A 122,936-nucleotide genomic window follows, 5' to 3' on the forward strand; every position below is an offset into this window, starting at 1 on the left:
GTTTCCAGACTTCATTCTGTTTTCTACTCTTGACCAAAATCAAGAAACACCTTCTTTCAAAGCCTTCCTTAATCAGTGTCCTTGCAAGCTTCACTTGCTTTGAGCAAGACAATGCTAATGGGATTCTAGTGATGCCACCTTACCTGCTATATTTTTCACCTAGTTCAATCTGTATTAAACTTACTGAGGCTGGCTTTTAGATAAGAATTTTAATCTCCTAGGCTAGGGGATATGGCAAATGGCTGATGGATTGAACTCATCTATAATCTTGCTATTCAGCGCGGTCTATAAATCATCAATCTCAGCATCATCTGGGTGATTGTTAGAAATGCAGAATCTTGGATTCCAACCCAGACCTACTAGAAACCCAGAATCTGAATTTTTAAGAAGACCCCCAGGTTACTATGCACATTAAAAAGAAATTCACATATGAAGGGGAATTAAGGACCAGTCAAAGAATACTTAGGCTCCTAACATGTGTCTACTATGGAGCCAGTCACTATTAGAAAGAAGCACTGATATATTTATAAGATGGAATTAGATATTGACCCCAAACTACTGCTTCCTAGAGTGTTGGAAATGGTAAGTAGAAATCTTCACAATATGTTTTTGTGATGAGACTGTGATGAAATATTTCTAACATAGTTTGTATAAGTATGGCCCGTCCATCATTACTGTCTTCTGTTTTCCTTTTTTGTTCTCTAAGTGCATGGGGAGTGATCATTTTGATAGAAACTAGGCATGTGTGTAAGGTCTAACTGGAAAGATTAAGGGGTGAGGTCCTCTGGTTTTGGAACTTGCTAAACTCTTCCCTTGTGTTAACTGATAGAGTTTTAGGCTAAGGGAGTGGCAAATTAAGAGACTACTTCTGTGCACAGAAGATTGAATGCTTGGGTTCGGGTAATGGGAAGGTGACTCTTGGGTTTGGGTGATAGCTCTTGTTTATAAAACCCTGTCTCTCCCTAGTCCTTACAGATTTCTGGCTCTTGTACATTATTCTAGTAACATGAATATTCAGATTTCTCATCCCTGGACTCTCACCTTAAGATAAAAACCATTAGCAAGAGTTCATCAAGACATGTTGCCTGTGCTTAGGTTTCACATAACTCTTTAGCAATCATTTTTAACTGTGTGACATAGTAGAAAGAGCAAGTACATTGGGTACAAATCCTGATTCCACCATTTTTAAGCTGTATGACTACAGATCAAGTAATTCACTCTATATGAGTCCCAGTTTCCTTAACTGTAAAATGAATGTAATAATACCTTGCGGTGTTGTGACAAATGTTAAATGAGATTAGGAATGCAAATGCCAGTCAAGAATAGTTGTTATTATTGTGTGACTCGGTTGGAGCGTCATCCCATACACCAAAGGTGGTGGGTTCAATTCCTGGTCTGGGCACATACCCAGGTTTCAGGTTTGATCCCCTGTCAGGGTGCATGTTGATGTTTTTCTCTCCTCCCTCCCCCTCCTCCTCCTTCGCCTCCTCCTCCTCCTCCTTCTCCTTCCTCTCTCTAAAATCAATCAATAAAAAAACAATAGTTGTTATTGTTAAAACTTCCTCTAGTATATGTGTGTATGTATGTCACATGCATGAGTGTTATGTTGTGTATGCACACTTCAAAATTTAATATAAATTGACTTGTAGTTTTGTTAGATGACTCATAATTTTATTAGATGGCTCCTAATTTAAATTTCAAAGACTAGTTTTGGTGAGTAGGATAGTCCATGTATTGGTATGACACACACACACACACACACACACACAGTTCTTCAGTAAAACTTATAAGTATGGTTAGGCCTTCAGATGGTGAAATATGTCAGAGACACTGTCTTTTTTTCCTTTTTGCATGACCTAACTGCAAATATTTTTTAGAAATTCTTGAATCCTCTTCAGAAAGATGGTGGTGACTTGTAGATGTTGTAATAGAATAAATGAAATGGGCAATGAGTTACACAAAGGGAATGATCTCAGGCATGTAGTATGATGGAGAAACACAAATGATACACAACCAATAAAACACTTAGGGGATGTATAAAAACACCAAAAATCTTAAAAGTATTTATTGGTTAAAGGCCATATAAGAGGATAGCATTTAAAGTACACGATTGTGAAGAAATATACCTAGAGTGAATGGCCAATAGTCAAGGGTCTTAATGATTTAAAAACTTAAACATTATAATTAAGAACTACCTGATAATCAGGATCATCTTAATCTGTACAGGCCTTATAGTTTCTTGGCGAAGAAGAGCATTTCTTATCTACATTGAAAAGAGGTCACCTTTCAGTGAAACTCTTGATAAGTGTGATACTTACTGTATGCATAAATATTTATAGAGAACTTGTTGTTAATGTCCCTGCAATGAGGAACTTAAAGACAGAATCAAAAGGAATCGAAACTCCAAGATAAGAAGGAGAAGATTTACCTGGGCAACCCAGCATGCTCTAGTAAAGAGCAGGGACTGTCCTATTCTCCTTGTTGGAGTTGCACTGTTTGGATTCCACTTGTGAAGAGGCAGAGAGGGTAGCTATGACCATTTATGAGAAATGGCTTTACTCTGCCATCTTTGAAGAGGGAAGGCTTTGGTTTTTTTTTTCTTGGAAGCTTTGGTGCTTCATTTGTGGTCATTGGACCAAGACTTTTGTAGAGATCCATTTCAGTGTTAAAATGACTAAAATTCTGGTCAAAAGTTTGGCAGGATGCTAGAGAACTAGCCTTAAATCAGCAAATAATAGACTCAAATATTTTAAATACTTTGTTTTGCTTATCCATTGCCACATGGAAAATGATGCCCAAAACTTACTGGTTTAAAAATACACAATATTTTATTTGTTCATAATTCTATGGGTCAGAATTTCAGACTCAGAATACCGGGACTGGCTTATCTCTGCTCTGTGATGTGTGGGACTTCAGTTGGGTTGGCTCGACTGTCTGGGAACCAGCAGGAATGGCTTGATCAGAGTCAGTCTGGAGCTTCAGTATGGCTGTTGGCTGGGTTCCTCAGTTTTCCTCCATGTGGCTTCTGCAGGAGGCTGGCTTGGGCTTTCATATAGCATGGTAGTCTCAGGGTAAATGAACTTACATGGTAGCTAGCTTCTTAGCAGGAGCATTCCAAGGAAATAAGCCCCAATGTGAAAGCATTTATTAAACCTCTGCTTGTATCGTGTTTGCTGATATTCCATTGGCCAAATCAAGCCACATGGCCAAATGGAATATGGGAGAATGTGGGAGAGAATACTGAAAAGCATGCGTCCTGGTGGTATGGATTCATTGGGCCCACCAATAACTACTGCATACTCAGAATATACTATTATTTAGTATCCAGTTTCAATTGTGAAAGGCTAAGTTGGTGTAATGTAACTATGTTATAATATTGCTGATGTTCATAAAAGGTATTTTTGGAATTATGTTATTTTTGTCCCAAAGAAATGGTATGCTATATTATTTAAAACAATCGAAACTGTTAAAAATCCCCACGCTACATATAGTATGTTAAATAATTTAAGGCCATCTGTTAAAAAAAAAAAGAAAGAAAACTATCCAATCTCTAGTAATTATGTTAGGCTTACTTTTTTTTTTTTTTAATTCATGGCATTTTTACAAATTGGTTTCAATTTAAGAGCTTATACTTAATTATTTTTGGCTTTTCAATAATTCACACATTTAGAATTGTTATTTTTTTAAAAATATTTTTTTACTTAAAAATATAGAATTATTTTTAATTTGCTAGCATTTTTAAAATCATGTGATGCTTTCTTCAGTACTGATGTTTCCATATGTCAGAGATGTTACTTTTAGGTTACAAATAGATAGAAATGAGATCTGAGTTCCAGGAAGGCTTGGCTAACCTCTCTAGACTTTAGCTTCCTCATCTCTTAAATAAGAGAGTTCAATATGTTTTCTTCTAATGCTTCTATTTTTTTTTTCATTTGAACTTACATGCGATGCCTAATTAATTAGTAGAGGAATATGAAATATGTATTTGGGGAATAATTATCTGTTATTTCTTTAAGGAAGAATTTACTTAGATGTTCCCATTAGTCACATTGCATTTTCTTTGGGAATCTTTAAAATATATTGATCCCTGGCTCCCAACCTTCAAACCCTTAATTTAATTGATCTGTAACATGGCTTGGGCATTAGAATTTTAAAATTTCCCCAGCTGATCCTGAGGTGCAGCCAAGTTTGAGAGCCTCTATGCTAAGGAAACTTCCTTGACTCCTTTTCCCACCATAATTCGAGTCCTTGCTCCCTTTTTAGCCTTATCACCACTCCACCAGCTTACAAATGCTACATTCCTTAAATATAAATTTATGATTATTGCTAATACTAAAATGAGCTTTAATCTTTATTACTTTTATAGAACAGCAGAGAAATCTAAGCTGAGCGCGAGAGGTAGATAAATTTCTTCCATTGTTTGAATCTACTTTTCAAAAGTAAATCAGCATACTTACCCATTCAGTAGTACACCTCAATACAATATGCCAGATCCGGATATTTATAATTCGGATATTGGACAAGTCACTTCCCCTTTTGGGTCTTAGTTTCTATCTGTTATAAGAATTTTTTTTCTGAATTTCCTTTTCTAATGTTACTAGTAACTCGCTGTTAGGCCCTTAAGCTTTCAACTAATTAATTAAGTAATACTTTTTATGTGAGTCAAAATAATTTTTGGTCCTCTCTCATTCTAAGTGAGGCTTTCTGGGCCTCCTTTTCTCTGTTTCCGTCCTTCTTGTTGGCAGAAGTCTGGAGAGGCTCACGAGCCACATCTTGTCCCTAAGTTGCATGGCTGCAGGGTAGCAGTTCTACCCAGTGTTTGGCTGCTGCGGACATGTTCAGAGCATTAGGGTCCCCGTGGGTCTTTTATGGACAATGCTCCGAGTATCCCTGGTTAGGAGGAGACCTGAGGTCTTGTCTTGCCTTATGATATAAAGGAGACATGATGCAGTTGTATGGAGGTTTTATTGGCTATAAAACAGATACACAGTGATGGACTCTGAAGATTGCAGTGGGAAAGTAGAGCTTTAAGCTCATGAACTCATCCTCTGATTCAAAAGTACAGCAGTATATTAAGATCATTATGGAATGTCTGATGAGATGGTTACAGAGAAAAATGTTGTTGAGTTTGATAACTCCGAGGATACCTCTTAGGACTCACCCGTTTGTGTCTGGGCAAGGAAGGGACTCTCCATTGCAGAAAAACAGTTTTTACAACAGGCAGAAACTTTTATTAGCCTCATGCATACTTTTGGATCTCCTTCACTTGAGAATAAATTATTCTTCCATTGATGCTCTCCCGTGTGATGGTCTTGATCTTGGGCGCTACAGCTGCTGAGGAAAAGAGCAATGAAGAGGTCAGGGCCATGCTTCCCCCGCCATCTGAACTGTGCTGTTTTCAGCACCCTTTATGCTCTCTGTGCCTTCCAAAATGAACACTACGCAATATGGCGGTCTCTGCTGGAGTGAAAAGGTTATTCTTCCCACCCTCTACGGAATGAGGGTGTCTGGGCAGTGCCATCTTCTAGGGGTCAAGACCTTCAATCTAGGCATGCCTGATACAGAATCTAATCCCTGACCACAAGCACTGGAGGAGTCCGATTGCTTATGTGGGTTTTGTAGCACGCGCACCATGACTCCGTGAGTGTATAGAGTAGTAAAAGCCATTCTGGGCACCTCATTTGAAGATCTAGCAAGCTTCCCATGTGAGGGATGGCAACAAGCCAGGGATGTTTATTTTGGTCACTGTGTCCAAAAATACGATTGATTTGAATAAGTGCCTGTTGACACATCGATAAATTGATTCTAAACCGGGGGTAGGGGGAGGGGAAGAATTGAAACCATTAACAGAGATACATGTTAAGGGAGAACTTGGTTAAAATCAAACCTCTCCAACAGTAAATTGGGCCACCCCATTCAGTATGGGGTTCCGCATCCCTGGGTTTGGGTAAGGAGAGAGGCTGAAGGACCGTCTATGGAGATCTTGCAGAGGGGTAGCAGTTCGACCACCTGTTCTGTGATGGTTACTTGAGCTCTGATTCTCTGAATCTCTAGAGCAGTGGTTCTCAACCTTCTGGCCCTTTAAATACAAGTTCCTCATGTTGTGACCCAACCATAAGATTATTTTCGTTGCTACTTCACAACTGTCATGTTGCTACTGTTATGAATCGTCATGTAAATATCTGATATGCAGGATGGTCTTAGGCGACCCCTGTGAAAGGGTCGTTCGACCGCCAAAGGGGTCGCGACCCACAGGTTGAGAACCGATGCTCTAGTGCCTTAGGATATTTTTACCACAAACTACTCAGAAAGTGCCACTTGTTCCAGACTGGTTTCTTAGAATTTTCCTGTGAGATGTTAAAGGCTATCTGAGAAAGTAGAGTTCCCAGGTCAAAGATGTTAGGGAACACTGGGTTAAACAAAATAGAACTTTTGTCATTCTTTCCCATTCTTGTTCCTTTTCTTCTCTGAAAAGTGCCTTTCCAACATTGTTTCATCTTTAATGTACCGAAACACAACATGGCTCTTCACAAAGAGGATAGGCCTTATCTGGTCATAGAACACTGTTGTCTTTCGTAATACACAATAAAATCTCATGGGGCACTGATGTTCAACAGAAGACAGCTCGGGAAATTACGTGAAACCATTTCCTTGTATTCTCTTCGGAGTGTAATAAACAGCCTCCATTAGTTAATAGAGACATAATAACATTAATGATTATTTTTATCTACTTTACCACTTGCAAAGAGCTTTCATATATATTGTTGAGGACAATATTGAGAGCTTACTTCGTATCATCTAATTTGTTAATTTAATTAAAAATTGAGTAAAATAAAAATTGAATACAGGACATTTGGTAGTACACTAAAGATGATGAATACTACAGGATGGATAAGTATGCTGATTTAGTTTTAAAAAGTAAATTCAAACAATGGAAGAAATTTATTTACCTCTCGCACTCAGCTTAGATTCCTCTGTTGTTCTATAAAAGTAATAAAGATTAAAGCTCATTTTAGTATTAGCGATAATCATAAAAACGTCTTACATTGATCTGGCTTCCTTTGCCTGCTTGTAAATTTGTACCCATCTAATGAGGATGATTCTCTGAGCTAGTCCAAGGTCATGAGGTCATGGAAGAACCCTCCTGGACCCAGAGGGCAGGGAGTGCTGCCTTCCACTAACCCTGGGGCCAGAGAAGTCTCATGGCCCATCCTTCTAGCCACCTGCAGGCGGCACCTTCATCAGGATCCTTTCCAGGGTCTGGGTCTGAAGCCCAGAACCCTGGGCTTCTTGAGAAATTTATGCTTTTTTAAAAAACTATAACTCCTTCTCTTGGATTTTAAAATGTCTGTGCCCTTTCTGTGGACAACTACTCCCAAGGTAGTCAGAAATAACAGATTGAAAATCTAGGTACCATACTCTCTTATGAATCTCTTCCTGCTGTTAGGCTAAAATATTCCCCTAATCTCCCTTTTTTTTGGAGCCCGAATTGTGTGTATCCTCACTGGGAAACACTAGAGCTATACCTTCTTGTTTCTTTCTAGAGATTTTAATATATTAATTTCAACGGTTGACCTCAAATCCCAGTGTCCTGGGAGTAATCCCTGATTAATTCACACGTTAAGCGCCCAGCCTGTTTTGTCTTCTGGACGAAAAGTATAGTGTCAGCCACTGGTGACTGCCATGGCGCTTAACATGTTAAAACTTTCTGCTTAACGAAATACAATCTGATCTAAGTGTCTTCAGGAGAAATTCAACATAAACCTCTTTGCTCTGCAGGGGTCCTCAAACTACGACCCGCGGGCCACATGCAAATACAAATATTGTATTTGTTCCTGTTTTGTTTTTTTACTTCAAAATAAGATATGTGCAGTGTGCATAGGAATTTGTTCATAGTTTTTTTTTTAAACTATAGTCCGGCCCTCCAACGGTCTGAGGGACAGTGAACTGGCCCCCTGCTTAAAAAGTTTGAGGACCCCTGCTAGAGTGATGATTGCTAACAGAACCGTAGGGTACACGAATGTACAAATGCTAGCTGGGTGCCCTTTGCGCCCTCCCCTGCCAGCCTTTGCCTCACCCTTGGCTCTCGCCCTCCAGTAGCTGGCGGTAGGTGGAGATTTCCTTCTCGAGGTGGGTTTTGATGCCCAGGAGGACCTTGTATTCGCTGTTCTGCCGCTCCAAGTCATGGCGCAGCTGCAGCAGCTCCTCCTCGTAGTGGGAGATGACGCGTTGCATGTCCTGGAGCTGGCAGGAGTACCGAGACTGGGTCTCCGATAACATGTTTTCCAAAGCGGATTTCTGAAAGAGGAAATGATGTTTCTGACATAAATTGGCTGACGGCTTGATTGATTCAATTATGTGTGCTTGCTGAGTAGTTAGAATCCGCCGACCACTCTGCGAGGTGTCTTGGTGGCTGCTGGGAATGCAAAGAGGGGAAGCAGGCGGACTCATAGGTTGGGGATGTGGGCAGCCAGGAGTTGAGCAGTGTCCGGACTTTTGAAGCCCATTTTCTTGGCATAAAACCTTTGTGTCGGGGTTCTCTTGGCAGCTCTGCCGCACGTCCGTGGCATTTGTTGTTTCTGCTGCTCATTTGGGATGGGGCACAAGGTGCCTGCCCTGATCTGTTCCTTACCTCCTTCCGCTGACATTACCGGACTCAGGATTGTCCTAGCTTAGACTCACCCTGTTGCGCTGCGCCTGCAGGTCAATCTCCAGGGCCTGGAAAGTGCGCTTCAGCTCATGGATGTGGCCCTGGTTGCTCTGCACAGCTGTTGGACCGGCGGTCTCCTGGGCAATGGCTGCTGACTGTGACCGAGCAAAGAGCAGAGGCATTGGCCTTGGACCACATGGAAATGGAACCTTTGGGAAGTTTGGACACTTTTCTTTTACCTGCTCTTTATACCAAGCATCCAATTCTCGATGCTTCTTCTTTATCATAAACTCGTATTCTTGCCTCATGTCCTCCAGGGTCTTAATCAGATCTTCCCCTGGGGTGGTATTCAGCTTCACGTTGACCTTGAAGTCATTTGGCACATGCTGTCCCTCCATTTCCTGTTTAATAACAGAGAAAGAAGATGAATGGGCTGTGAGCATCCGAAGGAAGTGTGTTGATTGGCAGCAGTGAATGGATCTTTTAAAAATTTCAGCTCATGTGGTGGCTACTCTTTCACTGGTTTGGTTTGGCTTCTCAGTTATTAGTTATCGATGACAAAACATTATATGAATTTTCCCTCTTATACTTTTGTAAAATAAAGAATAGCACCAGACAGGTCTCTGTATGGCCTCTATGATTACTGACTGAATCCCTGGTTAAAAATGTTTCAGCAAGAATTACGCTTACATAGTGTGTAAAGTACTCTTCAGCAGATGTTTATGGGTGAAGTGATGACACAACTAAGCAGTTGAACATTTCAGGATGTAGACCAAAGCTTTTGGGAAGCAGTTCAGTAATCTAAAGCCAAAAGTATAGAGGCTTTTAAAATCTCATCAGTGCCTTAGGATTCTGTAGGGCTGACACCCATTGGATATCATGAAAACCAAGGAACCACAGGAAAGGTTTAACAATCATTGTCTAACTAGCTTTGATGTTCATAATCAATTTTGTTTGCCTAAAATAGGGATTGTTTTTCTATCATTTTATCAATGTCTCAGGGACTTTAGATGGATGGTAACTTTTCAAAAGTTGGTTAAATGTTTCTGGAAATTAGGATTCTTAATTTTTGCTACGAGTCATATATACCTTGGTTAGTAGCAGATTTTCTTTATTCTGTTGGCCCTCAATTTGCTGCACATTGGGTCAATAAAGGAGGTTAAGTCTCACACATTTATCCTACAATATTTTAAAAATGTTTTTATTGATTTTAGAGGAAGTGGAAGGGAGAGGGAGAGAGATAGAAATATCAATGAGAGAGAAACATCTACCAGCTGCTGCCTCCTGCACAACCTGTACTGGGGATTGAACTGGTAACCAGGGCATGTGCCCTGACCAGGAATCGAACCGGCGACCTTTTGGTGCATGGGTTGATGCTCAACCACTGGGCAGTACTTTCTAACAATCAAACCTAGGTCAACATTGCATATTAAAATTGTTGACCCATCTATTGTTAATTGTGATTGTATTTTGGCTGTTGTATTTGACATCTGAGTAGATAACCTTGGAATTGGAAAAGTTAGATGTTTATATGGTTCCTGTTGATTATTTAGGTTCAAGGACAATAGAACTGGCATAGAAGTAGTAGTTTCTTCTGTAGCTATTGGATCACCTAAGATGTGCCCATTAACAGCCGAGCTGGTGGTTGCTGGGGAGTCCTACCTGCTCATGGCGCTTCTTCATGAGGATGAGCTCTTTCCTCAACCCCTCGACCTCCTGTTCCAGGTCTGTTGTGACAATGGTTAGATCATCCAAGGTCTTTCGGAGACTCTCCACTCCAATTTCCAAGTCTTTCTTGAAGGAGTGTTCATTTTCATACCTTTGGGTAGAAGGAAGAAAAGAGTACACCTGTTGTTGGAAGGCTGCGGTCTTTGTAAGGATTCGCCTTCGTTTAGAGGTGATGCTCATACTTTTTAGGTTTAATGGAAAAACAATTAATACAGACTATTTATTCTTTATATGTGTGTTTCATGCATATTTTTCTATAATGGTGACTCAATGTTATTTTTAAAAATAGAATAAAATAATGAACAGCCATGTGCCCATCACCTACATTTAGCAGTCATTAACAGTTTGCCATATTTGCTTCATCTGTATTTCATTTTGTATTTTAATGTAAATTTTAGACATAACACTTCACCCCTAAATGCTTCTGAAAGCATCTTTTAAGAAAAATACATCTTTCTAAATAAGGATAATAACATTATCTCACCTAAAACATTAAAAACTCCCTTTTTTAAACACCCCCATCTTACAGGTTTATTGCAAAGATTTATTTATTTTTTTTTAAATCCTCACTCAACAATATTTTTTCATTGATTTTTAAAGAGAATGGAAGAGAGAAGGAAAGACAGAGAAAAATAGTGATGTGAGAGAAACTCATAGATTGGTTGCCTCCTGCATGTGCCCTGACCAGGGCTGAGCAGGGGAGGAGCCTACAACCTTGGCACATGCCCTTGACCGGTATCGAACCCGTGACCCTTCGGTCCTCAGGCCAATGTTCTATCCACTGAGCCAAACCAGCTAGGGCAAAAAACAACTCTTTAATGTCATCTAAGTCTTGGTTCTTATTCAAATTTCCTCACAACAAAAAGTGTGTTTTATTATCTGATTTATTTAAATTAGGGTCCAGCCAAGTATTTATTCTTGTTTGCCTTTTAATTATATTCCAGTAAGATTTTTACATGTAGCTAATGGTGAGATAAGTTTTCTCTGGAAAGCAAAAACAAGAACAAGAACAACCCACAAAACAAAACAAAGAAAAACACCAAATAATACCCACCTCCAACTCCACCACAACACTGAGGAAGGAACTTACTTGAGGTTGAAGTCATCCACTGCCATCCTGGCGTTGTCAAGGAGAAGAAACACCTGAGCATTGGTCAGCTTGCCGTCCACTATCTGTAAGAGATGCACCAAGAGTCATTTCCGCGGGACACACGACACAGGAAAGCTGCATTTCTGTTCTCTAGTCTCCTGGTTATATGACTTGTTAGAACAGATGACTTGTTTCCTGATAGTGGAGCAATCACATCGATACATATTTATTGAGAACTTACTAGGTACAAAGCATAAAGTGATTTTATAGTAAGGATATGGTCTGCATTGTCTTTTTTTTACATGGAGTTTTGACAAATGCCAAAAGGAAGAGGAAAGAGTGTAATTATTCAAAATGCCTTCTAACTTTCTAGTACTATAATCATATCTTACTGTTTTGCTCAAGTGCCCCCACATTGAAGATGTTAAAAGTGGTTTAGATTCTGATCCTTTTCTTACTGTGAATATTAGTTTGGCTCCCCTAAAGTAAAATAATTATTTTAAATGAACATAATTCTTCCTCATGATAGCATTCATATTTCTGATCTGTGACTACTGAGCAAAGTATCTCTTGATACAAAATGTCAACTAGTATTAGTTTTTGAAACGAATTTTAAATGTATCTTATTATGGTCATCACATACCATAAGTAATTTTTGTCCAAAGTAACTATAGTCATGTACATAACATGTAGGTATGTGTTTGTCAATTATTCCATGACGAGAATGCCCCAATTATAGCTATTACTAGTAAAATATTAAATTAAATTATTCTTTACCAGCTTAGTAAACTTTGTGTTAAAGCCTCCCGTCAAACACTTTCACTAGATGTTTATATACTTTTTCACTTTAAAAGGAGACATGTTATTGAAAGTATCTACTTGAGCAATTGTGTATAGATACAGGGTTTGTAAACACTTCTAGGAAGTTTTAATCAGAGAACTAGTCTACATTTGCTGTATGTCTCTGTCTTCAGGAAAATTAGGTGGAAGATGTCTCAGTGTCAAAAGTATAATCCTACTTTGTACCAAACATTGTGCTGAACTAGGAACTGGGATGTTTTCCTTTTCCTTCCTGTTACTGAACTCGGGCCAGTCACTCCATTCCTTGGGCTTCAGTTCCTTGTTAGATAAGGAGTTTGTACTAAAGACAGGTGACCTTAGAGGTCATAGCTCTAAACTTCTGTAATTTATTTGGGATCAGACAATCTTGTGACATTCCATTATATTTATACAAATAATTCCTTTCTTAAGAAAGGATTTTCTTAGGACAAAGTTATACTTGAAAACAAAGGCACCTTTAAAAAATCTGGTCCTATTCAAAGCTTCACTGGTTAGATGGAATTTGGTATTATGAATGCACAATAACAGGATTCAGAGGTGGTGACCACAGTGGGCCTGAACGCCACCAGCTGAGTGAGCTTGCCACGTGTCCGTTTCTTCATTCATAAAATGACAATGAGGTTATGAGAATTAGATGAAAAGAGAGAAAATAATGTTGTAAAATCCTTAGCCTTTTCTGGGCATACTATAGACACTGTGAAAAATTAGTTCAAAATATAACACGTTTGTAACTAGAGCCAATGTCTGCATTGGATAAATCTCAGGATTTACATGTTGAGATGTACCCTCAAACTCTGTTTGAGGTAAGAGATGGCCAGGTTGGCTTCCCCTGTCCACCTTCATTCTTCCCTTGGTGGATGGATTCCAAATGGTACTATGACTGCTTCCTTTGCGCTACAAAAAGATTCTGTAGGTATTTCCTTGTCTTCCCTCTACAGTGTTTCTTAGGGACTTTCTTACCAAACCGCCCCCCCCCCCCCGACTTTTAATTCTTTGCATTATTTAAGCTCATGGGAAATAGAAAATAGCTCCATCCAAAAAGGCCTGGGGACCCCTGGGGTTAGCCTTAGTTGTGCACTGAGGTATTGATTGACACGTGGAGAAACCATTCCCTATAGACTCCACAGAATAAAAAATACCATCTTTAGTGAGTTAAACTGATAATTTATCAATTGCAAAGCCCCATCAAGACTCAGATTGTCCCAGCCAGCATTCTCGTAGTGGAGGAGTGGTGAGCTCTGAAATGCACTTGATATGGAGCACATTTAAAAATGGAAACTATTTCCCACTGTTTGGGTTGCCTGATACAATATTACGACACAGCCACTATTTCTGAGACATCCTTTGCAATAATGAATGGATGAGGATGGATTAAGAAATAACATATGAGGCATAGGTTTGGCATTGTGTGTTATAATTAATCACCTGGATTCTCCCCAAAGCCCTGAGTTAATTCTTTTAAAATAATCTAGTTGGTGTATTAGTAGTACAGCATCATTGCTCCAGGGTGTGTAATCTCCTACCAGGGAGAGGAATGTAGAATATTTTATCGTAATCCAAAGCACCAAGTAGAGTTCTATTATGAGCTATTCTAATATCTCTCTATGTCCAACTCTGTGTTTCAAAGGAAGTGGATTAATTTTTGAACACAATTTCTTATAGTCTTTTTTGAATAACATTTAATATCCCTAAAGTGGGGGTGAGAGAGTGATATATCTACTCAGCACATTTCATCAAGGCCCAGGAAGGGGTCAGCCCAGGGTACCAGTACTTGTGGAACCTGTCTGGTCTCTGTTTTCTCAGCTGCTACCAAGAGAGAGTGGGATAGACAGACAATCTCAGCTTCAAAGAGTTGTTTTTTTCCAACATGGAGAAGATGTAACACTGAAGTAAGAAACCCAGAAAGGAGTGTAATTCAAAGCTGAAGAAACTCCTATTTAATGTCAGAACTTAGATTCCAGGGACACCTGAACAGTGGGCAAGCTGCCCCCTCCTTGTCATTGGTCCCACTCACTTTTCTCAGTTCTGCTCTCATGAATTTAGGCAGCCACTTGGTCTCAGTCTGCTCATCTGTGTATTGGGGATAAAAATTCCTGCTTCCCAGAATGAAATGATGTGTATGAAATATGTGTTGCATAATTAACAATGCAAATACAATGCAATATCTTTATTCATGAGCAGTATCATTGTTGTGTGAGGTAGGCCAGTCAGCACCATACTGTGTGGAAATTGAGGCCATTGGAAGCAGACTTGGGTTAGAATCCCATCTCTGGCTCTTTCCAGTGCCTTTGGATTGCTATTTCACTCTTCTGAGCTTCGGTTCTTTCCAGGATTGTTGTGAGAATTAAATCAGGTGCTATAGGACGTTTCCATCATTGCAGAAAACTCTCGGATGGCGCTGATAAGTGTATTAAATACCCAACATGATGCCTGGCATATAGTAAGTGCTCAACAAATGTTTCCCTCCTTTCTCTCCCTTTTCCTCCTCTCTGCTGTCAGCTAATACATTATTTGACCAGGTCTAACCTTACATTTCTAACCTTATATTCTCAGCTGTCCATTTGCAAAAATCTTTTATTCTCTCCATTCTAAAACCAAAGCAACTTTATTAATGAAAAAAATATGGTGAGGTTTGTTGAGTCACCTTGTTTTTTTTTTTTATGTAAAGACAACCATGTACTATATAGTTAAGGTAATTACGCAGTCAGTTATTAGGTTGCTTATTCAATAATTAGGGTTTATTATGAGGACAGATTTATATTATCTTGGTTAGTCCTTCCTACATTCACGCAAGGATGACTGAGTGTTGAGAAATAACATCATATGCATATTGTGGTGCCCTTTTCAGGGGAGGTTAAATCATGATCCTGCAGGACATTTTTTGGGACTGCTTTACATAGAGGGGAGTTATGTAGCTAAAAAATAACCTATGAGATGACTGGATTCCTTTTACTGTAGCCAATGTTATAAGATCCTCCAGAAGGTATAAGCTTAACTTTTAAAATATTTGGTTGAAAAGTTATTTTTTGAAGAAGTCTCCATAACCCATCCTAACTCTAAGATTCCAAAATTATGCTCTTTTCATTATTTTTTTTCTAGCAATATGCCATTTTTGGAACTACTAGCATCTAGAAACTCAGAACTTCTAGTAGCCGCCAAGTAGTATCCAGGGATGTCACAATTATGTCTTTGCCTGTGGAGTGACACCTTTTAGATGTGATCTCCAAAATAGTATAACTCAGCCTCTCTTTGCCAGCTAATCACACTGTTGCCACTTGAGGTGGAGCAGAACTGATGAGAAAGCAAAGGCTGACTCGTGCCTCGTGCACTGAACACGAGGAATGAAGTCCAGCCTTTGTCATTATTATTACATCGCTGGGCCACAGTAATGATCTTGAACTGTACCAAGAACTGGACAGCAGCTGGTTTCCTTAGACTCTTTAGTTCCCCCCCCACATAATTTATGTACAGGTTTAAATAAATACAATAGACTTTCCAAAGTCCAAATGCAAGGTAAAATAATAAGAAAATATCCTCGAATACCTTTGTTCACAATTACTTTACGCTCTTTTGCCATTTTCCTGGCAGTTGTCTTTTCTACTGATTTCTCCTCCCAGGGGTTTCCTGGAAACGCACCACCCACCCTGACTTCCAGGGCCACCCAGGATCTTACCTGCTCCTGCAGGCGGCTGATGTTCTCCTCATACTGGGAATAATCTTGCTTGCTGCCAGGGTCTCTCTCCTGGTGCCACTTCAGGATTCGGCTCTCGAGCTTGACGTTGGCCTCCTCCAGAGCACGCACCTTGTCCAGGTAGGAGGCCAGGCGCTCATTGAGGTTCTGCATCGTCACCTTCCCATTTCCACCTAGGAGGGAGCTGCCTCTTCCAGACCCCCAAGACCTTCCCGGGGGCAGGCAGCTTGGGGAGGCGAAGGAAAGGGAGATGCGGATGCCCCCTGCACCCCCGTGGACGCTGGGAGCCCGGGGGAAGCCCCCCGGCCGGCCCCAGCCACCTCTGGTGCCAGGGAGGGAGCCAGAGGGGATCTGGCTGAAGCTGTGGCTGGAGCTCATGGTCCCATTTGTGTGTGGGGCGGGGCTGGGCTCTGCTCTGCTCCCTGGCACCGCAGAACTGAGCCGCCCCAGACTGCCCTGGATGGTTTTATGCCCTTTGCTGTGGGAGTTCCCTCCTCTGACAACTGTACCAACAAGATCGTATCATTGTGCAACATGCGTTTCCTCTTGGTCAATCCCGAGGCGCCCCAGGCCTCCACACACACTGTTGTTGTTTAGAACCACATCGATATACCAGTTTGTTTCTCCCTTCCAGTTGTCACCCGGAGGAGTGGCCACGGCATTAGGTGGATGTTTGTCTCGGGTGTCTTTTTAATCTTTCCGTGGAATTTTCCCATTGTTCATTTATCTGAAAAGGGTCAGTTTAAAGTCCACAAAAGGGTTATTTGATGTAGCCTAGATTTTCCTTTTAAAAAGTAGACATTAAACACACAGACACCCCTCGGCCCCCAGCTCTGAAGCAAGGGGGGCAGAGACGGTTCAGGTCAGAACAGAATCTCAGAGTGAAAATCCTCGTGCTGAGGAAATGGAGAATGCCCTGAGCATCGGATGCCTTTGTGGCAGTCAGTGTTTGATGGAAAGTAATTTCAAAGGAATCATTCTGAAGAACAAACCTTCAATTATAAGTAATTAATAAATGACCGAGCCTTCCACTTTCAAGGTGCCTTTCATCCCGAGCACACCTCAAAACCAAACAACCCTGACCTGCGCTCAGGACTTACCTTGGCTCCCTTGTCCCGTGCCGGCTGAGCCCCAGAAAGGCTGGTTCTGTGTGTCTGTGACCCGCAGAGGGGGTGGGGGGTACGGGGCAGGAAATATGCCATGGCTCGGCGAACAAGCTCGATGAATTGTACGCTTCATCTGCCAAGGTAAAGGTTAGGAGTGGATAAAGAAATAGTCTGGGGGCGGGGAGCCACGTGCTGGTTACTGGCAATTAGATTGAAAGAGGACTTAGAAATAAAATGGCAGCTGCGGAAGGGACTTTCATTCCTTGGTTCAAGCCACTAATTTTACAGATGAGGGAAGCTGAGGTCTTTGGGGGGATATGTCAGAGGACAGATGGTGGGTGAGTGGCAAAGCCAGGGCGGATTCTTCCTGCCACATGGCACTGTTATCATTGAGTGGAATCTTGACAGAATCCTATACAATACTTCTCTTTCATAAGGGTGATAATCGGACTTCCCAGTTTACATAGCCCTTTGATATTCTTTTTTTTTTTTTTTTGGTTTGTTTTGTTAATCCTCACCTGAGGATATTTTTTTCAATTGATATTTAGAGAGAGTGTGAAGAAGGTCAGGAGGGAAGAGAGAGGAGAGAGAGAGAGAGAGAGAGAGAGAGAGAGAGACATCATGTGAGAGAGAGACACATCCATTGGCTGCCTCCTGCATGCTCCCTGACTGGGGCCTGGGGATCACACCTGCAACTCAGGTACATGCCCTTGCCCTGGAATCCAACCTGCTACCCTTCAGTCAGCAGGCCGGCACTCTAACCATTGAGCCAAACTGGCTAGGGCTAAAATTTTTTTATAAGATTTTATTTGAGCCAAATTGATGATACATGCCATGGAGCAAGATCTCAGATGCTCCGCACTGACCACGCTGTGCTGCATTTGTTACCCCCCTCTGGGTCTGCAGGCTGCATGAAAGCAGGGATTATGTCTCCCATCTTTCAAGCACCAAAAGTCCGGCTTCTTGTAGGCATTTCATAACTGTGTGTTAACTCAGTATTGAACTTTTTAGAGTCATGATTTTTTCCCTTTTTATTGAAGTTATTGGGGTGACACTGATTAACACAGTTCTCCAGGTCTCAGGTGCACAGTTCCGCAACACATCGCCTGTACCCTGTATTGTGTGTTCACCGCCCCACGTCAAGTCTCCTTCCATCACCATTTTTCCAGCCTATACCCTTCTCCACTTCTCTTCCTCCCCTCTTCCTCCATAGAATCATGATTTTAACTCAGGTTCTCCAACACCATCACCTCCTGCCCTTTTGAGGAGCGTGAGCCGTAAAACCAGAGAGTAGAAAAAGCCTCTCCCAGGGGGGAACTAGCCAACCACACAGGCAAAATCATCCCTCATTGCAAATAATGTCACTCAAGCACACCCAGCTCTGCTTGTCCGCTCTGGCAGCAACACCTTGCTCAAGTCCTTGGACTTGCCTTGTCTCACCATGTGCAAGATGGAAAAATTTGATCAAGACTAAAGGAAGCCTTGGGGATGCTTGGAAGGGGTGCCCTTTTAAAGTGCTCCACAGTCACTTACATCTATGAGCAGGAGGGGAAAAAGGGAGGCAAGAGAAAAAAGAGCAAATGAGAGAAACAGACTTACTTAGATGTGTGGTTATGAGCAGGTGCTGTTGGACGTGGATGGGGGCTGACTCAGGGCAGGATCAGATTGTGTTCACAGTGATCCAGCCACATACGGGAGAACATCCATCTGTAGGATGTGCCAGGGCCAGGCTGCACTCTGTTTCCCATTTGGTTCATCTTTCTGGTGAACTGAGATGCTGTCATTAAAAGGGAAGTAATATTTTGCAGGAGAGGTTGGTTGGGGATTGAACGAATGGGTTGCTTGTGGGTGTATCAGGGATCAGAAAGGAGGCCTGTTAACACTTAGCTGTCATTAGCTGGGAGCACAGTGTGTTTGTGCCTTTTAAAGACAATTGTCCCATCCCCGAAGCATCCCATGGGCACCCTCTTGTTTATAGTGAGAGAACAATGGCCAGACAATCCTCAAATAGATTTTACTATGCATGAAATTTCAGAGCAGATGAGTAATAGGTCTCCAGGCAAAATTGCTATATCATTATCCTATGATTTGGAGGGTTATATAAAAAGATTAGACATTTATAGAAATAAAACACAGCTTCTGCAGTGACACCAGGTCAGACATTTCATAAATGCCTAAGTTTATCATACTGTAGCCAAATAACAATAAAATTGTCTCATATTTTGGTCTTTCCAAGAAAAGGGAGCCAATATATATAGACGGCTCAAGTTAAGAAGTATTCAATATAGTATTTTAGAGTAGGAGGGGAAGACAAGTCAACTTAAAGTTGCTTCCAAATAGTATTTGTATTTATTTACTGACATACAAGGAAACATAATAAAACACACACATAGGCAAAAAGACTTTTAAGATCACAGACGGTCCCTCCATGTTGTCGCAAAGGGTGAAATTTTCTTCCTTTTTATGGCCAACTAGTATTCCAGTGTGTAAATGTACCATAGCTGTTTCATACACTGCTCAAGCTGATGGACACTTGGGCTGCTTCCAAATCTTGGCTATTATAAATAACACTTCTGTGAACATGGAGGTGCATATATTTTTTTCAAATTAGTGTTTTGGGTTTCTTCAGATAAATTCCCAAAAGTGGAATTGGGGGTCATAAGGCAGTTCCATTGTTAATTTTGTTTTAAGAAACATTATACTATTTCCTACAGTGTCTGTACCAATCCTCATTCCCACCAACAGTGTATACAGGGTTCCCTCTTCTCCACATCCTCGCCAGCACTTGTTGTTTATTGATTTATTGATGATAGCCATTCTGACAGGTATGAGATGATATCTCACCGTGGTTTTAATTTGCACTTCTCTGATGATTAGTGAAGTTGAACATCTTTTCATATGTCTATTGGCCATCTGTATGTCCTCCTGGAGGGACCTGGAGAGCATTATGCTAAGTGAAATAGCCAGTCATAGAAAGAGAAGTACCATATGATTTCACGCATATGTGGAATTTAATGAACAAACTGAACTAAGCAAAATAGAGACAGACTGATAGATGGAGAGCAGGCAGATAGCTCTGGTGTAGGGGTAGGTGGAGGAATTGAGCACAAAAAAAAAAGACAGAACTCATGGACACAGACAACAGCGCAGTTATTGTGGAGGGGAGGTGGTAGGTGGGAGTGGAAGAGGTTATAAGGGGGATAAATGGTGATGGAAAAAATAAAATAAAGAAAAAAAGGTATTTTAACTTAAAAAAAGATCACAGAAGTTCTCTCAAAGGGTAGATAATGAGACGGCATATTGGAAGCTCTTCTTAATCTGATTTAAAAAATACTTTCTTAAAGTTATTGGGGTGACATTGGTTAATAAGATTGTATAGGTTTTCACTGTATAGCTCTATAATACATCATCTGTATATTATAGTACATTGTGTGTTCACCTCCCAAAGTTAAGCTCCTCATGTCATCATGTATCTGACCCTCTTTACTCCCTTCTACATCTCCACCACCCCCTCTCCCTTTGGTAACCACCCTACTGTTGTCTGTGTCTCTGAGTTTTTGTTTGTGTTATTTACTTACTAGTATTTGTTGCTTTCTGTTTTATATCCCACATAGGAGTGAAATCTTATGATTCTTGATGATTGGATAGAGAAGATGTGGCATATATACAATGGAATAATACTCAGTGATAAGAAAAGATGAAATACTGCCATTTGTGACATGGATAGATCTTGAGAATATCATGCTAAGTGAAATAAGTCAGACAGAAAAAGTAAAGTTAATCTGATTTTTAAAAGCAGTTAAGAATTAAGTAAGGATGCAGAGGTAGATGGAGCCTGGTAAGTGATGACAAACGAATAGCATTCAGGCCTTAAGAGTTAGGAAATTTGAAGAAGAGAATATATCAGAATAAAGAAAGAGAAAGTAAATTTCAGTTAAATAAGATCTGTGTTGACAGAAATCCAAGTTGGTAAATGTTTATTAAGATCCTAATCTGTTTATTAAGAACTTCATCCAGGAAACATATTTCTGAGCTATTTGGAACATACAAAAAGTGAGAGACACCTTTGCTGCACAGGCTGCACATCAAGCAGCGTTATCCTAGCCTTTAATTGTAAGGAAGCTGAAAGGCCAGGCTATGGCCGGCTTATCTTTAATTCCTCAGTTATTTCCAGTTCATAGAGTGCCGTGGCAGGCCCTCCATCAATGTTATTAACTTTGGTCTTGGGAAGAATAGTTGATTGTGTGAAAAAAACCGAGTGAGATAGAAATGAGATGAAAAAGAAAGATGGTTGTGGGCAAGTGCAGTTAAAAATGAAGAGGTCTTAGTTAATAGAGTCAGAAAGAGTGGCTGGAAAGGAAACACAAATCCTGTAGAATTTCCCAAGTTTTGGATTTCGCTGATTGAATCCCCAGGGTATTTTTAACATATTCCTCTGACTCCCATAATTACTTGTAAGGTGGATATAAAGACTTTATTAGATTTAGGTTTGCCATTTTTGGCAAGACTGCTTCAGAGGGAGTGTTGTGTACAGTACTTCTTCATGTTCATGCCGTGACATTTCTCATATCCACCTCACTTGACCTTTGATGCATAAGCTCTTGTAGCTTCTGTAACTCCTGTGAAAATCTCCCAACTGTAAAAACAAGACAGTGCTGAGGTTTCGTAACTGGGAACGCAGTGGACAGACTTCAGGAAGGTGGTAAAATCTCTCAAACTGTGTACACATTTTTCTCTGCATGTTTATATGCTCACTCTTCTGGGGAGAGTCACAGCTTTCGTTTACTTTTTGAGGGAATATATACATTGAAAAAGTTAGGATCCAGTGATGTAAAACTGCAAAGGTTCCTTTTCTCTGTTGGCCTCTCGTTACCCATAGAATGTTTAGGATTTTCATATTTTATAGGAACATAGTATTAGATTTTGAAATTAACTATAATTAATCTGTCTCATAACTTTACAGACAGACTCTTGGGAGAGTAAGATTTCATTGCTTTGTTGTATAGCTTCTTATTATCTCTATTATTATTTTTATCATTTATTTATTTTTTTTTGCTGTAAAGAGCTTTATTGTTTCCATTTGGTCCAATGCATGGGAGAGGGCTCCAGGGTGGTTAAAATAATAGCAAGTGGTTTCGGGAGAGAATCAGGCTAAAGCCAGACACTAGGGGATGCAGAGGGGCCCCCAAAGGCCTCTGGGCTCCAAAGGCTCCTAGTTGTGCTTGAGGGTGAGCCTTTTGAAGAGATACTCGCCCAGCCCAGCCTGGGGGCCGGCAGCCTGTGGAGGTGAGTCAGGTGTAGCCCATCTTCTTGATGAGTTTCACCTCCTCACCCCGGAAGTGGTTCTCCAGGAAGTCACAGAGCTGAGGGTCTGTGAAGGTAGAACCAAGGGCCTGCTGCTCCTGACCCAGGGCCTGGGTCAGGTTCCTCTCCGAGGCCAGGGCAGTTTCCATGGGGTCCTGAGTTTTGCCCCATCCACCTTGGGAGGTTTCAGCATGTCCTGGAAGAGAATGTGGCCATCGTACTGGTTTTTCATCTTTAAGAGACGCTCGGTGCCCTTGTATTTCTTCTCTGCCAACTTGCAGAAGAAGTGGCCCACGCCCTTGAGAGCCACATTATCACGGTGGAAAAAGAAGCCCAGAGAGAGGTAGGTGTGGGTGGCCCGCAGATGCAGGTTGGCCAGGTGGTTGACTGCAGCCTCCAACTCGGTGGAATAATTCTGATGAATTTGGAAGCTCATGGTTGTTTGGCAATCAGGAGTTAAGGTAGAAAAAAAAAGTGTTGTCTGGTCTCGGAGGCTGAGATGGTTCTGAAGGTGGTGACTGGATAAGATGCTGGAGGGTCGTCGGAGGCTGGAAGAAGGGCATCCCTGGGTCTGTTCTGTCCAAACACTGTTGAAGCAAGAGATAGATCCGGGACCCCCGAGGGCACTGCCTCTCTATTATTATTTTTAAAGCCATAGAGATGACACTACAGGGGTGGGCAAACTTTTTGACTCGAGGGCCACAATGGGTTCTTAAACTGGACCGGAGGGCTGGAACAAAAGCATGGATGGAGTGTTTGTGTGAACTAATATAAATTCAAAGTAAACATCATTACATAAAAGGGTACGGTCTTTTCTTTTTTTAGTTTTATTCATTTCAAACGGGCCGGATTCGGCCCGCGGGCCGTAGTATGCCCACGGCTGCTCTAGGTTCACTAAACTTTTTGCAGCTGTGGGATGTTGATCCATGTTCATTTACAAAGGGCTGGCTATGTCTCAAATGTTTTCTATTACTTTTTCCTCCTATCCCCATACTATGCATTTTGTCTCTTGATTTTATTGTTGGTTAAAGTCCATAGCCACAAAGAATTAGGGTTAAAATACTCTAATTCAATATATTTTGGAGGTGCTCTGATTCTGTGATTAGAGAGATTAATAAGGCACAGTTCCTGCCTTCAAGGATCCTTCAGTCTGTGGACATAGGGTTTTATTTTTATTTTATTTTATATTGCTGTACATGCTTGGGAAGCACATACACTAATTTTATTTATTTATTTATTTATTTATTTATTTAGCAAATTCAGAACTTTGCCAAATGACACAACCTGTTAGGTGGGTGCTTAGGAGCAGTCACTGATCTTTACCTTCTTATACTTTGAATTCTTGCCAGTTCTCAGGCAGACATGGCAATTTAACATTATCGCCGAGAGAGAAAACGTTTTTCAGGTTGTCAAGATCTTTTCACCTGGTGGTGATGAAGTCATCGTCATTTGAGTGACATGTTTGTCACTCAGTACTTCAGTGTGAAGCTTGGAAAGAATGGCTCAGCCTATCCCACGAAACTGGGAGTTGAATGAACCTCATTTATCACTGTCACCTTCTAAAAAAGGAGCCGCATCTCCTCCCTTTTCCCAGTTTTCTTTCCCATCTGACACGGAACCTTTCTGAGAAGGTAGATGTTCCAGCCAGATAACATTTTGAAAGGGGTTGCCAGGACAGTCTGGTTCTACATCAGCCGTGGGCAAACTATGGCCCGCAGGCCGGATCCGGCCCGTCTGAAATGAATAAAACTAAAAAAAAAAAAAAAGACCGTACCCTTTTATGTAATGATGTTTACTTTGAGTTTATATTAGTTCACACAAACACTCCATCCATGCTTTTGTTCCGGCCCTCCGGTCCAGTTTAAGAACCCATTGTGGCCCTCGAGTCAAAAAGTTTGCCCACCCCTGTTCTAGACCGATGCTTTAGGTTCTTTGGCACTACCTTTGGCACACCACCAGGCCTGTTGGGGTGATCTTGTTCATTTGAGCCCACGGAAGAAAAACCGATCCCCATGAGTGGGTGGGGAGTGCTAGTGCAAGACTGAAGTGATCTCACTCTTTTTCCCCCCTTCTCATTATCATCTTAATCCGAATAACATGATAGGTAATCAAGTAAATCCTTTATGAAAGGGCTGTTGTCATTGATAATCCTTGAATTAACCGCACGTTAGCTTCAGTGCTCTCTGGGTGTTGCTCTCTTTTGCCATTTCAGGAGACATTTAGAGTAACTGGTTTTGGTTTGCTGAGACATCATCTCATGCAATTTGCTGAAATCTTGTCCTGGGAGGTTTTACCTTTAGCCCAGTGTAGTTCATGTGGCGTCTGGGTCAGTGAATGGGAAGGTTTTGACTCCAGGGGTCTTACCCACTTGAAAGTTGTTGGTGCCTGAAATCTAACCATTTATTTTCTTGGTTCACCAAAATATCGCTTCCTATTTAAAAAAACACCTTAATGTATTGTTCACCTTTTCATTCAGTCAGTCAGTCTTTCATCCATCCATCCATTCATCTATTTGTTCAAATTCTTATTGAATACTTAATCTAAGTGGCTGCAGCCTAGAGAGCAAGGGGGAAAGTAGGATGAGATGAATCAAGTAATGCATTTAGGTGCTGGATGTCCCAGGCTGTCTCAACTCTTCTAAGTATTTTGATCTTCAACCTAAGAGCCGTGGGAGACCACAGAAAGATTTTAAGCAGTGGATTGCTGTGCCTTAATCGTGTTTTAAAAAGATAACCCTGGCTGGCTTGTGAGGAATGTGTAAGAGAAAGAGTAAATGTGGGGATCAGCTGGGAGCTTATTGCGCCTGTCCAGGTGACAGACTGTGATGTTTTTTAAAATTATTTTTTGTAGAAGAATGATTTAGAAAAGTATGCAGGGATATTAGAGGAAAAGCCAACGTTACTCTTCTGCCAAGAAAAAGAAGACATTGTAATAAAATTAAACTTATTTTTATGGCATCCATGTATATGTCACATTTGTCTATTCTACAGGATTATATCATAAACACAGTGTTTATTATGCTGTCTGAAACTGCACGTGTTTGATGCATATCCTAGTGAATATGCATGTAGACAGGAGTAATCATATATTTTACTAACGTAATCTCTTGTTCAAGGCTCTTAACTTGTTTTATGAACAAGTAACTACTATGATGGACACTGTTTTATAGATGAAAGAATTAAAGCAGTGAAAGGAGAAGGACTTGCCTAAGGTTGTCCAGTGAGTCAGTAGCAGAGGTGCCATGGAACCCAGCCCTACATAACATTGGCTTCACATTTTATCCATGGGGCTTATGGTGACTTAATGTGTATTTACAGTATCTTTGCAGATTTCTTTCTAGGTTGCTCCTTTCTATATTTGTGTGATAGTCTTCTGACTTATTTTCCTATTTATTACTTTCTCTCAATTAGGGAATAAATTCTTGCAAAGTGTATATTGGTTAAAAAAGGAAGAGGCAGTTTTGCATGATGGTTAAAAGTGCAGGGTCTCGTCGCACAGTCCTGGCTTTGAATCGTGGCTCTGACCATAACTATCCATGCGGCTCGGGTATGTATGAGCGGCTCATGCCTCAGGTTCTGCATTGGTAAAATGAGTAGTTGTGCAGAAAATGCACACAGAGAGCACTGAACACTTTGGCACTTTGGAAGTACAGTGGGGCCTTGACTTACGAGTGTCCCGACTAACGAGTTTTTTGAGATACCAGCTGTCTCTCTGCCGATTTTTTGCATTGAATTGATAGAGTAATTTGAGTTAACGAGTTCCTTAATGAGCTCAGAACGAATTAAACTGGTAAGTCAAGGCCCCACTGTACTCAGTAAATGTTAATTGTTGTTATTGTTGCTATAAAAAGATGGCCCCCAGAAGGTGGTGGAGTATGTTTACATCTTCAAACTATTAGTTAAGGTGTAAGCCTTAATATATATTATCTTTACATCAGTTGTGTTCCCTGAGGCTTGAAGTACAACAGGGAAACCTGATTGGTTGGTGGATTTAAATACTCATGACTTCATTATGTATGCATCAGTCTCCAGTTTTGGTTTTGGTGTTTTAAGGAGATAATTTATGACCTCTCTCTCTTTCTTTCTCTCTCAATTTTCTTTGGTTTAATTGTAGGTGAGTATGGTAGGCAGAATAATGTCCCCTTGATGTCCATCTCCTAATACTTAGAATTTGTGAATATGTATGTTACATGGCAAAGGAGAATAAAGGTTGCAGAGAGAATTAAGGTTGCTAATAAGCTGCCCTTAAAGTAGGGATAGTATCTTGAATTACTCATGTGGGCCCAATATAATCACAGGTGTCTTTAAAAGTAGAAGAAAGAGGTAGAAGAGTCAGTCAGGGAGGGAGAAGGATGAAGGCAGCGTTCAGAGGGATGAGATTGTTGATTTTGAAGATGGAAGGGGGACACAAGCCAAAGGGTGTGAGCAGCCCCAGAAACTGGGAAAGGCAAGGAAACAGATTCTCCTCTAGGACCTCCAGGAAGGGACGCAGCTCTGCTGACACCTTGATTTTAGTCCAGTGAGACGCATGTCAGGCTTCTGAACTAGAGAACTGTAAGAGAATAAATTTGTTTTGTTTTGAGCCACCAAATTTATAGTAATTTATTACAGTGGAAATAGAAAATTAATATAGCAAGTGACTGTGTGTGACATAAAAATAGGAACTCTAGTGATTCAGCCTCCCTCCCCGTGAAGATTAAATTATGTTGAATAGAAAATTTTTCCATGTCATTTAAAAATATATGTATTTTAATACAAATATTTGATTATCAACATAACAGCAAAGACAGTTATAGTGACTATATTTTATCAACCCTGCATAATCAAATTATAGGCAGATTTTTTTATTATTTGGAAATTAATTTATATAATATACCTTGAAAATTTGTAGAATATAAATCACATTTAATTAAACATTTCTCAAGTGATTTTTATTGAAAAGTATAAAATTACATAAAATAAAGATCTAGGGCAAACAGTTACCATGGTTAGGGCAATGTGAATATTTGTCTTTTATTATGAGCCAAGCCTATCTCCTTCCTGATCTCATCCTCTGTCCTCAGCTCTTGAACTCCTCCATTGACCTTCCTCTCAGGTAGAGCTATCTGAACCACGGGCTTCTCCATCACTAATTACTGTTTACTACATAAGCTTCATATCGTTAGTATGAAGAGATGGTGCTGTAACTGGGGTAGTGGACATGATGCCTGCAATGTAGTCCCACTGAACTAGATTCTCCTCTGTTTGGGTGAGCTCCAAATGACCTCTTGGATTATCTTACTCTGTGGCCACAAGAGCATACCTATTTTGTTTCTTCCTTATTTTGTCTGTTTTCCCCTGAATTCACAAACATAGTATCTTGTACATTTTACTGTGTAAACCAAATACAGATGATGTCTCTTCTGATTACTACCCTTCAACAACTTGTAGCCTTTATGCAAAGGTTTGGGGGTGGGGAGGTGCTTCCCATAACCTAGCTTATGGCCCTTTCTCCTGTTAATCTTACCCTATACTAGAGACCTGGTGCACGAATTCGTGCATGGGTAAGGTCCCTCGGCCTGGCCAGTGATTGAGGCTTATCAGGGGGGCCTGCCAGCTGGAGAGAAGGACCCTGGGAGGTTGGCCGGCTGGCCCCCCGATCAGGGCTTATGGGGAGGGGGCAGCCGGGAGGGAGGAGGGGCCGCAGGAGGTTGACTGTGGGAGCACACTGACTACCAGGGGACAGCCCCTGCATTGAGTGTCCCGTGGTGGTCAGTGCACATCATAGCGACTGGTCAACCAGTCATTTCGGTCATTCTGTCATAACGGTCGCTTAGGCTTTTATATATATAGATATAGATAGTAAAACCCTACTATGCAAATCGACTGAACGGTGGAACAACCAGTCGCTATGATGCACACTGACCATCAGGAGGCAGACTTTCAATGCAGGAGCTGCCCCCTGGTGGTCAGTGCACTCCCACAGGGGAAGCAGTGCTCAGCCAGAAGCTGCCCCCTGCATTGGGCTGGGTAGAAACACCGTTGAGTTGCTTTTAGGGCTCACTTTCTCCTGAACCCCATGGCAAAAATGATTTCTTTAACTATTTATGCCTTTTAGTGAACTACAGATATTATATTGTCAAACTTAAGTGATTAAGACCAGGGCATTTGGAGTACAGAAGGCAAGAATTTGTTCAAATTTTAACTTGACCATTTACTAACCATATGATGCTAAGTTAGTTAGCTTCTGTAAGCTTTGGTTCACTTATTAGTAAAGTGGAAATAACAATAGTATTATAGGGTTGTTGTGAGGATTGAGTCAGGTAAGTCATGTAAAGCACTTACACAGTGTCTGAGGCACAATAGTCAATCGATTTTTAATTGAATAGGAGAAACATTACTCTTTGTACTTGTGGTCCTAGGAGGTACTGTGGTTTCTGCACATAACCAATGGCTTTGGTTATGTGTTGGCTGTACTATGTTAACTCTGATAGTTTTGTAGGAGCCTTCTTGATGCTTTCCCTACTGAGCCCATCTCCTGACTCCAGGAACATTGGGGCCATGAGAGACAAGGGAAACAGGTATTATAGAAGGGCCACCAGTCCTGTCTGAACTGCCTTGTCATTTTTGTTCTCCACAAAAGTGATCCTATTTAAAGGGCTGCCTTCAAATTGTTCTCACTTCTCTTGGGCCATCTTTGTCCTATTGGCTGCTAAAGAGTGTGAAGGTTGATATATTATGGGGAAGTTTTTTCCAACTGAATTCCATAACATTCTGGAAAATGGAAGAGTTGGCTTAGATGAGAGAAGAGTTGGACCTATATGTGGTAATCATTTCATTGTGTATACGTATATCAAAAATACTTCAAGTATATACAATTTTTATTAAAAAATAAGTAATAAAGTAAAAAAAAAAGATATGTTCTATTCTTATCAGTATGGCTTAGTGTGACCTTGGCCATTGTCACCTCAAGTGAAATACTTCGATAGCTTGAGTGTGATTGTTTTGCCAATGGAATGTAAGCCTCTCAGAGCAGCACAATGAAATCATACTTGCAGTGTTATTGGGTGCCAGGCATGGTCTAAGAGCTCTGCATGCATTAATTAATGTCAACCTTATGAAGTATATGCTATTAATAGCCTCATTTTAAAGATGAGGAAGTGGAGATAGAAAGGTTGAGTAACTTGCCCAAGATCTCCCACCAAGAGGTGGCAGGGCCAGGAATCAGACCCAGCTGGTCTAGCTTCAAGTCTCTGTTCTTAGTCAGCATGTGATTTTGCTTCTTGACCAGAGATGGCCAAAGTTCTTTTCTGGCTCTTCCTAATGCCTTAGTAGAAGACACTTGTTCTGAATTTTCATCCTAGTCTTCTTTCCCTCAAGTTATTAAGTTCTCTTAAATGGGTTGTAATTTTTATATGCTTTCCACTTTGAGACTTCTTTCTGCACCCACAGAAGTTTTGCTGGGGGTACAGGTGAGAAGGGGGTGGATTCTCGGAGAGTGGCAGTGAGGGGCGGCACAGTTATTTTTTATCTGATGGGTCAGTGGAACATGAGCTGACAAACACCTATTCCCCATTTGGGGTGCAGAAAGAAGACCTTTCTACTCTTGCATCCAACTTGGGGATAGGCAGTTCTCTACAACCAACTATAGGGATTTGGAGAAATTCAGCCCATAGTATGGTCTCTCTCGCTAGGTCTGTTGGGTAAGTAGAGTTAAGTTTCTTCTCTAATGGCCATGGAAATCAAGTAGGTAAGGATGAACCTTGAGGACATTATGCTAAGAGAAATAAGCCAGTTACAGGAAGACAATAATGCATGATTCCACTTACATGTTATATCTAAAAACATACAAACACATAGAAATAAGGAATAGAGTAGTGGTTAACGGGGGCTTAAGGGAGGGGATAAGGAAGTGTTGCTAATCAAGGGGTTTGAAGTCTCAGTTATGAAAAATGAGTAAGTTCTAATCTAGAGAACTGCTGTACAGCATTGTGACTATGGATAAAAATACTGCTTCTGTTCTTGGAGACAGGTTATATAATGTATCAGGCACATTGTTTGACCTTGCTAAGGAAATCAAAGTACTTAAAATTCAGTCTAATTTTTGTGTGGCATTGGGCAAATCATTTGACGTCTCTGTTAGTTTTCTTATCTTTTAAATGTAAATATTAATAGTAGCTACTTCATGGTGGTGTTGTGAGGATTAAATGAGTTTGTAATAATTATTAACTTATTGATTAACCACCCCACTTTATAAACAGGTGATTAGGCATGTAGGGGAAGAATCATCTGCAAGTGTGGTCATCTGTCAAGCTAATGTCAGAACCTAAAAGAACCTTAAAAAGGCATCGAGTCATCCAGATCTTTAAACCAATTAGAAAGCAGTGGCTTTTAATTTAGCACAAATGCTTTAGCTGAGAATTTTGTTAAAATTTGAATTTCCAGGCCCCACACCTGGAGATGGCAGTGTGGGAGGTCTGGGGTAGGGCTCAAGAATCTGGATTTTACAAGCTCCCCAGGGGATTTGGATGTAGGTGGTTTCTGGGCTGAGTAGAGAAATTCTGGTGGGAAGTAAGGTGAGGGGTTACAACTGACCGAACTCTTGAGGAAAATCTTTGGGCAGCCTCTTCTAAGCAGAAAATGATGGATTGATCCTGGAGGATGAGGATGGAGAGGTCGTGGGCCATGTATAAGGGTGGGGGTGCAGTGAATGGGTGAGAGTCGGAGGGGAAGAGAGAAGTAGAAGTAACGTTACCCCTGTGTTCGAAGGGGTTTAAACCAGCTCTCATATGAAGGAGGAGTCAACATGAAAAAAGACAAAACATAGAGAAAATATATTCCCTTGCTTATGAATACAAATGAGTGCTGATATCCCTTCTCTGTCTGAGACAAGCAAACAAGAGGCCACCTGGCTCCACGGAGTCAGTGCTCGGTGAGTGTCTCACTAGGACTTCGTGGGCTTGGAGGAAGGAACCTGGCATCACAGCTGCCTTGCAGGACTGGGACTCACGGATGCCTTGGTTTCAAGTGTCTGTAACTTGGCCTAGTGGTTAAGAGCATGAGGGTGGGGGTCAGAGAGATCTGGGTCTGAGTCCTGGCTCTGTCACTATCCAGCTCTGGGAAAGCCATTTACTCTGTCTGAGGTTTCCTTTCATTGTATGGAGAGAGGAATAAAAAGAGCTGCCTTGTGGGGCTGTGCTGAGGATGAGAGGCTGCGATGTGTAAGGCTCTGCCGCACAGGGTCTGATAATGGGAGATGCTCAGCACACCGCAGCCATCATCATCATTATTATTATTATTATTAATGGCATTATTGTACTCTATAGCACTTGTCTCCCAAGGAGGCTCACACTGGTGTTACATTTATATTAATAATGGCAATATTTATAAGAATAACTAACATATATTGAGTATGTGCTGTTTGCCAGATACTCCTCTAAGTACTTTACATGCTTTAGTTTATTTAATTCTCACAATGATCCGATGGTAGTTATTACTAATATCCCTGTTTTGCCGATGGGGAAAGCCATGTTCAGAAAGGTTCAATGACTCACTTGAGGTCTCACAGTGAAGAAGCAGTGTTGGGATTTGAACTCAGGCTCCAGGGACCATGATGTTTCTTGATTCATGCTTGTCTTTTGGGCTGTGCTAAAATTATACTTGTATCGACTCCTTCATTTCCCTCTCCATCAGCTCCTTTTCTATGCTAGCTGCTGACCTTTGCTGACCTGTGTATATAAAAAAACCATCTTTAACTCCCTCCTGTGGCTGCATAGGATACTGATTTAGCTTCCTGGTAAAAATCTGGACCCCTCATTGCCTTTACAAGGTTTGACTACTCATATACAACGTCTAGCAGATGGGTTTACATTCCTTACATAGAGAAAACACTTAAAGAATCTGTACACCTGAGTGGTCAGACCGCCTCTTTACTATGCATTCTGTAGTTTATTTTTATTATGGAGGGCATGTGGGATACTTTGCCGAGTGGGAGGAAGATGTGCTATTTCTGGGATAGATTGACAATGGTGCTCCATCAGCCTGAGGTTAGTCTGAGTCCAGCGAGGCTCCTAAACCCTGAGTCTTATTGGAATTAAAACTCAGAGCAGACTGAGCAGCTCTGGCCTCTCACCAGTTGGCTTCCCAGTCTGTTGATGGTCCCAGAATGGGGTCCACCAGGGACCATCACTGAACCAACACAAAGGAAGATGGCATGGAAGGAAATGACATACACCCGGCTTTCAAATTAGGGAATAAACTCCCTTCCACAGAGCACTTCACAGCTTACAAAACCCTTTCACCATCAGTATCCCATTTAATCCTTCCAGCCACACGGGAGGCAGGGCCCAAGTTGTTATGTCCCTTTCATTCAGGGTCACCCACACCGGCTCGGTTGTGACTCTGCTCTCAGGTTTCTGAGTCCAAGTCTCATGCTCTTTCCACATTTCCACCCTCCGTCTGAGATAGTATGCAATGAGGTGCTACCAGGGCTAACCTGGGCGTTCAGATGAGAGAGAAATTATTGATAGAAAAGAGATCACCCTGGGAGTTCTGCATTCCACTTGCTTAGTGTAAGTTGCTGCTTGTGTGGAGGAAGTGGATTGCTGAGCTGTGAGTTAATGCTTTTGTCTTTGATGTGGGCATCAGTCATCAACTGATACCTGATACATATCCTAAGACTTCAAAAATGCTTTATTGACTACAATTGTGGGCTTGGTCACAGGGGAGCTTGTTCTATTCTTTGCCCCCCCACAAAGCCAAACACTGTTAAAACTCCAAAATCATGACTGGATAGATACATTCATGGAGAAAGAATTTTAACTTGAGATAATAATGACACAGGTCTAGAGCCATGGCTAAAACAAAGCTTATATAAAACTAACAATTATGTAGTGCTTTCCAGCCTACAAAGCAGCATTGCATAAACAGTTTCATTTGAACTTCACAATATCCGTGTGAAGTAGGCATGATCCTCATTTAACAAACAAGGAAATTAAATTGGATGAAGGCCGAAGTGGCAAGTTTAGGACTTCAGGCTTTCTGGCTCTCTTTTCTGTGTTTGATTCAGAATTATTTACTAAAACCTCTGGAAATGTCAAGTAACTTTCATAGGGAATGACCTAGACGCTCTGTGACCCGACTGTGAGAAGCTTTGATAAGGGCTGGGGACATAAATGGACCTTCTCACTCTGGAACTGCCTCGTGCTCGCAAGAGCAAGTATTCCTGATTACTTTCTGGCAGAGTTTGTGAATATTAAGTCCATTCTCTCTGGTGGATAGACTGAAGCAGGCAGCTAAGTTATTTTTCCATAGTGACCCATCACAGGGAGACAGAGGAGCAGGGTTATGTCTTGAGCGTTCCAGCTACATGTCCCTTGTAAAACCATCAGAACCAAATCCCATTCCCTAAAGAATAGAAAGAGAGATAGCAAACATTTAATGAGAGGATCCATGCTATTTCTTCAAAATGCTCTCGATCCACTCCCCATAATTGTTCCCAGTTTTCAGTGAAAATATTTGGAGAGCCTGATGGTTCCCAAAGTTTTGGAGAACATGGACATCTTTAAAACATCTTGGGGAAGATAAAGTATGTACGCATGGGTAAACAGTAATTAGGACAACAGAGTTCAACAGGAGTTAGACCAGTGATGGTGAACCTTTTGAGCTCAGCATGTCAGCATTTTGAAAAACCCTAACTTAACTCTGGTGCCGTGTCACATATAGAAATTTATTGATATTTGCAGCCATAGTAAAACAGACTTATATTTTTGATATTTATTTTATATATTTAAATGCCATTTAACAAAGAAAAATCAACCAAAAAAATGAGTTCGCGTGTCACCTCTGACATGCTTGTCATAGGTTCGCCATCACTGATTTAGACTCATGACAATCTATTCAAGGAAACTAAATATTAAGGATCTTTTTCTCTATTCATGCTGTCCCCATAGAAGCTTCTTTCTGTATCCAAAGAGGGAGTTAAGAAGGGAAGGTGGTAGCTTTTCACCTTCATGTGCCACAGCCAAAAACAATCCCAGAACTTGTCTGACTGGCTCTAAGGAGGAACGCAAGTAAATAAGACCTGAATAAACAAAAGAGAAACCTGCCCATCACTTGTGGGCAGTAATGTAGGTCACCTTCCTGGGCACTTACAAATCAGTGCTTGCTCCTCAGATAAATGTGAAATGTGCTTCCAGAGAATGCCAGTTTTTATCACGTTGGCCGCAGAGACTTGGGACAGGAGCAGAATGTCAATGGGGACCCACTGTAGTAGAAAGAAACTAAGTACCTGAAGGGACTGGGGAATTCTTAAACCTTTCTGGCAGGAGCAAGAATTGGCCTCTCTTTCATGAATGGGGCCACTTTCATCACCTTGGGATGTTAGACTTTGGCAGCTCTGATGATGAAGCAAGGCTGCACATGCTCATGAGAAGAAATGACTTTCCCATCCTTAATCTCCTTGGTGATGGTCAAGATTTTAGCCAGTAGGCGGGGTAGGTCTCTGTAGGCGCAGCTGGGCTCGGGTATCCCCTGGAGAGCTGAGGATGACGTGTACACTGGGGCTGTGCATTCCATGGTCGTGCAAACTGAAGGCTCACATATAGTGGCACACGGGTTGCAGGAAAGCCTAGACAAAAACAGAATTGTACCTGTGACTGAGGGAAGGCAACACTGGCTCTGGAGAAAAATGGTGGTGGTTAATTTTTCAACACGTGCCACTCAAAACAATTTAAAAACATTACATAATTTCTTGTAATTTCAAAAAATTACAACTTCTATAAAAGTATGCTGAAGAGGGCATATGGACATGATGCTGTTGGCATCGAGGGAAAGTGGCTGGAGAGGGATAAGTGTTTCAGCCTAAGCAGCTTCCTCCAAAGGGAGCAGGGTTGTACTGTTCAATCTCATGAAATTCAGATGTTCATCTCAGTGGGGAAAATCTGTAAGTCACCAGGAATGTTCATCTTTAAAGAAACCACTTTTCCCCCTAGTAATTTTTAAAAGTCTAAGAAGTTAAAAACCTATAAGGAAGTAACCAGGAGCATCAACTCCTCAAAAAAACTGAGCTCAGCTCGACTAGGTTACTATGTGGATGTCCAAATGGCACAGCCTAAGAGAGTGTATGGACCCTTTCATCCAAAGCTCCCCATCACTGGTCAGATCAGAGCACTTGCCCTGTTGCCAGTGGTAGTACATACGTACATACATACATACATGTTGCGAGTGTCTTTTTCATAAAGATGTTGTTACGTTACGCACTTGCTGTCTGAGCTCTCCAGCAGGCTGCGGTAGGTGGCAATCTCACACTCCAGCTGGGACTTGACGTCCAGCAGAATCTCGTATTCTTGGTTCTGCCTCTCCAGGGCACATCGGATCTCCGCCAGCTGAGCCTCGAGGTTATCGATCAGACACTGCATCTGGGCCAGCAGGGCTGTGTAGCGGGCCTCCGTCTCCGCCAGCAGGCACTCCTGCGAGTCTCTCTGCCGCACAGGAGGAAAGCAGGATTTAGAATGATGACTCCTTTAAGCCCAGGTCTTTGTGATCTGTACCATTCTCAACAGGGGTTTCTTTGTGACAGATGCTAATGAATCTTCAAGCCCTCTTATTTCACCAACTAAATCCAAAACCAAAATTATCAACTATGCTAAAGCTTGCTACTTTCTTTTCTTTTCTTCTTTTGGCCTCCTTTTAAGTGCTACTTATCTTTCTCTTTCTTAATCACTTGATAATCTCCTACCACACTTTCCTACCTATGAGAAAAAAGTACTCCAACTTATTTCACACCTAGGAATTAAAAATCCATTACTATGGTACTTCAAGAGTGTTTGTACCTTAAAAAGGAAGTGAGCAGGTTTAGCCACCTCCCTCAGAAAACTATTTCATAAATTTTGATAGTTTGTAAGTTGATCGTTGAATCAATTTTTTACATATAACATATGAGAGTTGAAACTTTGATGATTAAAGTCCTTTCCTGCTCTATCATTCTTTAAGTTTTATGGATAATGGCATTTAATATTTTAACAACCTAGTGTTTGCATGATTATCCCCATTTTTATAGATGAGAAAATTGAGCTTCAAGAGGTTAAATGAGCAGCCCCCAGACACATGACTAGCTGGTGACAAAAGCAGCTTTGGGGAAGGTCTTCCTAATACCCTTGCTCTCAGAGCTTTTCAATATTCCCTGCTTCAGAGAGTTAGTAGGTGGTGGAATCAGTTCTAACTTGGGATCCTGAGCTCTGGCTCAGACTCTTAATTCTTTTGTGACTTAATGCCTTAGGATCGTAGTGTCTCCTCCACCTATAAAATTGGTGAGATGAAACCTATATTGGATTTGGCTTGGGAAAATCACCTTAGCTCTCACCAGTCAAATTGGCTTAATAATTATGCCACCTCCCTCAGAAGACTGTTTTATAAATTTTGATAGTTTGTAAAAATGCTTTGCATAAAATAAAATTCTCTTTTAGTGTTTCCCAAAGTGCATTCAGGGGTCACTATTGCCATGAGAATTCTTTGAAAAAGGAGTCCACAGTCAAGTAAGTTTTGGAATGCTGAGTGCCATATTTCCCCTTCTCGGAGATTCATGGTACATATCAGCTTATCAAAGGCCTGCAGGAAGGCCTCCTGTTTAACCTTTGTTTAATGCAGCATTTCCCAGGCTTACTTGACCATAGAGTCCTTTTTTGGCCATAGGCCCTTTAACAAACAGAGGGACTATTGTTCTGAGGGACGCAGTTTGGGAAACATTGCAGCACACGTGTCAGGAGCTATTGCCATATATGGCGCTAGGCTTGGTCAGTTTGTTGGGTACCATTCGGTGCTGGGCCTGCCGCTCCACCTCCAGAGCATTCATGGTTCGTCTCAGTTCGATGATCTCCTTCTGGCAGCACTGCTGCTGTTGAGAGCTGGTCTCCACCTGCTGGTTCAGCTCCTCCATCTGAAACATAGTCAAGGACCATGGATATTATGATGGAGAACATAAGTTTGATTGAAGGGCCCCTGCAAGGGCAATGTCCGCGCACTGGTTTTGACTTCCCTACCCGCCCCACCTGCGTGTTGAACCACTGTTCCACATCTCTGCGGTTTGTCTCCATGATAGACTCATATTGACATCTCATTTCTTGTAGAACCCGATTTAGGTCAACAGAGGGGGCAGCAGTCACTTCAATGTTGAGTCGGTCCCCAAGCTGGCTCTGTAAGGAATTGGTTTCCTATGGAAAGAAAGAGAGTGTGAAGTCACTTGGTGAACAGATGACCACCTCGCTTTCTTGTTCAGTCTAACAGCAATAATGCAGCTTAGTCACATCTGAACTATAGCCCACAATAAAGGAACATATGATTCATAGGTGCTTTTGCGATGCTATAAAATGACTTAAGCCTATTTCAGATGTGACTATGTGTTCAAATAAGTGCAACATTAAAAGGAATTGACTGGCAAGATCAGGAGTTTAAAGAATTTAGATCAGCCGAAACCGGTTTGGCTCAGTGGATAGAGCATCGGCCTGCGGACTGAAAGGTCCCAGGTTCGATTCCGGTCAAGGGCATGTACCTGGGTTGCAGGCACATCCCCAGTGGGAGATGTGCAGGAGGCAGCTGATCGATGTCTCTCTCATCAATGTTTCTGACTCTCTATCTCTCTCCCTTCCTCTCTGTAAAAAATCAATAAAATATATTAAAAAAAAAGAAAAAGAAAAAAGAATTTAGATCATTTCCAGGGATGGATAAGGGGGTGAAGCAGCACAGAGGTGGACTTTAATGAGAGGCCATAGTCTCTATAATGCCAATATGGGCTTATGCCAGTATTGACTTATACCAGTAGTGCCTGGAATCTGTGTAGGGATGTCTACTAAAATAGGGGAAACCTGTGAGGACAATAAAATTAGATTATTTCCTTCTCCTAGAAAAGCTGGAGCAGAAAATGGAGGCTTCAGATATTGTATTATAGGCAACTGATGTGAAATACATTGAACCAATGGTAATAGTAATAGTTATGATCAGGGCTAAAAAACAGAAGACTATCTAGAGAGGACACCCTTCGTCAAGTTGAACTCAAAGGGATCGATGCTATTTTTAGAGGCTTAGCTGGGGCTTTCTCTAACCTTTTCATGGTCGCTTTTGAGGCAAAGGAGCTCCTCCTTCAGAGATTGGACTCGTGCCTCCAGGTCAGCTTTGCCCAGGGACAGTGCATTCAGGATCCGCTGTAGGCCGTTGCCATCTGCCTCCACTAGCTGGCGCAGGGACACCTCAGCTTCATACCTTTCAAAATGAGACATGAAGTGAAAGACATTAAAATGTAGGTGGTGTTAATCAAGCCAAGCAGAACTAACTGCAGTTTCTTGTGGGCCTCTCATTTCCTGCATTTCTCATGTGGGTTTTCTTCTCTTTAGAGGTGAAATCATTAGATAAACATCACCACTTAGTTATTATTCCTAGATTAGTCTGCCAGAGTGATGCTACATTGCTTTTCTTTGAGCTGAGGGCATTTATCCTCCTCTCCCTGCCCCTAGAAGTGATGCAGTGTAAGTGCAGGGTATTGGATTAGGATTTAAGAGAATTTGCACCCAAGGTTTGGCTCTGTCTTGAACTACTAGTTGTATGCCTTTGCATAAGTAACTGAACCCCATTAAATCACAGTTTTCTCACTTTAAATAGTGTAACAGTATATTTGCCCTACTTATTTTACTGAACGATTGGGAAGGTAATCAGGTGGGTTTATATGTTAGAAAATACAAGCACTGTATACATATGAGTGGTTATTAATCTTAACGCTTTATTGAATGTGAAGGTCTCTTCTGGGCTAGTGCCTTCATGGTACGGGCAGGAGGGTTGGTAGACTTATGTATAATCTTATTGAGGGAATTAGCACCAGACGCGGGGTGAATTCTGTCAGGAACGACAGTGCTGGGTGGGCTTACTTGGCTCTCAAGTCATCAGCAGCCAGTTTGGTGTTGTCAATTTGTGAGACCAGTCTGGAATTCTCAGCCTTGGTACACAAGATCTAGAATTAAGAAGTTGTACACACAAATGAGACAAACACCAAGATCCCTTCCTTAAAAACCAAGGGGCTGGTGTGTATTTGAGTTAACAGGGGAAGGCTAGTTAGGCCTTTCCTAGCTATGCTTAGGCAGCCTGGACAACTTTGGAAAATCAAAGTTTTTGTTATTTTCCTAAAAATTAAGCAAAATTACTTTAATAAAAATTTGTGTAGATGTTTTATTAAAATATGAAATCTACCTTAAATTTGTGTAACATACATGAGCCACCAGAATGTAAACTCCATGAGGGCAGGGACATTTTAGTTCACCAGTATGTATCCTAAGCCTAGAATAATGTCTGGTGCCTTGTTGTTATGCTCAGTAAATATTTGTTAAACTAATGAACCAGAATAAATCCAGCACATAGATTAGCAGCATATTACTCTGAATAGGAAAGTTAGGTTTGGTGTGGGAAGATATTACTTAAACAATTGGGAGATGAAGAAATGAGCATAAGATAGAAAAAGTGGTGATGGTGGAAAACATGGACAAAAATTAAACTAGTTAGGAACTTATTAAAACAAAGTTCATTTTCTCAGATCCCTGTTTTCTTACTTTTGTTAAAGAAATGGCAGCAATGGGTTATTAACACATTTTGGTCCTGAGTTATCTGATTAACATAATAGCAGAGTATATCTCTGGAAAATGAAAAACTATAACTATAATTCTGGATATTGCATCAAAATGACAATTTCCTTCAAGACATTTTCTTATTCTACATTTTTCAGCATAAAAGGAAATAAAGATATTGGAGAATGTAAATTCAAAACTTGATTATACAGGTTGCCAAGAATCTTACCTTCTGCTGGAGTTCCTTGATGGTAGAAAAGTAGGACAGGTAATCCGGACATATGACAGGGAGCTCTTTGTTACACTCTTCCTGGATTTTACACTCCAGTTCTGCGTTCTCTTGTTCCAGCATCCGCACCTTTTCCAGGTAGTTAGCAAGGCGGCCATTCAGGATTTGCATGGTCTCTTTCTCATGGCTGTTGATGCCTTCACCACACCAGCCACAATCGACGTTGTTTACTAAGCAGATGGGCACAGGGCAAAAGCAAGGAGTGGGTTGGCAGCCCGGGGACTGGAAAGTTCTCAGAACATGGCCAGTTGGTTGGCATTTGTTGGTTTCAAGTTGTTGGCAGCTGGTGTTGGAGGAGATGATCCTAAAATTTGTAATCCCAGAGCAGCCTTGGCATGGGGTTGAAGAAGAACTAGCTGCTGAGCAGTCCTTGGTATCCATAGTGTGTGCCCAGCTTTGGTTTATTTCAAAGTCTGTGGTTCTCCTGCATCGAAAGCTCAAGCTACTGCGGCTGAGTCTAAATTCCGAGCCTTTTGTGGCTTTTTCCTCTTTGAAGTGCTTATATAGCCTTTCCTCCAGGCAGTGTCACAGCAGACAGGATGTTTTCCTGTCTGGTGCTTATGTCGAATCCCATAGGAACATCTCATTAGTCTGCTTTTTACTTGCCTGAGAAGAGTTACCTGGTCTCATAAAAATGTGCATTTAGGCTGTTACTAAGTTATTACCCATCACAACTACTACTTGTCATTGGATTGAGAGCTTCACCTTATTTCTTCAAAAGGAACTGTCGTCACAGGTCTAACAGCATCCATTATTAAGTAGGAATGACTATATTGTGTTCATTAAGTCCTTGTTGACCTCTCCACCTGGCATTAACCTTGACCAGGAATGAGACCATTTATTTTTCCTTTCTTCTCTAGAAAAGGGAAACCATTATTATCTAATAATTATTGGTGTGAACTTAGAAATCAGTATTTTATTTTGTTCTGCCCAATCGATTTTCCTATTTTCTTTTTCTTCTTTGTTCTACTCAATTGGTTTCCCATTTTTACTGTGAGTGTGGATTAAATTGACAGTCCTAACTAAGGCTCTTTTTAAAGGCAATTGTCAGGATTCTGTCTTAGCTTTCCAGATAGGTTTTGATTGCTAACAAGAAATTTCTTGAAAAAGAGGCTGGTTACCTTTTGGTTTTTCCAAAGCCCACATTTGATAACATTTTTCGTGCTCAGTGTTTGCTTGTGGTATTACATTAGCTAAAAATTTGTGATGGTCTTGGTTTATATTTGATGTTTAAGTATGATCTGTTGAAAGGTATGTTTCTCGGGAACACTTAGTCAGCATTTCATTAAGAAATTTATTAGCTCCCAGTTCTTTATAGAGGCTCTAGGAAAGGATAGTTTCTTTGCCTTTTCGAGTTTCTAGAGGCCGCCCACATTCCTTGGCTTATGGCCCCCTCCCATCTTCAAAGTCTGCAGTGGCCAGTCGAGTCTTTCTCACATGACCCTTCTGCTTTTGTCTTCCACATTTAAGGGCCCTTCTGATTATATTGAGCCTACTCATATCATCTAGGATAATCTTCCTATTTTAAGGTCAGCTGATTAGCAACCTTACTTCCCCATAGCTACATAGCCTAACATGTGCAAATGTTCTGGGATTACGGCATAAACATCTTTGGGGACCCATTGTTCTGCATATCAAATGATATAAAGAAAAAAGACATAAAGATATAGCATATTTTTTACCTGAAATTCTATATTCATCATTATAAAAACGCCAAGTATTTCTACATTAATTTAATTTAGATCCCAATGAATTTATTGCAGTCCTCTCAAAATGTGACTTTTTTTTAACTAGACAAGATAATTCTGAAGTTTATGAGAAAAAGTAAACAAATTTGAAGAGGTAGGAAAATTCTGAAAAAGAAAAGCCACAGAGAAACTAGTCCTTTTGGATAGTAAAACATATTTTAAAATCTCAGTAATTAAAATAATATTGATGCACAAATAGACAGACTGTTGGTATAGAATAAGCAGTTTAGAAATAGACTCCCAAACAGACTGGGATTTAGTATATGATAAATGTGACATTTAAAACCAATGGGGAAAAGATAGACTATCAGTGGTCTGGAGATAATTCTGTATCCCCTGGGGAAGGGTACAGGGCAGGCGGTGTTGGATCATACCTAATAGTAAGACAAATTACAAATTGATCAAAGATTCAATTGTGAAAAATGAAATTACAAAATGGGCTAAAAGAAAGCAGGAGAATCCTTTACATATGTACAGTCAGAAGGTCTTTCAAATAATGTCTCAAATTTCAGAAACTATGAAAAACATCAATTTGTCTACATCAAATAACTTATGCATGGGTAAAAAATACAACCTACAAAATTAGAAGATAGACACCAACTGGAAAAGAATATTTGCAATTACACCAAAGACAGTGACCAGAAAGAAAGTATAAAAGATGGGCAAGGGGGGAGGGAAGAGGGACACCTACAATAATGCCATCAAAATTTTTAAATAAAAAATAAATTTACAAAGTGCCTTAGAAATAATGCTCGTTGTTACTCATAATAAAAAGAAATGTAAATTTAAATATTTTGTTAAGTTGATTTCAGTGATGAAACATCAATGAGAGAGAAAATTCATTGGCTGCCTCCTGCACGCCCCCTATTGGGGATGGAAGTGCAAACCAGGCATGTGCCCTGACTGGGAATCAAATTGCGACCTCCTGGTGTATGGGACCATGCTCAATCTACATTGGCCAGGCAGGAAATGTAAATTTAAACTACATTGAGAAACCTAGTTGGTGTTGCTAAGTGATTAGAGCCTTGCCCTGCAAACCAAAGGGTCGTGGGTTTGATTCCCAGTCAAAGGCATGTACCTGGGTTGCAGGTTCAATACCCAGCCCTGGTCGGGGCAAGTATGGGAGGCAACCAATTGATGTATCACTCTCACACCGATGTTTCTCTCTGTCTTTCTCTCCCTCCCTTCCTCCCTTCACTCTCTAAAAAATCAATGGAAAAATATTCTTTTTAAACTTTTAAAATTTGAAATAATTATAGATTCACATGAAGTTGCAAAGATAATGATTATATCTCACTCAACTATAGTATAATTGTAACCAGGAAATTGATACAATATGTGTGTTTAGTTCTATATACTTTTTTTCACATGTGTAGATTCATGTAATCACCACTGCAATCAATATATACAACTATTTAATCACCACAAAGATCTCCTTCATGCTCTGCCTCCTTGTCCTCCAGCTCTATAATGTTGTCATTTCAAGAATGTCATGTAAATAGAATCATGCAGTACTGCCTTTTTTCACTCTCCATAGTGGCCTTCAGATCTTGAGGACATTTCGGTTGTTTTCAGTTTGGGCTGTTACAAATAAAGCTGCTACGAACAATTATGTATTTTCCCCCCCAACCCCATTACTTCTAACCTACCTATATTTGAAGTGAACTTTTTGTGGAAAGTATTTAGTTTTTTATTCTCTCTGCCAATCTCTGTCCTTTAATTGGTACATTTAGATGATTTCTGGTTGCTGTAATTACTGATATGGTAGGGCTTACGTCAGCATTTTGTTTTTTGTTTGTTCCCTCTGTTTTTAAATTTCTGTTTTCTTCTTCCTGCCTTCCTGTGGGTTACTTGAATATGTTTAGAATTCCGCTTTTATTTATTTATAGCATTTTAAAGTGTTTTTTTTGGATAGCTTTTCAAGTAGTTTCTTAAAAAGTATTACATTACATACACATAGTTTATCAGTCTACTGGTGCTGACATTTTGTCACTTCAAGTGAAGTATAGAGACCTTACTTCCCTTCCTCCCTTTACTCACCTTTTCTTGTAGCATTTTTTTTTTCTTTTTGTCTGCAGCTGCTGGTGTTTCTAGGTTCTTGATTTCTCCAGTTCCCAATACCGGATATAGGAGACAAAAAGAAAGCCCTCACTCCTCCCCTCTCCGCCTGCCCCCACCCCCCCTAAAAAAGCCCAGTAAACTCAGCACCATGTTGTTCCTTGGATATCAAGAACCCTAGATGGTTTGGTCTCTTCTTCCACCTTTCAGAGTCTGCTTATATTTGCCTCTATAATTTCCAGAGGTTTTAGTCATACTTAGGGAGAGGAAAGGGGAAATGTTCCTCTACTTCATCTTTGTGGAAGGGGAGGCTCTTTCCTTTGCTTTTTATATGTGTAAGAATAATTATTCATATACTTAATGTCCAATAACAGACCAATGTACCTTATGGTATTTTATGAAGTCACTAAAATAATAGTCCACAAATGATCTTACATATTTATTAGGATTGAAAATGCTTAGATGACTTACTGGAAAAAAAAAAGGTTACACAAGTAGATGCGTATATAACGATGATACTATTATATGGAAAAACATACATAAGAAAAAAAAACTTGGAAGTTCCCAAAATACTTACAATGAATGTTAAAGTTATGGAATTATGACTGATCCCCCCCTCTCCCTTCATGTGTCAAATTGAAAAAAAAGGACTCTAGTACTTTTATTATTAAAAATAAAATGTATTATATTTTATTTATAAATTTACTTTTCAAGAGTTACATATAGCTATCTTCCATGATATTGACATTTTGCATGGATTAATTAATCTGTTTGCATTTGAGGAGTTAAAAATATTTTCAGCTTGGGTTTATGGAATATCAAACTATTGGCATGGGTTTAGACAATTACCTTGGCATCAAATGGTTATTATACCAACAGTAATAAGCCACAAAGCTATAGTTACCATGCTGAAGGAATGAAATGCATTTTATTTGGACATTAGCAAGAAAGCTTTACAAACTCCTAGGATATCACAAATAAGCAGGCAGGAGAGGAAACAATAAAGCAGAAATGTACCGAGGATGCTTAGAGGACAATTTTAGGATATGAAAGCCTTCTTGACTTGAGTTTCAAGTTTGGATGCCCCTGCTTGAAGCCCCATCTCCTTTTGAGGACCCTGCTGGCTTCCGTCCCTCCATCTGCTGGGCTGGGTGCTCAGTGGTTATGCACAGCAGTTTTCGACTGTGCAAAGTACATACGCTGAGCACGGCTCTCCAGTGTTGCTTGACGCGCTTGTCGTGGAACATGGGTTACAGGGAAGCCTGTGGAAAATGCATTTGGAACTAAGCCTCACAAGGGAAATCTGGATAAAATGGCAACTCAGAAAAAACTCATGCCAGAATTTGCCCTGCAGGTTATGTTCTGAAGGACACTCTTTGCAGAATAACGTTTGACCTAAGCCTGTCATTCCTGGACCCAGTATTGCCACTTCATTTCACTGCAGCAGCGGCAGTTGAACAAATATTTTCTTCACTTTGCAAATGCCATCTTATGCATGTTCCTGATTTCCCTTTAATGGGAGACAGGAGCAAAGGGAGACAGATCCCCTCCCACCCCCCCAGCATGAAGAGTTATATAATGATATTTATTCTGCTTTGTAACTTTAGGATATTTTTGAACATTTCTATAGTCATGTGATTAGCGTCAGCTGCTTTTCATCTCTCTTGTAAGAAGATCCTTTAACACATTAGGGAGGTTTGACCTTGGACAGATTTGGGGAAACGGGATTCTCCTACATAAGGCTCTCCGTGACTTGGGGTGATTTTGAGAATGATTGTGTGGAACTTGCCTGCTGTCCTCGCTCTCCAGGAGACCCTGGTACGTGCTGATCTCACCCTCCAGCCGGGCCTTTGTGTCCAGCAGCACCTGGTACTCCTGGTTCTGCCGCTCCAGGTCGCAGCGGATCTCGGCCAGCTGCTCCTCCACGTTGTCGATCAGGCACTGCATCTGGGCCAACTGGGTGCTGTACTGGGCCTCCGTTTCTGCCACAGTGCATTCCAGAGATTCTGTCTGCAGAGAGAAAGATGTAAAAAGGGCTGCATATTCTCCGGGGCCAGACTGCCTGTTTTCTAGTCCCTGTTCTCCCTTTTCTAGCTATGTGGCTGGGGGAAAATTACTTAGTTGCTCTGAGCTTCAGTTTTATTCTATAAAAGGTAGGCAGTGCAAAGTACCATCATAGGATGGTTGTGAGGACTAAATGGGTTAATATGTGTAAAGCACCCAGGACAGTACCTGAAAGAATTTTAAGGGTGTTGTGTTAGTTATTGCTGCCACCACTAGGACCATCACAACCTGCAATATATTCGTGTAGCTTCAGGAGCATCAACAGCAGTTGGGAGGAAACATTGAGTATGGGCTTGTGGCAGGGAGGGGAGGAAGAGTGTGGTGAAGGGAAGAGGCTCTGAGATTGAACAACTAGGATTCAACTTCTACTCTTGTTTCCTAGAAAATTGCATGACCCCTTCTTATTTATCTGAGTCTTAGTTTTCCTCATCTGTATCATGGGATTAGGAAAGGGATTTACCACCATAAAGTTATCATGAGGCTTCACCAAGATATTCTCTATAGGCCCTAATGTGACACACTGTGGTGTTTGACTGGAACTGGTTAATGTAATCTTGAACGCATGCTATTCTTGTTGCTTGGATGGAGCAGGGTGTAGTGAAGGGTCTGGTTGAGGTGTGGATCCTGGGAAAATTTAGGATAGTGGTTGAATGCAGAGTATGAATTCCATTCTTCGTTTTAGATTATGATTGTGAGCTTGGAAAATTGGCCCTCATCAAAAGAGAGTTAAAACCCACTGGAACGTTTGAGTGCCTTTGTCTCGTTCTGCTCCCGCCCTTTCCCCTCTCTCCTTATCTCTGGAGGGTGCTGCAAGATCACGCTCAAGCCCAAGAGAGAAGGTCGGGGCATCCTACTGGGACAGTACAAGCTGTTGACCTTTCACTTCTGCTTCTAGCTGCTACTTGGGAAAGGCAAGAAAATATAATCCTTGCACACTGGAGATTCATGAACTGTGTGGGTCTCTCCTCTGGGTTATGGGAGAGGGTGTGGTATCTTAGGGCCTGATTCGTCCATGAACAGAGCTAGCAGCCTTTCCCTTACACACCAGGCTTTGCTGGGCTTGGAGCTCAATTTCCAGAGCGTTGGCTGTTCGTTTCAGTTCCAGGATCTCTATCTGGCAGTCTTGTAGCTGCTCTGCACTGGACAGCTGCTGCTGGTTCAGCTCCTCCGTCTGCAACACAGGCAGGATTAGAGAACGCAAGTAGGCAGAAGTCTGGAAGCCTGTCATTTTATCGCCCCAGGTGCTGACCTGAGCAGCGAACCATTCTTCCACGTCTCTGCGGTTGTTGGCGAGCACTGTTTCATACTGACAGCGCATCTCATTCAGGACCCCGTTGAGGTCGATGTTGGGGGCACTGTCTAGCTCCACAGTGAGTCGGTCACCAAGCTGTCCACGGAGCAAGTTGACCTCCTGAAAGCGGAAATGAAGTAAAGAATGTCACAGCGTGATGGGGAAAAAATCACTTCGGCGTCCATGGCATCCCGTTTTCGTTTTGGGGAGGAGTGAGTAAGAGTGTGGGGTTTAGATTCAGATTGCCTATTTGAATCTCTCCATCACGCAGTTTCTTCATCAGCAAAATGGGTATAAAATTTTACCTGTTCCAGAGAGTTATTGTGAGATATATGAGTTAATATGTATATAAAACACTTGTAAAAGTCCTCGGTATATAGGAAGATCTCAATAAATGCTAGCTGCTATTATCATCAACAGATGTTCAAGGGGAAAATGCACTTTGTTACACCCTTTAGCTTTTCACTTGTTAGCTTCATCAATATAGGACAATCATATACTTTATATTTTATGATTTTTAAAAAGTTGATAGATGCAGAATATTTTTAAAATATTGGTTCAAATATTGCATGAGTTTTTATCCCCTTTTTGAAATGGCCTTCACACGCTGTGTTTATCAGCCTGGTTTTCATACCTTATGGATTAGAGTTAGGCGAGGTAGAAAGCCTCTAAGGACAGCCATTTGCGGAGTTACCTTCTCCACAAAAGCAATGGCAGGTGAAGAGTTTGGTTCCTTCATCTGTCTCTGGCCAAGGGTCATTTCACAGCTACATTCAGAGACACGCAGGAATGATCAGGCCAAACAGTAACAGTGCCTTGAGTAAATCTGTTCCAGCTTTAGCAACATTTACCCAAGTTCAGCTTATAGAGACACATGGACTTGGTCAGTTTAGTTTGTCATTCTTACGTTCGTTCAGTGACTTTGCCACTTGCCTCACCTCTTCATGGTGTTTCTTAAGGGAAAGGAGATCCTCCTTCAGGGACTCCACCTGGGCCTCCAGATCAGCTTTGCACAGGGTCAGCTCGTCCAGGATCCCTCGTAGGCCGCCAATGTCGGTCTCTACCAGCTGGCGAAGAGACAGCTCCGACTCGTACCTTTCACAAGAAACAAAGAACCAGCCAATGCTTACTTTACTAGACACTGTGCCGAGTGCTAGGGCATACTGATGAATGACATGTGGACTCAAGGAAGCCACGAGCTGTAATTTCTTTTACATCCCAAATAATGATAAATTTGAGCTTTGCGAACATCCTTAGCTTAAAAAATATTATGTAAACATATGTGATGTGTGTGTGTGTGTGTGAAAGAGAGAGACCATAAATTATATTCAAATTTAAATTAAACTTACTTTGACCTAAAGTCATTGGCCGCCAGTTTGCAGTTGTCAAGCTGTATAGTGAGTCTAGAATTCTCTGCCTTCGTGCACAAAATCTGGAAGGTAAGTTAAGTAATAAGTGGTTCTTTGAAACAAACATAAATATCTATACATTTAACAGCTATGCCATGGTTTACCTTTTAAAAGTCTTTGTAAGAAAGTATAACATAGCTTTTAGACTGCTTTTCTCATTGACCATGTCACTGCATGAAGAAAAGAGGAGTGCCAATTTGCACACGAAACAGAGAAAAAAAGGCTTAGTTTTGTAATGACCCAAGACATCTGCAATATTCCTTGGCAGCTGAACTCAGTTACATTTTTCTCCATAAGTCGTTTCTATTATGACTGTATCCCCATCTATGATAATAAAAATTCATCAGTTAGAAAATTATTACTAGGTGAAATAATATGATTTAAAATATGACATTTCACCCTGACCGGTTTGGCTTAGCGGATAGAGCATCGGCCTGCGAACTCAAGGGTCCCAGGTTCGATTCCGGTCAAGGGCATGTACCTTGGTTGCAGGCACATTCCCAGTGGGGGGGTGTGCAGGAGGCAGCTGATTGATGTTCCTCTCTCATCACTGTTGCTAACTCTCTATTCCTCTCCCTTCCTCTCTGTAAAAAATCAATAAAATATATAAAAAAAATAATACGGGTATACAGTGTTACCTACAGAAGTAATTTTACATATAGCACAATTTTTCCTCATTCTGTAGATGATAAAGTCTAGAGGAACGTGAGTCTATTGTGGTCACTCAGTAATTAGTGGCAGCCCTGGGGTAAGCTGTGTCCCGACTTTCAGTCCAGTGTCCTTTCCTCTGCATCACAGCGCCATCTGGAAGTCCCTCCCCCGGTTTCCTTCTAGAGCCTCTTCTATGTAAAGAGAGAGCCGATCACAGATTGGCAAAGTGGAGCATTAGGACAAGAAGACACCAGACCTTTCGTTGGAGATCTTCAATGGTGTCGAAGTAACACTGATAATCAGGGCACACCAATGGGATGTCCCCTCCACACTGTTCTCGGATCCTGCATTCCAGCTCGGCATTCATCTCTTCCAGGCCACGCACCCTCTCCAGGTAGTTGGCGAGTCTGTCATTCAGGAACTGCATGGTCTCCCTCTCGTTGCTGTTGAACACCCCGTCCTCGCACCAAGCACAGTTCCCCACCACGCAGGGAAGGTTACAACTCCCAGCGAGGTAGCATGGCACGAAGCAAGTGGTTGGCAAGCGAGACGTGGACAGGAAGCCAGGAGTCTGGCATCTGGATGTAGCACAGGTGTTGGGGAGACCAGTGGTTTCCGTGGAACAGGTTGAAGCAGTTGCACCATCTGAAACCCCGGCATGGGGCTCAGAAGAGCAGGATGTGGGGGAGCTGTCGGAAGTCATCTTAAGAAGCGAGGTACAAAGATAAGCAGCAAAACTCAAGTTGCCTGACTCCAAAAGACTCCTTCCCTCCTGGGACTTTTATATAGCCCCCAAATGGGTATTTACAGAATGCACGGGATGTTTTCTTTATCACTGTTGGTACCAGTTTTCATGTGCACATTCATTAGTGTTGTTTATTTGCTGAGAAGGAGTTTTATGCCTCATAAAAGAGGCATAACTTCAGGTTACTAAATAAGGACACCATTTCGATGTGCTAGTCGGATAAAATACTTGTTTTAGAAAATCTTCATAGGAAGCATCGTCCTTTTGGCAGAATAAGGAAAGAAAGAGAATATTTGGCCAATACAGGTGATCACAAATAAGGAAAATCGTATTTCCACAGATTCTGATGCTGTGCATGGAAAACTGTTCATGTCTCCTTTTATAACTAAGATGACAACACATTAAATACCATTTATATTGTTTGTGCCACCACCATAAAAATGTTCTGTGTGATTATCAATATTTGCAAAACCTTTGTGCTCTTGCTTGTGCTCACATGGTAGAAGAGGGAGTCATGTACTGGTTTAAATTGTGTGTCTCTGTGTGTAAATGACATCTGTCTGTGTGCAAATTGAAAAGTCACTTTACATGATTGATGGGCATAATTTATGCCCTCCAGGCCAAAATATAAATAAAACAGCAGATCTTTTGTTGTATATCAAGATCTGGGCTGTGATTTTTAATGTCCTGAAACATGCCTTCTCCACATTTCCTATGCCTCTGTTTTAGATCAAGGATACTATTTTTTTTTCCTGAATTCCTAATAAGAGTGAAATATAAATTCTAGGTTTCAATCTTTTAGACTCTTGGAAATCGTCAGTGATTACACTTCAGAGTAGGGTCAATCAAGCTACGGGAGGCTTTTCTTCTGAGATATGGAAGTGTCATTCATTTAAAAAATTATTGAGTGACATTGGTTAATAAAGTTATATGGATTTCAAGTGTATAATTCTATAATACATTATCTGTATATTTCATTGTGTGCCCACCACCCAAAAAATCATCTTCCTTCACCATGTATTTGACCCCCTTTACCTTTTACTACTTCTCCCAACCATCACATTGTTGTCTGGTTTTCTTGGTTGTTTTTGGTGGCTTGTTTTTCTTGTTTGTTTATTTGTTGCTTTCAGTTTTACATCACACATTTGAGTGGAATCATATGGTTCTTGATGTTCTGGCTGACTTATTTCACTTAGCATGATATTCTCAAGATCCACCCATGTTGTCACAAATGGCAGGATTTCATCTTTTCTTATGGCTGAGGAGTATTCCACTGTATGTTTGTACCACATTTTCTTTACCCAGTCGTCTATTGAGGGACACTTTGGTTGTTTCCTCCTGGTACATAGGTAAAAGCTCAACCCCCAAGCCATGCCAGCCAGGCATGTTTAAAAATTCTTGTCTGCTAATTCTGACATCTCTGTATCTAGGGACCTGTTTTTATTGGCTGCTTTTTTCTCTGAATCGTGGAAGACATTTTCCGGCTTCTTCACATGGCTGACAATTTTTAATTACATGCTGTACATTCTGGATAATATCTTTTAGGAAGTCTTGATTATATTGCAAAGTTTTGAGTCTTATTCTGATAGGAAGTTAAGTCACTAGAAGTTCCTCTTGATTCTCTCAGGTTTGGCTTTTTAGATTTTTCTAGGGCAGGTATACTTTTGTGTGTCTTTTACTCAAGGTTGTGATCCTTGCTCTTTTGGTGTATCTTTCTGGAACATTGAATGAATGCCTGAGGTACTCTGAATGGGCTGGTACATTCAGTTAGTGTTCAATGACTTCTGTATCTTCACTGAACTCTTTATCCCCCAGCAGGCACTCTTTGCTAGCCTTATGGAATTTCACCCTGTGTCCATGCAACCCAGCCCCTGCAACTACTTGATTAAAAACTTTTACACAGACTTCTGCATCCTTTCTCATACCTCTTCCTTTCCTTGCACCATTGTGAAAATTCCAGCTGCCTAAACTCTATTTAGATATGCCACTTGTGCCTCAAACCTGACATGTCTATAGCAGAACACCAATTATTTTTTAAAATTTCTCCTCTTTCTATGCTCCCTTCTCTCCAGCTCTTTGCTCAGTTGGTGACATAACTCCACTGCCCAGTTTTCCTTTGATGCCCTCTTTTCTTCCATACCCTTTTGACTCCTAACTCTAGTCAATTTGTCTTTGACTATGTCTTTCTCCTCCTCATCACCATGGCAACAATCTTAATTTCTTAATTGTTCTCAATTTTATAGTAGCACAGCACTTTACTAAAGTGGTAGATCACTTGTATTTTCTTATTTTAATGCAATGCCTGGCATTCAATAAATAATGGTTAATTGTCTGAAGGAATGAGTGGGTATTGTGTATGTATATACCTCACCTGCCAGACTGTCAGCTCATTTTAAGGAGGGACAATAAAATGCAGAACATTCAATAAATATTTAAAAAATAGAAATTCAATAATGACATTATATTATTAATTTTTTGCATAAATAGATCAGGTCACCTGGATGAGTTAATATGTTATACTAGAGGCCCGATGCACGAAAATGATGCACTTGCGGGGGTGGGGGGAGGTCCCTCAGCCTAGCCTGCGCCCTCTTGCAGTCCAGGAGCCCTCGGGGGATGTCCAACTGCCAGCTTAGGCCTGCTCCCCGCGGGGAAGCAGGCCTAAGCCGTCAGTCAGACATCCTTAGTGCTGCCTCGGAGACATGAGAGGCTTCTGCCACTGCCACTGCACTCACCAGCCGTGAGCCTGGCTTCTGGCTGAGTGGTGCTCCCCCTGTGGGAGTGCACTGACCACCAGGGGGCAGCTCCTGCATTGAGCGTCTGCCCCCTGGTGGTCAGTGCATGTCATAGCGACTTGTTGTTCCTCCATTTGGTTGATTTGCATATAAGCCTTTTATTATATAGGATCAGATTTGATCTTCAGATTATGTTCAGTATTTCCCAACCTATCTTAAACCATTTTTTGAATGGACAAGTCAAAGAAATTCTACTTTCATGTATGCCAGTATAATAAACCATCTCTTATGCAAGAACATTTAGTTTTTTTACAAGCACGAAATATTTGTACTGTCCCCATTTTCAGCCTTGTAGACGTTCTCAGTTTTTCTTAACCATTTGTATGCCATAAGCGTCTATAGACGCAAGCAGCAGACCTTTTTTAATTACATTCAAAATATCATGGCAGTTAACTGGTTAAAATGCCCACTTTTTTAGTTAATAAATACATTTGATGAGTTAACAGAAAACAAAGCAATTGTAAACATTTGTGCTATGCCAGAGACGTAAAATTTATTAGAACGATCATGAAGAAGCTGCTCAGTTTCTAGGAAGATGCCATCCAAGACTGAAAACAGAATTCCCAAACACCCAAAGAAAGATATGCTTTGCTATGAAGGAATTGAACAACTTTGGTAAATTCCTAGGCATCTACCTGCTCCAATTGTCCTTGATTACTGATATCCCTACATGGCATTGAAAACCTCTTGGTTTCTTCTTTTTTTTTTTTTTTTGCAGGGTGGTGGTGGTGTGTTAGTAATCGTGCCATCCTTGTTCCAACTTCGAAAGCAAAGTCAATTAATTGCAGATACTAAGACGGGTGAACAATAAAGCTTCTGGGTAGACTCTTTCACGCCAGGCGCTGAGGGAAGCGGCCCTCCATCAGCAGCAGCTTGGGAGGCAGGGCTCACAGCAGGGCTGAGTGCAGGTGGTGAGGTTGATGGTCTCCAGACACGGGGTGGGCTGGCAGGAGTTGAGCAGGAAGCAGGTGGGCACACAGGGCTGAGGAATGTGGCAGGGTGGGGGGCAGTTGTCACAGCAGGTGGGCCCCAGTAACCAAGTGGTGTGTGGGCAGGTGCTGGGCAGGCAGACTCCGCAGCGGCAGCATTTGTCCGAGGAGCAGATGGTGGTGGCGGGGCCGGTGGGGACGCTGCAGCAGCAGGGAGTACAGCAAGCCATGGCGGTGGGACTCTGTGATTTTTATTGGTTTGGTTTCAAGACAAAGGAGGTTTCTGAGACACGAAGGTCTCCTTGCTCTGGGGTTCTTATATACCCTCCCCAGTGGGTGTTGTCCAAGCAGAAGGCTTCTTTCCTGGTTCTTGTTTATGTTAGCGTGTCCATTATCCTTTGACATTTAGATGCTTGTAAATAGTTTCTATTCTAATTAACCTTTATGTGAGTTCCTGGCTAATTCTGAGCTGATTACTCTTGCTGTTTGTCATGGGAACAGAAGCTTTATGAGGTATCACTAAAGCTTTCTGCTATTATAAGTCCAACACAGCCCTGCTGGGGAATATTGCATCATTGTACCCCTGTAGTTTAGTGCTGGTCAGTTTTTATTCTCCTCACCTTTATCTGCATCAATTGATCTGATGAAGTATTCATTGACCTATGAACCAGGAAATCAGGGTTTGATCCCCAGTCAGGGCATATTCTCAGGTTGTGAACTCCATCTCCAACAGTGTGGGGTGTGCAGAAGGCAGCCGATCAATGATTCTCTCTCATCATTGATGTTTCTATCTCTCTCTTCCGAGGTCCTTCCTCTCTGAAATCAATTAAAAAAATAGACACCATCCTTGTTCTCATGGAACTTAGAGTCTGATAGAAGGTCTATCACACACATACTATATTATTACAAATTATTATTGTTATACATTTTGATACAACAAAAGAAGACTAGATTCTAAGAGCAGAAAAAGAATAAGCAGAAGGAAATTATTTCGAAATTTTTAAGAAAAACATTACAAAGGGGCTTGCAGACTTCCACAACTAGAATTTCATGGTAGAAAGATATCAATCTCTTATTTAGAATACAGTGTGACTTTGAGCCAAAATTGTAAGGATAAAGGAATTGTTACTGTTCTGTGTAAAGTATTGACTTAAGGATACACATTAGAAACAGTTGTAAAATAAGTTTATAGTAATAAATTCATCTCTTTTATTGAAAAGACTTGCAATAGTTTATTTAAATTTATTTTCTCTGCAGTGGTCAAGAGACCTGAGAATTACTTTCCTCTGTTCCCACATTAGGATAGTGAGTCAAAGAGAAGTGAGGTGATTTGCCTTAGGTGGTCTGGTGACTGACTTATTAAACACTAAATATAGGACCTGTAAGGATTGAGCTACTTTTATGTGGTTTAAAATGAAGTGTACAGTATGTGTCAGAGATACTAAACATACTTTATTTTTAGAAACAAAGGGTATCTTTTTTCCTTTAAGCAAATGTGGGAAAACCATGATGACTCCTGATTAGATGGTAGATTTTCGAAGTGCTAAAAATCTATACACACACACACACACACACACACACACACACCCTGGAACGTGCCCAGTTTTAAGTATGCCATTCTATAAGCAATAGGGGCGTCTGTGACAGTGAAGGCAAAAATTAAAGATTGACAATAAAAAAGAAACAGAAGTAAAATATGATTGTTAGTCTCTTGCTTCAAATCTCTCATTGCTTTGAGGTTTTCATCTAGACCCCTTCCTCTAGGGAGCCATCACCCCAGGGCCTTTGCATTTCTTCTCTCCTGCTCGCCTCATCCTCTTCTCCCCATGGTCAATACATCCATGAGTTACTAAGCTGCTGTTCTGTCTGGAACAACTGCTCCCCACCCCTCTGCCTTGTCATCTTGTAATGCTTAAGCCTGGATACCTTGGAGCTTTCCATAACCGTCCCTCACCCTGTTACTGAATCACCAAATCTGGGCTTTTAGTTACTCTGTGTGCATGTTTGCATACTTGCTGCTCACAGCTCAGTCACAGCAGAAATCACACAGCGTTATAATTATATTCACTCAACATATATAGAGCACGTAAATCATGTTTATAATAACTTCCTCAGATTTGAGAGGAACTTGAGGGTATCTTAGGTAATCACATTTCTTATATCTTTATACTTCTAGCGTGGATATGGTTCCTAGCACAGGGGAGGCACTCAAGAAATACTGGCCACAGGAGTGAGTAAATGGACTAAATCCCTTGTTTTTTTTTTTTTTTTTTTTTTTTTTTTTTTTTTTTTAAATATATTTTATTGATTTTTTACAGAGAGAAAGAGAGATAGAGAGTCAGAAACATCAATCAGCTGCCTCCTGCACATCCCCCACTGGGGGATGTGCCCCCAACCCAGGCACATGCCCTTGACCGGAATCGAACCCGGGACCCCCCAGTCCACAGGCCGACGCTCCATCCACTGAGCCAAACCGGTTTCGGCTAAATCCCTTGTTGACTTGTGTTCTGGGTTGTGTCCCATCTACCTCATGGCTTCTAGGTTCTGTTCATTTAAAGATGTGCTACTAACAAGCTGTGGGATCCTCTGAGAAATTCTTCTCTGGAGAGACTGACAGGCACACTGAGGACATTTATTTTTCACTTTTTAAAATATTTTTAAATTTTTTCAATTAGAGTTGATGTACAATATTAGTTTCAGGTGTACAACCGAGTAATGAGACATTTATATAACTTACAAAATCATCAATAAATCTAGTGCCCATCTGGCACCATACATAGTTATTACAATATTACTGACTGTATACTATACATTCTCATGACCATTTTGTAACTACCAATTTGTACTTCTTAATTCCTTCACCTTTTTCACCCAGTCACCCCAAATCCTCCCCCCTGACAACTGTCAAGTTGTTTTCTGAGTTTGTTTTTGTTTTGTTCATTTATTTTGTTCTTTTGATTGGCATATGAATGAAATCACGGTATTTGTCTTTCTCTGTCTGACTTATCTCACTCAGCACAATACCCTCTAGGTCCACCCATGTTGTCACAAATGGCAAGATTTTATTCTTTCTCGTAGCCTCGTAATATTCCGTTGTAAATATGTGTCACTTCTTTATCTATGCATTTATTTTTGGCTACTTAGGTTGGTTCCATATCTTGGCAATTGTAAATAATGGTGTAATGCACATATGGATGCATATGTCTTTTTGAATTAGTTTTTGGGTTTATTCAGATAAATACCCAGAAGTGGAATTGCTGAGTCCTTCTTTGTCTCTTGTTATAGCTTTTGTTTTAAAGTCTATTTTGTCTGATATAAGTATTGCTACCCATGCTCCCCCCCCCCCCTTTTCATGAAATATTTTTTTCCATCCCTTTACTTCCAGTCTGTGTGTCTTTCTGTCTGAAGTGAGTTTCTTGCTAGCATATATGTGGATCTTGTGTTCTTATCCATTCAGGCACTCTATGTCATTTGATTGGAGCATTTAATCAATTTGCATTTAAAGAATTGTTGATAGATATGTATTTATTGCCTCCTCGTCCTCCTCGTCCTCCTCCTCGTCCTCCTCGTCCTCCTCGTCCTCCTCGTCCTCCTCCTCCTCCTCCTCCTCCTCCTCCTCCTCCTCCTCCTCCTCTTCCTCTTCCTCCTCCCCCTCCTCTTCTTTCTCTTCTCCATCTCTTTCCCCCTCCCCCCCTCTTCTCCTCCTCCTCCTTGCCTGTGCTGGGGAGTCTGGTGTAGGGCTGGGACTCCACACTCTCCAGGGGGGACCTCTATAACTGAGATACTCCTCCTGGTTTTAAATGGCCACACATGGGTGTGGGGCCAGCTACTTCCAAGTTCAGCCCCCCCTGCCTATCCCCACGTGGCTTCTTCTGTATGTCCTTAGTTATAAGACTTCTGTTCAGCTAGACTTCGGGTGTGGTTGTTCTGTAGTTCAGTTACAATTTTGATGTAGTTGTGGGAGGATGTGAGTACCCCATTTACCTACTCTGCCATCTTGACCAGGACATTTAAAAACATGCTTATTTAAAGGCATTTGCTTCCCCCCCGTCCTTGCCCTACCTTTTTCTTTTTCACATGCACTGTTTTGGTTTAGTTCATTGCTTTTTCAGATTTTGACTTGTGCTTTTATATATGTTACACATATTATACATGTAATATTATATATAATATGCCATATTACATATATATAACATGTTGTATATGTAATATTATATAATGCATATGATCTCTTAAGGCTGGGAAAAGGATCATCTGTATGAGAAAAATTAAGCAGGTTGGTAAAATGAAGTAGTCAATTAAATCATGTTTAATCAGGGTTTTAGCTGTAGTTCTCAGTTTATCACCTGAAAAGTACTGGTATTGGCATTGTATTGATTACTGGGGTAGACCTCTGTACTGAGGATGGTGGGAGGTAGAGAGGTATATTCCTAGTGCCCTGCTACTAGAGTGACCACTTGATGTTCTTCCTAAGGAAAAATGAAGTCAAAATTGGTAGGTCCACTAAATGACCAAGATCTTAGAATTGAGTAGCTGTCATTTTTAATCTATGAGCCAATCTATCTTTTTCTATTACAATTGGATATGGTGATTTTGTTAAGATTCCTACACTTTTTATTTCTCGTGCATATTTTAAGTTAATGTCATAACTCTTCGTTAAGCTTCTGGCTCTTTTAGTGTTGGAGGCTCTGTGATGTGGTAGAAATAATTGGCCTTTAAAGTCACACGTGCAAGGAACTGAATTCTGGTTTTCTTAGTAACCAACTTTATGGCTCTCAGAATGTTGAATAACTCTTAAAGCTACATTCTTCTCATCTGTTAGTGCTATTTTAAAGATTACATGAGTTAATACATGTAATTTACCTATCAAAGGATAGGTGAATAAATGTTGGCTCACCCCCAAAATTGTATTTTTCTGAGTAAGAGGAGAGAGAAGGTGAACATAAAAGATTACCAATTAAAAGTTAGCAAGCCATGTTAGTAAGCTTATTTCAGTCCTTCCTAGCTAATAGATTCTTTTAAAAAATAACAAAATAATCATCTTTTACCTTCTTAAAAACATGAAAAAATATATCAACAACACAAATAAAGAACACATATTGCCAGAGAAACAAAGTTTATTGGAAAACCCATTACGAATTTTTTTTTCCCTTTATGAAAATATCCAAGACAAGAAATGGGTTCCAGGAAGCAAATGACCAAGAAAATATTGTCTGAAGTCTCACAAATTTTAATGTCCTTTGATAATAGATGATATTCACCTGCCCAAATGAACCCAATGATTATCCAGCCAAATAGCCAGAACAATTTTTAAATTTTTCTTTCCATTAAATCGAAAGGTAGGTTTTCCATATTTGTGCCCTCTGGTCGGCCTCTGCATCTGGTAAACTACCGAGGCAAGTGAATATTGAACGGAGAGCTTCTGGGTTCTGCATCATCAGGCGCTGAGCGAAGCGGCCCCCATCAGCAGCAGCTTGGGAGGCAGGGCTCACAGCAGGGCTGAGTGCAGGTGGTGAGGTTGATGGTCTCCAGACACGGGGTGGGCTGGCAGGAGTTGAGCAGGAAGCAGGTGGGCACACAGGGCTGAGGAATGTGGCAGGGTGGGGGGCAGTTGTCACAGCAGGTGGGCCCCAGTAACCAAGTGGTGTGTGGGCAGGTGCTGGGCAGGCAGACTCCGCAGCGGCAGCATTTGTCCGAGGAGCAGATGGTGGTGGCGGGGCCGGTGGGGACGCTGCAGCAGCAGGGAGTACAGCAAGCCATGGCGGTGGGAAACCGGTGTGCTTTCGGTTTTTCCGAAAAGAGAGATGAGGTTTCTGAGACGCAAATGTCTCCACTGGCTTTGGGGCTCTTATATACTCTCCCCAATGGGTGTTGGCCCAACCAGAAGGCTTCCTCATCTTGTTTATGCCACTCTTTTCCACTAAGATTCTCTAATCAGTTTGGAATTTACTTGTCCATTAAGAGTTCTTACCCTTATTAAAGTAATCATCTTTTTTACTCATAGACTTGTCATTTTTGTCGTAAGATGATTACATTTTGCCTTCACTGGGTCCTGGCATGGCAAATCTTACATAAATTATGGATAATCGGACCAAGTGACAATTCAGCTATAGTTTCAGAGGGGATGAGTACAGGGATCTGACATATTTGGCTTATTTTTGGATGACATAATTCAGGTTCTGTTGAGCAAGCAGGGTGACATCCACAATGGAATAAAATAAAACCTCTTTTTATTATTTTAAATAAATCTAAAATAGTGAGTTTCCAAAGGTGATGTTACTTTATGGGTTTTAAATTTTTTTTACTGTGCGTTTTATTGTTATTATTTTTTTGCTGTTGACACTGTTACAGATGTCCCCCACCTTCCCCCTCTTTGCCCACCTCCACCCAACCCCATCCCTCTCCCCTGGCCTTCACCACACTGTTGTTTATGTCCACGGGCTGTGCCTATATGGCTAATCTTTGGCTAATCTCTTCACCTTTTATCCATCCCCTCCCATCTCCTCCCCTCTGATATCGGCCAGTCTGTTCCATGGATCCATGCCTCTAGTTCCATTTTGTTCATCAGTTTATTTTTCTCATTAGATTCTACATGTAAGATCATATAGTATTTGTCTTTCTCTGACTGGCTCATTTTTTTTTAAACAGTCTCTGTTCTCATGGTTATGTCAGTCTTATAGTGGGTCAAAGTGTAAATTTACTGGAAGGTAGGATCCACCCAGTTGCTGTCTTTCATTAAATGTACCATTTTCACATGAATAATATACTTAACTTTAAAGTAAGATGAAACAGCCCAGCTGGCGTGGCTCAGTGTGAGTGTCGACCTGTGAATCAGGAGGTCGCAGTTTGATTCCTGGTCAGGGCACGTGCCCGGGTTGTGGGCTCGATCCCAAGTGGGGGTCATGCGGAGGCAGTCCATCAATGATTCTCTCTCATCATTGATGTTTCTATCTCTCTCCCCCTCTCCCTTCCTCTCTGAAATCAATAAAAATATATTTTATATAAATAAATAAGTAAATAAAATAAAATAAGACAAAGGAGAAATCATAAGATACAGTGGGTTCTGGAAAGGGACCTGATCAAATGTGATTTAGAACGTTGGCATTCAAGTCATTTCTCCACTGACTTGCTTCCTACTTCGCATGTTTGTTTTTGTATCTTGGGTGCTCAATTAGGTTGTAAATTCCTTTGAGGAATGCCCTCAACAACATTGTTCGCCTCAGCTAGCCTCGGTTTGCCTTCCTGCAGGATGGCAGATGAGGAAGTGGACCCGGATCATCCCCAATGTGGGACAGTCTTTGATTCCAACGTCTTCATATACTCCCCATGGTCAGCACAGAACTATTCAGATAGTGGAATCTAAATTACACGATTTGTTGGGTGGCAAATGGCTGAGTAAACACAAAGTACAGATTAGTTGGTGGGTTGTTTCTGAGGGCACATTCATGAACACCAGCATGGCCTGTGTAAGTGGGAAGAAAGCTGGCTAAACCAAATCAGTGGAAAATCTAAATAGCACTGGTAAATAAGCCTGTACATTTTATGAGAAAAAGAGCTTGTTGCTGAAGTTGGTTCGATTTTTGCTTAAATATCAATATTTATCATAAAGTACATCAAATACAAAGGAAGGTTGGAGTCCTCTAGGTACTTTACACTTGTGTGATCCTGATCATATTGTTTCTTAAACATGTCCTTCCTCAATTCTCTACTTCTCAGCTCTTACCCCTCAAGCATCAGCTCAAATATCTCATAAAGAAACTTTAGGTGGTTCTTCTTGTTGTTTTCATTCTCTTCTGTGTTCTCACAAAGTGTGTTGCCCGTCTTTTCATGTAGTCCTTGTTTTATTCTGCTCTATATTATAGTTTTTCACTTATGCTTGTCCTCCTCACGCCAATGCAAACTCCTCAAAAGTGGGAATCTTGCCGTAATCTTCTTTGTCTCTGTCAAGTACCTAGGACAATGCCTGATACATAGGCATTTGATAAATTTGATAAATGTTTATTGAATTGGATTAAATTATAGATTTTACAGCAGCAAAATGATTCGTTTCACTTGTGAAGTACTTTACCGCTGTCAAAACAGTTTTACATTCAAAACTTCATCTAAATTAGACAATGAAAAAAGCTGGCTCCGCTCAGTCTTTGGGGCCCCTTCTGTGAGTGTTGACCTCTACGTCAGTGTCTCAGCCTTTTTAAGGATGTATGTAAATTACTTAAAGAGGCAGGGGGAAAAATAAAAATTTAAAGTAGGCACTACCACTCAGAATTTAAAATGATTCTAAGGTTAGAGCTTAGTATATTTTATTATCCATACAGTTTTCTTCAGGTATTTACATATCCCTGTGAGGCCTCCTTTCAGGATGAGATTTATGTTGATGTCATCAGAAAGTGTACTTCCACTGGACACATTCATAGTTCATGATGTATGCATGTGTCAAGAGTTGTGGGGTCATTATAGCATTAAACATTGAGACAGTATGTGGCTTGGGGAGCAGTGGTAGTTATTTTAAAGTACTAAGGAGGCCATGATAGCATTTTTCTCTTCTCATTTGAAATCATTTTTCAAAAACACAGAACAAACACTGCAAAACTGAAGGCACAGAGTCAGAACATTTTCTTCCAGAGCTTCGAATTAAACACCATTTGCTGAGCAGCCCTTAATGACTATCGCAGTCCCTTGAGGCAATGTGGGCAAGCCCTTTGAAACATCTTTAACCGGCACAAGGTGCTTCACACTCACAGGGCTGGATGCAGGTTGGGACAGAGATCACTCTCAGGTTTGGAGGAGGGTGGCGGCTGTGGAACTGCCAAACAATGGCGCTAGGAGTCAGGAATGCAGCAGGGTGGAGGGCAGGTGTCCCAGCAGGTGGGCAGCTGCTGGGAAGGTTGTCTCCAAATTGACAGCACCCGTCAGTGGGGACCCTGTAGCATCCTTGGAGACAAGGCTCCCAGCAAGAGACATGGGGACAGTGGATCCGGTAGATTTTTGTGGCAAAGGGAGGTTTTGTTCTACAAAGTCGTCCTCGTTGGATCTCTTAGATCCACTTGTGTCAGGGACCATGGCCATCTTCCATCAGAACATCAGAATGTTTTCTATTGTTTGTATTATCCCATACAGGTAACTCACGAGCTTGCTATTTATCAGCCATGGCATGAGCTCTCCTGCAGTTTTATTTGTGTTGCTATATTCAGACTTGCTTGTTGTTGTCACTCCCTTGCTGATGCTGCTGATTCTGAGGAGATGCAGTGATGCCATTTTTTTTTTTAAATTTTTATTTTTGGAGTGCAGGAAGAAGCTGGAGACTGGAATCTATTGCTTCTGTCAGATAAATAACTGTTGCTGGGGCAACAAAACCCTTCATTCTTCCTCAGGCCTTGCAGTCTCTTTCTAGCACCCCGTATTGGTGGAACCTAGTAGAAAACCAGCCAAAGGAGAAACAGAGTCGTCACCTAGGCATCACAGAGTATCACAAGTTGGACTTGGAGGTTGACAATTAGCACATTCTGTCCCATGGACTGTGCCTGGTGTAATTAGATAGTACAGCGTCCCTGTACACCCCTCATTCACTTTCCCTCAATGATGGTATCTTACAAAACCATTGTGTATTTGTCAAAAACTAAGAAGCCAACATTGGTATATTGCTATTCATTAAATGCCATACTTTATTCAGATATCACTAGTTTTTTCACGAATGTCGCTTTCTGTTCCAGGACCCTATCTGAGGCACCAATTACCTTGGTCATCATATCTATTAGTCTTCTCTGGTCTGTGACAAGGTTAGAGCTTAATATATTTTATTAGTTTTTCAGTCTTTCCTTGTTTTTCATCACCTGGGCAGATTTGAGGTATACTCAGGTATTTTTTAGGGTACATACTATTTTTAATCCTATTTAACAGTTGAGGAACCTGAAGCATAGACAAGTTAAATGCCATAACCAAGGACCCATAACTAGTAAGTGATAGGTATGACAGCCTAGTTTTGGAGACCACTCTCTTGACCATTATATAGGGGGCGTTGCTCTGACTAGAATGTAGGCTGCATGTTTCCCCAAGGTTAGGAGCCAGGAAGGTTTGTAAAAATGACTGTATCAGGTTATCGAGGGCTTTAGAACCACACTGAAGATCTTAGCTTTGATTCAGTAAAAACAGACATCTTGAGTCGTCCTAGAGTTTTGAGTGATTCAGTTTAAACAATATCAGGGACAGGAGCCCTGTCTGACAGGAATATTGTTTGAGAGGAGAAAGGGGCAGAGAATACTGGACTCAAGGACAGCTAGGAGACTGTGGTTGTCATCCGGGGAGTGGTGGTCAGGGTCTAGGTTAGGCTAGAGTCAGTGAAGGTGGAAGGAAAGGTGTCAGGAATAGTTTGAAAGAAAAATGAGCCGAAACCGGTTTGGCTCAGTGGATAGAGCATCGGCCTGAGGACTGAAAGGTCCCAGGTTCGATTCCGGTCAAGGGCATGTACCTGGGTTGCAGGCACATCCCCAGTGGGAGATGTGCAAGAGGCAGCTGATCGATGTTTCTCTCCCATCGATGTTTCTAACTATCTATCTCTCTCCCTTCCTCTCTGTAAAAAATCAACAAAATATATTTAAAAAAATAAAAAATAAAAAAAATAAAGAAAAGAAAAATGAAATGATTGGTTTTCTATTAATAGGGTAAATAATTATTTCTATCAAGGGTAAATAATTATTAACTTTAAGGATAGTTTGTTTTTACCTTGAACTAGATTATTAAAACTTATCAGAAAATGGAAAATGTGTCTGAGTTGCCAAAGTAACCTTCAATGTAAGGTTAAAGACCCAGCCAGTATTTCTCCTGTACTGATATCGCTAATCAGTATTTAAAGTCTGACTTAAAAAAAAAAAGATCATTTGCTTTCACCTTAGAAATGAAAACAGTTTTTTTTAGACCCATTGTATACACTAGTTTTGTCTTAAGGCACAGAGAAAGATGAATTACTATATACAAGCAAAGACAAAGTTCAGAGGGAGAGTGGAGAATGTTGCCAAGGGGCATATACGTTCTCCTGAGTGAAGAGAGCCACCTGTAATCATATTTCTGTCTGCAGAGGAGGCAGATACTTTGGTGAAGTGGAAAGAGAAGGGGCTTTGGATTCAGGCAGTTTTCAGTTTAATCCCTTCTCTGTCACAGTTTGTGTAATGTTGGCAAGGAACTTTCTCAGCCTCAGTTTCCTCACCTGTAAAGTGAGGAGAATAATGGTAGGCACCTCGTAGTGTTTTTGTTAGAAATAAAGGACATATGCACATAAAGCACTTATTTGAGTGCCCAGTAGATTCGCCAAATGTTAGCTATGACGAATGAAAGCAGTACAGTTAATAAGGTGGGATGGGGTTGGTTAATGGTGTGGGGTACTTGTTACTTAAAATGCTCAGGATAATCTAGAACCATAGAATGTCAAAACTAAAGTGACTTTAGAGAGAATCTGGTCAACCAACCCATTTTACTGGTTTAAGACCGGAGACCCAAAGAGTTCAAGTGACTTGCTCGGAGTCATAGAGACAGCCGAGGCAGAGCCCGGACTAGGACACCCTTCTCCTGGTTTGCAGGCGGCTCTTTAACTAGCCTTCGATGCCTGAAGGCCCACAGTGGCAGTCCCAGGACACTTAGAGTTATTTTCAGTATTAAAATTAAGGTCTAAAAGTTTATTTATCCCTTACAAAGATGTATAACATCAAACTTCTTTGCTATTGACTGAAAAAAAAGGTAACTTGGCACAGTAACAATAGTTCTATTAATCCTAAAACTCTCACTGATACTTATAAATGTATTTATGAACAAAAATGAAAAAAATGACTAAATTATTATTTTTAAAAGCCATTTGGGAAAATAAAACATTTTTCAAGAAATAAAAGGATGGCCCTAGCTGATTTGGCTCAGTGGATAGAGCGGTGGCCTGTGGACCGAAGGGTCCCGGATTTGATTCTGGTCAAGGGCATGTAACCTTGGTTGCAGGCTCTTCCCCAGCCCGGGCCCTAGTCAGGGCTCATGCAGGAGGCTACCAATCGATGTGTTTCTCTCACATCGATGTTTCTCTCTCTCTTTCCCTCTCTCTTCCACCCTCTCTCTCTCTCAAAAAAAAAAAAAAAATCAATGGAAAAATATCCTCGGGTGAGGATTAACTAAAAAAAAAGAAAACAAAAATAAATAAAAGGAGGTCTTTCGGTGATAAGGCTGGGAACCAGTGTGTGGCAGTAATGGTGGACCCTCTCCCTGTGTCTGGATTGCTGCTGTGGACGCTTTGGGCCATTTGATCCTCACAATGATCCTAGGACATGAGCAGAGAAGAGAGTATTATTTCTGCTGTAATAATGAGGAAGCAGAGGCTGAGAGAGAAGTAAATGGCCCAAGGTCCCAAGGCAAATACAAGACAATATACAACTAGACTGCATTCTGGGTACTTTCTGCAAAAGCCTTACTGCACTTGGATTTTTCCAGGACAACCAAGGAGATGAATTACTGGTCATCATAAAAGTTTGTTGTAGGAGGAAATGTATGTTTTCACTCCCATAATTGTGTGACTATTTGTGGTGTATAGAGAAGACTGCACTAGTCTGATGTTTTTAGTTTATTTCAATGACATGCTATTATATGTCATTTGGACTAGTGAGTTTATAAATATAGTTATGACTAATGGAAGCCAAGCCGAATTTCAGGAAATAAGGAATATTATATAAATGCTAATATTCATAGAAGACAACATATATAAAGAAATGGATATATATATATATATATATATATATGTGTGTGTGTGTGTGTGTGTGTGTGTGTGTATATATATATATATATATATATATATATATATATATATTCCCCAAAATTGCATAGCATTTTGAACTTGGAATTTCATTGATGACTATGACTAAAGGAATTAAAATCATTTCTACATACTAGCAAAGTGATTAGTTTGTTTAGTTAGTTAAGGAAGAAAAAAAAATCACTTTTAGGGGTTATAGAAATTAAAATAAATAAAATATTTAAAAAACATAATAATCTCTAGACTCTAGCATAGTGCTTGGTGCAGTGGTTATCTTAAAAAAATATTTATTGTATAAGAAGATTCTACAGAATGACCTACTGAATTTTTTACTTTTTAACCTACCACAAAGAGCCAGTATCTAATTTTTCAATGATTCCGCCATGAGAGCTCTCATTCTGCTGAATGAGAGAGGGAGAGGGGGGCGGAATGAATCTTGGGTAGTAGGATGACCTGCTGTTCAGGTTTAGGTAGGCATTCTACTTTCTCTGAGAGGGAACATGGAATAAAAACCCACAAGGCCATATTTGCTAAGCCAGAAGGAAGTTTATTAATGAATAGTCAAAATGGTTATTTCTCAAAGAGCAGAAAAACAGCCTAAAAGACAGAACAAAGGTCTCCAAGTCTCCCCAAAGGAGGAAAGAATTAAGAAGTTGGACTAATTCACGAAAACATGGCCCAGGGAATAGTATGGCGTTAGCCCGCTGTAGGCAGTAGCGTGGCGAAGGATGGGTGATGTGTAGGACGTTGAGCAGCACATCACGGAACCTGTGCAAAGCCCTGGCTGCTTAACAGCAGGGCTCACAGGGATTCTGACAGCAGGGCTGGACACAGGTCGTCACGTTGATCCCGTACAGTCCGGGAGTCGGGTGGCAGGAGTTGAGCAGCCAGCAAGTTGGCACGTAGGTGTCAGGCTCACAGCAGGGTGGGGGGCAGGTGTCACAGCAGGTGGGCTGAAGGAGGCTGATGTCGTGTGGGCAGGTGCTGGGCAGGCAGACTCCGCAGCGGCAGCATTTGTCCGAGGAGCAGATGGTGGTGGCGGGGCCGGTGGGGACGCTGCAGCAGCAGGGGACACAGCAAGCCATGGTGTCAAGATTTGGGATTTTGGTGGGTTGAGGAGAGAAGTTTCTTAGTGTCTCAGTGCCTCTCTCTTCTGCTCTGGCTCTTATATACCCACCTCCCTGGGCGTCACCCTATTAGCCAGGTTTTCTTCCCCATGTTTCAGCTTAAAGCTATCTCCATAAAAACCATCTAATTACTTAAGTGTTTATTACCTAAGACACACTCCTCACCTCGTAAAAGGGGGTTAGTTTGTTTTGTTGTCAAATTGGGATTCTTCACGTTGCTGTTTGTCACAGCACCAGCATTTCCTTTCAGTCTTCAAAGGCACCAAGTGATTGTCTTCTAATCATTACACATCGTTAATGACGGCCTGGCATGCTGGCTTTCTTCACGTCACCCCCATGTCTTCTGTCTTTTTTCACATGAAGAGAGAAGTAGGCTTTTTGATTGCTTTTCTTGCTTTTCTACCAACAACTATGTGATACTTTTGGCTTTTTGGCTTAAAAGTGGCAAGGTTTGTAGATTTATTCTTTATTTATTTGTAGATTTATTCATTTTTGTATTTTAGTTTTCACAGATTAGCTTTATAAGTTAGTGTTCAATGGAACATTCTTGGGGAGATTCCCAAATTACATCTAAACCACTAAGACCTTAATAATACAATTATTGCCCTAGCCCCGTGGTCGGCAAACTGTGGCTCGGCAAACCGCGGCTTGCGAGCCACATGCGGCTCTTTGGCCCCTTGAGTGTGGCTCTTCCACAAAATACCACGTGCAGGCGGGCACGTACAGTGCGATTGAAACTTCGTGGCCCATGCGCAGAAGTCGGTATTTTGTGGAAGAGCCACACTCAAGGGGCCAAAGAGCTGCATGTGGCTTGCGAGCCGCAGTTTGCAAACCACTGCCCTAGTCTGTTTGACTTTCTGGATAGGGCGGCAGTCTGTGGACCAAAGGGTCCCGGGTTTGATTCCAGTCAAGGGCACATACCTTGGTTGCAGACTCCTCCCCAGCCCAGGCCCTGGTCCTGACTCCTTTAGGAGGCAGCCAATCAATGTGTTTCTCTCACATCGATGCTTCTCTCTGTCTTTCCCTCTCTCTCCCACTCTCTCTAAAAATCAATGGAAAAATATCCTCAGGTGAGGATTAACAAATAAATAAATAAAATTACTTAATTTTAAAGACATAAAACAGTATGTTTTAGAATTACTTTAAAGTAGGAAAAATAGTAATTGGTAAAATTTTAGATGTATGCTAATTTGAAAGTCTTAAAAAAATATATATTTTCTGACCCATCTTCAGATGAAATGGTCCAGGCTTTGAAAAACAATTTAAAATTGCTCAATATAGAGGAGCCAGCAATCAAAGGACATGCAAATCAACAAGATGCGGGATGCAAAGGATGCTTAACGTGAAAACTGCTTTCAGTTTAGTCATTTTCTTACTAGAATGATATTGCGGTTTGGGATCCCACTGCTGGAAATCAGCTTGTTGTTCACATTGTTTCAACAGATGTCTCTTTGTTCAACCAAACACTCGCTGGTTGGGCACCTGCTGTAAGTCAGTCAGCATGCAAAAAGGAAGCAAATAGGTTTCTGGCTTTGAGGAGGTCACAGAGAGGAAAACCCAGAGCAGTAAACTGCTGATGACAACACAGGGTTGTGCATTCAGGTTTTCTAGGTGAGAAGTGGGAATTTAGAGCTGAGGTCACGGCCTGAAAGATTTGGGGAGAACTTTATGAAAAGAAAACATTTGTGTGGATGTGGATGCAAGTAAAACAGAGAAGCAAACTGCTATGGTATATTCCTGGGATGGCAGAAGTGTTGGTTGGCGGAGGCACAGATTCTGGGGCTCCCTTTGGGAGGTGTCGGAGGAGAATGATGGGAGGCGGCATTGGAAAGGTGGGCTAGTGCCACGGTGGAAGGAACTTCGACTGCGTGGAGTGTGCCACACTCATGACTGGGAAATACATCCCGTTGGCAATGAGCATTAGGGAAGGGTTTTGAATGCGTATGGGACATGAGTGGGTTTGTATTTTAGAAAGATGACTGTAGTTTTTGAATGGAGGCCCACCATCATCATCATCATCGTCATCATTATCATCACTTACTAAGTATTAGGTCTTGTGCTGGGTGCTTTATACATATTACACCTTTCTCACCACAGCCTTGTGATGTACGTGGTGTTACTTCCTGCCTTTGCCATTTCACAGATGAGAAACTTGAGGCGCAGAGAGGCTAAGTAACTAGTGAGTAAGGGATGGAGCTAGTATTTGAAGCAAAGCCGATTCCACGCTCTTAGCCCCTGTGTGTGATTCCACGCTCTTAGCACCCCATGCTGGGTGCTAAGCATATAGAAATAAACAGGTCAGTTAAGGTCCTTGTTGTCAGGGTGCTCATTCTCGTGGATGAGACAGAACAAAAAGCAAACAAATGAATAAATAAGAACTTCAGACAGTGACAAGTCCCAAAAGAAAATAATACAGAGTAAAGTGACAGAGAGTGAAGGGGAGGTAGTGCCCCTCAGGGAGCAAGTCTGCTTTGGTTCGGGTGGTCAGGGACAGTCTTTGCCAGGTGGCTGGAGTATGTGAAAGGGAAGGAGTGCGATAGGAGGCGGAGGTCAAGGAGGTGGGCAGGTGCCGGGACAGGTATGGATGTGTAGGCAGTTCTGCAGAATTCAGCTTATTCTCAGGGCATTGAGAATCCACTGGATGATTTATGGCAGGGAGTGATAAGATGTGAGTTATATTCCATGGAAAAGGAACTGCAGTGGGGCCAGAAGGGAAACAGGCATAACAAGTAAGTGGTGCAGGTGAGCGGATGAACGGGGATGCCAGCGGTTGATGAATGGGTCAGAGGCGGGAGAGTTAGGAGGCATTTTTGTAAGTAGAGATGGTATATCATGCTGATCAGGAGAGTGGCCAAGGACCATGCTTAGGTGTCAGGTTTACTCATGAGTGAGGGGACCTGAGCCCCAAAGCTGCCATCTAGGGTAGTAGGGGAGGGTCTAACGATGAGTTCGGTGTGGGGCCTGCAGAGGGTGAGCAGCCTGAAGCCCGTGAGAGGGAGCAGGGCTGAAGATTTGTGACTCTCCAGTGCGCTCATAAAAATGTCCTTACTGCTAAGTTCCTGACTGAGATCAAAGGTCACTTTTATGTGTGTGAGTCACAGTGTGTCGTGATCCTCTGTGTGACTTACCAACATCCATCTCCCAGCAACTCGGCGGATTTCGGGGCTGCTGTCAGGAAAACCTCCCATGACGGCACCTCCCGCATCAGCAGGCATGTCCGTGTTGGGAGGTTACACACTTCAAGGCACTCCGTTTCCTTAAGCGCTTCATCCCCTCACAAAAGCAGGACACAGGGACCTCTTCAATTTGTCATCCTAATAAACATGCCTGTAAGTAAACACACTTGGTCTTTATTTCCTGAATTGCACCACCTTTTAAATTCCTGGTGAACTCCTTTATGATATACACATACGGGGAGAAGGAAGGCTGGTATCAGGACTGCCACCGACATCAGTTCTTTCATGGCAGGAAGTGCCCCTGGCTGAGCGTGCGGGCAGAGGACTCCGGGTTTAGGTAGAACAGCAGACATTGGGGGCCTCCTACAGTTGCATCGGGACATTTTTTCCCAGTGTCTGGTGATAGTGCACGAGCCGGCGCTGAAAACTACTCTCAACTGGATTTCTTTCAAATAAAAGTAGTGCTGGTTTGCCCCTTGAGGACAGCTGATATTGGCTATAGTTTTGTAGGTGTATGTGACCCAACGGGGGTGACCCTTGTGTGCTGCATCACTTGGACATATATGTTCCCATTCCAACATGCCAGGGCAGGTCTCACAGCATATAAACTCATGGGGCACATGCGAGCTTAGCCTGGCTTCTGCTGGCTGGACGTGTTGCCTCTTTCTCTTGGGGATCTTACGCTTCCAGTTTAAACCTCCTGTTTTATTTATTGTAAGCTATAGGATATGCAGGTAGTAGCAGAGACTTATACCCAGTTAAATGAGGTATAAATATATGTGTTCATTTAAATGAGCCTAGTTGAGAAAGTAGATGCTCAATAAAATTTGAATAATGATGATGGCAAGCAGGTTTCTTAAGTCAGAGTTATGGTTTTGGGGCTAAGTCAGTAGTTAACAAAAAACACACACCATCTGCTGTCGGATTTTGTTGGCACAGCTCATTTTACATGGAGGGTTTTTAATGGAAATGGAACTTTCTTAAGTACAAAGCTAAATGGTGCTGAGTCGTGTTTCCAGTTCCTCAGCCGGCTTCTATCAGGCCTAAAATGTTGCCATGCTTTGGCTGCCACCTCCAAAGCTCAGGGACTAATTCCCCCCCTTGGTAATCAGCTGCTGTGATTAAAGGGAGTGAGTGAAAAGTCTGAACAATGGTTCATGAAATAATCTGACTTTTAAAAGGCAGTAAGAGTTTCATAGTTAGGGTCCAGTCCTGAGACAAGAGCCATACCCATTATTTGAACGGAGTGAATTTTATACAGAGACTTTTAAACTAGGTTGTTAGCTAGGTAACTAAAAAGATAAAAAAGAGAACCCTGAGATTATCATAAATGTAGGAAATGCAGAAAGCTCTAAGAGCTAGAGTTTCTTTAAAGGGAAGAGAGAAGGAATTAAAACTTAGGAATTTAGCTAGCGCTGTGGTCAGCAAACTGCGGCTCGCGAGCCACATGCGGCTCTTTGGCCCCTTGAGTGTGGCTCTTCCTAAGCCTTAGGACTACCCTAATTAAGTTAATAACAATGTACCTACCTATATAGTTTAAGTTTAAAAAATTTGGCTCTCAAAAGAAATTTCAGTCGTTGTACTGTTGATATTTGGCTCTGTTGACTAATGAGTCTGCCGACCACTGAGCTAGGGGATTGCCCTGTGGGGCTGGAACTCAGGCGTTTTCCAGAGAACTGGCTGGTTGGTGCTGCTGTGACTGAGGCAGGCGCAGTGGTGAGTGTTGAGAAAACAGCAAACTTTAGGTGTTGCTATGGAAAGCCAGGGAGACCTGCAGCAGGTGGTTTTTTGGTAATGTATCGACTTATCCCCATACCTGGAGCTGCTGTATGAAGAAGTGTTACTGGGGTGATCATTCTGGGACCCCGTAGCGTACAGGAAGCCCTGATTAAACAGAAGGAAACACAGAGGAAGAAACAAGAACCTCCTTCCTCCTCCAGCTTTGTGGTTTCTCTCTGTCACCCTCTAGTGGCGGAACCTGACATGGAGCAGCTGGCAAAGCTCTCGCAGGGTTTGCAGAGCACCATGGAGGCATCACAAAGCTGAGTATGGAGGGCCGGTGTGGAGCTTCGAGATAATAACCTAACAACTGGCATCAAGAGGAACTTATTCTGAAACCCACAGCTTCCCAAATAGCCATCTTTCAGCCAGCCGAACCTGCCCACACCATTCTTTCCTTTCAGTCCCTACATTTCATTGTTTCTTCATGAGTTTTGGAGTCCGAGTTGGAGACATATGTTAGTTTTTACTTATGAGCTGTGTGACTGTAAGCAAACTATTTAACTTCATTTATCTGTCTACCTATTTACTGAATAAAAACTCCTGATTGAGATATGATTGACATACAAAAAGCTGTATATATTTAATATATATAATTTGATGAGTTTGGGGATAAGTACACGGGCATGAAACCATCACCACAATCAAAGCCATAAACATACCTGTCACTTCCAAATTTTCTTCCTGCCCTCTTTTTGGGGATAAGGACACTTAATATCTATCCTTTTAGCAAATATTTAAGTATACTACAGTATTGTATTGTTAATCTTAGGCACTATGATGTACAGTAGATCCCTAAGACTTACTCACCTTTCTACTCTCTGCTTCTATCTTTGACTATTTCAGATTCCTTATATAAGTGGGATGGTGTAGTATTTGCTCTTCTGTGTCTGGCTTATTTAACTTAGGATAATGTCCTCTAGGTTCATCCATGTTGCTACAAGTGGCATGATTTCCTTCTTTTTAAATGTTGACTAATATTGTAATGTGTGTAAATACTACGTTTTCTTTATCTGTTGATGGATATTTAGGTTGCTTTCATGTCTTGGGTATTGTAAATAATGTTGCAATGAACACGGGAGTGCAGATATCTCTTTGAAACCCTGATTTCAATTCATTGAACCTCCTTTAGACTTAATTTACTCATTGACAAAAATATCTATTTCACAGGACTGATGTAAGTATTAAATGCAATTAGGTCCATATGAAGTTTACTTAGCTTGTGGTACAGCATATGACATTAAACAAGGGAAAGAAAAAAGAGAAGAAAATAACCAGGAAAATATACATAGAAAAATATTCATCGTTTCTGTTATCCTTTTTTTTTTTCTAATTGGTTACAAGGCTATAATTAATACTTAACTCTCTTCTCCCACTACCCATTTCATGTTTTCTTCACCCTCAGCCAGGACCTCAGCTGGCTGGGGTTCTTTACTGCTGGGTGTAATTTAAATCTTTTCTTGAGAGATCTGAGTTCACAGTGGTACTGACTTTTTCAGGTTATCCGTAAGTGGGTTAAAGTAGTATATGTTGAAGAAGTGTCAGGGTGAAGAGGAAGTGGGAGCGCCAGCAATGCGTGTCCCTTTTATCAATAAAGGAAATTCACAGCTGACTTCTGTTTAGATTTCATAGGCCAGGGCCATATATCTCTATTTCTATCATTTATTTTTTAAATTCATAAGCTTATATATAGTATTATACTACAGGCATCTGCAGGGAATAGCAGGCATGACATGTTGGCAACTTTTATTGTCTCTATAGTTTTGCCCTTTTCAGAATGTCAGACAGTTGGAATCATATAGTATGAAGTCTTTTCAGATTGGCTTCTTACATTAAACAATAGGCATTTAAGATTCCTCCATACCCATCTGTGGTTTGAGAAATCATTTCTCTTTATCACAGAATAGTGATATCTATCGAATAGATATACCAAAGTTTGCTTACCCGTTCACCTATGGAGGGACATTTTGGTGCCTACCAATTTTTGGCAATTACAAATAAAGCTTCTATCAACATTCACTTGCAGGTTTTTGCATGGACATAAGCTTTCAACTTACTAGGGTTGAAATACGGAGGAGCACAATCGCTGCACTGTACACTAAGTCTACGTTTTGTAAGAAACAACCCAACTGTCTTCCAGAGTGGCTGTACCATTTTGCCTTTCCACCAGCAACGAGTGAGAGTTCCTGTTGCTCCACCAACATTTTGCTACCTTTTGATGTTCTCTTTGCTTTGGTGTGTAGGTTGGCCTTTTTTTTTTTTTTTTTTTTTTAAAATTCTTTTTGTTCCATTTAGAATGACCTCAAGGCCCTCTTCAAAGATCACCTCCCTTGGGAAGTCTTCCCTAATGCTGCCCCCAGCGTAGCTCTTGCTGGTCCTGAAGTGATACTGCTTTCCACAGCAGCGTCCACCCAAAGCCTCTCCATAGTTTCTGAAGGTTCCCGGGGCCTTACTTTCCTGCCATTGCCCTCGCTCTGCCTAGCTCCTGGGCTGTCATTCCCTTGAATCAACCCAGACATGAAACTCAGCTCCTTACATAGGACAGTTGACCACCCACAGATTGTGTGAGTGTGACAGCTTAATGTGGAGGGATCACAGAGTAATATTCATGGCCTCTCTTTCTTCTTTTCTCTCCTCCCTTTCTGCAATAGGAAATATTCCTCTTTGTCTCATGTGTAATGTTTAATGCCCTTTTCTTAAGCTTTTGGGGTTGCCAACATGCATATCCCATGTGGATGAACCTATTTTAAGTTGAACTGTTGAGGCATCTTGGTCACAAAAGCATCTATCTCTAAGGTAGAGGGAGTTTTTTTTTCTTCTAGGAACTGCTAAGAAAATATAGGTTTTCTCATCACACTGTATGTAGCCATTTTCACACATTCTTTTTCTTTCTGGATAGTAAGGCCCTCTAGGATAAGAATTAATTTTTCATCTTTCTGATTTCCGTAATCACTTCATTGAAGTGGTGGTCAATACATTTTTATTGAATGAGTACACTACATATGGCTTCAGTCTCTTTTTATAAAGAAACAAGTGTATTTCTTACAAGTGGACATTCTTGAACTATAAGCAGTTATGTACAAGTGGAGACACTGACCATGATTTCTTTGCCCAGTATATAACATTTATTAAGAAATGACAGAAGACACTGTATCACAGGTATAATTAAAATAGCCAACAGGAAAGATCGTTATGATCCCCCCAAAAGGGGTGGAATCAGATTTTGAAATATGGGAAAGTCTTCTTAGAAGCTGAATGTTGGGTGAAGAGCTTCCATTCTCTCTGGTGACATCTGAGGAATGTCGCTTGGCTATACTTTGGTGCCTTTAATGTTGAAATTTTTTTTTAGGTAAATAGAAGCTAAAAATAGATCACAAAACATGGGAAAAATAGACTCGTGGACAGCTCTCAAGGATAAAATCCACAACATGGCAGCAATTTTCAACCCTGCGGGAAAATCGGGAATAGTAGATCCAAAGCAATCTGATGGTCAGCGGGTGGGCTCACAGCACTTCTGTGTCCGCAGTGGAGAGTCAAGGTATTCATTGTAGAGTGGAATCTGATAGAACTCATCGACTTGATAGCCCCCATAAGAGCCCATAACAGAAACCCAAATAGAAGTCTGAGAACTTGTTAGTGGCCCACAGGTTGTTGAGGAGACATTATTCAGATACTGTGTCCTGGGCAGTTAAAAATCAGCAAGTTGGCTTTTTAGCAGGTGGGCTCGCAGCAGTAGCAGCAGCAGGCTGGGCGGCAGCAGGACTGTCCACAGTAGGATGGGCGGCAGCAGGCGGCCTGGGCATGGTGCAGCTGGCAGCAGGTTGGGGGCGTGCAGCTCACCACACAGCAGGGGGGCAGGCAGGTGTCCTCCACGCGGCAGTCAGGGCGGCACCACCTGGTGCGGCAGCTCACACCTCCACAGCCACAATCCTGGCCACAGCCAGTGCCACAGCCGGTCCCACAGCAGCTGGTCTGGCAGCAGGTCGGCTGGCAGCAGCTGGTCTGGCAGCAGGTTGGCTGGCAGCAGCTGGTCTGGCAGCAGGTTGGCTGGCAGCAGCTGGTCTGGCAGCAGGTTGGCTGGCAGCAGCTGGGGCCACAGGTCCCACAGGAGCAGCTGGGAAATCCACAGAAGCTAGTTTGACAGCAGGCCATGGTGTCAGGAGTTGGGTTGCTTGGAGGTTTAGTGGTGACTGCTATGTTGGGCCTTTTATATATTCTGACCAGCTGGTATTTATACAGTTTTTAACATATCTTCCTTGTTTTTGTTTAAATTTGCTCCTCAGTGGGCCTCTGATTGGCTTACACATAAATACTTATGACACATTATGAGCAGCAGTTTAGAAATTACTTTGTTTTATAGTTTATTTGGACTCTTCAGATTGGTCTTTTGCTCTTTGGAATAGGTTTGTGGTTTTCAGAGTCCTCCTATTTTTGTCCATGTCAACACACGTGCTTTATAGAGGTATTTATTCCACATGACACTCTGTCCAGACCTCTACGGCTAAGGATAATTGTGCTCCTTTAAAAAAAAAAACTATTATTTTTTTGCCTCTGGATGTATAGACTAAATTCTCTTGAATTTAGGACATCAGGACAACCACTGAGTTGAAAGCATGCCTTCTGCCATGCATAATTTAGTTCCAAGTAATTTACTCCCAACATCAAGTCAGATTCCCATTATAGTTCTTTTTCACCAATTTGAAATGTGCAAATATTATTTGTTTTTCAGGCCAAAAATCTTTTCATGTGAACCAAATGACATAGTATATATAAAAGTGTCTGGTGGAGGGCTTACCCACTGGTAGTATCTCAGTGTCTGTTGAATATGATTTTGAATGGGAGGAGTAAAAGGCATGATTCATGGGTGCCTGTACCACTTAATGATTGAACAGAACTTTCAAGCTTAGTACCTCTCATGAAGGAGTCCTTGTTATTGTCAAAGGAGACAAGGAAATGCTGAAGATTTTTTCTGCATTTGATAGTTGAACCAAGGCTCAGGAAAAGCATCTGGGAGTTATGACATTTTGAAAAATATACTGCCACTTACTTTATTCTGCTACTAATTAAATGGTAGAGGTAAGTGCTGGGAGCTTGTAAATAATTTGGAAAAGACGGCTTAAAGTGTCTGATATTTTGTCATGTTGTATTTTGTCTGCTGCACTCAAATTACTTAAAAATTAATTGGTAAAAGGTATTTTGGGTCTAGATTTGTGCTAACTTCTTAAGAGAACATCTTTCACATTGGATTGCAAAGTGCAAAATATATAGTTGTTTCATTTTTCTGATACATGTGTCTGACATGTGGTGCTGGTGGAACTCAGTGGCTATCTACATAGCTGTTTATTCTAATTTCGTTTAGACCAGTGATGCACCTTATACATACTTATAATGGAGGGGAGTGTTGGTAGTTGAAGCGTAGAGATCAATTTGGGGGTCAGTGGGAAGAATATATTAGGGTAAGGCATAGGAATTAAAACCTAAATGCTCTTGGAAAATAGTGTCTGATAGCATCTGGTAGATACTTTCAAATCTATTTAGTCGGGATTACAATTTCTTTAGCTATTAGGCATACATGAAGGAGAACATCTAGTAGATTAAAGGGAAGGAGATTAAAAGTCATAGAAGTACATCTAGGTAGAAATCCCATAGCTTTGATCAACCTGAACATTTTAGTTAAAAGTGGCCTTATTAGTTTAGACCTAATCATAATAGATTTGGAGCATGTAAGTTTTTGGATAACTGCAGGTATTATTTAATGCATGGACATCTCATTAACTGGTGGGTGAAAGCATAATATAGCTTGTATTTTCCTGGTTTAGACTTTTTGTTTATGCCTTAGGATTATTATCAAAGTGCAGGTCCACTTCTCTTGAATTTCAGCTGCAGGTGGACAAGCTAAATGATGGAAGAAAATGACTCAGTTTGCTTCGCACAAGTAAACATTTTATTTTAAATTAACAGGGTATTGAAGGAGAAAGCAGATCTGAAAATGTGTGGGGATCACGAAATAGGGAGGAGGACAGAGCTGTCATTGATCTGACACTGGTTAATACATGTTTTCAGTGGGAGAATTCAGCACACTCAAGAGGGGCCTAAGACTTGTGATTTCTGAGCGGCTTAGAAACATCGCAATACATAGCATCCAAGTAAAGTTGAACACCTCTTTAGAGATCAAGGCAGTTTTCCTGAGTTGCTCCTTTCATTCTTAAGTAATCAACAACCTTCCTGTTAGCAGGTGGGCTCACAGCAGTAGCAGCAGCAGGCTGGGCGGCAGCAGGACTGTCCACAGTAGGATGGGCGGCAGCAGGCGGCCTGGGCATGGTGCAGCTGGCAGCAGGTTGGGGGGGTGCAGCTCACCACACAGCAGGGGGGCAGGCAGGTGTCCTCCACGCGGCAGTCAGGGCGGCACCACCTGGTGCGGCAGCTCACACCTCCACAGCCACAATCCTGGCCACAGCCAGTGCCACAGCCGGTCCCACAGCAGCTGGTCTGGCAGCAGGTTGGCTGGCAGCAGCTGGGGCCACAGGTCCCACAGGAGCAGCTGGGAAATCCACAGAAGCTAGTTTGACAGCAGGCCATGGTGTCAGGAGTTGGGTTGAGAGGTGTGTTGTTTAGAGAAGTTTCTGAGTTTTGGTTGCACCTTCTACATCTGGCCTTTTATATAGTCCCCAGAGACACCCATTTTCCTAATGTTTAGCATCTTTCCTTGAAACTATTTGCAAAGTCAGTCTCTGATTGGCTAGTACCTGAGTTGTTTAGAAAGTTATAAATAGCATTTCAATAGCCTGCTTTGGTCATTGCTCAATTAAGTCTCATTACGTTTCTTCTTTGCCCTGTGGGGCAAGTGAAGACTCATTGTGGGAGCCAATCATGGCAGCTCCTCTTAGTGTTAGTCACATGAGGGACCAAACTTGAGCCAACCACTGCCCTGGCTTGCTTTGTCGAATCTGTCTTTTGATAACTTTCAAGCAGAGTCTATCTAAATGAACATTTTCTTTGTAGGTGGTCACTCAATTAGGATCATGATTCATAAACACGTTGTCTAGACTTGAATAACTAACATTAGTGTCATCAAGACATGAGCACTCACTTGGTTTGTCAGTATCCAAAAGAAGTATGCCTTTCTGTGATCAGAGTGTGCAAGTTACAGGATCCTCAGAGCTCTAGCGGGCATTTGTCTTCATCGTCAATGTACATATTCCCAACTGAGACCCTAATGACTTTAGCTTGTAGATTGTTTTCTGACTGTACTCAATTAAGAATATATGCCAGTAATGAACACACACACTTTAACAAGTCAAGCAGTACCAAAAGTTAATATTTTCCCTCCCTATCCCAAAATACACACATCCCTTCCAAAAGTAGTATTCCAGGAGATAATATTAAGTTTGGTACCTGTTCTTCAATACCTTTCTGTTTTTGTAAACATGAAGCAGCATCTATGCACATAGATCTTCTAATTTAGTAGTCAGGGTCTCCTATACTACTTATTTTTTAAAATATATTTTTATTGATTTCAGAGAGGAAGGGAGGGGGAGAGAGAGATAGAAACATCAATGATGAGAGAGAATCATTGTTTGGCTGCCTCCTGCACGCCCCCTATTGGGGATTGAGGCCGCCCTTGACAGGAATCGAACTGGGACCCTTTGGTCTACAGGCTGACGTTCTATGCACTGAGCCAAACCAGCTAGGGCTATACTACTCTTTTTTTTAAACAACTTAATTGTAAAATACACATAAAATTTATCATTTTAACCATTTTTAAGAGTACAGCTCACTAGTGTTATGTAAATTCACATTGTGAATTCTTTTTATCTTGCAAAACAGAAATTCTATATCCATTAAACAACTTTCTCCTTCTCTCCTCCCCAAACTCTTGGCAACCACCATTCTACTTTGTGTCTTGATGAATTTGACCACTCTTGTTACCTCATACAAGTAAGATCATCCAGTATTTGTCTGTTTTGTGACTTGCTTATATTCTCAAGAGTCATCCATGTTGTAGAATGTGTCAGAACTTCCTTTTTAAAATTTTATTGTTGACACTGTTACAGATGTCCCCTATTCACTCGCCCCTGTTTTGCCTGTCTCCACCCAGCCCCTCCCCATTCCTCCTTCTGGCCTTCACCACACTATTGTCTGTGTCCGTGAGCTATGCCTATATGTTCTTTGGCTAACCTTTTCACCTTCTTTCATCCAGTCTCTCCTCTCCCACCCCTCTGACATCTGTAATATCCATTGTATATATATATATATATACCTCAGTTTTTTTAATCCATCCATCAATGGACACTTGGGTTGCTTCCACCTTTGGCTATATGATTAATACTCTTGGTTTGCAAACTGGCCCGCATACACAAAGGGCAAGGAGAAACCAAAGAAAGAGCAGACCATTCCATATTAGTAGGTGGCAGATTTAAAAAGCAACAAATAACATATGCTGGCAAAGATGTTGAGAAAAGGGAATACTAGTACACTGCTGGTGGGAATGCAGATTGGTGCATCCACTATGGAAAACAGTATGAAATTTACTCAAAAATTAAAAATGGAACTACCATTTGACCCAGTGGTCCCACTTCTAGGAATATATTCTAAAAAACCCGAAACACCAATCAGAAAGAATATATGCACTCCCATGTTCATAGCAGTGTTATTTACAATAGCTAAGGTCTGAAAACAGCCCAAGTGTCCATCAGTAGATGAGTGGATAAAAAAGCTGTAGTATGTTTAACGGAATACCATGCAGCTGTAAAAAAGGATTTCTTACCCTTTGCAACAGTATGGAGGGATCTGGAGAATAATATGCTAAGTGAAATAAGCCAGTCAGAGAAAGACAAATATCATATGATTTCACAAGTGGAATCTAATAAATATAATAAATGGATGAACAAAATAGGTCCAGAGACAGGGAGGCATGGAACAGACTGACATGTCCCAGAGGGGAGTGCGAGGGGAGACAGGAATTGATTAACCAAAGAACTCATATACATATATGCATAACCAAAGGACACAGACAATAGTGTGGTGAATGCCTGGGGTGGGGCAGGGGCTGGGAGAAAGTGGGTAAAGTGGGGATAATTGGGGGACCTCTGTAATACTCTCAACAATAACATAAAATTTTATTAAAAAAAAAACACACGTCATCTTTCACCATTGAGTATGATGTTGGTGTGGGCTTTTCATATATGACTTTTATTATGCAGAGATAGTTTCCTTCTATTCTTAGTTTGTTGAGTATTTTTTTTTTTATCATGAAAGACTTGAATTTCATCAAATGTTTTCTCTGCATCTATTGAGATAAGCATGTGTTTCCCCCCTTCATTCTGCTATGTGATGTATTGGATTGAATGATTTTTATATGTTGAAAATCTACTTGGTCATGGTGTATATCCTTTAATGTGCTTTTGAATTCTGTTAAATAGTATTTTGTCAAGGGATATTGCATCAATATTAATCAGGGATATTGGTCTGTAATTGTCTTTTCTTATGGTGTCTATCTGACTTTGGTATAGGGTAATGCTGGCTTCATAGAATGAGTTTGGAAGTGTTTCCCCTTCTTTAATTTTCTTTAAGTGTTTGGTAGAATTCATCAATAAAGCCATCTGATACTGGGATTTTCTCTTTTGGGAGGTTGTTTATTACTGATTCAATCACCTTCTTAGCGATAACTCTGTTCAGATTTCTATATTTCCATGATTCAGTTTTGATAGGAATTACCCACTTCATCTAGATTATCCAATTTGTTGACCTATCCTGTACATACTATTATTGCTCCTTTTAAATAGCTATGTGGTATTCCTGAGTATGATCACACCACACTCTCTTCAGTCATCCCCTACTGATAAAATCTCAATTGTTTTTAGTTTGTGCTTTTTGAATTTTAAAAAAATCATTGAATTTTAAGCTGAAAGTAACTTTAAACAAGTCCAGAGTTAGGTGATGAGAGGTGGTCACATGATGTAGGGAACTGAGCTCTTAACTGAGAAATTAATTCAACCAAAGAGGCTTCTCAAACTGGTTCTACCATTAAGTGACTGAACCTCAGAAAAGTTACTTAGTCCCTCTGAGCATTGGTTTGTTCATCTGTAAGATGACATGCTTTCTCAGACACCTCCAGGGCTAATATTGTGCTATTCCTCCACCAGATCATTGGTTCCTTAAGGGCATGATCTGCCCATGTCTGGTTCGCCTTGGTTTCCTAGATAGTACCTTCTGCACCATCTGCATGTCCATGCTCAGTGTGCACTTGTTGAATTAAAGAGGGAATGAATAATGAGCAGTGTATGGTAATGATAAACATCCGAATTTGCCTCCTACCAAAGTCACTTGCCTATTTATTTATTTATTTATTTATTTATTGTCTTCCTTTCTCTTCTGGTGTTCAAGGGGTGTTTTCTGGATTGGATCAGGTTTCTAGGTGCTGCGTCAGGGTAGGTGATTCTTTGCTTACATGTTATTCTTTATTCATGCTTTCTAGTTACTTGATTTTTATTAGCCTATAAATGAATAAAGCATTGGAATTTTAACCAAAGTAACATTCTTTCTTTTTTATCCTCACCCGAGGCTATGTTTATTGATTTTAGATAGAGAGGAAGGGAGAGAGAGAGAGAAAGAGAAAGAGAAAGAAACATCATTTGGTACCTCCCGTATGCAACCCGATGGGCAGTTGAACCTGCAACCTAGGTATGTGCCCTGATTGGGAATTGAACTTGAAACCTCTTGGTGTACAGGACAACATTCCAACCAACTGAGCCACCCAGTCAGGGCCAAAGTAATATCTATACTAATAAAAGGGTAATATGCTAATTAGACTGATAGACCAGACGTCCTTCCCGACAAAGCCACAGTGGCTGTGAGGGCTGAGGAGAGCCAGCACAGCCGCAGCGGCTGGCAGTGGCAGCAGCAGTGGGGTGATGGGGGTGGTGCCTTCCCCTGATTGGCCGGGTCACCTCTCACAGAGGGAGGCCAGACTGTGGCTTAGGAGTGGGCCTAAGCTCTCAGTAGGACATCCCCTGAGGGCTCCCGGACTGTGAGAGGGGGCAGACTGGGCTGAGGGACACCCCACCCCCAGGGCGTGAATTTTTGTGCATCAGGCCTCTAGTTCTTAATAAAAAAGAATACCTTCAGTCTCATCCAGTTCTAATCCCAAGAAACCATGAATTAATCCTGATACTTTCCCCAAAATTTGTGAAATATTCTGTGATACTTGTGTTTAAATTCATTGTATATATGTATTATATATAAATGCATGTATATGTATAATCCATATGTATTTTTGTTAAGCATGTATTTTAAGCCAGTGTACAATATGTTGATTCTAAAAATAGAGCAAAATCTTTGTTGTCCTCACTTTCAGTTCAGAAATTAGGGAAGAAAAGTTTTTGGAGTAAAAATCTCCATCTAATTAAAAGCATATTTCCCCAACTTGTACTTTTCTTGCTTTATTCTGCAAGACCACATGTAAATGGAAGAGTGGGATTTACCAGCATACATTACTAGTGTTTGAAGATTGCCTGAAAGAGCATTCCTTTAACAGATGTGAAAAAAATGACTCATATTCTGGCACTAGATTCAGAGGTCCTGGCTTCTGGAGCTTTCTGGTTGTGAGAGCACTGTGTGAGGTCAGGACTTGGTCATAGAGCTGCGCCATTTCTGAGGCCCTAGAACTAACTGCCTTTTCTGGATGTTTTTATGGGGATTAACCTCCATTGGATCTCATCAAAAATTTTCCTAACATTGTATAAGAAGAGCAGTGTGGGGTAGCAAAACCAGATTAAAATATTTTGCATAACTTTCTATGAAATATACCAGTACATCATGAGTACACTCAGTGAAGAAAAAGAGATATGTCTGCTGCACCAAATAAATATAATTTATTAGGCCTTAGTATAGTATTCCTCTTTTATGGGAAGTGCAGTTTGAAGGATGGTAGAGTAGAGGAGGTGAACGCGTCTGAGAAGTATAGATAGTTCTTCCCAGGATTCGTCAGCACTGAGTCCTGGAGTGTGGGATCGAATACTTGCTGAAGGTCAAGCCCAATGCAAATTGGTTTTCCCATTTCTTGAGTCAAATTTGTATTTTGGCAGCCTCAGTAGGGAGATCAGGTCTGCGAGGCTCAAGTATTTGCCAACTCCCACAACAAAAGTCAAATAAAAGTTCCAGAACTTGTTAGTGGTCCAGGAATGGTTGAAGAAATAATTAGTTCATGGATTGAGTTGGAAGCTGAAACTTCAGGTTGAAAATCATTAACTTGGCTTTTAGCAGGTGGGCTCACAGCAGTAGCAGCAGCAGGCTGGGCGGCAGCAGGACTGTCCACAGTAGGATGGGCGGCAGCAGGCGGCCTGGGCATGGTGCAGCTGGCAGCAGGTTGGGGGCGTGCAGCTCACCACACAGCAGGGGGGCAGGCAGGTGTCCTCCACGCGGCAGTCAGGGCGGCACCACCTGGTGCGGCAGCTCACACCTCCACAGCCACAATCCTGGCCACAGCCAGTGCCACAGCCGGTCCCACAGCAGCTGGTCTGGCAGCAGGTTGGCTGGCAACAGCTGGTCTGGCAGCAGCTTGGCTGGCAGCAGCTGGGGCCACAGGTCCCACAGGAGCAGCTGGGAAATCCACAGAAGCTAGTTTGACAGCAGGCCATGGTGTCAGGAGTTGGATTGAGAGGTGGGTTGCTTGGAGAAATTTTTTAGGTTTGGTGATGACTTCTACATTGGGCCTTATATAAGCCTTGGCCAGCTATTATTTACATAATTCCCAAAGTCTCTTCCTTGTTTGTGTTTAAATAACTTGTTTCTGAGTGATAATTGCCCTGTCCCTGAGTTATTTGTGAAACCTTCTAAAAGCCTTTAAAGGCTTATTTTATTTGGTCTTCAATTAGGATTCTTTACCATGGCCCAGTAGTCATTAGCGTTCACTGAGTACATAACCCCTAATTTCCCATATTCGTTACAATCTGCTCATTGCCCAAAGAATAATTGGCTGATGCCTCACCTTTAAGGAGTGTCAATATTACTCAATGTTGACCCTAATAATTGAGCTCTTGGGTCTCACATGACAGTTTGATGCTCAGCCACGTGGCCTCCAATGTCGACAGCTGCCCCTTCCCTACCCTTTCTTTTCTTCACTTTGCCAGAGCAGCGGAGTGATTCAGCGGCCAGAACGGGATGCTTTCATCGGGGACTGGGAAATATGGATGAGTTGGTACTGAAAACATTTTTGAAACACTTATGTGTCCAAACAGTTCTGAGTACTTTGCTTGCATCAATTCATTTAATTTTCACAGCATCCCTACAGGGTAGGTATCATTGCTTTTATGCCATTTCTGCGAGGACAGTGAGCCACAAACAGATTTAAGTCATTCACCCAAGTTCACACTAACAAATGGTGAATCTGAAATTTGAACCATGCCATCTAACTCCAGACTAAACTTTCAATCATTACAGTCTTTTCCATGTAAGCAGGTGTTCTAGGGAAAACCAATGGAAATTTGCCCTATTTTTTACAGGCTTTTGGAGAGTAGAGGGAGGAAAGACAGAGTTTAGCATGAGTAATAACTCTGCAATTAGAGATTTCTCTGGAGATTTTATTTAATTTAAATTTTTTTTATTGATTTCAGAAAGGAAGGGGGATGGAGGGAGAGAGAGAAATATCAATGATGAGAGAGAATCATTGATCAGCAGCCCCCTGCACACCCTCTACAGGGGATCAAGCCCACAATCCGGGCATATGTCCTGACCAGGAATCAAACTGTGACGTCCTGGGTCATAGGTCAATGCACAACCACTGAGTCACGCCATCTGGGCAGGAGATTTTATTTTTAAAAACTATATAATAGGTATACTTCAAGAAAATCTTAAGTGCTGAAAGAGTTAACGTGACTTGTGACTACCTGACTTGTGACTTCATCCAATCTTTGATTTTAGGCTCTTCTATAGATTTAAATGTTCTTTTCTTAAAATTGAGATATGATTGACATATAATATTGTATTAGTTTTAAGTGTACAACATAATGATTTGATATCCTATATAATAAAATGCTAATATGCAAATTGTCCCCTTGAGCGGGAGTTCAACCGGGAGTTTGACCAGGGGGCGGGGCTGTCCGGCCAACCACCCATGGTTCCTCCCCCCCGGCTGGCCAGGCCTGATCAACCTGATTGGGGTGGGCTGGCCAGACCCCACCCGTGCACGAATTCGTGTACCGGGCCTCTAGTATGTATATATTGTGAAATGATCACTACAGTAAGTTAAGATCCATCACCACCCATAGTTACAGGTTTTTTCTGTGCTGAGAATAAATGCTCTAAACTGCATAAAAATCACACTCTTAATATATTAAAACTGGAGTATGTGGCATACTGTGGTGTATTCGACCTAGAGTATGCAGTTTACTGTAGTTGTTAGAGACAAATCCAGTGCCATATAGAGGGTTTGAATCAAAATGGCAAGTGTTAGTTCTGCTTCTCTAGAAATGACATCTTTGAGTTCAGATAATAACTCTTCCCAGATGAATTAAGACATTTTTGAAATTCCACATCAAATGTGAATTGAAAGGTATGGTTCTTTGTGAATATTTTTGCTTCTTCTCCTTTAGCAAATTTGTATCACTGATTCTTTGATTAGCTAATATTTCCACGTTGGATGTTTTAAATATGTGGATTTCTCGTTACTACAATCTTAGGAGCTAATTCATACCTAAATTTAGCAGAATCTTTGATACTAAAATGATTTATCTCCCCTTGCACACATTTCAGATGTTTGAGGAGTTAAAAATCATATTGACAAGGGCATTGGCGATAGAGTAGCATTATATATTATATTTACATTTCTGTGCTTCTCTACCATGGCATTGCTTTCAACATCTTTGTCACTGCAAAATTTAACTCAGTTTTCATGTTTCTGATTTTTAGTTGCCCTTAGAGAATTACTAAGAATAGATGTTTTAGTCAGGATTCTCCAGGGAAAGAGAACCAACAAGATATATAAATTCAGGAGTAGGCAAAAGCAGGTTGTGAGTGACATTTTTTTTAGTTAATAAAACTACTATAGTAATCATAACTGGAATGTCTTTTTCCATATGAGCAACTGTAAACCTACCTTTGCCCACCCCTGTACATATTTGTGAAAATATATGTATTTATTCTGCGGGATTGGCTCATACAACTATGGAGGTTGAGAAGTCCCACTAGGAGCACTGATCTGAGGGCAGAAGAAGACAGATGCCCCAACTCGAGCAAGAGAGCAAATTTGCCCTTCTGCCTTTTTTGTTTTATTCGGGCCCACCAAACAAATGAACACCCTCAACTTTTTATCCTAAATCATGTAACTAGATTTTTCTCTTCTCTCCTGAGTTCCAACCTGGCTCATTTTGGTGTTTCTGAGTTGAAGCCATTGTAAGTAAAAGCTGCATCTAGTCTAAATCATCCCAACGCGATGGGAGACAGGAGAGTGGTAGAGGAGGGAATAGAGGTGTTGTATATGCATGTGTAGGTTGTTCCCTGATGGGGTGTTATGTTCACTTAGAGAAAGGAGAACCTGCCCTAGCCGGTTTGGCTCAGTGGATAGAGCATCGGCCTGCAGACTCAAGGGTCCCAGGTTCGATTCCGGTCAAAGGCATGTACCTTGGTTACAGGCACATCCCCAGTGGAGAGTGTGCAGGGGGCGGCTGGTCGATGTTTCTCTCTCATGATGTTTCTAACTCTCTATCCCTCTCCCTTCCTCTCTGTAAAAAATCAATAAAATATATTTTTAAAAAAAGAAAGAAAGGAGAACCTTATTCTTCACACAAAGAGCTGTAGGCTCAACAAGCTGTGTAATTCTTGTAATGTTGTGCTAGTGGAGAATTCTATCTCTGACTTTTTAAAACATTGAGGTGAATTCTTTTAATCATGTATTTTGGCTGCAGAATATTGGACCACTTAATGGCAAAACAAAGAAAAACCACCTTTTAAAAGACCATTATTAAAGGCATAGTAATGAAAACCCACAGTGCTATGCCACATTTATTGAGATATTGGAAAATTCTAGTATCAATAACAAGTTTAAAAGAAAACTCTTCAACAATGACTTCATCACTGAAGAATGAAAATTTTTATTAAATTCCAAACCCAATGAGCTGTTGAAATATTTCAGGAGATACTGATAGTAATCTATCGTGCCCTCTTTTCAGATTGTAGGACTTCGGTTGATATCCAGGTCTATGAAATACTTTGGTCTTCTGTTATACATTATTTTACATCTTAGGGAAATTACGCAGCTTCGTGACAAGAGGTTGCAAGCTGGGTTATGAGTATTTAGAGTTCAGAAGTTTGTTGAGACTCTAACATTGGTTAGTTTGGATGTGCCGTTTTCTCAGGATTCCCATCAGAAGGAGGTTTTTCAGCAGGTGGGCTAACAGCAATAGCAGCAGCAGGCTGGGCGGCAGCAGGACTGTCCACAGTAGGATGGGCGGCAGCAGGCGGCCTGGGCATGGTGCAGCTGGCAGCAGGTTGGGGGCGTGCAGCTCACCACACAGCAGGGGGGCAGGCAGGTGTCCTCCACGCGGCAGTCAGGGCGGCACCACCTGGTGCGGCAGCTCACACCTCCACAGCCACAATCCTGGCCACAGCCAGTGCCACAGCCGGTCCCACAGCAGCTGGTCTGGCAGCAGGTCGGCTGGCAGCAGCTGGTCTGGCAGCAGGTTGGCTGGCAACAGCTGGTCTGGCAGCAGCTGGGGCCACAGGTCCCACAGGAGCAGCTGGGAAATCCACAGAAGCTAGTTTGACAGCAGGCCATCGTGTCAGGAGTTGGGTTGAGAGATGGGTTGTTCGGAGGAGTTTCTGAGTTAAGGCTGCTTGTTCCACTGGGGCCTTTTATAGGCTTTGGCCAGTTCTGTGTCATGGATAGCATTTTTATCTTGTTACTCTTCAAACAAGTTTTCCCAGGGCCCTCTGATTATTCAAATACTGAGTTATTTTAAATATATGTCCAAATTGGTTTTTCCTTATTGCTCAGCTGGTAGTACTCACCAAATGTATTCAGTGGTCCTTGGTAGAGTTGTTTTTTTGTTTTGTTTCCAAACAATGCTGTAATTATTACTTGACAAAGTGACTCTCATTCACCAAAACTCAAGTCTTCAGAAAAAGAAAAATTTAGCCGTTGACTGTTATTGTTAACCATTGCCTTTATGTAAGGCTATCTTCCCCCCACCCCCTAAAATATATATTTTTTAATTGATTTCAGAGAGGAAAGGAGAGGGAGAGAGGGATAGAAACATCAATGATGAGAGAGAATCATAGATCGGCTGCCTCCTGCATGTCCCACAGTGGGGATTGAGCCTGCAATCCCAGGCGTGTGTCCTGACTGGGAATAGAACCGTGACCTCCTGATTCATAGGTCGATGCACAGCCACTGAGCCATGCTGGCCGGACTATGTAAGGCTGTCTTTATATTTGTTTAGATTAATAAGATATCAGTCTCTACAATCACCCACATAGAAACTCTGATAAACTCCAGGATTCATAGATCTTTCTAGAAATTGGATCTTTCCAATTTCTATGCTCTCTCCTGAACTTCAGCCTTGAGGAAACATTTATCACTCAGGAGGATATATGGAACAAAAGCTGTTCCATTCCAATTTACTATGGATATTTTGTTATCAAAAATTTAAAATAAGGGCTAAGATTCATATCTAAGAAAAAAATCACAAAAATTTTTAAGTGTAATTTATATTTCTATGAAACATTAAAATCATTGCTATACAGTTTATCTGGATAGTATTGATTTCTCAGAGGAGGGATTCATGTCAGTTTACGCCATTTTATTTAGCTACACCTTGTGTCTTATGGAAGAATATCAGACCAAAGAGCAAAACAATTTAATTTATAAGGGTGAACCAATAAAAGAAATAGCAGGAACTTGGAAATACTTTTTCTGGATCACAGTGCTTATAAGACAGGACAGGAAATGGATGATCAAATATTGTTTAATATGTGCAAAGTAAAATGGAAACAATTCCTGGTAGTTGCTAAAAGAAAAAAAAATGATGTTTATGGTTACAGGGGGAGAAATGAAAAAAAGTTATGGCCAAAAGAACATAGTGTTGCTACTTATGGCAGGCTTATTCCTTCCTTCCAATCATGAGTAGAAGTACATAGTTAGCTTTTATGGGGTAAAGGTATTGGTTAGTACAAGGATAGAATTAAAAAGTGATTCATGCCAGTGTCAATAAAGATGTTCATGTCATATGATAACCATGACTGTAGGTATGAAGTTGAAAATGGTTAAATGGAATCATTACATATTAGAGATCAAAACCTTAATAAATCATGTTCAACCATTTAATTTTATAGGTACAGAAACTGACATCATTCTTTTTATAAATAGCACATGCTTATTAAATCCTATTATGTAAGAGGTACTAAAAGGTTATGTAGAAAGCAAAACCTAATCTGCTTGCCTCACATTTTTCTCTAGTGCACAAATCAGTATAGTATTGATTGGAGGGATTAATCAAGGAAAAGAGTCAAATAGAGACCCATTTAATCTCAAAATTCTAAATTGGGACATTGGTGCTAATGTTATGAACTACTTTTAATTCCCTCTGAATACCAGTTGATGTTAAAATACCATTGAGTCTAGGAATGGCTGCATTTTGGAGAGGTTATTGATTTGCTACATTCACATAGCCAGTACATAGCCACATTCACATAGGCAGTACATAGCCAGAAGAGCTGGGTATAAAATGCTTATCTTTCGCTCCTAAATCTGTTCATTTTATTTACTGCTGCTGTCCAGAATTAGAGTTAGTAAAATTCGTTGTCTTCTGTTTTAAAAATATTTTACAATAGCTCAAGAATGTGAATATTACTGGAAGGCAGAATACATGGTAGAGTAGTGATTTTAAACACACAGTAAATAAGCATAAATATGTTAACATTCTTTCAGGTGTCTGCTGATCAAAAGAGTTCCCTCTAGAACTGTAATAAATCACATTTGCTTCCTAATTGTTTCTTATTTCCCACATTGAGACTAGCTAAGAGTTTCTAGGTCTGCCATCCTCTTTGTGTCTTCTTTATTCTGTTGCCATCATCTTAGTTCAGCTCTCAATTTGTTTCTGTATAGTCATCATATGCATAGCCTGTGGTCTTCTGTTTTTATAAGCAGTGACCATAGGAACTGCCCCAACGTCCAACTCCTGTCGTGCCATTCCCCTGCCTCAAGGCTTTCAACAGCTCCTTAGTGCTTACTGCCCTAAGGGTATACTCATTTGGTTAATATTCAAAGCACACAAATTTTCCAAATTTACCTTCCACTGTTAGTCTACATATATCCAGTGCTCCCAGGCAACTTTCCTGTGAACAGCCTTTGTGAATACTGTTTCCATAGTTAAGAATGCCATCTTCCCTTAGAACTGTACTCCAAAATCTTAACACTTATAAAATGCTGGGTTCTCCTTCCAGTCTTTCTTGTTCTCCAATAGTGACTTCTTGTTGATACCAAACAGGGTGTTGTACTTTGTTGTTTTTTTTTTTTTTCATATTCTAATTTCTAGTTGAGTGATTATTAATTTGATTCACCTTTCTGGAAGTTTCTTGAAGAGGGGAACATTTTAAAGTCAATTTTACTTTCTATTATATACCATACCACGTGTAACTTGCAGATGGTAGTCAATCAGCACATTTATTAAAATTTAATGAACAAAATTAGAATGAATAAGTAAAACCAAAGCCGTGATTGCTAGGCCAAAGAAGAGAAGTTTATTAGAAACCAAACATGCCAGAAAGACCTGAGATCTAGGATGGAAAGAAAGAAGTTGCTACTAATAGAAAGACTTGAGAACAGCCCAAATCTTAATATTCGAGTTTGGATCTCCATGCAACTTCTGGCTGACTTGAGGTCTTAATGGCTCAGGGCAGGAGTTTTGTTGGGTAGAGAAGGTTGATTGCTTGCTCTAGGCAGCTCAGCAGCAGCAGGAGGGGCAGGTCCTGCAGGTGGTGCGGCAGGGGGCAGGCTGGCAGCAGGGGGGCCGGCAGCAGGGCGCCTGCACACAGATGGGCTGGCAGCAGGTGGAGGCCCAGCAGCAGGGGCGGCAGACAATAGCCGTGCAGGACGTGGGGCAGCAGGCGATGGGGCGGCAGCAGCCCTCCTGCAGGCCACAGGGGTCACAGCAGATGGGGCGGCGGCAGGGCTCGCAGATGGGGCGTGTGCAGCGGGTCACACAGGTCACGGGGCGGCACACGGTGGTCTGGCAGCAGCAGGGGCGGCAGCAGCAGGGGTCTCGGCAGCAGCAGGGCTGGCAGCAGCAGGGCTGGCAGCAGCCTCCCCCACAGCTGGAGCAGGTAGAGCCACAGCAGGAGCCGGTCATGGTGGTGTCTGGGGCTGGGCTGGGTTGGACTGGTGAGAGGAGTTAGGTGTTCTCAGGTGTGAATGTCTTCCTCCCCTGCGGGGTCCTTTATATACCCTGGCCTGGTGCTGATGACCCCTCTTGTTTATCTTTTGGCCAATTAAGTAGAAGTTGTTTTGACTAATGGTTGCATTGCTCATGACAGACTCATGATCTCATTAAAGAACTATTTTTGTGCATTAAATATTGGTATATTCATGCTGTTTATCATCAAAATTTAAACAGTCACAGGAGTTTCAGGTGATAGCAACTCTTGATGCTCATTTTGAGGAGATAGCACCTGATGGATCCTGGACAAATGGTTCTGTAGGAATTGTAATTTTTAAAAGAAATTAAACGTAATATAGGGGTGTATAGAACAATGACTAGATCCTAACCTTGACCCTCAAGAGCTCTCTGAAAAGCCTTCATGTTAATCACACAGGTATTGCACATGTCCTTCCTTGGAACTACATATTACTTGCTATAATGGAATGTATATGTACTTTGAATAAGACTTCAGCTCATATACTTGTATGGGAAGTGCAAAACTTTGTTTTTGTAAACCACGTAAGTATTGGAATAAAGCATCCAAGGCTGCCATCTATTTTTTATCTCTTTTCTCCAGTTCATGCTGTGCATATCTCTGGTCCTTCTGATCACAGAAAGCTGATCATGAGACATGGCATTTTGAAAAATAGGTATATATTTTTTTTATTTCGGAGAGGAAGGGAGAGGGAGAGATAGAAACATCAGTGATGAGAGAATCATTGATCGGCTGCCTCCTTCACGCCCCCCGCTGGAGATCAAGCCTGCAACCTGGGCATGTGGGGAATCAAACCGTGACCTCCTGTTTCATAGGTTGACGCTCAGCCACTGAGCTATACCAGCGGGGCAAGAGCTATGGCATTTCTTTATACTTGGTTTTCTTGTGTATGTGATCAAGAATGATGTCATGAGAAGCTTTTTTCTTAATTTACCTGCACATGGTGCTATGACTAAGAAGTGACAAGATGGGGGTTTCCCACCAGCAATGCAAACATGTGCAATACCTTATTCAGAGGCATTGCCTTGGGAGGCCACACAGCTGCTCTGCGATGGCTCTGCTAGACATGTGATGGACATGCTTCTCCTGGAGGCAGAGGCAGAGGCAGAGGCAGTAAGGAATTGCCTGGAAACAATCTCATTACTTTTCTGTGTCACCCTCCTGTTATTCACCAGCCAGGGTTTGGGATCACTTCAGGATCTTTCTCGTTATTCAAAAGAATGTGCCTTGGGCCCTAGGAGCGAAAGCTCCCTAAATGGAATTTCAAACATAATTTCAGAACTTTGAAAGGAATGTAAAATGACTAAACATATAGTCACCCCTGGGGAAAACAGAGGCGGGAGAAGTGAAGCGGTCTCATCAGTGAAGACCTTTGCGTCGCTCACATGTCACATTCTTTCTCTTGTCCATAGACATACATGATTTTTTGAAAGCAGTAACCAGGGCCTAGATAAAAGCTTGTATATTCTGCTCTTCCCTCCCCCCAGGTTTATTAAGGTATAATTGATCTATAACATTGCATAAGTAAGATGTATATTGTGACGACTTGACACATACATGTTGCAGAATGTTCACTCCAGTAAGGTTAATTAACATATCCGTCGCCTCACATGATCATTTTGTTGTGGTGGTGTTGGTGAGAACATCAAAGCTCTGCTTCCATAGCAACTTCCAGGTATACAGTATAGTATTGTTAACTACATTGTATTGTATGCTGTACATGTCGATCCCCGAACTTACTCATCTTATAACTGAAAGTTTGTATTTTTTGACCAGCATCTCCTACACCTCAGCCCCTGGCAGCCACCTTTCTGTGCTCTGTTCCCATGAGTTCTATGATTTTGGTTACATATATAATGCCATTAATGCCCCAAGTTCAGAGATAAGCAGCCCTTGGGAGTTGGTGTGGATTTACAATCCACAAGAGTCAGCACTGTGAATAACATTCTAAGTAATAATCAGATCATTAACATCGCAGGAAATGCATTATCCAGGTACAGTTACACTTGGTCACAGAAGATGGGAGAGCTCCTCTGGGCAGAGGAACTACACTAAAGGGCTTATCAGACTTAAAGGCTTCTTGTCAGGGGGCTTGCCTCTCCTGGGTCTTTTCTGAGCCTTGGTGATTATAATTACACTAGGGGCCCAGTGCACAAAATTCGTGCACAGGTAGGGTCCCTAGGCCTGGCTGGCGATCAGGGCCGATCTGTGGGGCGACCGGCGGGGTGATCGGGGGCCCCCCACTGACACCTGCCTTGGCCACATTGGGCCCTGTGGGCTGGGGGCAGGTCCTGCATTGAGAGTCTGCTCCCTGGTGGTCAGTACGCATCATAGCAACCAGGCGTCATAGCGACCAGGCGTTCTGCCGTTCAGTCAATTTGCATATCAGGCTTTTATTATATAGGATTAAAATTATATTAGTCAGAATTTATTTAATCTCTCATTGCTCCTCAGCTTCAAAACCAGATGATTGGCCAGATGTCACCTAAGATTCCTTTTACCTCTAAGTTACTGGGCTTTCTATGCTGTGCTAACAGGTGCCAGGTCAGTGAAAGAACCCTCGGACTGGGACTCCATATGTCAGACAAGAGCAGCCTCCTTACTGATCATTCGGAAGGTGTTTTGTGTGTCTGAATAATGAGCACAAGTAACTCTATACGTGATGAAAATATAGCCATGTCCACCTTCCTCATCAGCTCCTGGGCCTTATAAATGCCGTTTACAAGGATAACAAGGAAACTAAGCAGACGTAGATTATTGCATAAAACAATGTAAGAGGCTTATTTGGCATCTTGTTTTGAAGTTCTCTGGTCAAAACAGAGAGACAGAAATCCACTGAAAGGAAATATCACAAAGACCATGATTCCTATGCTGTGAGCACAATGTTTATTAGAAAACAGACACCATGATTTGGAGCTAGACCAGGATCTTGAGAAGACAGGGTGCTCTTCATTGGTAGTTAGCCTGGAAAGGTGTCCCCAGTGTCTCTGTGAGCTATTTGAAGAAATGAGAAATGGTCTTCTCAAGAAAAGCCACGTTGTTCTGCAGTGAAGCTAAGGGACAGCAGGATGGGCCCGGCCATCTACTGAGGGGCCTTAGGGATGATGCACTGCTCAGCAGCAGGAGGGGCAGGTCCTGCAGGTGGTGCGGCAGGGGGCAGGCTGGCAGCAGGGGGGCCGGCAGCAGGGCGCCTGCACACAGATGGGCTGGCAGCAGGTGGAGGCCCAGCAGCAGGGGCGGCAGACAATAGCCGTGCAGGACGTGGGGCAGCAGGCGATGGGGCGGCAGCAGCCCTCCTGCAGGCCACAGGGGTCACAGCAGATGGGGCGGCGGCAGGGCTCGCAGATGGGGCGTGTACAGCGGGTCACACAGGTCACGGGGCGGCACACGGTGGTCTGGCAGCAGCAGGGGCGGCAGCAGCAGGGGTCTCGGCAGCAGCAGGGCTGGCAGCAGCAGGGCTGGCAGCAGCCTCCCCCACAGCTGGAGCAGGTGGAGCCACAGCAGGAGCCGGTCATGGTGGTGTCTGGGGCTGGGCTGGGTTGGACTGGTGAGAGGAGTAGGGTGTTCTCTGGCGTGAATGTCTTCCTCCCCTGCGGGGTCCTTTATATACCCTGGCCTGGTGCTGATGACCTCCAGGACATAAGGTTATTTCCTTGTTTTTGTTTATTTATTTTGAAATGGCACTGATAGGCTAGTAAATTCTTTAGACACCGTTTTTGGTGCTCAGGTACTCATAAAAGACTGCTTGCTTTCCTTTTTTAGTCAAGACTCATTATATTTTGCTATTTATGGTTCAAATCTGAGCTTAATGACACTAACTTCAAAGTCTCCAATTATCTTTATAATTTAGCAATGCTTTTACCAATTGGTGTTTTGATAGCACAAAAGTAGCTGTCGTGCTCTTAGGGTTACTTACTGAGCGTGGAAGTGGGTTCCCCAAGTTGAGTGTCCTTTTGCACTGCTAAGCCTCCTGGGCAAAACAAGTTCAGAAAAATACTAAGGAATGTTTTTAAAGTCATGGTTTGTCAGGAAAAGAAGAATTTTTCAGTCTATGTTTTGGAGCTACAGAAATGCATCTTCATAAGCTTCTATCATCAGCCCTAACCGGTTTGGCTCAGTGGATAGAGCGTCGGCCTGCGGACTGAAGGGTCCCAGGTTCGATTCCGGTCAAGGGCGTGTACCTTGGCTGCGGGCACATCCCCAGTGGGGGGTGTGCAGGGGGCAGCTGATCGATGTTTCTCTCTCATTGATGTTTCTGACTCTCTATCCCACTCCTTTCCTCTCTGTAAAAAAATCAATAAAATATATTTAAAAAAAATAAACTTCTATCATCAATGTTTCTTTTTATTCCATTTAAAAAATATTTGGTAAAATCCATGTGACATAAAATTGAGCATCTTTGCCATTTTTGTGTATACAGTTCAGTGGCATTAAATACATTCATATTATTGTGTAATCATTACCACCATCCATCTGCAGAACTCTTTCATCTTGTAAACTAAAACTCTCCCCTTGAACACCAACTGTCTCTCCAGCCCCTGGCAACCACCATTGTACTTTCTTTAAAAAAATTATCTTCTCTTTCCCTTCAAACCCAGTCTATGGTAACCACCATTCCCGTCTATGAATTTGTTTTTTTTTAGTCTTAAATTACATGCTCATTGATTTTCATAATTATATATTCCCATACCAAGGTGAATTTCATTATTTATAACCTTCATGCTAGCCACTATCACTGAGTCTAACTCTGTTCCAAACATTATGCAAGAGCAATAAAGGCATTTACTTTATTCTTTGTGCAATCCTATGAGGTAGGCATTATTATAGTCCTCATTTTACACATAAAGAACCAGAAAAGTGGCTTCCCTGAGGTCAAGTATTGTATAGATACCAATACTTACTCCAAAAAACAGCTGTGGGAACATTATTTGTAAGCCCAAGAAACTGAAGAATGGAATTGTGGGTATCATATTTCTTGTCATTAAGCAACGTCTGTTTTTATTTAGGAATACTATCAGTGAGTTTATTTTTATATCGTTGTTACATGTGAAATGGCTAATTTTTCTAGTCACCTGAAAGGACTCTATGTCTCACCAATATTAGGAATTGGGGGAATGATCTCCCAGGCAGCCTCCTCAAAATTCCTAAGGAGATAGTAATAATAATTGGACATAATTGAGTAGCCATGGGGCACTATGAACAAAACCACAAACTAGATGCAATCCAGCATGACAAAATCCCCGGGTAGTGACCCCAGCCAGAGGTGGTCTCCAGGCCCGCCTAGTGCATACCCCAACACCTCTCGCTCCACTGTCTCCCCCTGTACCATGCTGAGCTTCTTCCTGCCTACAGAACCAGCTGTGATATTCAGTTGTCTCAAACTGTCACAGCCTGTAGGAGAATCTTGTCACTCAGCAACTTTTCTGCTTCTGCTTCTGGATTTGCTTGATTCTGACCTTTTGCTTTACAACGAAGTCTATTCTAGGTCTGCGGCTGAGGCTCCAGTTGAAGCCTTATTCTTTTTTTTTTTTAAATATTTTATTGATTTTTTATAGAGAAGAAGGGAGAGGGACAGAGAGTTAGAAACATCGATGAGAGAGATCAATCAGCTGCCTCCTGCACGCCCCCTACTGGGGATGTGCCCGAAACCAAGGTACATGCCCTTGACAGGAATCGAACCTGGGACCCTTCAGTCCGCAGGCCGACGCTCTATCCACTGAGCCAAACCGGTTCGGCCAAAGCCTTATTCTTGATCATTCTGCTCGCACAGTCCCTTGCCACTTACCTAGACCTGCACCAGCCACCATGGCTGACCAGGCATAAAGTTACTGTGGAAGCAAACATGATCTAATAATAATGATAACCCTGGGAGGAAACTAAGCAATCTAAATCTGAGAAATTATTGTAAGATGAGGAAGTCTCTGGAAGGCTAACAAGAACAATTCTGGGATGAAGGAAAACAGATGAAGTTAGAGAATTTTAAAAATGGCAGTTAAGAATATGTAGAAGGAAATTGGACCTGTGAGCCTATTCATTGGTAAACTATTAAACCCTTAGTAAAGAGAAAACTCCATTGTGCATGGACTGACAATGTTAATAGTTTAATATAATGGAATTCCTGTTGAGAAACTTTTACCATATTTCAGGAAAAATACTGTTCCTCTGGAGATGGCTTCTTGTGTTAATGTAAGAATGCCCATGTCTAGCATGAGGAGATAGTTGGAGTCACTCTTCCAACCCTTAGAATTTATTCAATGATTCAACAAATAATTTCTGATCATATACTATGTGCCAAATACTGTGCAGGTCAGTGGGAATCCAGTAGTGAGCAAAGTCGGTTAAGATTGAGGCCTTCACAAAGCTTACCTTGCCTGACTGCCCTCACTGGGCAGTAGATATGTCCAGGTATACAGACAGCACATTCCAAAAAACTCCTATAGATCAGATGTTGGGAACTCAATACATATTTCTCAGTAACACAATAATAGTTTTCCTGGCCAGCCTCAAAGTTTTTAACAACATATCCAATGTGGATTTATGTTACCACTATTTCAACTGCATTAGCATTGTTTTAATGGTAAAATTATTTGGAGTTCTAAATTGGAATGTTTCCAACCAAGGGACATTTCTCTCTTTCTGCTCAGCAACAGTGACTCCACTGAAATTGGAATTGACCATAGTGGTGCTGGTGGGAACCATGGAAAAAGCTAGGATATGGTCCTTCTAGCATAGGTACTCAATTGTTAGGGACTCCCAGGTACCAAGGGACATTAATCACTGTGTGGTTTCTAAATCAGGGAATTAGAGTTCTGATTTAGGCTTCCTCCCCCTTCCCTCATGTGCCGACGATTCATGAGTCAAGTTCATGGTCAGAGAGACCTGCTTGAAGTCTTTCCATTTCCTCAGCATCATCACAGAACCTGTGGCTTGAAATATGAAGGTACTTAACATAAGATGTTCTGAATTATTTGAATTGCTATTAAAATTACAGGCTGTGTACTGGAATTGTTTCTAAAGCTAAAAATATGGCCATGGAAAATCCTTTTTCCTTTGGTTCTTCTGCCTACTATAACTTAAGCAAAAACTAAGCTTTTGAAGATTAACAAGCAATGAAGAGAAACACATTTGCTTCCCAGAAGTAAAATTTTATTATTTTACCATGCAAAACACCAGCATAAATGTAATCTATTCATAGAAAAATATCCCATCTGAAACAGAGGAATGATGATGAGTCAGTAGGGTCTCATTTAAGAGGAACTTTGGTCTTTGTTTACTCATTTTTTTTTTTAAAGCTACAAACTCAAATCATGAGAGTTGGAATCTTTCTAAAGATTCTCAAGGAGGGCCAGGATGAGCTGTATAATTATATGGAAAATGGATAGACAGTTACTATTGAGTTAGTTGTTGAAGAGCAGGTAGGTTGCAAAGGTACTATCTCTCATCTGACCCATTGGGGTGGGAAAATCTGTACATTTCTGAACACTTGGAATGTTTCCTGTGGGCAGCTCAGCAGCAGCAGGGGCAGGTCCTGCAGGTGGTGCGGCAGGGGGCAGGCTGGCAGCAGGGGGGCCGGCAGCAGGGCGCCTGCACACAGATGGGCTGGCAGCAGGTGGAGGCCCAGCAGCAGGGGCGGCAGACAATAGCCGTGCAGGATGTGGGGCAGCAGGTGATGGGGCAGCAGCAACCCTCCTGCAGGCCACAGGGCTCACAGCAGATACGGTGGCGACAGAACACAGCCGTGCAGGATATGGGGCAGCAGGCAATAGGCTGGCAGCAGCCCTCCTGCAGGCCACAGGGGTCACAGCAGATGGGGCGGCGGCAGGGCTCGCAGATGGGGCGTGTGCAGCGGGTCACACAGGTCACGGGGCGGCACACGGTGGTCTGGCAGCAGCAGGGGCGGCAGCAGCAGGGGTCTCGGCAGCAGCAGGGCTGGCAGCAGCCTCCCCCACAGCTGGAGCAGGTGGAGCCACAGCAGGAGCCGGTCATGGTGGTGTCTGGGGCTGGGCTGGGTTGGACTGGTGAGAGGAGTTGGGTGTTCTCGGGTGTAAATATCTTCCACCCCTTCAGGGCCCTTTATATACCCTGGTCTGGTGCTGATAACCGCCAGGACACAAGGTCATTTCCTAAAGCTGTGGTTGCCCATTGAAATGAGAACTCCAGATTGGTGGATCCAGTTGCTGAGGCAGCAATTCCAATATCACTGAAGGATGCTTTTCTTTCTTCCTGCTTTTCTCCTTGAAATGAATACTTGATGGTTTATAGCTTTAGAAAAATTACTCATTGAATAGGCAGCTTTTACAGACCATGTGACATGTTGAAGAATCCAGTGTTGCCACCTATCACAGTTTTCTCTTGTTCACTATCCATGACCAAGTGTGAGACTATAATATTCACAGGCCTGATTTCTTGCAATGAGGCAAGAATTCCTAAAAAAACAAAACCAAACCAAAAAGCTAAAATGGCTCATAAAAGATGTGTAGCAGTTCTGCTATGAAAAGAATGGTGCAGTGCTTCAGTAAAACAACATGTTGCTTCTCCTTGTTTACATGGAAATAACCACCCAAACCACGAGAGTGGTTATCGGCCATTAGAACTGGCCTATTACTTAGTGACTCATGAGACACTTCCTATGTAAACAGTGCCATACTCTTTGGGGGGTGGAGAGGGAAAGGAAAGAAAAATAAGTCCTAAGTAGTTTCTGATCACACAGTAATTACACATTTTAGGAAGGCAGGACAAAGGCAGATACAGCAATTGAAGGAGAAGAACTCTTCATGGGACAATAAGGCCAAAATAAATGTGGATGTTATTGATTTTGTGTCTGATGCGGTTTTAGAAATAAAATTTAAATTGAGGTATTCCTTGCTTTTTACGTGTGACATAAGCATGCATATTGAGTTCTTCAAAGTATATCGAAAATATTTGTAAAGGAATCAATTATATTTCAGTAGTAGATGCTTAGGTTTGTTGGCTAAGGGTTTTGTTCCTTATGAAGGATGAAGTTGGGCTTCTGAAAAAGGCGAGGGGAATTAAGTGAACTGATGATGATAACATAGCTTTGTCTTTTTTAGCCACGGCTAAGAAAAATGGGGGCATAGAAAATAAATGTATGGTTGGAAGTTAGGTTAAGATAACATTGTCCAAGGGATGCTGATGGCGGTCAGACGGAATTTGTCTCCAAATTATATTTGGTTTGATTAAATCATTTTATACACTCTTTGGTCCACCAGAGTCCCAGTTCTTGAAGGCCTGTGACTTTGTGGACCATCGTACTCCACCACAGTTGTCGGAAAGCCAGATCTGTAGGATGATTTCTCAGAGTCACTCAGATAAGATAGTGGCAAAGTTTTAACAATACTGCAGGGCTTTGTGGAGTATAAACACTGGCCAGCCAGCGTGGCTCAGAGGTTGAGCATCAACCTCTGAACCAGAATGTCATGGTTCAATTCCCGGTCAAGGGCACGTGCCTGGGTAGGGGGCTCGATGTCCAGTAAGGGGCATTCAGGAGGCCACCCATCAATGATTCTCTCTCATCATGGGTGTTTCTATCTCTCCCTCCCTCTACTTTCCCCTCTGAAAAAAAACAAAACAAACACTGGTGGTTGACTCCTCGTCTTTGCCCAATTCTGAGTCACTTCCAAGTAGTGAAAATGTACTAGTAGTTATCAGAAATTCTATCCCATCTAGTGAAATAAAATAAGAACTTGCTTGACTTAAGGTTTAGCATATTGTTGTCTGGCTTAGACTATATACAGAGATCCAAATATTAGGAACAGGAATATATCTGTTATTTTATTCAATGTGATTTGTATTTTTAACTAACAAAAATGCGTAGTACTAAGAAATCTTGCATTTTAAAATTACAGACTGTCAGAAACTTGGCTGTCTGAAGTCACCTCTGTACGAGCCCACCATTTCCTAACCAGGATCTTAGTCGCCTTAACACAGAGAAACAGCCTTCGTATCCCACCCAGCGGCAGAGTTTCAGGTAAGAGACCTTCAGACACGACATTCGCATTTATCTTAGCTACACAGTATCTGAAGGAAGTATCTGAGTCCTTTTCACAGGCCAGTCCTGATGCTAATGCTTTTGCACAAAGCCCTATTCTGCTTTGAGCCGAGCAAAACACCATTTCATGTAATTTCACCTACATCCACAATTTCTCAGAATCCTACAGAAACCTTTCCTCTTCTTTTGTTCGGTGGTCCTGTACTGTGCGGTTTCCTTCGCTATAGCACATTAATGGGCCTACGCTTACGGGACAAGATATGTGTCCCTGGTCTTCATCACGGGGGTTTTTGTGTCATATCATTCAAATTACAGGTTCTGCAAGAACACAATTACCAGATCGGGAGCAAGTAAATGTTAACCGTGGTGGTGATCAGTTGTAGGATATTTTGTGGTTGGATTGAAAAAGAATGTAGTGTTGATGACTTCTTGTGATGCTGACCCGTGCCCTCATCCTAATAATTTCCTGAGCTGTGTTTCGGTAGGAACTAGTTGTGGGGCCACTGGATGTTAGGACGCTTTTAAAATTATGAAAACAGAATATGCATTCCCTGTGCTCCAGAGTGACCTTTAAAATGTCCTCCAATCATAAGAGTTAGAAATGGGGATGGGGAAGATTAACGGGAAGGGATGGGAGGAGGATGGGGAAGACAGAGAAGGATTCGGATCCTTCCTCCACCACCAAGCAGTTGTGTGACTTAGAGCAAGTGCTTACACCCTGCCAGCCCCAGTTTCCTCATCTGTGAAATGGCGAGACTTCACAGGCCAGGTTTGTCATAAAATCTACACGAACGTGAAAGACGGAAGAGATGGCTATCATTCATTGAGAAAAGAAAATATTTTAGTTGGAAAAAACAGAAAACTCTAGATGATCAGGGAACTGGTGGGATTCATTTCTGGAATTTAAGGAAGAAATATATCTTCTAAGTGGCTTAGATATTCATCTGCCTAAAGCCAGGGAAAATGACACCAGGTCATCTTTTGGCGTCTCTTATAGCTTAGGGTTGTTTGATTCCTTTGGGTGCCTCAGGGTGAGAGGAAAGTCTGTGTGATGCATATATTTTCCCCCGGCTCGTTTTCGCTCCCGATGCTAAACCCCTATTTGCGAATCCTGTCATTTAGGACTCTTTCCTGTGGACTTGTAGGTCAGCTTTTAAAGAGCCCTTTCATTGCAAGACAGTCTTGATCTGATGATGAAGTTTTTGGCCTTCTCTATTATATTTATTAGGAAATTTATTTCTGCCAGTGGGTGTGGACTATCCTGGAAAGAAAAAAGCCTTCCCTGAATACTTTCCCACTCTCCATGACATGATATATAATAAATATCACATATTTTGGCTCATATGATATGGTGATGCTCATATGTGCAACAAGGAATATAAATGAACTAGAGGCCTGGTGCACGAATTCATGCACCAGTGGGGTCCCTTGGCCTGGCCTGCGGGATCAGGCCGAAACTGGCTCTCCGACATTCCTCAAGGAGTTCTGGATTGCGAGAGAGTGCAGGCCAGGCCGAGGGACCCCACCGGTGCACAATCGAGGCCAGGGAGAGACGTGGGAGGTTGGCCAGCCAAGGAGGGACCGTGGGAGGGCTCCAGGGCATTTCGCTCAGTCCCAATCGGCCGGACCCCAGCAGCAAGCTAACCTACTGGTTGGAGCGTCATTGCGAGCAGTTGAGTGGCCTTAGCATATCATTAGCATATTACTCTTTGATTGGTTGAAGGGCCTACCAGTCAACTGGACACTTAGCATATTAGGCTTTTATTCTTTTTGACTTCCCCAGCAATCTACATTGATTAGCATTAATTTTCCTGTTTTGCAGATGAAGAAACCTGAGGGTGGGAAAAGTTGAGTTATGCCAATGCTGAAGTTCTTGCTTTAAGTAAATATCTACCTTTTAGAATTCTTGTCATAAAGACAATTCCCTTCTAATTTAGTTTGATTCAACAAAGAGATTCTATTCTAAACATTGAACTCAGTGCTGGGAGCCAGAATGAATAAACTGTTTTTTTTCTTGGAGGAAGAGAAGTAGACATTCTCAATGCAATGCCTTATGGAGAGGGAGATAAGCATGGGATCACAGGATGGCATATGTTAGGGCACCTAACCTAGCGTGTTGTGTGTGTGTGTGTGTGTGTGTGTGTGTGTGTGTGTATGTGGTAGAGGGGTTAGGAGAAGACTGAGTTGAACTTGGAAATGGATCAGAATTAGGTAAGTGAAGAAGGTGGAGGGGAGAGGAAGGTGAAAAATGAAAGAACATGATAAAAGCAAAGACAAATGGAACAGCATGGTATGTGTCAGTTACTGTGAGAAATTTAGTGTTGCTTAGTGAAATTTAGTGAGGAGTGTTAAGACATGAACCTTGAGACAGGGACAAAGGACAGGCTTGGAGGGCCTGGTGTGCATAGATTTCCTACCCATGTGAGCAGCCTGAGGACTAGCCTGGCCGTCCTGTACCACTGCTCAAGACTCATACCAGGATTCCTAGCACCGCTCTCTCTTTCCCTCTCCTGTCTGTCTCTTTTTTCTTCTTCCTCTTCACTCTCTTTCCTGTTCCTCGTCTGCTCATCTGTGTACACTAATAAATGAATCAGGTAGCCGTGAGGTTTACAGGAAAAATTAGTTTATTGAAAACAAGTGAGCAGCACATTACAAACGATGCTGGGAGGCTTTGAGCAGCCCCCAGAGTTCAGGATGGGTTTGCCAAGTCCACTCCAGGGACTTGTAAAGGTGGGCTTGCCATCCATGGTGACTTCTGCTGATGGGGACCCTGGGAATTTGGCTGAGAGTGGAGATAGAGATCTGTTCATGTGTTCAAATGGTAGGATATAAAAATGACGATTGTCACTTTATGGAAAAATCTGTTTTTCTTTCAATTTGATTAAAATGCAGAATAGGTGCTTAGGCTTCAGTGTATTGATCTGTGGGGACCATAGAGTTTCAGCAGCAGCAGGAGGGGCAGGTCCTGCAGGTGGTGCGGCAGGGGGCAGGCTGGCAGCAGGGGGGCCGGCAGCAGGGCGCCTGCACACAGATGGGCTGGCAGCAGGTGGAGGCCCAGCAGCAGGGGCGGCAGACAATAGCCGTGCAGGACGTGGGGCAGCAGGCGATGGGGCGGCAGCAGCCCTCCTGCAGGCCACAGGGGTCACAGCAGATGGGGCGGCGGCAGGGCTCGCAGATGGGGCGTGTGCAGCGGGTCACACAGGTCACGGGGCGGCACACGGTGGTCTGGCAGCAGCAGGGGCGGCAGCAGCAGGGGTCTCGGCAGCAGCAGGGCTGGCAGCAGCAGGGCTGGCAGCAGCCTCCCCCACAGCTGGAGCAGGTGGAGCCACAGCAGGAGCCGGTCATGGTGGTGTCTGGGGCTGGGCTGGGTTGGACTGGTGAGAGGAGTTAGGTGTTCTCAGGTGTGAATGTCTTCCTCCCCTGCGGGGTCCTTTATATACCCTGCGCTGGTGCAGATGACCCCCAGCCACAGGGTCACATGCTGGTTAATTTCCTGGCCAATTAAGTGAGGATTTAGCATTGACTAATGGTGCTTTTGGTTACCCTCGCCTCATACCTGTACATGCACCCATACCACAAATGTTTTTCCTTTTTCTGTATTGTTTATTCTCACCAAATCTAGACATTGGATTAGATTCTGATGAATTTCCTTGTGAATATTTCTAAATGAAAGAGAAAAGAATGTGTTTTCTAAACCAGTATAGTTTCTAATCACTCTGCCCTGTGGCCCTAAAGTTAGTATTTTATTCATGGACTTCAAAGACTCTCATAATTACTCCCTAAACAGTGACTTGCCTCCTCTACACGCATGCACGTGACAGTACCAGGTTAATAGCAGCACCCCAGTGCTGACCGACAGTCATCTGCTTCCCAGATGTCTCTTCCCACCACTCACTGAAAGGCAGGTTTTCTCAGGAGGAGGGACCACATGGCACCCTGGATCTCTGCCACCCTCGTTCAGTAACTCCTCCCACCCCGGGGCTGTCCTACCGTGATTGTAATGCCTCCACATTCACCTGGAATGTTCTCATCCTTCCAACCCCAAATCAACATCTACCTTGATTGCAAAACCCTCACCGAGGACCTGCTGCAGTTTGTGTGTTTGTCATTTATTTGGGATTACTCATTGCATGTGTGCAATCCAGGAAGGGACTGTGGAGGATGTGTAGGCCTATCCCCTCATTATAGGAGGGGTTATGGTCACACAGTTAGACCCGGGATCCAGGTCTTCTCATTCCTCAGAGAGCAGCCTCCATGAGATTTATGTTGACCGGGCTTGACCCGATTCTTGGGATGGAAGAGAGACCGACTCAAGCCTTGAAGTAAGTAGTGTCATTAAAAGTGATAAGGGAAGATTATTAGGGAAATGCTTTACCCCATGACAGCTAGTCAGACCTGTGCATGAGCACAGAGGTTTCTCTCTGAGGATCAGCAGAGCTGGACTGTGGGGTGCGGGGAGGGGGCTGCTTCTTTTCTGTGCGTCAGTCTCAAAGTGTAGTCTGGTTTCCCTTGGGAACTCGTCATGGCACGGTGAGATAGGCATGTGCTTGTCTCATTCCTTCTATTGTTATTTATCTGTACCTTCACCCTATATCTTACCTTTATAATGAGTGCCATACATTTACTTCTTACCGGTGAAGTAGATCAACACTTTTATTTGGTTTTGAATTAAAAAAAAAAAGAAAGAAATCTGTCCAGTCAATCCCACTTACTCTAAGTGAAAAAAGGAGGGCCAAGAGCTTGCAGACCACCAAGCCAATGCTTTTTAATAGTCGTTTGTCCTAAATTACCTTCTCTGTTTCAAGGGGAAAGGTTTTTGTTCTTGTCATGGGTAATTAATTCTATTTTTGCTTTGATGATATTCTGGAAGATATAGATGTGAATTATATATATCAAGTTCATTCTCTGTATTCCTTATGCCAAGATTTTCTCTTGGCTTCTGTATAACATTAGTTGATTTTTTTTACTGTATAGATTAAATAATTCTCTGAGATAATGTGGCTAGAATTACATGCAGTATTCTAGGCAAAGTCATATTATAATCTGGTATGAGGATAATATTTTCTGATTTGTTTAAAAATAGCCTTTTTATTTAAGACCAACATTCTATGGCCATTTTTGGCCTCAGCCAAAACAGTCCTTTGAACTGATATCATAAAGCATAGTTTTATAAGGTATTTTCTTTTATTTTCTAACCAGGCTCTTACAGGAAGCTTACACCCATTTTCCTCTAAGTACAGTTTATTATAGTACTGTAATGTTTTGTTTGCTGATATTAGATGTCAGCTTCCATTTTTCTTCCCACTGTGTAAGAACTTTAAGTTATGATTAGGGAGTATTTGGTATGTTCCAGGGACTGTGGTCAATCATCATAACAATCGAGTTAGGTATTATTACCTTCACTTTATAGATGAAGAATCTGAAACTTATAGAGGTTAACTAATTTGCCCAAAGTTACACAGCTCAAAGTCTGGATTCAACTTAAGCATTTACAACTCTTAAGCCTGTGTTTTAACAAATATGCTTGCAAAAATGCATGGGATTGTCCTTCAGTATAACATAGTATTTCACTTTGTATTATTCATAAAAATGTAATTTTATCTATAAGCCCAGAAATTTATTAATCCATGTCCTTCAGAAAGTTTATTAAAATAAAACCAACCCTGGCACAAACACTTGGGCACTCCTTTATTTTCATTTTCTTTATAGAAAACTATCTGCTTAATCTTTTCATACTGATTGATTATTAAGCTAGTTTCTCATTGCCACCACAGTTGCATTAGTCAGCTGTTGCTGCATAACAAGCAACCACAAAATCTCAGAGTATACACTAACAAGTATTTATTTCTTAGTCATGTGTCTGCAGGTCAGTTGGGTTTTGGCTGTTTAAGGCTGGCCTTGCCTTTTGACTATGGGTTGGTTTTGAACTTTTTTCCGAATTAGAGTTGCCAGATTTAGCAAATAAAAATACAGGTAACTCAGTTAAATTCTGTTTTTAAATAAAAAACAAATACTTTTTTAGTAACAGACATGTAAGTATTCATTGTTTATCTGAAATTCCACTTCTGTGAGCTGTGTCCTGTATTTTCACTGATAACCCTACCTCTGACAGCACCAGCACCAGGGAGCAATCCCAGTCATGCCAATATATTTCAGGTCTTTGCTTGGGTCATGTCCTCTAACATCCCATTGGCCAATTCAAGTGACTTGGTGAAGTTCAAACCATGGGGTAGGGGGTGGGAGAGGCTACTACTCCTTCCAGGGGGTGTGAGGGGAAAAGAGTAAATATTAATGAAGAATGATATAATCTACCAGAGCAGTGAATTAGTTAATTTAATAATCTTTGTTGTGGAGGTTGGATACAGCCTTCTAGAAAATCAAGTTAGATTATGTTTACTAGGTCTCCATTTACGAGGTTACTTTTATTCATTGTCTTCTTCTTTCTGGTCAGCCAAGAAATGTCATTGATTAAACAAAGACTGCCTGATTTCTCTATAAGAAATTCATGTTGTCAGTCTCCTGTTGGTTTATATTTGATTAGATGTCGAAAAGAGAAACACCAATTTTATGAAAATGTCTTTTGAGTTAATCAAATATTTAATTAGAAATTATATTTCATTGCCTAATGTAAGTACCACTTATTCCAATGACTAACAGGTGAAATTTCCTTTTGGGAAAAATTAATGAAGGACTTCAGTAACACAGTTACTAATCAAGTATGAAATCCCCTTCTGAAAACCTATATATGGAGACTCTGAATATAAGTTTTAAAGTAATAAATTTATGAGCTTAAAGGAAAGAAAATAAAAATCCCCAGGTGCCAGAATGAAGAAGGAACTTAAGATCAGACTGTTCCATCTGGGATCTGGTGCTGCAATTTTCTTAGGATATGAACCAGTGACTCCGGGTCAGGGTTTTAACTTCCTCCCGGGGCCAAAAGCCTTTACTTGGGGACCGTGAACACCTGAGACTCTGGAGGGATCTCTCATCTGACATAGGAGAACTGGAAAATCTCAATAAGAGAAGCCCAGTTCATCTTGTTCTTTGGTGAATGTCAATTGAAGAAATAACAATTCTATATTCAGAATTGAAAGCTTACAATTTAAGTGAGTTTGGATTCCAGTTTTAAACTTCTCTGTGGTGTGGGAATCCCAAGCTAAGGAAATTATTTGTCTCATGCCAGAGAAACCCCTGGGACTCCCAGCAGTAGCAAACTCAAAACCTTCATGAGGATGGAGGTCCATTTCCCTGCGTGATGCATCATTTTTTATTTATCATGAGTTAATATTCTTCAGGAATTGTTTGTACTACAAGAATTTCATTTTCCTTGGATGTGGAAGTGCCCTTATGTCTTGTTTTTTTTTTAATAAACCAACCAATTATCGGTCTTACGCCTGAATAGTTGTACTTCTGCTCTTCTTAGTTTGTTTGGTGTTATGGTGACAAATCTGACTTTTCTCTACTTCTTCATCCATGTGATTGCCTACCCCCTTCCCCCCGAACCTCTGTGGTTCATTTGGATGACAGTGAAATAGTGGCTCCCAAAGCCTTTGCATGGCATTCCTTGGTCAGATCACTTTTTTGGTTGGGGGTGGAGACGGAGGACACTGGACAGTAATTATTCCTTTAACTCAAAGTAAAGATCATCTTTGGCAGGTGACCCAATTGTAGTACTTCTTCCTAAATTAAAGATATGTTCTGAATTCTCTGTCTTTTGAGAATCACACTAAACTCTACCTCTGGGTCTCTTTTAGCTTCTACTGCAAAGTTTCAATAGTCTTAATTTATTGATAAAAAAGAAGCAAAAAAGATGATACTATCTGCCTCTTGACATTTTTACTTTTATTTTTAAATAAAAAAAATACATTTTGATTTTTTTTTTTTACCATATCATATCTCTGGTGTGTAGGGGCTACACCGTCTCTGTCATTACAATGAGTTGATAAGAAATTCTCCCAACCCAGGAGCAGCTGATGTCAGCTGGGGTTGTTCTGCAGTCTGGAAGTTCTCATTTTCCCTATTTCTTTGTTTTACATATAAAGAGCTGTCATTACCTGTAGCCCCATCTCTGCCAATAATTGTAGCTAAAATTTGCTGATTGTAATGCGTCCACACGAGGATCCAACATTCCTGCATAAATGCTTTTACTTAGCATTCAGATGAATGTAAGATAGGGAGAAAGGGATCCTCAGGACTGACATGGGCTTGGTGGAACTTCCCCACACGGGCCAGCAGTGTCTTGTAGCTCTTTCCGTCAGGAGTTCGATTCTACTTCTCTACTCTTTGCGTCTGGTTTGGCCTTGTGTAACCCACCAGTACACAACATGGTGGATGAGTTGTGTAAGTTCTGGAATTTAAGCCTCAAGAACCTTTGAAACTTCAAAGTGATTTCAACATGGGTTGTTCTTTCCATATCTGCCTAGTTACTGAGTAAAATGATCATAAAAACAATAGGGAACAATGCCAATGACTTCTTATGTGCCAAAAAAGTTTATTAGAAAGCAGAGAAACAACAAAACATGAGAAATTCACGCTAGGAGAATATACAGGGTATAAATGGACCCCAGGTCTGAGAGTGTCAAATCAGTGTCACTCAGGGGTTGCAGATGAGGCCCGCCTTGCTGGAAGGATAATCTAGAGCCCCCAAAGGAAGATAAGAACGAGAAATGTGGAGGATTGGGATAATTTCCTATCTGGTGGATTACAAATTAATACAGAGCTGGTCGAAATCAAAAGGAAATGATAGCAAGGGAAAGAGTTTTAAATGAACCAGAATGTGCTCACAAAGGCATTGGGGTGGTGGTGAGCTCATTGGATATGAAACCCAGCCCAGTGGGTGACATCAGCCAGATCCCATGTGTCCTAAGGGCCATCACAAGAAGCCTATACACCTGTGTGGACAGACGTACATGGAGATGACGGTTACAGAGAAGGGGGCTCAGCAGTCAGGGATGGCACAGCACATGGGGCGGGGGCAGGTGGAGATGACACAGGTGGGGCGATAGCAATTGGTGCAGCAGGACACCTGGCCACAGACTGGGCGGAGGCAGCAGCAGGGGCAGCAGGAGGGCCGGCAGCAGCTGGAGCCACAGCAGCTGGAGCCACAGCAAGAGGGGCGGCAGCAGCTGGAGATGCAACAGGAGGGGCGGCAGCAACTGGAGCCACAGCAGCTAGAACCACAGCAAGAGGGGCGGCAGCAGCTGGAGATGCAACAGGAAGGACGACAGCAGCTGGAGCCACAGCAGCTGGAGCCACAGCAGGAGGGGCGGCAGCAGCTAGAAATGCAGCAGCTGGGGCGGCAGCAGCAGGAGCCACAGCAGCTGGGGTGGCAGCAGGTGGTCTGGCAGCAGCGTTGGCCACAGCCCTGGTCAGAGCAGACGGAGCCACAACAGGACATGGTGTTGGAGGATGGAGGTTCTGGGTGAGTTTCCAGGAGAGTGAGGTTCGTGTGTTTGGGGGTCTCCTTGGCCCACATCTCCTTTTATACCCTGCTGAAGAGCTGCTCTCACTATGTCATTATTTCCTTATTTTTATTTACCCCACTAGACAGCTTAATTATTTAATTTCATAATTGTGTGTTTCTGGTGAAGTACTCAAAAAATGGAAGAAATAGCACATTTCCCTTTTCTGGTAAGTTTCTGCATTCCAATTAAAAGACTTGTCACATTTTTTTCTTAATGGGTGTCACCTTTGTTTCTGACCGATGCAGTGACTTTTACATGGCACTTGTCACATGACTCTGACATTTTTGTTTTTGAATGGGACATTTCCTCCTATCTGTACTGCTCTATGAAAATCATGGAGAATGGTTCTTACAATGCTAATCTATCTTTTGTCGGCAAAGATGAGGGGAACGCGTGCTGGTCAGGGGAATAAGAACAATCTATAAGGAGGATAACTGATCCTGTGTGGGCATCTTGAAGGGTCACGGAAATAGCTGGACCCTAAGGAAGTTTCAAATTCTGTGTCTGACTTTATTTCACTGTTTCAAGCTGAGGTACTTAGCATTGGGTCTGTTGTATGTTTTTCACGATAGGCATTGACGGTGGGAAATTTTTTATTTATCTTTTGATTGTTAAACCTTCAAAATGGGTATTTTATTACAGAAGCATTTGTTGCATAAACAATATTTGCAATTATCAGGCCTTCAGTACCATGTTTCTGTGACAAAACCGAGGCTGTCTTACTCTGGGCACATCATGAGAAGGCGGGCTTCTTTGGAAAAGACGGTAATGCTGGGGAAATAGAAGGCATCAGGGAAAGAGGAAGAAAATATGAGATGGATTGACTCCATAAAAGAAACCGTAGGAATGAGTCTATAGGAGCCGAGCAGGCCTATTGAGGACAGGACACTGTGGACGTCACTCATTCATAGGGTCGCCAGGGGTCAGAGCTGACTCAACAACATGGAACACACACACATCCAAGACATTCTGTTGGGTACGATGGGGTCATGATGAAAACCCCTCATAATCTTCCCTGTATAAGAATAAGACATGGATGGGGAACAGAGTTTGGCATCATTTAAAATAATGGGACTTATTTTAATTAAGTAATAAAAATAAAAATACAGTATCTGTGTAAGTAAAGGTGGAGGGAATATTAACATCTCTCATTTGTGAAGTATTCACTCTGTACTAGGCATAAAGCAGCAGTCGGCAACCGGTGGTCCGCGGGCCACTGGTGGTCTGTCAGGTCCAAAAGGTTGGCGACCGCTGATATAAAGTACTGTGTAGTCATGTTACTCTCTTAGTGGAATAGGCAAAAGAAACACAGAGAAAGTACGAGAAAAAAAACTTGTGTAAGCCCAGCCGGCGTGGCTCAGTGGTTGAGCGTCAACCTATGAACCAAGAGGTCACGGTTCCTGGTCAGAGTATATGCCTGGGTTGCGGACTCAGTCCCCAGTGGGGAGCATGCAGGAGGCAGCTGGTCAATGATTCTCTCTCATCACTGATGTTTCTCTCTCTCTCTCCCTCTCCCTCCCTCTCTGAATTCAATTAAAAGAACAAAACACAAAACTCTGTAAGATTAAACAGAAAGTAAGTTTGTCTTAATCTCAGGGCAGCTGAGGAAGGTGCCAAGAGTAACACTTCCAAGCCTTTGCTGAAGCTGACTCATCCTCCCAGAATATTTCTTCTTACTTGTCAGCTCTGCGGACTCCCATCATCTGTCAGAAAGCCAGCTGACAGTGCCTCCTCCTCAATGATACCCTTTTTGAAAAACTACCCCATGCACATGTGGTTGTTCCCTGCGTTGTGCCCCTAATTTAGCGCTCTCTCTATCAGTTTTTACTTCCGTCTCTCCCCCAGTTGCAATGCGGACGCCCTGATGATATGAGTGATAACATTTACTTTGTCCCATCATGTTCCAAACACGGCTGGGGCAGAGGACACCAGTGACCAATGTCTGTTGAGTAAACGAAGGCTTTTGATGGCATAGGAGCATGTAATGGTCCTCTTAAAATATGTAACTTTTGACTAATGGAGAAAAAAGGGAGAAATATTCCAAAGGGATCATAGTTACACTCAAGGAAAGTCACATTTATTTATTTATTATGTATTTTTTAGCTGCATCTTATTGGTGAATAAAGAACTCTGAAAGATGGTGTTTTAAAAGATCATGTTTTATATTCAACCTTTGTAAAAGATTTGTTTTTAATTTTTAATACATTCAATCTTTGTAAAACTTTCTTATTATAGTCATGGGTGCACCATGACTTCAGTTGCATTTTCTCCCCTAAAGACCAGCAAATGATTAGTTGATTTGCCTAAGACTAAAAGGTCTCTAGAGAAAACTGGTGACCAATGACATTTGACCTCTGTTGGAGGTTGACTAGTCTCTGCTGTCTGTCCAACAGATACAGGCAAACTACAATTACCCAGGACCCACATATAAAACCTTTTAAAAAAAAGAGACTAAAATCACATTTAATTTTCAGTGCCCAGAACAAAGAGGTTTATTTCGGTATAAGAAAATCTTTGCAAAGGAGTACAAGAAAAAGGGTTCACTGGACTTCCATGTCAGAGGACTTAGAATCTGTGGCCCCACAAGTGATGGAGACAATCTTCAAATTCCTTAAGCACGAAGAATGGATGTCTTGGAGATAAAGGGAGAGTTGTTGGGGGAATTTAATTTATTAGAAGGTTCTGAAAGAAGGAAGGAAGTTTGGATGGAAGTTAGGATATAAACAGAGAATCAGTAGGGCTGGGGTTTGCTACAGGATCCAAGAGATCAGTTACACATTTTTTGAAAAGCAGAGTCTGCATCTCTGGGGAGGGAGGCAAAGAGAAAGTGGTGTGTTCAAAGCAGAGATTCAGCAGTCAGAGACGGCACAGCACATGGGGCGGGGGCAGGTGGAGATAACACAGGTGGGGCGATAGCAATTGGTGCAGCAGGACACCTGGCCACAGACTGGGCGGAGGCAGCAGCAGGGGCAGCAGGAGGGCCGGCAGCAGCTGGAGCCACAGCAGCTAGAGCCACAGCAAGAGGGGCGGCAGCAGCTGGAGATGCAACAGGAGGGGCGACAGCAGCTGGAGCCACAGCAGCTAGAACCACAGCAGGAGGGGCGGCAGCAGCTGGAGATGCAACAGGAGGGGCGGCAGCAGCTGGAGCCACAGCAGCTGGAGCCACAGCAGGAGGGGCGGCAGCAGCTAGAAATGCAGCAGCTGGGGCGGCAGCAGCAGGAACCACAGCAGCTGGGGCGGCAGCAGGTGGTCTGGCAGCAGCGTTGGCCACAGCCCTGGTCAGAGCAGACGGAGCCACAACAGGACATGGTGTTGGAGGGTGGAGGTTCTGGGTGAGTTTCCAGGAGAGTGAGGTTCTTGAGTGAGATCTCTCCTTGCCCTCTGTTGCTTTTATACCCTGCTGAGGGCTGCGGTGACCATGTGCAGGACCCTTCTTGTTCTTGTTTATCCTCGTTGAAAATCAGTTAGTTTTAGTAAATTAGATAATTGTGTTTAATCTGGTAAATGTTCCTATTCATAGAACGGCACCATTTCCTTTTCCTGTAGTATAATGAGCTGTCCAGTTTGGTTAATGCAGGTGAATCAGCGCCCATATTTCTCTGTCCCATGTGTTTTCTCAAGAAGACCCATTACATGACACCACTTCATTGGATTTTGCAAGAGTTAATTTTTCATTTCCCTATTTGACTCCAGAATAGTATGTTGAGAATGGGTTTATGGTGCTAAATCTCTGCTGTCAAAGAGTAAGTCATATCAGGTACTGGTAGTAAAGTGGGTGGAGGACCCATCTTGGAAAGGGGTGGGGGGGCATTTACTTGTCTGCAATTAAGAATACTGTGATTCCTGTGCATTTCCCGGATTGTCAGTGAGGTATGAAGGATCGAAGCAAAGTTCCTATCTGTTTTTTCTTATTGAATCTATTTGATTTAAAACAGTTTGAAAATATGGCAGACCACCTCTCACCTGTTAGATTGTCAAAAATTCAAAATTTGACAACATTCTCTGATAGTGAGACTATGTAAAAACAGGCACGCTTCCACTTTTCTCAGGAAGATTTGACAATAGCCAGCAGCTCCAGGCCATATCCATCTTCAATCCCAGGACCTGGTGCCTCATTGGAATTATGAGGCCCAGTTCAGTTGAGCGACATCAGCCCCACTCCATGTGCCCTCACGGTCCACACTAAAGGAGGGTCTGCATCTGTGAGGACAGAGGTAAATGGAGACGGTGGTTACAGAGCAAGGGGCTCAACAGCTAGAGGAGGCACAGCTCAGGGGGTGGGGCAGGTGGAGATGACACAGGTGGGGCAATAGCAAGGAGACCTGGCCACAGACTGAGTGGAGGCAGCAGCAGGGGCAACAGCAGCGGGGACAGCGGCTGAAGCCACAGCACAAGGAGCAGCAGCAGGTGAACACACAGCAGCTGGGGCGGCAGCAGGTGGTCCTGCAGCAGGTGGTCTGGCAGCAGCCTTGGCCACAGCCCTGGTCAGAGCAGCCAGAGCCACACAGGAGCTGACCATGGTGTCAGAGGAGGAGGCTTTGATATTGGTAGGAGAGTGAGCTGAGTGAATTTGAAGTCCCTCTGCTGTATGTCCTCTTTCATACTATGCCGAGGTGCTGTGTCCAGGTCCTGGACCATTTCCTAGTTTATTTTTCTAAATAAATATTAGTCTAAAATTAGAGCATCATGTTTTTCTGGTTAAAGATTTTTAAGATGAAGAAAAATATGATTTCTTTTTTCTGATGTGTTAAGATTTTCCAATCTGGTCTTTCTCAGAATCATCTTTCCTACTTTCTTGTTGGTCAAGAAGGGCCATCACATGATTCAGTCACCTGTGATCTGTATATCATTCCATGATGCTGTTTGGATCAATTATTCTCATTATGCTGAGATCTCTTTGATGTTAAAAGAGAGGCAGAATTACAGTAGGGAATAGAAAGAAAAAGGCTCACCTTTGTGAGTTACCTGTGTGCAATGAGGAAGACAGAACCTATCTGTGAGACATAAATGCTCATTAGATAGTGGACTCTCTGGCTGCCCCAAAATATGTACCAAGTACTACTTCCTGCATTCAATTGGAAACCGTTGCCAATGACTCATGGTTTTTAAACATTAAAAGATACTCTCACTCAATATGGAGCAGTGTAAGCACCAAAATGAATAATGGCAGTAATGGATTTTAACTCGTTAAATAAAATAAAATCTATGACTCCATAGTGAGACTAATTAAATAAAAAATATTTTTAAAAGGTAGATGAGACAACTATCTATGATAGTAGAATATCAACTAATAAATGTAGAAGAATAAAAACAAAGTTACCAAATCATCATTTACAACCCTCATAATAAAGCTTGATTCCAGTAAATATTATCAATGGATGCTATAACTGTTGGGTAAAAGCTTGACAGGTAATAGGCTATTTGCACACTTTCAAAATAGTTCTCCAACCATTATTTATTAATTTCAAAGGAAGACATACTAGCTGTACTGTGGAGAAACTTGAGAGCATAACCTTCAGCACGGGATCAACATTAGCATTGTTAATATGGCACAAACTGACAGTGTCATTTAGATGTTAGACATATGTTAGGTAATAGTAAGGTATCAACATTTAATTTGCTAACTGTACTGTGGTTATGCAAGAAAATGTTCTTAGTCTTAGGATATAAATCTATCTGTATCTAAGCAGATCATTATCTGTCTGTCTACTTACCTGCCTACTCATCTCTCTCTCTAGGAGAGAGAAAAAATGTGGCAAAAGGTTGAATCAGGGTAAAGGCTAATGGTATCAAAGAGTTATTTGGCACAGCTCTGTATATTTGAAAAAATTCAAAAATAAAAAGTTAAAAAGTATCAAAGGGGATTGGGATTGAAAATCGTTTTTTCTGCATTATTAGTGTATTAAAAATAAGTACTCTGTGTCTGGGGGGGAAATACGAAAGTATTTGATACAGTTTACTTTTTAGGAGCCTCTACTCCAAGATCCCTTTCTTATATAGGGTGTCCCAAAATTCACGCAAGAAGTAATTTTGATAGAAAACACAGGTTTATAATTAAAAATTGTACATTTTTTATTGATTCATAAAGTATACAGTTTAGGGTTATGTATAAAATAGCACATCGGGTAAATGGCCTTGACAGCTTTGCTGGCACATACACAAAGCCGTGGTCTTTATTGGTCTTCATTGTCCCTGCTCCTGGGCCATAATTGTTATTTGGTAATGCTTATCAAATTGAAGGGATTGAAATCAAAGGGCAACAGATATTAGAATCTGATTCAATAAACCAAGTAAAATTAGGCTTTTATTTTTTTTTGTTGTTGTTGTTAATGCTCACGCAAAATTCAAATCTTGCGTGAATTTTGGGACAACCCTATATTTCTAACCAATGCAGTAAACTTTCTTTTTCTTGGGTCCCTGATCATATAGGACTTCTGGCAGCGTGGCTGAATAAGCTGCTATGTACAGGTCTACTTTCTGGTACAAGCGAATAGAAATGCTTTAAAAATATTTTTAAAATATTTCAGTTACATAGCTGAACTTAAAGAGAAGAAAGGTTCTCACTTTCCAGTTACAAAAAGGGAACTCAAACTGCAAACAGTAGCTGATGTCCTGTGGCCTTTGGAGGATTAGGATCTCGTTACAGGCTCTCAGAATTGGGGGCTGGTAGTCAAAACCCAGGATGATGCCAGAAATGCTACCTCAGGCTGTCACAAGGCCAGATTCAGAATAAAGTTTGCATTCTTCCCTTGTAAGTAAGATGGAGACAAGAAAAACTTAGTCCGCCCACAAGGGATTGTAAGTGGTAATCAAGGCTCCCATGAACATCTCAACCACGGAAACGTCACCAAGCTTTCTGTTTTACACTATATGCATAGTGAGGAACCTCAAGGAGAAGAACTGACTATTGCAAAATAGCGAGTGTCCTTGGACTCATCAGAAACACAAGTAAAAATCACAGCACACAGAAATTACCCCCATAAAAGTACAACTTGAAAAAGCATTAACCACAGAACAGATAACCCTCTAAGAAACCACGCAGAGACTGTATGTAATGTCCATAGGGCATTATGAAATACACAGAAAATAACCCACCATAAGTAGCACAGTAGATGCAGGAAAAGGAAATACTATAACCCCCAAGAATTTAGATAATTGAAGATCTGAAGGAGACTATACGAACATTAGGGTTCAAAGAGGGTCTTGAATCTGTGGCTTGAAGTGTTTCAACGGTTTTGTCAAATTGCCCATCACTGTCTCTTCATTCAGAGATTCTGCCCCGTTCTCTCTTCCTGGGACCCCGGCTTACACATAGCTCAGACCTTTCCCTTGTACTCCACTGTCTCATGTTCCTGTCTGTACCTTTTACCTTTTTTCTTTCTGTACTTCAGTGTGAATATTTTCTGCTTCCGGTTTGCTCTTTCTCTCTTCTATTCTGTCTGACCTGCTCAATCTAATCTATTCCGTCTAACCATTTATTGAATTCTGAATTTCAGTTTTTGAGTTTTTTAGTTCTAGGATTTCCACTGGACTTTCATTTATCTTATTTATTAATTTTACAGATTCCAGTTCTCTGATGAAATTTATTATTTTTATTTATTATTTCAAACATATCAATCATAGTTACCCTAAATGTAGTTTTTAACACCTATATAAGTATCACCTTTGAATCTATTTCTATTATCTTTTCTTTGCCTTTTGCCCTGTTTTTCGTCATTTGGTCCTTTATGTTCTGGCAAATCTCGTAATTTTTCAAATTGAATGCCAGACATTGAACATGAAACACTTCAGAGGCTTAAGGTGATTTATCTTCCACCAGAAATGATTTCATTGACTTAGACCTTGGGCCCTCAATCCTGCCTACATAGGTCAGTTTCCAATGCTTTAGAACAATTGTTTCTCAATTTTCTCCAATTCTCATAGTAAGTTTCATTGAGCGATTTGTGTGATACTAGCTGCTTTGTCATAGCTGGACGTGGAATCCTGCCCTTTAACTTTTCTAGTGGCCGCTGTCTTTTGAACCCTGCACGCTACTAGTTGTCTTCTCACTTCTCTGGCTAGTCCTTTCTGATTCCTTGTGGTTGCTGTCGCTCCGTTTTCAAATTATAAATGTTGGTGTTTCTTGTAGCTCAGGTCATATTCATCTTCTCTTCGCTTAACTCCCTGTGACCGAGGGCACCCCCTACAGGCCCATGGCATTAGAAACCACGTTAGACTGTAATCTCCTCTCGCAGCCTTTCATTGGGCCTCCTGCCTCCCCGTGCTCATGTCCTTGTGTAATCAATCCCCTCCCCTTCAGTGCGAGCTGGATACCGTGACTCACTTTGAATGAATAAATGGAATAGAGAAGTAGGAAGAGTAAGTAATTTTCAAGATCAGGTTATTATAAGAAGATTGTGGCTTCCATCTTGGGTTTTCCTTCTATTGCTCTGGCTTTCTGAGATCCCTCTCACTCTGAGGGAAGCCAGCTGCCATGTTGTGTGAGCAGCCCACACAGGGAAGAACTGAATCCTCTTGCCAACAGCTGTGTGAGTGAGCTTGGAAATGGGTTTTCCTCTGTTCATATGAATGCAGCCCTGGCCGGAAACTTCCTGCAAGCTCATGAGAGACCCCAACACGCCACTGCTGAATTTCTAACCCTCGGAAGTGTGTGAGATAATAAATGTTTGTTCTTTTAAACTGCTAAATTTTAACTGATGCTAAATAACTAATACACATACCAATTTCATACATGTGAAATTCTCCTAGATTTTCCATGAAGACAGATTATCTGCAAAAAATGTCCTTTTTGTTTGTTTTCTTTTCAGATTTTTTCACTTCTTTACATCTTTCTGGGGAAAAAATATACTGATACAGCACCCCCCCCAAACACACACACACACACACACACACACACGCACGCACCAAACAAGAACAAAAAAACCCACACATAACAACCAAAAAATGTTTATGCTGAAACCAACTGAAGGTACAACCAATTCTCATTTGCCATCTCTGGTCTATTAGGAGTTCTGTGCCTTGAGTGGGGTTGGAGAGTAATGCCCCTACACAAGTTAAATTATTTTTTCATTATCTTTATTACCCATGTGTAGAATTTATGGAAGTCAAGCATATTCATGATTCAACACCACTATATTACTTATTAATCCTACAACTCCTAGAATATGCATTTCACACAAAGCTTTCTAAATATTTCTCCTACTTTCACTAGCATGTATTCCTCTGATATTTATTTTTACCTTATTTTTCCTAGGATAGTGTTCATAGGAATTTGGGAGTCTTCCAGGTTTACCTAAGAACCAAAGTAGTCCATTAATTGGTTTCTTGTCAGTCCTCACATTCCCCATAGAATTTGTTACCAAAGTGCTCCAGGCCATACTGTCAAATACACATCCCAGAAAAGCCAAGCAGATCGGAAAATATTAAAATTTGAGTGTTTTCCATTTTCTGCTATCCCCAACTTCTCAGGAAGGTTGATTTTTTCCAAAAGAGAACTATTTTGTTGTTAATGGGTGGAGCTGAAATTAGAGAAGCTGAGAATGTAATAAATTGGGTTACATGAGAAATGTATAAGCCTTGAGAATGGCTCTCTGGTTTTCCAAGAAAAAGATACAAGGGTAAAATGATGGATGTGGGGAGGGGAAGGGTGAAGGAGAGAGAGAGAGAGAGAGAGAGAGAGAGAGAGAGAGAGAGAGAGAGAGAGAAGGAGAAGGAAGGCAACTAAGAGAGGAGTGGAAAGATACACTCTTAAAAGTCTTTAAGAAAGGTTTGCTGTGGGATATAACCCCACACATTTTAAATAAAAATCTTTATTATTCTTTAATGCTTTTGGAGTCATCTATGTATTGTTATTATTTCTGGGCTTGTTTGTTTGCTTTTAATGTTAATACATGTTAGGGTTTTCCTGAAGGTGAGAACAAGAATTACCAAACCTAATTCAGTTGTGTGTTGGATATAATTTCCCTGGAAATGAGGACAATCATTTCAATTTTTTTCATTTCTTTATATTTTTCTGGGGAAAAAAAATGTACTGATATAGCCCCCCCAAAACACACACACACACACACACACACACACACACACACACGACTCCCCCCGCCCCCAACAACCAAAAAATGTTTATGCTGAAACCAACTGAAGGTACAACCAATTCTCATTTGCCATCTCTGGCCTATCAGGAGTTCTGTGCCTTCAGTGGCACAGAAGAGACACAAGACACAAGAACAAT

At 41.7% G+C, this 122,936-nt stretch overlaps 15 protein-coding genes and 1 pseudogene across 17 annotated transcripts; all 16 read right to left on the reverse strand.

Moving 5' to 3' along the window:
- Positions 1–4,946: 4,946 nt before the first annotated feature.
- KRT23 (keratin 23) lies at positions 4,947–17,185 on the reverse strand. 3 transcript variants are annotated; one of them, XM_070393093.1, is made up of 9 exons: positions 17,100–17,185; positions 15,982–16,726; positions 11,469–11,551; positions 10,313–10,469; positions 8,890–9,051; positions 8,683–8,805; positions 8,078–8,298; positions 6,951–6,982; positions 4,947–5,331 (listed from the first exon to the last, which is right to left on the reverse strand). In XM_070393093.1, the coding sequence occupies exons 2-9, from the start codon at positions 16,375–16,377 to the stop codon at positions 5,240–5,242; spliced, it is 1,266 nt and encodes a 421-aa protein (XP_070249194.1). In that variant the 5' UTR covers positions 16,378–16,726; positions 17,100–17,185; the 3' UTR covers positions 4,947–5,239. The 3 variants fall into 3 exon arrangements, with proteins under 3 accessions (XP_070249194.1, XP_070249193.1, XP_070249192.1); XM_070393092.1 differs by having other exon boundaries at positions 4,947–5,334; XM_070393091.1 differs by having other exon boundaries at positions 4,947–5,334; positions 8,683–9,051.
- A 5,132-nt stretch (positions 17,186–22,317) lies between these two features.
- LOC138994478 (ferritin light chain pseudogene) lies at positions 22,318–22,845 on the reverse strand (annotated as a pseudogene).
- Positions 22,846–34,768: 11,923 nt separating this feature from the next.
- On the reverse strand, positions 34,769–40,660 carry KRT39 (keratin 39). Its single transcript, XM_070393215.1, has 7 exons — positions 40,220–40,660; positions 39,301–39,383; positions 38,485–38,641; positions 37,435–37,596; positions 37,197–37,322; positions 35,648–35,868; positions 34,769–35,015 (listed from the first exon to the last, which is right to left on the reverse strand). Exons 1-7 carry the CDS (start codon positions 40,658–40,660, stop codon positions 34,769–34,771), a joined length of 1,437 nt encoding a protein of 478 aa, XP_070249316.1.
- Positions 40,661–45,247: 4,587 nt separating this feature from the next.
- Positions 45,248–50,203, reverse strand: KRT40 (keratin 40). Its single transcript, XM_070393154.1, has 7 exons — positions 49,757–50,203; positions 48,790–48,872; positions 48,379–48,535; positions 47,399–47,560; positions 47,195–47,320; positions 45,875–46,095; positions 45,248–45,347 (listed from the first exon to the last, which is right to left on the reverse strand). The coding sequence occupies exons 1-7, from the start codon at positions 50,201–50,203 to the stop codon at positions 45,248–45,250; spliced, it is 1,296 nt and encodes a 431-aa protein (XP_070249255.1).
- Positions 50,204–53,902: 3,699 nt separating this feature from the next.
- LOC138994315 (keratin-associated protein 3-3) lies at positions 53,903–54,199 on the reverse strand. Its single transcript, XM_070394150.1, has one exon. It carries the CDS (start codon positions 54,197–54,199, stop codon positions 53,903–53,905), a length of 297 nt encoding a protein of 98 aa, XP_070250251.1.
- Positions 54,200–67,535: 13,336 nt separating this feature from the next.
- On the reverse strand, positions 67,536–67,832 carry KRTAP3-1 (keratin associated protein 3-1). Its single transcript, XM_070394145.1, has one exon. It carries the CDS (start codon positions 67,830–67,832, stop codon positions 67,536–67,538), a length of 297 nt encoding a protein of 98 aa, XP_070250246.1.
- An 8,708-nt stretch (positions 67,833–76,540) lies between these two features.
- On the reverse strand, positions 76,541–76,981 carry LOC138993635 (keratin-associated protein 9-3-like). The gene has a single exon (XM_070392871.1). It carries the CDS (start codon positions 76,979–76,981, stop codon positions 76,541–76,543), a length of 441 nt encoding a protein of 146 aa, XP_070248972.1.
- Positions 76,982–79,057: 2,076 nt separating this feature from the next.
- On the reverse strand, positions 79,058–79,408 carry LOC138993639 (keratin-associated protein 9-3-like). The gene has a single exon (XM_070392875.1). The coding sequence runs from the start codon at positions 79,406–79,408 to the stop codon at positions 79,058–79,060; it is 351 nt and encodes a 116-aa protein (XP_070248976.1).
- A 5,678-nt stretch (positions 79,409–85,086) lies between these two features.
- Positions 85,087–85,467, reverse strand: LOC138993638 (keratin-associated protein 9-3-like). The gene has a single exon (XM_070392874.1). The coding sequence runs from the start codon at positions 85,465–85,467 to the stop codon at positions 85,087–85,089; it is 381 nt and encodes a 126-aa protein (XP_070248975.1).
- A 3,749-nt stretch (positions 85,468–89,216) lies between these two features.
- Positions 89,217–89,600, reverse strand: LOC138993637 (keratin-associated protein 9-3-like). The gene has a single exon (XM_070392873.1). The coding sequence runs from the start codon at positions 89,598–89,600 to the stop codon at positions 89,217–89,219; it is 384 nt and encodes a 127-aa protein (XP_070248974.1).
- Positions 89,601–92,766: 3,166 nt separating this feature from the next.
- Positions 92,767–93,171, reverse strand: LOC138993636 (keratin-associated protein 2-3-like). Its single transcript, XM_070392872.1, has one exon. The coding sequence runs from the start codon at positions 93,169–93,171 to the stop codon at positions 92,767–92,769; it is 405 nt and encodes a 134-aa protein (XP_070248973.1).
- Positions 93,172–96,348: 3,177 nt separating this feature from the next.
- LOC138994413 (keratin-associated protein 2-3-like) lies at positions 96,349–96,750 on the reverse strand. Its single transcript, XM_070394314.1, has one exon. The coding sequence runs from the start codon at positions 96,748–96,750 to the stop codon at positions 96,349–96,351; it is 402 nt and encodes a 133-aa protein (XP_070250415.1).
- Positions 96,751–100,741: 3,991 nt separating this feature from the next.
- Positions 100,742–101,221, reverse strand: LOC138994608 (keratin-associated protein 2-3). The gene is made up of 2 exons (XM_070394625.1): positions 101,005–101,221; positions 100,742–100,911 (listed from the first exon to the last, which is right to left on the reverse strand). The coding sequence occupies exons 1-2, from the start codon at positions 101,219–101,221 to the stop codon at positions 100,742–100,744; spliced, it is 387 nt and encodes a 128-aa protein (XP_070250726.1).
- A 4,963-nt stretch (positions 101,222–106,184) lies between these two features.
- LOC138994607 (keratin-associated protein 2-3-like) lies at positions 106,185–106,589 on the reverse strand. The gene has a single exon (XM_070394624.1). It carries the CDS (start codon positions 106,587–106,589, stop codon positions 106,185–106,187), a length of 405 nt encoding a protein of 134 aa, XP_070250725.1.
- Positions 106,590–112,182: 5,593 nt separating this feature from the next.
- On the reverse strand, positions 112,183–112,641 carry LOC138994606 (keratin-associated protein 4-8-like). Its single transcript, XM_070394622.1, has one exon. It carries the CDS (start codon positions 112,639–112,641, stop codon positions 112,183–112,185), a length of 459 nt encoding a protein of 152 aa, XP_070250723.1.
- Positions 112,642–115,557: 2,916 nt separating this feature from the next.
- Positions 115,558–116,016, reverse strand: LOC138994605 (keratin-associated protein 4-11-like). Its single transcript, XM_070394621.1, has one exon. It carries the CDS (start codon positions 116,014–116,016, stop codon positions 115,558–115,560), a length of 459 nt encoding a protein of 152 aa, XP_070250722.1.
- Between the last annotated feature and the right edge of the window lie 6,920 nt (positions 116,017–122,936).

Source organism: Myotis yumanensis, unplaced genomic scaffold (assembly GCF_028538775.1).
Source record: "Myotis yumanensis isolate MYYU_CA2020_CCGP unplaced genomic scaffold, mMyoYum1.0.hap1 SCAF_16, whole genome shotgun sequence".
Taxonomy (NCBI): Eukaryota; Metazoa; Chordata; class Mammalia; order Chiroptera; family Vespertilionidae; genus Myotis; species Myotis yumanensis.

What these genes read in the sequence shown, in the direction of transcription:
- KRT23 (XM_070393091.1), bottom strand. Translation starts at nt 16,377, where the DNA reads ATGAGCTCCAGCCACAGCTTCAGCCAGATCCCCTCTGGCTCCCTCCCT. An exon ending in GTGGATGACTTCAACCTCAA is followed by an intron (nt 10,470 to 11,468) that starts GTAAGTTCCTTC and finishes TTCTACCCAAAG; the next exon opens with GTATGAAAATGAACACTCCT. An exon ending in CTGGAGGGCGAGAGCCAAGG is followed by an intron (nt 6,983 to 8,077) that starts GTGAGGCAAAGG and finishes TTACTTTTATAG; the next exon opens with AACAACAGAGGAATCTAAGC.
- KRT39 (XM_070393215.1), bottom strand. Translation starts at nt 40,660, where the DNA reads ATGGATACCAAGGACTGCTCAGCAGCTAGTTCTTCTTCAACCCCATGC. An exon ending in TCAAAAGCGACCATGAAAAG is followed by an intron (nt 37,597 to 38,484) that starts GTTAGAGAAAGC and finishes TTCTTTCCATAG; the next exon opens with GAAACCAATTCCTTACAGAG. An exon ending in GGCAGGCCCAGCACCGAATG is followed by an intron (nt 35,869 to 37,196) that starts GTACCCAACAAA and finishes CCTGTGCGGCAG; the next exon opens with AGAGACTCGCAGGAGTGCCT.
- KRT40 (XM_070393154.1), bottom strand. Translation starts at nt 50,203, where the DNA reads ATGACTTCCGACAGCTCCCCCACATCCTGCTCTTCTGAGCCCCATGCC. An exon ending in GCCAATGACTTTAGGTCAAA is followed by an intron (nt 48,536 to 48,789) that starts GTAAGTTTAATT and finishes TTCTTGTGAAAG; the next exon opens with GTACGAGTCGGAGCTGTCTC. An exon ending in AAGAATGGTTCGCTGCTCAG is followed by an intron (nt 47,321 to 47,398) that starts GTCAGCACCTGG and finishes CCTGTGTTGCAG; the next exon opens with ACGGAGGAGCTGAACCAGCA.
- LOC138994315 (XM_070394150.1), bottom strand. Translation starts at nt 54,199, where the DNA reads ATGGCTTGCTGTACTCCCTGCTGCTGCAGCGTCCCCACCGGCCCCGCC.
- KRTAP3-1 (XM_070394145.1), bottom strand. Translation starts at nt 67,832, where the DNA reads ATGGCTTGCTGTGTCCCCTGCTGCTGCAGCGTCCCCACCGGCCCCGCC.
- LOC138993635 (XM_070392871.1), bottom strand. Translation starts at nt 76,981, where the DNA reads ATGGCCTGCTGTCAAACTAGCTTCTGTGGATTTCCCAGCTGCTCCTGT.
- LOC138993639 (XM_070392875.1), bottom strand. Translation starts at nt 79,408, where the DNA reads ATGGCCTGCTGTCAAACTAGCTTCTGTGGATTTCCCAGCTGCTCCTGT.
- LOC138993638 (XM_070392874.1), bottom strand. Translation starts at nt 85,467, where the DNA reads ATGGCCTGCTGTCAAACTAGCTTCTGTGGATTTCCCAGCTGCTCCTGT.
- LOC138993637 (XM_070392873.1), bottom strand. Translation starts at nt 89,600, where the DNA reads ATGGCCTGCTGTCAAACTAGCTTCTGTGGATTTCCCAGCTGCTCCTGT.
- LOC138993636 (XM_070392872.1), bottom strand. Translation starts at nt 93,171, where the DNA reads ATGACCGGCTCCTGCTGTGGCTCTACCTGCTCCAGCTGTGGGGGAGGC.
- LOC138994413 (XM_070394314.1), bottom strand. Translation starts at nt 96,750, where the DNA reads ATGACCGGCTCCTGCTGTGGCTCCACCTGCTCCAGCTGTGGGGGAGGC.
- LOC138994608 (XM_070394625.1), bottom strand. Translation starts at nt 101,221, where the DNA reads ATGACCGGCTCCTGCTGTGGCTCCACCTGCTCCAGCTGTGGGGGAGGC. An exon ending in CCTGCAGGAGGGCTGCTGCC is followed by an intron (nt 100,912 to 101,004) that starts AGCCTATTGCCT and finishes AGGGTTGCTGCT; the next exon opens with GCCCCATCACCTGCTGCCCC.
- LOC138994607 (XM_070394624.1), bottom strand. Translation starts at nt 106,589, where the DNA reads ATGACCGGCTCCTGCTGTGGCTCCACCTGCTCCAGCTGTGGGGGAGGC.
- LOC138994606 (XM_070394622.1), bottom strand. Translation starts at nt 112,641, where the DNA reads ATGTCCTGTTGTGGCTCCGTCTGCTCTGACCAGGGCTGTGGCCAACGC.
- LOC138994605 (XM_070394621.1), bottom strand. Translation starts at nt 116,016, where the DNA reads ATGTCCTGTTGTGGCTCCGTCTGCTCTGACCAGGGCTGTGGCCAACGC.